This window comes from Erinaceus europaeus, chromosome 2, assembly GCF_950295315.1.
Source record: "Erinaceus europaeus chromosome 2, mEriEur2.1, whole genome shotgun sequence".
Lineage (NCBI taxonomy): Eukaryota > Metazoa > Chordata > Mammalia > Eulipotyphla > Erinaceidae > Erinaceus > Erinaceus europaeus.
Window position 1 is genome coordinate 116,683,709 of NC_080163.1, and position 144,179 is coordinate 116,827,887.

A 144,179-nucleotide genomic window follows, 5' to 3' on the forward strand; every position below is an offset into this window, starting at 1 on the left:
CCCTATAAACTGTAACAAAGCAAACATTCATTCCTTTGTTAACTTTATATCTGTGGGTTGTTTCCTAACCTGCTGAACTTATCTCATGGGTTTTTTCCTCCCTCTTACTTTTACACATACATATTTTAAGTTCTATCAACCTGCTCCTGTGATATAAAAAGGTCCTGTAGTTTGTTTTTGCAGAACCAAATCTCAGTGTGGTTTGTGGCTTGTTTGCATTCAATTCAGTTGTGAGGATCAGTTGGTACAGAGGTTCTTCCCTTCTATGCCCTGGGAAAGAATGGCATCACCCTTTGTTTCACCAGAAAAAAAGAAAAACAAGCAACTGGCAGTGCTGTATTTTTAAATAAAAAAAAAGATTTTATTTAGGAGACAAGACAGCAGCTAACAGTGTAAGTAGCTTGGCAAATGTCACTTTCACACAGGCAGATATGCACCCTGGAGAATATTTGGCTAAGTCACATTAGTGTTTTTAGTCATCTGTAAAGTGCTGAGAAGCACAGTTCCCGAGAATGCCTGCATTAGTTTCCCCCACGACCCACAGGTAAAACACTGATATATCAACACACACTGAGCACAGTGGTCACTCACACACCCCAGCATGCACAGGTCAGCTCTAGACAGCAGAGTGCAAACCTGCATGTTGAGAAGAGGGATGTCATGTCCCACTGCTGGCAAGGACATAGCCACACTGAAAGCACCATGAGTTGTTTGGAATTATACTCAGAAGGAGATATAGCTTCACATGAACAGATGCAAGAATCAGCATGAGAAAATCTCTAGTTTCTCCACAAAGCCCAAACTACAGATTCCAACGTGGACATTAGTGCCATTTATGGGATGGGAGAGGGCATTTCTGGCATGGCATCCAAGTCTAAATGTATAAGGTACCAGAGCACTTTGGTTCAAAGCAAACATTATTCATGCAATGTTACAGGCAAAGTATTGAAACATTAACTGTTAATTTTTAATAGAAAACTGTAATATAAAAATACTACTTTGTTAAAATATATAATCTAGGCATTATACCACTTTGGAGAACCCTGCTCACTTCTGAGAGCCGGCAACCCTACCTGCACAGGTGACTCTTATCTAGCTTTCTTCATGGCTACACATTCTATTCTGGGATTAAAAGGTATGGAATATAAATAAAGGTAGTGACTCTTATCAAGTAAGTGATCTTAAGAACTGTTTATCAGTCCCTCCCATGAAATATGCTGTTGTTTGCCACGTCCGCGCCACTGGGGAGGTGAGGTCTGGAGCTGGAGTTGGGGGGGGAAGGGAGATATGATAGACAGAGGAGCAGGCTGTCCAGAATTTCAAGTTGCTCAGACAGAGGCTTCAGTGGGCCTCTCAGCAAGTGCCTTGTTCAGTCAGTTGCTAGAGTCAGAGCCAGGCCAGCTGACAGGGGAGCTGCCCTTAGGGTATTGCACATTTCTTCCCAGGCTATTTGTAACTCAGCCTGAGTGTAACTGTGGCCTGGACCAGGCATACATCTGGCTAGGTGCCTGGCTGGGTCCTCATATTGGGCAGCATGGGTCTGTCAGGGTGCCCAAATTGACACACGGACAGGAGGGACCTGGCATGGACCAGACTGGGGAGCAGGTTGGGGAGCAGGTTTGGGACCCGGATGTGTCCTCACACAGGCAGCAGGGGGATCTGCCAGACCATGAGGCTGGAGGCCAGCTCCTCTGGGCGCTGTGGTCGTGTCTTCCTGCTCACCTTTCGGTGGCCCTGGCCCCCGCAGGCCACCAGCACTGAGCCAGCCCGAGCCCGCCTAGCCCTCCGGCCCCCACTAGGCATGAGGCCAGGGTGCCGCAGAAGTTCCCCTAGGACACTGTCCTCAGTCTGGTGCTCCAGGGAGCCAGAGCCCTGTGAGGGGGTCAAGGACCCTGAGGATGAGGAGACATCACTCTTATGTGTCACTGAGCCTAGTGAGTCTCCCAGCCAGATGGCTGTGTCCAAGTCACTGGGACCTGTGCAGGGACCCAGTCCTGGCCCTTCTTGGGGGCCCTCCCCCTGCTCCTCATCCTGGGGGCCTGCAGGAGGTGGGCTATCCTGAGGTTTATGGGGCTCCTTCTCCAGGGCTGCAGCCGCCACCAGGAACTTGACAGGACCATTGTGTGCGTGGTAGGAGACCATGCCTCTGCCTGGAAATACAAGACCCTGGGTCACCACAGGTCACCCTGTTCACACCTCCTGCCCCTGTGCACTAGCCCTACCTGCACAGTGACAGGCAAGAACAAAAGTCACTGCCACAGAAGGCTGGTGGAGGGTGTGGAGACTTATACACACCATGTTGTGGGTGTGGGATTAAACTCCTGATATCTTAATACTTCGTAAGACACTATTAAAGCACTAATTAAAAAAATCATAGATCAAGTGATTTTTTACAGAAGCGGTTGAGAAAATAAAATTTGGGGACTAAAGGAAGTAAGGAGTTATCTGGAGATAATGTTACTGGTTGGCATTGTCTAGTAGCTATAAATAAATTTGATTTAACTGAAGAAAAAAATCATTGCTGGTCTTCTGCGTTAGTTCCAGGAAAGCTTTCAAATGCATCAAGAACACACTGGGTTTTCATTAGCATATCCGGTTCTCATATTCACATCCTGCTTCCAAAGTAATAAGATAGAAACTTCTCTATTCTCCACAGAAATCCCTTCTCCCCTGACCTGAGGAAATACATGTATTTTTCATAAGTATTGGTTTTAAAACCTGAAGCCCTGAAAATGTATCTGTCTTAGGAACAGGAAGCCTAGCTTCCTGCCAGTTTCTATTGTAAAAGGGATAAGTATTAGAATAAATAATTCTGGGAGTCAGGCTGTAGCGCAGCGGGTTAAGCGCAGGTGGCTCCCCACCTGCAGGGGAGTTGCTTCACAGGCGGTGAAGCAGGTCTGCAGGTGTCTGTCTTACTTCCTCCTCTCTGTCTCCCCTCCTCTCTCCATTTCTCTCTGTCCTATCCAATGACGACAACAACAACAACAATAATAACTACAACAATAAGACAACAAGGGCAACAAAAGGGAATAAATAAATAAAATAAATATTTTTTTAAAAAAGAAAATGCTTTGTAAAAAAAAAAGAATAAATAATTCTTGGATCCTAATTAAATAGGCAATGTTCCAATTTAAGGATGATGTCATCTGAATAATAAAATCCTTCTGGGACCAGAAACATGGCTCAGGAGGTAGAGCACAAGCTTAGAGCACAAGGTAGAGCATAGGTAAGGCCCCAGATTTGAACCCCAGCATCATTTATGTGCAGTCAAATGCTCTACCCACGAGCTATACCCCCATCATTTATGTTAGGTCAGTGTTCTGCTTGTGCTCTCTCTCTCATAATAAATTATTTCAAGATGAAGTACTGCAGCAAACATCTTTTTGCAATTGCACATGCTTTTCTCACAGATATGGCCATTCCTCAAAACCCCTGAACTGGATCCTGAGCCTAGATTCACTGTTTTCAGGCTTCCCCAAAAGGCTATATACCCAATTAAAGCTGCCAAGATTGCAAAAGAAGGAGGAGGAGGAGGAGGAGAAGGAGGGGGAAGGGAGGGGGTGGGGGAGGAGGGGGAGGGGAAGGGGAGGGGAGGAGGGGAGGGGGAGGGGGAAGGGGAGGAGAAGAAGAACATGAGTGACCTTTTACAAATGTGGACTCCCTTCTTTGCAATGTAAAATACAGAAGTAACCACTTTCACCCAACAGAACTGTATGTCACAACAGGAACTAACAGGTGGCAATACAGGGAAAAGGAACACACAATTTTGAGGATCTTTCCTGGACAGCTAGCTTAAGAAATAAGGAGATGTAAGAGAGTAAGGAGATGGGGCCCCAGGGGTACAGCATACTTACCTGTCACTTTGGGGATCCCCTGCAGTCGGGGGACAGGCAGAGCTACCACAATACCCACGCTGGTGCCAATCATCAAAAGGCCATGGCAGACAAGCAGGGAAGTCACTGACAGGTGCTGGGGCCCTGCAAAAACAAGGGTAGTAGTGTCCCCCTCATGTCCTCTTTGCAGCTGCCAGGTGAGCAGAGGCTTCCAGACCCAGGAGCAGCATCACTGGGAGTCCCTGCAGTTCTAAACCTTGTGCACTGTATTCACTCCCACTAGGTGAAAGAAAAATTTCATGGGGATCGATGCCACAGATAGTGCCACCCAGATGCCTTCTCAGGAGCTTCCAGGCACTATCTCTGAAACCACCTCCCTCCCAGGAGAAGCAGAGAATCTCTGACTAGGCTCCATGCAGGTGCTGAAGTTCCAGGGCTTAAGACTCTCATTGTACAAAGGATAGTGAGAACCAATGATACAGGGTGGCCTCGAGGGTCACTGGACTGTCCTGGGCTCAGTGCTAGAAATGAGAGGCCAGGTGGGAAGGGATGCAAGCAGAAAGTCCTGAGTCCAGAGGAACTGGAGAGTTACTCCCTCTTCTGCCTGGTGGTCAATTGTCAGTGCACCCTAGCTGAAAGCTAGGATAGGAGGGAAGGGCGGCTCCTTTCTGGACCTCTCATGCTCCTGCTCTCCCCACACAGAGGTTTTGCACATATCCCCACTATGTCTCTGCTGGACACTACTGTCAGCCACAGCTTTCAAAATGGTGCCAGGCTTCCCTCTGCATTGTTCAGCTTAGCCCCAAATCCCAGAACCCCACTGCAGTTCACCATGAAAAATAATGTGAGCCCTTTTACACCATGTGACTGTCCTTTACTGCAGAAATAAATGCTGCTTTCAGTCTCTTGGCTTTTGACCCCCAAGTTCAACTGGGTGGTCATAGAATCACAGATGATCAGCACATCCACAGAAGGCATTTTCATAAACTCCTTAGGTAACCACAAAACAAAAGCAAAAGCAAAGCAAACAAAAACATCTACTACCCCCAAACAGGGATTTGGTCTGAGTTCTAAACACATACTTACAATATTTTTTCAAAGTTAAAAATATTTACATTTCCCAGAATTCTGCACACTTGCCTGCCTGTGTGTCTTGGGACTTGGGGAGAGGGGGGGATGTTGCATCTGAACTGTATTCACTGGTGGCCAACTCTGCCACCGGAGATTGCAGGAGGTCGGAAGGGATGGGCTCTGATTCTACCCTAAATTTGCATCATGTGGGCTTGTTTCCTCTTTCAGAAGATGGTTCCTGTGTCTCCCCACCCCCACCCCACCCCTTTTACTACACTGATGGCACCTGCTGCTCTAGAAAAAGGCTTCTTCTATATTTATGGAGGCGCCTTGCTCCAGCTCACCCCTAGGTAAAGTAAGCCACCTTCTGCAACCATTGAGTGTGACATGATATCAGTTCCTGTTGATGATTGAGGATCCCACTGAGAAATGGGTTTCAGACACATACACACACACACACACACACACACACACACACACACACCCCGCACAGAAAAGAACTCAATACTAAACTCACAGGTCATGAGGACTATTAAACACAGGGACCCACATAAATGCCAAGGGCGACTCTATACTGCTGAGGAAACCCTCTTCAGTGCATGCAGCACTGTCTCACCTGCCAGCATGTGGCTCACAGGGGTGGCGACACTGACGTCCTGCAGGTGTTTGAGGGTCTCTGTGTGGAAGAGGCGCAGTGTGGACCCAGAGGTGAAGGCAATCCAGATGCCAACTCCAGAGACAGCCATGTGCGAGACCACCATGCCCTCTTCCTGGTGGGCCTCCAGCTGGTTCTGGAAACCAAGAGAAAGTGATGCCCAGGCCATGGGGCACCTGAAGCCCACAGAGGGCCAAAAAAGGAGGCTTTCATGAACCAGTTCTCTCCCAAGTGCCAGCCTCCACCACCACTACCCTCATGCCAGACACCTTCCCCTTGGTGCTAAGTGCAGGTTGGGGTGTGTGTGAGCTGCATGGCTGGCACTGGGAGACTCGTGCAGTACTGCTCACCTCCACGGTGTGGGTGTCCACACTGATCACAAACACGTGGCCGCCCGACGCGGCCCAGAGCATGTCCTCCACCAGCAGCAGACTCCGCACAGGCAGCACACCCAGTTTGATCACTTTCTCAGGCTCAGGGTCCCAGGACCCATCTGGAAAGGAAGCATTTCCTTTACTCACATGAAGAAGTGGCAGTTATCTGTGCACAGGAATACAAAGCCTTTTGCACAACAGACAAACCAGTATCACTGGAATTCTGACACTGAAGCTCAGTTCTAGACATGCCAGGAAAGCATGGATGCTGACCTGTACATCCAATTCCCTTGGACATACCCTGTACTTCAAGTGTCCCTGAAAAATGAGTGCTCAGGGTCTTTGTTCTGAGTTGTGAGCCTGCTGGTTCTCATGAGAATTACAGTGTGTGGATGTGATTGAGCAGCTTAGCACAGCAGTTAACAGTTCAGTGACTGACATCATGTTCAGTCACACAATGTACAAAATGATTCTGTCCTTATGAAAAAGAACTGCAATGGGGTCAAGTTCACCATTACCTGCTTTATTTTAAAATGTTCTCCGAGAACTGGGGAGATTGCATAATGGTTATGCAAAAATGCTTTCATGCCTGAGGCATCAAATCTCTAGTGCCACAATATATCAGAGCTGAGAAGTGCTCTGGTAAATACACACACACACACACACACACACACACACACACACACACACACTCTGGCACACACCACATTCTAAGGGTAACAAAAAAAGGGGAGCTGGGTGGTGGCACAACTGGTTGAGCGCATATGTTACTGTGCACAAGGACCTGGGTTCAAGCCCCCAGTTCTTACCTGCAGGGGGAAAGCTTTGAGAATGATGAAGCAGGGCAGCAGGTGTCTCTCTGTCTCTCTCCCTCTCTATCTCCCTTCCTCCTCTCAATCTCTGGCTATCTCTATCCAATAAATAAATAAAGATAATAATAAAAAAAAATAGCAAAATCAAGGCAGGGTTCCCTGTCCTGCAGAACTACTCTCTCCCGAAGCAGAGGGAATAACCATGTTTTTACTTGGAAATATTTTCATGACATACTGATGAGGTCTGTTGTGCTTTATATAAAGTAGGAACTGACAGTTTGGATATCAATAGAACAATGTTTGAGGGAGTCGAGCAGCAGCACAGCAGGTTAAGCGCATGTGGTGCAAAGCGCAAGGACCAGCATAAGGATCCCAGTTTGAGCCCCCGGCTCCCCACCTGCAGGGGAGTCGCTTCACAGGCGGTGAAGCAGGTCTGCAAGTGTCTATCTTTCTCTCCCCCTCTCTGTCTTCCCCTCCTCTCTCCATTTCTCTCTGTCCTATCCAGCAACAAAGACATCAATAATAGCTACAACAATAAAAAACAAGGGCAACAAAAGGGAATAAATAAATAAATATTAAAAAAAAAGAACAATGTTTGGTGGCCAGGGAGGCAGTCTGATGGTTGACAGGACATGCATGTATAAAGTCCTGAATCTGATTCCCAATGAATCTGATACACCAGATGTACCCAAGTAACATTCTAATCCTCATGTTCAAACTCTTTCTCTCTCTAGTCAAGAAGTAAATGAGTAACTAAATGAGTGAATAAATAAATCCATAAAAAGGGAGAAAAGCTTAAAGATCACTGGTAGCAGGGCCAGAAAGTAGCACATCTGGTTAAGCGCACATAGTGCAAAGTGCAAGGACTGGCTCAAGGATCCCAGTTGGAGTCTCCGGCTCTCCAACTGCAGGGGGGTCACTTTCACATGCGGTGAAGCAGGTCTGCAGGTGCCTCTCTCCCTCTCTGTCTCCCCCCCCACCTCTTAATTTCCCTCTGTCCTATTCAACAACAACAATAACAATGGAAAAAAATGGCCACCAGGGGCAGTGAATTTGTGGTACAGGCACTGAGCCCCAGTGATAACCCTGAAGGAGAAAAAAAAAAGCTAAAATTCACTGGAAGCAAGACTTAACACATGGGATAAAGTGGTGGTGCACCTGGCTGAGTACATACATTACCATGTGCAAGGCCCAGGTTCAAGCCCCTGGCCTCCACCTGCAGGGGAGAAGCCTCACATGCAGTGAAGAAGTGCTACTTTTGTCTCTATCTCCCCATTCTCTCTCAATTTTTGTCTATTAAAAATAAATAAAATGTTTTAAAAAAGTGATTAGCCCATGACTATGAAAAATATAATTAACTCATGAATAATAAAAATGAACTTTGAAATTATCCAAACCAGCCAGGAACTAAGATGTCAAGCCTGAAAGCAAACCCAAGTAACATCTTCAACTCCTAGCGAGAAAGGCAAACATCCTGCTCAGGAAAGAGGCAGGCCCTCCTCTAAGGTCTTTGCTTTGCATTTCAAACACTGATTTTAACACAAGGCTGCTTATGGCGACTGTCCCACCTCACCCTGTTCTCCATAGCAGAACCCCCTCCAGCAGCAGGGACCCTAGAAGGGAGGGAGGGGGGTCCCACTGGTCCTCTGAGTTGGGAGCATACAGGACCCACAGCTGTGTGCCCACCAAGAAAAGTGAGTGTGACAAGCTCACCCAGCATTAATGTACTCCTGAATCTGTTCTCCTCTGTCACCAGAACCCCTGGACTTGTGTGACTTTAGAGATAGAGGAGCAGGGACTGTAGAGAATCAGGAGGGGGTTGAGGTACTGGACACTTCAGCCCCTTCCATTTTTAACTCTGTCCCAGAAAAGGACCTGTTGCCTGGAGAGGGACAAGGGGCAGCTAGGGACTTGGGGTCAGGGTGGGGTCTATGACAGCTATTGCTCTGGAATCCAGAAGATGCCAGGCCCCAGTTTTTTTGTTTGTTTGTTTGTTTTTGTTTCTCAGTTTATTAGTGATTTATTACTGGTTTATAAAATTATGAGATAACACAATTCCACACCATTCCTACCACCAAAATTTTGTGTCACCATTCCCTCCACCTGAAACTACAGCAGTTCTCCCAAGGTTACAGATATAAGTTGACTATTATATCTATAGCTATCATCTCTTGTTATATATATTTGGCAATTTTTTTCTATGGTCCTCCTCCAGGCCCCAGTTTTTGAAGCACCCCCACTCCAGCCCTGTTGTACCCCATGCTATCCCTTGGGGATGAGAAACACTGTGTCCTGGGATAGGAGACAGCACTGAAGTACTAGGACACTACCTTCTGCCCGGGTGTAAACAGCCACAGTGCCGTGGACCAGTCCAGCGTAGAGGTGCTTGGGGGAGCAGGTCAGGCACAGCACAGCAGACCTCTCAGGGGTGGAGAAGTGTTGTAAGCGCACCTTCTTGGAGCCCTGGCTGCTTTTGTACACAGAGATGCTATGGAGGAAAAATGCCCATTAGCATGCATGGAACAAAGTGGTCAGAACTGGAGTGGTCCCTGTGTCCCTCCCCTCCACACCAGGTATCTATAACATTCACAAGTCCCTTTATACCCCGTCCTGTCAGTGTCACCAGAACATAATGTGGGACTTTGCTCCACATCCCAGAACAAAAGGGAAGGGGACACAGCTGGCCATGTGGAATGGTGAGATCACTTCTATTGGCAGTTACCCTTTTCCTCAGGGCCTCCTAACTCTATGGCTGAGTCACTGACCATGTGAGGTGGCCCTTGTGACCTGCACCTGAGCAGCAGGTAGGGAACCTGTCACGGGACCATGGGGATGCTGTCACAGAGCAGACACCTTACCTTCCCTCTTCTGTCCCCAGGCAGATGGTGGGAACCTCGTAGGTGCGGGTGGCATCAGGTATGGGGACTGTGTTGGACACCCTTGGGCTGGGGAGAGGAGGGACGAAGGCCATGCAGAGCAGACGGGATTCCACGTTGAAGCACTCAATGACCTTGGGAGAGGAGCTGTGGAGCGAGACAATGGCCACCTGGCCCATCTGACTGGAACAGCTGCCGATCTAGTAAGAGGAGGGGTATGTGGGTGCCCCCTGGCACGAGGACCACTGAAGCATCAAGGAGATCCTCCTGTGGGGTCCCCCACATGGGACCCACTCTACACGTCAGTAACGGTGCAGCCCCTTTGCCTCAGTCTCCATGTGCATGATGTGTCTTTGCATGATGTTTCTTTTCTATGACAAACCAAAGGTTAAGCCTCCCTATTTGGGGGTGGGCAGGCACTCAGAGTGAGAAGATGGAGAAGGCAAGGGGGAAGGGGCAGGAAAGGTTTGCGATCAGCAAAGGGTCTGGGGAGGGTAAAAAAGTGGGTACAAGAAGACCCCCAAATAATCATTCCTGAGGAATAGTTCTGGCTACGCAAAGCAGAGCTTTGCCCTGCCCTTGAAGCATCATTCAAATACTAATGTTTGCTTGGAACAAATGAACATTAACTGCTAAATTTCAGGGTAAAACACCAGTAGTGCCTTGCAAGAAGAAAGAAAATTGTGCAAGTTAACCTCCAGAAGTGAAGGAATGTTGGAACTACATTGGCTGAGTCAGCCGTCTTCGCACTGAGTTTCAGTCAATAAACTTTCAGAGGAAGGAAGGAAGTGGTGGATCCCTGATTGCTGCACACTTTCTTTTGGGGCTGAGCTGACTCTCAGGACAAGTCCTAATACAAATGTGTGTGAAAAGGTCCAGCCTACAACTCCTAACCTATCTTCCCAAGCCCTAGAGACACACACCCTAAGGAGTAACCAAGGCTGTGACCCGCACCCCCTCTCCCCACCCCCCCATAGATTCTAGCACTGGATGGATGGGCAGCTCACCCACAGGAAGCCGTGGGCAGAGGACAGTGGGTCCAACTGGCCATCGCTGTGTGGGTGTGGCTCTGGGTTGTACACGGCACATTCAATCTGCAGTGGGACAAAAGCTCAGTTTCAGGAGACTCAGCACCACATGACAGCATCTCAGCTCGTGACAGGCTCCAGGCTCTTCGTGTCAAGGAAAGACTGAAGAACAGGTCTCAAGTCATTCTGAGGAGTCAGCTACCTCTTCTGGCATGTCGGAGCCAGCCTGGAACTGTTACCCACTTAGCAGGTAAAGGGATATGGCACAGAGGATCTGGGACCCTCAGGTTCCAGACCTCCAGTGAGAAGCAAGAATAGATGTTCTATTTAGAGAAACACCCCAGTGTAGGAACACTGTTGAGTAGATGGCACTTGGATATCAACAGGGACACCTGAAGAACTGAATGCATCACACACACACACACACCTTCAGATCCCCACCCATGAGGCACCAGCAAACTGTGGGTGGCCAGAGCTGACTCATCTGAGATACCCCATGTTTCCCTGAAGCACCCAGCAGCTGAGGGGCTACCCCCAGCCCCTGTGACACAGTCAGAATGCAGATATGGCTACCAATCCCCCTTCAGTGCTTTCTGAGGAAATGAGCCCAGAGAAGACAGGAACTGAGGGAGCAGGAACCAGAGATGGGGCCACTCTGCCCTGGCAAACAACCCTGGCTGGGAGGGATGTTCTTGGCTGAAGACAGGCCTCACCTTGAACTCCTGCTGCTTGGCCACTGTCACAGGCATATGTCCTACCAGGAGGGGGTGTCTCTCCTTCTTAATCTGGTTTCCATCATCCTCCACACAGAACCAGCCCAGGTGGTTGTCCTCCTCTGTGGGAACAGCAAAGCCAGATAAGTGGCTGCACGGGTGACAGCCAAAGCACCTGGCCCTGAACAGTGTAGCTGGGGTCAGAGGCTGGGGAATGGAACTCTTTACTTTCTGGAAACAAGGCAACCTTGGAGGCCTCAACGGTCAGGGGCAATGTGGCTTTATCTGGGATACCAGAGCCCTTCCCCCAAGGAATTCCCGAGTTCCAGGTTTCTACTTGCTGTCACTACTTTTCAAAGCAGCTGAGCTGCTGAGATTTGACAGTAGAGAGGGTTCTGATGCCAGGCATAAAGCCAGGGGATAAAAGCATGGAATGAAATCGATCCCCCCCCCCCCTATGGTGAGCTACCCTCTCAGCCTGAGCTGTGTTTCCTCTGAAGACAATTTACTTTCAGGCTCAATTCAATCTTTTGAGTGAGTGGCCCTACCTGTTTTACTGAGTCACTGTGAACCTGACTTGATAACCCCCCTAAATTATTCAGGAAAGGTGGGAGGGAGGGAGGGAGAAGCTATGACTGACCATGGCCATTCAAAGACTCCATGTGGGACAGAGCTGTCCTGCTGTGAACCACCCACAAGGGACCAAAGAGCCTGAGTCAAGGCAGCACTCAATCACCTGCTTTTCTTCTGCATTTCCAGTGAGAATTTCAGACTGCCTCCCTCTGATGGATAATGTAATGCACATGCCCCACCCCAGTGTTATCTAAGTAAATGACATATGTACCTACATAACACATTCCCGTCACTTCCTTTGGGTGAAAGAATGGTGAGTCAACGGTCAGGATTACTTCTCAGCCATGGTTCTATCCGCCTGGGTATGAATCTCACCATAACAAAAAAAATACTAGAAAGAAGGGACCACAGTTTCTGGCAGGAAGCCCCGCCTCTAGGTCCCACAGCCCAAGTATACCTAGGCCCAGCTTGGCCATCTGCAGACTGTGGATCCAGGCCTCTTTAATGGCAGGGGTGAAGGTGTTGAATACGGCAGTAAAGAAAGTCGGTCGCCCAGACCTGCCAGAGAGAAGGGGAGGATTCTTGTGATTTGGAAGGACAGGTGGTCCCATATCCTGACAGTCACTGTCCCAGCACCAGGCACAGCAGGCTTCTTCTGATGTCCCCACTCACTTGTCCTGCTTCCCTGGCAGCTGTAACTGGATTCGACAGCAGTGGGCAGCTCTGATGTCCTCCTCTTTCTTCAAAATGAGTCTCTGTAGACCTGAGGTCCAGTCATGGGCCACTGACTGATTTAAATTCTAGGAGGGAAACAGAGAAATGCATTGTGAAGTATCAGGGAGACAGGGTCCTTGCTATCTGTAGCCAGGTAGTTATATGACAAACTCAGGGAGGCTAACACTCCTATCTGACCATTTCTGAAAAAGAGAACCCTGAGGGTTTTGAAACAGCAGATGGAGTTAAAAATTCATAGAGAAATCCCGAGACATCTGGAGAGCACTGAATCTTTCACTTGGAAAAGCACATCTGGGAAGTACTTGATCTATGAGCTCACCTGGCAGCCCAGAGAGAACAACATGAGAAAGGCACCTGATCCACAATCCCAGAGAAACCTGGAAAATTGTGCATCCCAGTCCTGCAATTACTACCTTCCCAGAGGATTTAAAGAGCCATTGCAGATCAGGAGGTGGGGATGATTTGAGAGAGACCTCCACCCCCCTATATTGTCCCGTACTTTAATAAAACTTTCTCCCTTTGCACAATTAAACAGAGTCAGAGATCTTGCTTCACTTGTAACATTAGGCAAATGAACACAGAGCTCTTTTATAGTTTGGCCAAGACACCACTAAAACAGAACGAAAATTGAAACAGTTCTCCTTCCAAGACAGGAAGAAACATGCTGTCACAACATATATTCTCATTTCCTGGAGACAGAGTCACACAGAGACAAGGATTTGGGACAAGAGAATATGGAATCAATAGCAACCACTATACTTGATAGTTTCCTTTCAGGTTTCCGATCAGCTGGGAAATCTGACCAATCACATTCAGGTCATGCAACAAGTTCTGTAAGTCCTGATACAGTTGGCCTGGCCCCACGTGAACTCGATCTGTTAGAGAAGCAAACAACAAGCATAAATCAGAAGTCATCTTCACTCCAACAGTTGATGGAAGAAAACAGTCAAATTCTTTATTATTATTATTTTTATTTTATTTATTAGATAGAGAGGGAGAGAAATTGAGAGGGGGAGGGGAGATAGAATGGAAGGGAAGGAGTCAGAGATACACCCAAAGCACTGTTTCACCCAAAGCTTTCTCTCTGCTGGTGGGCAAGGGGGCTGGAACCCAGGTCCTTGAACAACATAACATGTGCGCTCAACTGACTATACCACCGCATAGTTCAAACACTCAAATTCTAGCTAATTTAAAAAAAAAAAAAAAGGACCTGAGAAGTACCGGGAATTTCCTAAAAGTAGACATTTTTATGCACTTGGTAGTTTTTCTAACTCCTTATTCTGAAATGGTTGTAGGCTCACAGAAAATATGCAAAAGTTGCGCCGAGTTCTTCCAGGTGCCCTGGACCCAGCTTTCCCCTCCCCAAAATGAAATGACACAGAACCCCACTCCATGGTCACACCAGAGAAGGTACCCATATAACATTCTTAAATAAGCTACAGGGTCACTTGGAGTCACCTTCTCCCAACAAAGATGTTTTTTTGCTCCTGGGGCCAATGCAGCCCATAGATACATAAATCTTCAACTTCTCACACCTCCATCCAAAGAAAGTCAGCCTTTCTTTCTGTCCTTGTGACCTTGAAAGTTCTGAAGTACACCAGGGAAGCATTTCATAAGACTGTCTCGCTTTGGGGTTTGACTAATATCCTGTCACTTGTTTTTCACACACTCTTGGTGTGAGTATTAGTAATGAGTAATTAGAGATAGCATTCAATATGAACCAAATATCTAATAACTAGGATCACTGAGTGTCAAAATGAGTTTCCTGCAGTCTCTGAAGTTTCCCTAAAAGACACAGATGAGAAACTAGGAGGCCATCCACAGTCAGCATCCCCCCCAAAAATGTACTTATTCCCACCAAGAGCCCTATACCCCAGAAACAAATCTCCCATCCACACAGAGGCTCTCAGATAGATGTCCTAACAGAGACACCTTAAGACTGAATGGGGATATAAGAGACTTCTCTCCAACTGAACCAAACAGAACACAGAGCAGTGAGTCTTCCTTCAAATGTTTCTTTCATGCAGCAAAGATTTTTGTCCCAGCCAAATGTATGTAAGCCACACACCAGCACATCAGAATTCTTGAGTGTGTGACTTTGCAGTCATGGCACCCCACCCTCAGGGCATCCTGAGCTGGAGGAGGGAGGCCTTTGTCACCCAGGTAACTGCATACACCAGAGTCTGCAACCCTGGTTCCCTCCTATCTCCATGGAAATTCCTTCACTGGCTGGAAAATGCAGGGTTTGCAAGCTGAATGGAACTGGTGTGGGAACAGGAAAGGCACTGTGTGAAAACAGCAGCCACTCCTCCTGGAAAACTCTCAGTGGTATTCTGGGTTCCAGAGCTGGCTCAGAGCCAGGACCCCTCATCACTAGGCAATGTGGCTGTGTTAAGCATGACCACAGGGAGGAGTGGGAAAGTGGATGGACACGTGGAGAAGGGAAAAAGTGAGAGAACACAGAGGAGAGGGAGGCACTGAAGACGGGGCTGGAGTACTGCACTCCTTAGGGGATCAGGACAGGCAAGGTGCCTGCTAATCCCTCACCTCCATTCCGTGGACTTAACAAGATTTCTCTTTATTCAGAAGCTTTCTGATATCTTAAAAATCAAGGGTCAGGGGGCCGGGTGGTGGTACACCTAATTAAACTCACACATCACTATGCCCAAGGACCCAGGTTCGAGCCCCACCTACAGGGGAGACACTTCATGAGCAGTGAGGCAGGTCTATAGGTGTCTTATCTTTCTTCAGGAGACTCCGTGCACCCCTCGCTACTGGGGCCACCACAGACTCGCTCATAACAGACCCTTCATAGACAAACAAGAAGACAGGACTGAGTCACAGACAAGTTGTGACTGGTCCCTCCATATTCCTTCCATCCCTTTGACAGATACCAAATGAGCATCTACTGCGCCTCTTACCTCACTGTCGAAGGGAGACCCTGCAAGTGGCAAGCAAATTACCTCGTTTCAGAGAAAGTCTCACATGCTTGTTAGGTAATCAGGTCTTCATTTGTAGGATGAAGACCTTGTACTCAAAGATCACACTGAAGCAGAAAACTACACTCCAGCATGAAAGGACAAACCAACGGAGACACTCAAGCACTAAGAGCACCACATCTCTAAGACACAACCCACTTTCTCTTACCATTCTCCGCTTGAAACAGATGCTCCCAGATGCCTGCTTTCACTGAAACTGCTGCTCTGACCTTTTCATAACAACATGGTCTGGTGAAATCATACCACAGCTTAAGCTCAACCAAATGGGTTTTCAAGTATTTTCCCAAATTCCCCTTCCATTAGCACATTTCAGCCAGGTTCTCCTTGAATTCAGAAAGGATGAACTTACTAAAAGGGACATGTTTTCTCTTAGACAAGTGAGAACTGCCTTTTTTGTTTTTCTTTTTTGCCACAGCAGAAGGAAAATATCTCATAACTTAGAGTTCCCAAGTACAGGACTGGGCTGGTCCCCGGTTCTTCCTCTCAGACAGCCTTAAACTTGATGACTCATCCTGCCTTAGGCTTTTAATATTGTTAACTGAACCAAATTTAATCCTACTGGCTCATTATAAGGAGTATATAAAAAGAAATAAGGAATTGCAGTGTTGCCTGTAGCACAAAATATTTCATAGTATCACACAGTGTTACATAGTACTGAGTGGAGCACATAATATGGCACTATAGTATTATAAAGCTTTTATTTGTTTATTGTTTTTTTTTTTTTTAACCAAAGCACTGTTCAGCTCTGGTAACTGATGGTGCTAGGGATTAAACCTGGAACCTCAGAGTCTCAGGCATGAAAATCTTTTGCATAGCCACTATGTTATCTCCTGACCACTACAAATTATTTACTTCATGAATTAAAGCTGTGGTTTGAACAGAATGAACTGGTTTCAACTGCAAGTACACCTACAATTGCTACCAATATAGAATGCACAAAAGTAATGTCTTCTTGCTCATAAAACCAAGACAAATACTCAGATTGCTCTGAGTAAACTATAATGAATGAATTGTGTCCATCTGAAAAGTCATCTCTTTCCCACTCTCTCCCTTCTTCACACCCCCCCCCCTTCCCATGTTTCTCTTTCTTTTCAAGAACTGCAATATTGTTGGGCATTTTAATTATTTGCTGAGACAGTATGCACATTAAACAGGAATATGAGGATAATTTAGTAGTCAGCAAACTGAGGTGCTGTAATAATATGCTCAAAGAATGTGTTTATTCAGCACGTCACCAAATTGAAGGTTGTTCACATTACAGAAATAATAGCAAGAAGACAGATCACAGACCAAATTAGACCTAATAGTCACTTAGTCATGTTCCAGTAATTCCAGATGGATGAATAAGTTCCATAAGAAGTAAAGTTTTACAAACTGCTTTTTACTGAACAGAGTCCTTAAACAAATAAAAGTGGAATTACCTTACTATCTAGCAATACCTTCTTAACATTTATCCAAAAGACACACAAACACTAGTTCAAAGGGACATATGCACCCCTATGTTCACAGTTGCATTATTCACAATAGCTAAAGAGTGGAAGCAGCCCAGATGCCCATTGACAGATGACTGGCTAAAGAACTTATGGGATATATATACTCCATGGACTATCACTGTGCAATAAAAAAAAAAAATGATATTGTGTCTTTTGGGACAAAATGGATTATGGAGATGAAAAAAGGGATGAAAGACAACTACTGAATGGTTTCACTTATATGCAAAATCTAGAGAACTCTGTAGGTTCATGATTAGTCAACAACTTGTTTGGCTTTATATGTTAACTCTCTTTTCAGCCACTAGGTTCCAGATGCTAGCATGATGCCAACCAGACTTCCCTGGACAGACAACCCCACCAATGTGTCCTGGAGCTCTGATTCCCCAGAACCCCGCCCCACTAGGGAAAGAGAGAGGCAGGCTGGGAGTATAGATCGACCTGTCAACACCCATGTTCAGCAGGGAAGCAATTACAGAAGCCAGACCTTCCAGCTTCTGCATCCCACAATGACCTTGGGTCCATATTCCCAGAGGGTTAAAGAATAGGAAAGCTATCAAGGGAGGGGATGGGATACGGAGTTCTGATGGTGGGAATTGTGTGGAGTTGTACCCCTCTTATCCTATGGTTCTGTCAGTGTTTCCTTTCTATAAATCAAAAAAAAAAAATCTAGAGAACTGATACACAAGAACTTGAAAAAAAATTGTTAACTTTGGGAGGAAGGAGGGTAGGGACTATATAGACTGTAATCTTACAATCTTATAACCCACTACTAACGACAAATACAAAATGAAAAAAAAAGCTGCCTTCTTCTGAATACATCAGAAATAGAGTAACCTAAAAGGTCATAGAACACATTCACATTTGCTATTAATATAATAGATAAAAATAAATTAGGGGATAGGATATAACTTACACAATAGAGTGCACATGTTACCATCCTTAAGGACCTGGGTTTGAGCCACATGGGCACACCATGCATAGTGGAAGTTTCAAGAGCAGTAGAACAGTGTCCATTTTCTCCCTGCATCTCTTTCCTTCTCTCTCTCTCTCTCTTTCTCTCTCTCTCTCTCTCTGATATTGAAAGGGGAAAAGTCTACTGCGAACAGTGGAGTTGGAGTTGGAGAGGCATAAAACTTTGGCAGGCAAAAAAAAGATGAAAGCTGTGTGCACTGACATTCAGCCACTCCAAAATCCAGGGGCAGAGGCCAGAGAGTGAACAGGAGTATCCAACTTTGTACAGATTCAGAGAAGAAAGTCAAAGTAGGAGGAAATAATAACTCACACTGAACTCACAATCTACAGTCTAAAGACCACCTAGCAAAAATAACTATGAATACTAAGCAGCAGCTGAGCACTTCCAGATTATTCTGACACCTCCTCTCACTGAACCTTGTGAAGTTCATGAACAGATATACTTCCCTGGGGAGTCAGGAGGAAAACTGGAAAGGGCTGCCACATGGAGAGTAGGTGGCAGAGCCCATGATGTGTCCCTGTGCGTGAATCAGAACACAAGGGAACAGGAGAGCCCGTGAAAAATAAGCAGCCAAGATCAGAGGTAAGAGACAAAACAGCTGCAATGAGCAGGGTGTCATCCTGCACCCTCAGGATGCTCAACAACGGTGGGACAAAGTCACAGACACTGACTGATGTGGCCCATCCATCCTCGCTGTGGATGCGGGCTCTAGGATCCGCTGTCCGTCAGACCACTCTAATCAAGTTGACTCTCAGTACTAGACGCTCAGGACGGAGTCTGGCTGTAGGACAAGTAGGCACATTAAGACTGCCATTTATGAATAGGTGAGATAGCACAGTGGTTCTACAAAAGACTTTCATACCTGTGACTCTGAAGTCCCTGGTAAACTCCCCCACACCATTATAAACCAAAGCTGAGCAATGTTTTGATTTTTGGGAGCTACTCTCTGCCCTGATCCAGCTTTCTAGTCCTATTCTCAACTCTGACACTATCTCCCCAAACAGTACTATTTTTAAAATTTATTTATAAAAGGGAAACACTGGACAAAACCATAGAGGGGTACAACTCCACACAATTCCCACCACCAGAACTCTGTATACCATCCCCTCTCCTGATAGCTTTCCTATTCTTTATCCCTCTGGGAGTATGGACCCAGGATCATTATGGGGTGCAGAAGGTGGAAGGTCTGGCTTGTGTAATTGCTTCCCCGATGAACATGGGCGTTAGCAAGTCTATCCATACTCCCAACCTCCCAGACAATACTTTTAACCCACCTGCATGTTAGCTGCCAGGTTCAGGCAACAATTAGTAAAGTCATGAGCCCCTTGGAATAAACCTAAAATAGACTTCTTAGCTTCCTCCAACATAAAAACCCAAAATTTCATCTGCTACTTGCTTACCTTTAGGTTCCTGATTATTAAACAGTTTGTTTTGCTTTACATCTTAATGCTTTTTCAGCCACCACGTTGCAGATGCTACCATGATGCCATCCTGACTTCCCTGAGCAGATGACCTCACCAATTTGTCCTGGAACCTCACCTCTCCAGAGCCCTATCCGACTATGGAAAGACAGAAACAGGCTGGGGGTATGAACTGACCCGTCAACACCTATGTTCAGCAGATAAGCAATTACAGAAACCAGACCTCCCATCTTCTGCACCCCATAAAGATCTTTGGTCCATACTCCCAGAGGGATAAAGAATAGGGAAGATTTCAAGACAGAGGATACTATATGGAGCTCTGGTGGTGGGAAATATATGGAGTTGTACCCCTCTTATCCCACAATTTTATCAATCATTATTAAATCACTAATAATTAAAAAAAAAGACTGTCACTTACTTGGTTTGGCATTAGCGACCACTGCCAGGCTCTCAGGGGGGTGCCCCGGAAGCCCCCGGCCACTCTCTCCTGTGCCTTCCTTGTTGCCATATTCCATCACCTCCACCTGTCCCAGCGGAACACTCCACTTCAGCAGATAGCGCTGGCTGGGTGACACTACAGAACTGTTGTCTTGTGGGGTTCTAAAACAGCAAAAGGTGTTATTACAAGATACTCCACAAATATGACTACTCGGACATTTAAGAAGCATTGTAATTGTTGAGTTCTAGTACTTCTGACTTTCACAACAAGACCCCCAGCAAGTAAGAAAAATCCTTTCCACTGTCTGGTCCAGGAAACAGGGGACGTGGAAAGTGACCCCTCTCCCAGGAAGCTGTGGGGTTCCCATGAAAGAGAAAGCGATGACCTCTGTCCAGTGGTTCTCAGCACAGAGGTCCCAGGAGCTAGAGGACAATATGGGCAGGACCCGACCCCAAGTGGACAGAGGCAGCCTATGATGGCTTCACGTGGTTCACTCTAAGTCTCTCTGCACTCCTGGTGACAGCTCAATCATCTTCACAGAATGAAATCAGACCACTATCCTCCACAGGATGACACACATGAAGCATGTGGACATTGCATGGAAACAGACCCATGAGCTGTAGAGAGAGATCCCTCTAGTATCTGAAAATATTCAGAGCAACCATGGAACATCCTGGGTAGAAGGTGGAAATTCTAACCAAGCACCCTGTGGCCAACACCCCAAATTCTCCACTTGCCCAGGAAACCTTCATCATCACCACCAGAAGCAACTATCACTCCTCCTCTTGGTGGAATTGCTGTGAAAGTACTACGACATGGGGGTGGGGAGAGCTCTGCTGATGTGGTAACTAGCTCTCTTTGTCTGTCTATCTATCTGTGTCTGTCTGTCTATCTATATGTGAATGAAAAAGCTGCTTGGAAGCAGTAAAACCATGCACGGAAGAGGCCCCAACTCTGCCAGAACAAACAAAACATTGAAATACCACATACACTAGGGAGCTCACTTGTACCCCAGCTGCCACCTGCCTTACATCAGAAAGTCTCCCTTCCCTTTCTATTCCTATCATCAGGCAGAGGCGGCTCATGAAGGTCCTCTATTCTTTCTCAAGAGCATCACATCCAATGGGACAGCAACCTCCTTGAGCTTGTCAGAGACCTTCTGCCAAGGATATTCTCCCACGACACCAGCTCCACTTGCACCAGAAAACATCTCTGACATCAAATGATCACAGTGAAAGAGCTGACAAAGTGGCTACAATTACGTGGTTCCTAATAAAGATGCGTGTAAGAAGAAAACAGTCAAAGATATATTCACAGAGAATCAGCTAAAGAGAAAACAACAATCAGAGGAGCTCCATGAACTAGGGCGGCCATCCATGGAGGACAGGGGACACAGAACTTGAGGTGGGGGGAGTGGTGTAAAACTATACCTCTATTATCTTATTACCTTGTAAATCACTATTGAAACACTTAATAAAGTTGTTTTAAGATTTACTTTTATTTTAATGAAAGAGACATACAGAGAGAAAGATACAGAAAGAGTGAGACCAGAGCATTGCTCAGCTCTGGTTTATGGTGGTGCTGTGGATTGAAGCTGGGACCTCAGAGCCTCAGAGGGAAAGTTCTCTACATAACAATTATGCTATCTCCCCAGCCCCTAAAACACTTTTTTTAAAACTAAAATAATAATAATAATAATAATAATAATAATAATGTTGACACAGCAGGCCTGTCGTCTGAGGACACAGTCCAAAGTGAAGCATGCAGAAGTGGTGCTGGTTGCATTGATTAGGTTGAGATCAGTAGATGCAGTATCAATTGGTATGGGACGAGAGAAGCCTGCTGAAAAATAAGCCACGCCATGACCTCACCAATGTACCCTGGAACCCCGTCTCTCTGGAGCCCTGCCCCACTAGGGAAAGATAGAAACAGGTTGGGAGTATGGATCAACCTGCCATGTTCATCGGAGAAGCAATTACAGAAGCCAGACTTTGCACCTTCTGCACTCCATAATGATCCTGGGTCCATGCTCCCAGAGAGATAAAGAATAGGAAATCTTGGATGTGAGGGCAATCTGGCTATGACATCAGTCACCCTATTGATCACCAGGATTGACTCAGCTGAGCTGGCTGGCTAGGCAGGTGTCTCCTTCCTCCCTCATGTGCGTCATGCGCGTCTCTCCCAAAGCTGCATGCTCGGTCAAGAGGACGGCCTTTCCCAACTAGAGACAGACTAGTCAAGGGTATACAAGTGGCTATACTTCTCTGCTAGAACCTCCAAACAAGCTCTCAAGAATAGAAAAGCTTCCGGGAGTTGGGAAGTAATGCAGCGGGTTAAGCGCAGGTGGTGCCAAGCTCAAGGACCAGCATAAGGATCCCAGTTTAAGCCCCCTGTTCCCCACCTGCAGGGGAGTCACAAGTGGTGAAGGAGGTCTGCAGGTGTCTATCTTTCTCTCCATCTCTCTGTCTTCCCCTCCTCTCTCCATTTCTCTCTGTCCTATCCAACAATAACAACAATAATAACTACAACAATAAAACAACAAGCGCAACAAAAGGGAATAAATACATATTTAAAAAAAGAATAGGAAAGCTTCCAATGAAGGGGATGGGATACAGAACTCTGGTGGTGGGAAATGTGTGGAATTTTACTACTCTTATCCTACGGTTTTGTTGACATTTTCTATTTTTTATTGTATAAATAAATTTAAAAGAAATAGGAACTCCATTAAGATTTAGGAGAGAAATAAAAGAAAATGTGTTTAGCGTCTATCTAGCACCAGCCCTAAGCTGAAATGAAAAGCACTCCCCTCTCTCTGTACCCAATATCATAGGGTAGAAACTAAGGAACCCACACAGATTCCCCCTAAAAAGTCAGTCTATTTAGTGTCTGCATCCCCTCACCACAGGGATGGATGACTATGTGTTCACATGGGTCAGTTTAATTTGAATGAGAGCATTAGTGTATCACTCTCCCATTCTGAGAGAACGTGGCAGTCCTTACCGAGTGCTCATCGTGGCACACATCAGCACGTCATTCAGCATGAAGAGGCGGCGCTCTTTGGTTTTAACAATTTCTCCTCTGTCATTGTAAACAATTTCTATCATATCATCAGACCGAACAAGGTATCGGTTTCCACTGCTGAGAAGCTGAAGAGTCAAAGCAACACTTGTCACAGTTACCACAATCAAGTTTGTCAAAAATAGGAAAAGGGTGAAGAAAAAAAACAGCGGTGCAAATCCTGTGCCTATATCACATTAAAGTTTGAAAATTTTGTTCTTTAAAGAGTAATCTGTGTACTCCCACCCTTTGGAGGCCAACAAAGAATCTGGAACACCACTTTTTAACCAGATGTTTTTACAGAAAACCCACTTTAATGGGGAACACAGTAGAACTTTCTGATTTCTATCACTAAGAATAACTGACTCAACAAAGGAGCACTTCCTGTTTTTACCTGCTATTCAATAATCAGTAATTGTTATTGCCACCAGGGTTATTGCTAAGGTTCATGCTTGAAGGACAAATTCACTGCTCCTGGTAGCCATTTTTTTCTTTTTCCTTTTTTCATTCTTTTTTTTCTTTCTGCTACAGAGAGAAACTAAAAGGAAAGAGGAAGACAGAGAGGGAGAGAAAAAGATACTGGCAGCATTGCTCTGTCTATCTTAAAGCTTCACCCCTGCAGGTGAGGACCAAGGGCTTGGACCTGAGTCCTTGCCCTTGATAATGTGTATGGTCTACCAAGGTGTGCCACCATCTGCCCCTCCCACTTTTTTTTTTAATTATTATTTTTACTTATTGGAGAGAAACAGCCAGAAATCGAGGGGGAATGGGGTTGATAGAGAGGGAAAGAGACAGAGAGACACCTGCAGCCCTGCTGTACCACTCACAAAGCTTTCCCCCGCAAGTTGGGACCAGGGGACTCACTATATCATGTGTGTGTCCCTCCCACTTGCCTTTAAACAGTTACTTAGAACAGCTGACCAGCCATTGTGCTACCTATAATATACTATCAACCAGTCAAGAGCAATTATTTTGTGACTGCACTTTTCCCAAAGTATATATCACCTTAGCTTCCTAGAGAATGGCATTTGTCATTTCACTAAGCCAAAGTCCACTGCACTCGTTAGGAAGATGTTTTGTGTTAACTAGTCAAATGACAAAAGTCAGACTTGGAATTAATTTAGTCTCACATGATGGACTAGATTTCCCTTTCCATACTACTAAGCTCACTTTGTGCTACACAGACTTTCACCATCCACTTTCACAGGGAAGTGTAGACTATATGTTATGTCACAAATAGCATTTCATGAAATTTTCTGTTTCCTAAAACACCTAGGTAAGTCACTTGGCTGATCAGAGAAACCTGATGCTTAAAATGTATTAAGAAAAAAGTTCTTACAGCTAAATCACTGGATGTCACCATCTGGTGACATCAGTCCCACTGACAAAAACACAAGGTGATTTTAGCAACAATGGATGCTGTAGGTGCTGACTGATCACAACCCTATGAATAAACGTCTTCCTGTGAGTCAGACTTTCCACAAATATAGAAAAGCCCACACAAAACCAGATTATTGATGTGGGAAAATGCTTCTATAAATGTAAAGCTGAAACACAACTTTGCAAAGCAAGGGCTTCCACACTGCATTTTGCGTGGTCTTTTCGTGACAGATATAGCTTAGTCCATTCATAGGTGAGTACAAGTAAAAATGTATATAAGTGATGCTTTAATCATGAATATCTAAAATGAAATGTCATGTTTTGAAAGTGAAGTGAAGCTAAAAGAGTTACTCTGAGATTTTTTTACTTGGGGGGGGGGGCGCATGTATCCAGTTAAGGACATAATGAATCCATGAAGCCCCTACCAGAAAAAGCACATGCACTCAAAGCTTCGCAAAACATTTCTGGTATTGGTAATACCTGAGATTAAGAACTCTGGGGTGACAGCCAAGGAAATAGCTCAACTAACAGAGTATTGGACTTGCATGCCTAAGATTGCTTGTTCTCTCTGTTTCAACTGAAATTCTGTCTCTTGTGTGTAAAAGAAAAAAAAATTTTAAATGTGTTTATTTTTAAAAAATTAATTAAAGAACTCTTAGCTTGAAGAACATTCTTCACCTAGGGGACAGGGCAGTGGTGTAACCGGTTAAGTGCACATAGTATGAAGCACAAGGACACAAGCAAGGATCCGGGTTCAAGGCCCTGCCTCCCCACCTGCAGGGGGGATGCTTCACAAGTGGTGAAACAGGTCTGCAGGTGTCTATCTTTCTCTTCCCCTTTCTATCTTCCCCACCTCTCTCAATTTCTCTCTGTCCTATCAAATAAAATGGAAAAGTGGCCTCCAGGAGCAGTGGATTTGTAGTGTAGGCAGAGCCCCAGCAACAAACCTGTAGGCAGAGGAAAAGAAAAAAAAAAAAAAGAAAACCCTTCACCTTGTTCAGGTATCTCTCATTGATGGCCTTTGCTATGTGCTTGATCTCGCATCGCTGGTCCGCGTCTCTCTTCCTCTCATTTAACTTCTCTGCTAATGTTTCCAGCTCAGTCAGTGCCATCTGCAGGGGCAGCCGGTCAGGGTGTCCTCTGCATGTGTTCTTGAGCATATCCTTTGGGGAAAACAAGGCAAAATGGGAAGAATGAAAGTGCCATTGTAGAGGTGGATAGTTACCACAGCAAACTGCCAATTTGCCATCTTCACCGCTGGCCCTGTGAGGATGACATGGGTCATTCCGGGAAGCCTGGGAAGATGTCAGGGAGGGTGATCAGTAACACTCCGGCAAACATAAAGCTGAATTCTGTTGCTGAGGGAGAAATTGTGTTTTCTTTTCTTTTTTCCTCTTTTATAATTGCCACCAGGGTCATAACTGGGGTTCAGTGCCTGCACAACAAAGCCATTCTTCCTGGTGTTTTCTCCTCCTCCTCCTCCTCCTCCTTCTCTCTTTTTTTCCTTTATTTGATAGAACATAGAGAGACTGAGAGTAAAGGGACTAGAAAGGAAGAGAGAGAGAGAAAGAAGGGGAGAAAAAGAGAGGCCTGCAGCACTGTTTTGCTGCTTGTGAAGCTTTCCCCTTGCAGGTGGGGATGAAGGGCTTGAGCCCAGATCCTTGCACACAGGTGCTCAACAAGATGCACCATCACCTGGCCCTGCATTTCCCAATAAAGGACACTGCATGTCCTCTCTTGTGAGTGATGGCCACTCTACTCAACAGAAACCAGACTCCTCACCCTGGTCTCTGAGGGATTCTATAGGCATGAGGAGGGCGGGGTCTGCATGACAATGAGGGCAAAGGACAATGCGGGGGGCCAAGGTTGGTGTCATGGTGTGAAAGCACAGAAGCATCTGAGAACCCAAACAGAAGATGTGGAAATCGCTGAACCTGGCACATTACTGGGACAGGGTATGGAATGTCCAGATCAGCTGGGATGGCTGGAATCCAGTCTGGCTTCAGCATGGGCCTGCCCTCCTACCCAGCCTGGAAGTGGTGCTTCCCCTCCCACTCCACTTGGTACCTACAGACTGGGAAGGTCATGGTCCTCTGCTCTGTGTCCAGCCTGTATCCCCCACATGAACAACAGCTCAGGGTGCTGCCTGGTTCAGTGGAAAAATCACATTTGTGCCTTGGGGGGGGGGGGGAGGAATCCCAGCACCCCTATCTTCTAAGATTGGGGGGGCACAGAGAAAAGGAGCAAGTTTGTTGCTTGTAAAGAGGCCTTCTCTACCCATGAGGGCCACAACAAGCCCCAAGATGGGAGCCAGAAGAGCCACATCTACTTAGGGGATAGGACATCCAGTGCCCCCACCTGGGTAGAGAAAGGGCTTCAGTTTAGTCACTCAGGTGAGCCACAGTCAGGGGACTTCCTCCCCATAAATCCTCCAACCAGTTGCTTCTGACATGTGCCTTTTTATAGTAAATTGGTGGCATGGTATTTCTCTTAGTTCTGTGTACCTTTCTAGCAAATTAGTGAATCTGAGAGGGGTTTTTGGAAACCTCAAGGCTCATTCAGTGGCAGGACCCCCCACAAACACACACACACACACACACACACACACACACACGCACATGCACATGAGAGAGAGTACCAGTATTGTGAGGCAGGGCCACCCTGTGTTTTCCAGGCTGTCCTGGGTGACACCAGAACTCTCCAGCTCTGACCTGCAGACCTTGCAGAGAACAGCCATCTATGAAAGCAGACAGTAAAAGGAAGGTGGGGGTGAGGGTTGACAGGGAGAGGAACCTGGCTCACCTGCAGGAGCAGGATAAACTGTGGGAAGCGCTGGATAGGCTTGGTCATCAGGCTGAAGAGCGTGGTCCGGTCTGCACTGGCCTCCTGGCTCTGCTGTGAGGACAGAGTACATGTTCACCAACCCAGAGACACAGCACCCTGCGACCTGGACAAACTCATCACCCTGGTCTTAAGCTCCATTAAGAATGTCATCAAAATGTGCATCAAAGTATCTGCTATACTTTCCAGCACCACATACACACATAATCACTGTTTAAGTCTGAGCCAGCTTAGGGTTGGTATCTGAGTTGGAAGCTTCCTTTCTTTACGGAAGCATCTGGTTGCAAGCAGTGGTTGTCCACTGATGAATTAATACCAGTCCTCAAGGATCGAGTCAGTTCCTGACACTCTAGGCCAGGGGTAGGGAAACTTTTTTTTTTCTGCTAAAGGTCATTTTAACATTTATAACATCATTCATGGACTACATAAAATTATCAACTCCCAGAGGCCCCTATCACACCTGCTCTGCCTCCCCCATAAGACTTGATTCTTCTGGGACCTGGAATGCTTCCTGTAGTCCAGAGGGGTAGCTGTTTCTGGATTCCTAGCCCAACAATGACAACAGTTGAAAAATCTATCTCTGGAATCTTTTTTTTTTTTTTTAGATTTCATTTATTTACTAATGAGAAAGATAAGAGGAGAGAGAGAAAGAACCAGATATCACTCTGGTACATGTGCTGCTGGGGATTGAACTCAGGACCTCATGCTTGAGAGTCCGATGCTTTATCCACTGCGCCACCTCTCGGACCACTATCTCTGAAATCTTATCTCAATTCCCTGTTGGCTCATCTAATCATACATTTTGTATTAGTGACTTACAAGATAATAGGGATTTAGTTCTACACCACTCCCACCACCAAAGTTCTGCACCCCCCAAACACACATACCCCAACAATAACTACCATAGGTCTCCCAAAGTCTTAGGCATGAATTGACTATATATAATTTTTCAAATTCATATATGTCAATTCTCTATATTCCACATTAGGTAGCTTTCCTTCACTTCCTTGCTTACTCTAAGTATAATCACCACCAGTTCCATCCATTTTACCCTAAAGGACACAATATAGTCTTTTGTAGTTGCTGAGTAGTATTCCATTGAGTATATGCCCCATGTCTAGTCATACTTCTTACAGGATGTGCAAACAAGATTTATTCTCAAAAGGTGATAGTTTAGAGCAGGGAAGATAGCATAACGGTTATGCAAATAAAAATGTTGATGTCTAGGGCCAGGCAGAAGGACCGGCCTAAGGATCCCGGTTTGAACCCTCAGCTCCCCACCTGCAGGAAGGTCGCTTCACAAGCGGTGAAGCAGGTCTGCGGGGGCCTGTCTTTCTCTCCCCCTCTCTGTCTTCCCCTCCTCTCTCCATTTCTCTCTGACTTATCCAACAACAATGGTATCAACAACAACAATAATAATAACCACAACAACGATAAAACAACAAGGGCAACAAAAGGAAAAAAAATGTTAATGTCTGAAAAGTTGAAAAATATTACTACAACACCAACCTGACTTCCCTGCACAGACAACCTCACCAATGTGTCCTGGAGCCCCACATCCCCAGAGCCCTCCCCCACTACAGAAAGAAACATGCTGGGGGTATAGATCACCTTATCAATGCCCATGTCCAGGAGAGAAGTAATTATAGAAGCCAGACCTCCCACCTTCTATACCCCATAAAGATCTTTGGCCCATATTCCCAGAGGGATAAAGAACAGGGAAACTTCCAATGGAGGGGATGGGATACGGCACTCTGGTGGTGGGAAATGTATGAATTGTACCCCTCTTATCCCACAATCTTGTCCACCATTATTAAATCTGATTTTTAAAAAAGTAAGTTTCTTTTAGAAACTTGGACTGAGTTTAGTGTATTGCACCAAAGTAAAAGACTCTAGGGTGGTGGGGAGGATTCAGATCCTGGAACATGATGGCACAGGAGGACCTAGTGGGGGTTGAATTATTATATGAAAAACTGAGAAATGTTACACATGTAAAAACTACTGCATTTTACTGTTGACAGTAAACCATTAATGTCCCCCCAATAAAGGGGGGGAAAGGAAGGAATAAAGAAAAAGAAAAGTTCCCTATAAAATATTGAAATAATAACAACAGTAATAAACAACAAGGGCAACAAAAGGGAAAAAATAGCCTCCAGGAGCAGTGGATTCATAGTGCAGGCACTGAGACCCAGCAATAACCCTGGAGTTAAAAAAAAAAGAAAGAGAAAGAAATAAAATCTTTAAAATAAATAGATATAGATACATAGATATCTGAAGCTTCAAAGTCCCAGTCCCAGTCCCAGGTTCAATCCTCCTGTACCACCATAAGACAGAGCTAAATAATGCTCTGTTAAGAATAAATAAGTAAAACATAAAATAAGAAATTTAAACTCATTTTTTTAATTTCTAGTAATAATCCAACCCCCAGGGCACTGATGCTACTAAAATATTTGTAAGAAATAATACCACCCCTTTAATGGCAGGGAGTGGTCAGATTTCATCATGAACCATTTTGATACACTACGTGCTCTCAGTGAAAACGTACCCTATGATCCTGCAACTCCTCTCCTGGGGGTATATCCTAAGGAACCAAACACACCCATCCAAAAAGATTTGTGTATACCCATGTTCATAGCAACACAATTTTTGGGGGGGGGGTGCTTACCTTTAAAAATTCCAGGAAAGCAGGCTTTGTGGCACAGGTTTTCTTGAGGATGGCCATGGCTGTGCTGAAATTGTTCACATACTCACTGTAGGCGTCCAGCACCATAGATTTAGAAAACTGAAACAAACACAGGGGAAGTCAGAGGTGAAAATTCTGCCTGGATTCCAAGACTTCCTATCCAAACCAAGATAGAAGGTCTGGGGTAGGCCCAACATGTTATGACCTGTTGGTCCTGTAGTCCTCTCCTTGGCAGACCTCACCATCACAAGGGGATGTCTTTGTTGTTGTTTGTTTTATCAGAGCACTGTTCAGCTCTGGCTTATGGTGGTTCCAGGTATTAAACCTGAGATCTTTGGTGCCTGAAAGTCTTTTCACATGTTCATTATGCTATCTCCCCCTAGCTCAGAATGCTTTTTATCTAAGTAGTCTTGCAAGGAAGTTTGTTTGCTTGTTCTTTTTTGTTTGTTTTCTTTCAAGTACTTCATCAATAATTTATTTCATTACTATATATATTTTTTGTCATTACTAGGGACTTTATTACTTTGAGTCACTTTTTTCAGACAGAGAAACAAAAGAAAAGAGTGAAGCTTCTTTCAGTGCAGTAGCATCTGGGCTGGAACCTGGATCATGCACATGAACAAGCAGACATACATCTTGCTGGTCTTTATCATCAATTCATAGACATATAACGCAGTACTGGAACCACCAAAGTAGCTTCACAGAGCTTCTTCTCAAATTTGGGTGAATTGGTTTTGTTGTTGTTGTTGTGTGTTGTTTTATTTTATTTATTGTCACCCGGGTTATCTCTGGGGGCTTCTGGGTGCCTGCACTGTTATGGGATTTTCAGGCAGAGAGACGGTAGACAATGAGACTTTACTGTAGGAAGCAGTGTTTATTATGCCTGCAGACCCAGCCGGACTCGTGTCCACAAGAGACTTAGCCTCAAGTACCATGACACTTGCCCTTTTATACAGTCACCAACTTTCTCATAATAACTCATAGCAACAAGTTTAACAGGTGATTTTTTTTTCTTTTGTGTATACAGAGTTTACAGTTTGTTTGGGTTATCAGCAGACACTTGGGCAGAAGTAGCAGATTCTAAGGCCATTGACCAAGGCCACTTTGATGACAGCAGTAGAAAGCCCTGTTTATATTGGGAGGAGGGGGAAGACTGCCATTAACTGCATTCTTCTTTAAGTAAGAAGTTAACCTTTGGATCCCTCCTGAACTCCTGGTGGGAATATACATTGGTCCAACTCATGTTAAGAGCAGTCTAGAGAACTCTCAGAAGGCTAGAAGTAGACCTACCCTATGACCCCACAATTCCTCTCCTGGGGATATATGCTAAGGAACCCAATACACCCATCCAAAGAGATTTGTGTATACCTATGTTTATAGCAGCACAATTTGTAATAGCCAAAACCTAGAAGCAACCCTGGTGTCCAACAACAGATGAGTGGTTGAGAAAGTTGTGGTATATATACACAATGGAATACTACTCAGCTATTAAAAATGGTGATTTCATCATTTTTAGCCCATCTTAGATGGAGCTTGAAGAAATCATGTTAAATGAGACAAATCAGAAATAGGATGAATATGGGATGATCTCACTCTCAGGCAGAAGTTGAAAAACAAGATCAGAAGGGAAAACACTAAGCAGAACTTGGACTGGAGTTGGTATACTGCACCAAAGTAAAAGACTCTGGGGTGGGTGGGGGGGGGAGAGTACAGGTCCTGGAAAAGAATGACAGAGGACCTAGTGGGGGTTATATTGTTATGTGGAAAACTGAGAAATGTTATGCACATACAAACTACTGTATTCACTGTCAAATGTAAAACATTAATCCCCCAATAAAGGAAAAATAAAATAAAATGAAATGAAAAAAAGGACTCTGGGGTGGGGGGGAGGGTTCAGGTCCTGGAATATGATGGCAGAGGAGGACCTAGTGTTGTATTGTTATGTTGTATTGGACCTAGGGTTGTATTGTTATGTGGAAATGTTATGCATGTACAAACTATTGTACTTTACTATTGACTGTAAACCATTAATCCCCCAATAAAGAAATTTTAAAAATAAAATAAAAAGAAGCTAACCTTTGCTTTTCTCTTTAAAAGTTAGCCCTTACTTGCTTCAACACAATGAATCCACCACTCCCATTGGCTGTTTTTTTTTTCTTTCTTTCTATTATTTGGACAGAGAAGAACTGAGAGGTGAGAGGGAAATAATGAGCACTGCTTCACTACTTGTGAAGCTTCCCTCACTGCAGTTAGGGTCCAGTATTCAAGCCCCTTGCACATAGTAATATGTGCATTCAACTGGATGCATCACTGCCGGGTTCCCAGTATGGAGTTTTAAAGATGCTCTACCCTGCAGTACCTTTGGGTGATCAGCAGCCATCCAGTAAAGATCATTCATCCATTGTGGAATATCCATCCCAGAATGGATAATCAGCCCTGACTCACCGAAGCTACAAAGACATCTCCAATCATCTCCACAGAGTCCCACTCAGCCACACGGCTGGCTAGTGCAATCTGGAACAGGCAGTGGCACTGCAGGACCTCCTTGACCCGGTAGAACACCACCTTCAGCTTCCGGTCACTCAGGATCCTGGGCTCCATCTCTGACAGCGGCTTCTCGTATTGCTGGCAGAGGACAAGCACAGAGCAGCATGGGTTCATGTACTACACACTTTTGTGCCAAATTGGATCACTCAGCTACGATGTCCACACATAGATAATACCAAAATTCTTTGAATAATTTTTCAAATTTGAGAATTTTATGGTATACAAATATATGTATTTGTGTGTATGTGTGTGTGTGTGTGTGTGTGTGTGCGTGTGTGTGTGCATGCACAGAAAGTTTATTGAACTACAAAGCTCTATAAAATGTATATATTTTATAACACATCTTTTACCTCCAAGATCCTCTGAAGAGCATCAACATAGTTCTTTTCGCTGTCAACAACTGAACCCAGAATGTATCTTCTTACCACCTATTAGGAATTCAAAAACATTATAGCAGGAAGTTGATTCAGGAAACACAGAGGCCAGGTCAACTTTTTCAGATAAGAGAATGACAGGCAAAAAAAAAGAGAAAGAGGGAGGGACACCATCATACCAGTTTCCCTTGGGACTCTGGTACTCCCATGTGATACCTAGATTTGAAACTGGTCCACTGGGACTCTCTGCCAGGTGAGCTCTCTCTCCCTTTTGACTGCTGCATCTTGACACTTGATGATTAATAAATTTTATAGTTCTTGTTTTCAAGACATGGGGGACAGGGATAGAATATATTGGTATATATATTCTGGTAGAATGCACATTTTACTATATAAGGATACAGGCTCAAGACCCCAGCCACCACACAAGAGAGCCTGTGTGGAAAAAGCTGCAGAAGCAGTAGAGCAGTGCTGTGGTGTTTGTTTCCTTCTATTTCTTGTGACACCCCCCGCCCCCCTCACCTCACCTCTCTCTTTCTCTATCTCATATTCTTTAGCTAAGAAAAAAAAAAGTCTGCTGGGAGTGGTAGAATCATCCAGGCAACAGAAACCCAGCAATAATCTTGGTGGGGGGAAAAAAAAGTGGATAAAGAAAACCTCCAGAGTCTTTTAGAATCTTATAAATGGCATACTAGCTAAAAAGCATTATAGACACAAAACATATTTCCCCATGACAATTACACGACTTTTAAACCTCCACAAAAAATATATAGCTAGAGCAAGACAAATAAAATTTCAGCACTATTAAAGGCAATGAACTAAATTAACTAATTGTATTTTATGTGTCCAACTGAGTTAGCATGATAGTTCATGTGTACATTAATATAAAAAACACTTTCAGTCTTGATTCAGAGAATGGTATTTGAACTTACCCCAAAGTCACTATTTTCAAATTACAGAAAGAGTCACGTGAATAGTGCACTGTTTTGCCAGGTTCAAGCCCAGCCCCCACCACACTGACAAAAGTTTTGGTGCTGTGGACCCTTTCACTCTTTTTTTTTAAAAATAGTTATTTATTTATTCCCTTTTGTTGCCCTTGTTGTTTTCTTGTTATTGATGTCGTCCCTGTTGGACAGGACAGAGAGAAATGGAGAGGGGAGGGAAAGACAGAAAGGGAAGAGAAAGATAGACACCTGCAGACCTGCTTCACTGCCTGTGAAGTGACTCCCCTGCAGGCGGGGAGCCAAGGGCTCGAACCGGATCCTTAAGCCAGTCCTTGCACTTTGCACCACCTGCGCTTAAACCGCTGTGCTACCACTTGGCTCCCGACTCTTTCACTCTTGTACTCTGTCTCGCTCTCTCTCTCGTAAAAATAATAAATAAATAAAATCATACAAAAACATAAAACTATTGGGAGAAGAGACAGAATTTATCTTACCTCTTGGAAAAATATTTCAACCAATATTCACCTACTTACTAAGATTAATAAAGGAGCAAGTCCATTACTAATGTCATTTCAAGGTCCAAAACCTTCCCTCAACCTGAGACCCATTCCCTTTAAACAATGAAATCACTAGTTTTCCATCAGTGAAATTCAAATCAGTACACATTTCAGCAAGCAGCATGCCTGTTAGAGTCTGGTGATGACAACTACCACTTTTATCACACCAAGATTTGCTGTGAACTGGGGAGACAGTGCAGTAGTAACACATAAGATTTAAAAATGAGTGGTACCAGGTTCAATCCCTGACACCAGCAGTACTCAGAGCTGAGTAATACTCTAGTCAGAATGAATAAATGATACAATATACATTTAAAAAATGAAATAGTTTGGAGAGCTGTTTTTGCCAGTAATAGAAAGCAGAGCATAGAGATACGATATGGTTGTTTCTAAACCACCAACCTCCCCCTAGTGACCATTTAAAGACCTGCACTGCCACCTCGAGGGGAAGGAAAGCATTCATTTCCTGCAAGGGTATCTGGCAACTAGAAGGGCAAACCATCATTAACCAGGAGATACGGCTTCTCTCTACAAAAAGAAAAGTTTAGTCTGCAAAATTAAGAGGGAAAAAAAAAACCCTGGAACCATATATATACTTTTTAGAAGTTCTGAGATCATTCTAATGTATTAAGCCAAAGGACCTAAAATTGGTATATGAAAATATTAGGGGCTGGGGAGGTAATGTTATAATGATTATGATAAAGATTTTCATGCTGAGGTCCCAGGTTCAATCTCTGATCAACATAAGCCAAAGCTGAACAGTGCTCTGGTAGAAAAATTATAATAATAATGATATAAATAAACCAAATTGAAAAATACAGAAATAAAACCCCAAATACCTCCCAGAAATGTGACCCCTGTGGTCAGGCTAACGCTGTAGGTAAAATCCAGCACATGGGATGACATGGTACAGTCCTTCCAAGAACCCAATTAGAGAATAATTTCACACTGAGATGTCCTCTGTGCAAAAGCCAAGGCAACAAAGCAGGAGAGAAGCCATGATAGGGAGGGGAGGGGATGAATCAGGGCTGAGAAGGAAGTGCTCCTGTCTGACAATGGTCCAGGTAGGGCTGGCAGAGCAGGCCCGCTGGCCTGGCATGGGGGTCAGTAGGGATAGCACCTCCTGGACTCCTGCACCAATGCTATTCTTCAAGAGAATGACACCTGAGACAGAAGAGGGGGCTTTCTGTGTTCCTTCCCTAGTCGGGCATGAAAAGAATATTTGATAAATGACATTTTCCAAAACAGTTATGCTACTTTATTCCAAATTTGGATGAAAAAAAATTAGAGAGCATCAATGCCCCCAGCTTAATCTTTCAAGTGAAAAACCTCCATAGAGAACAAACAGTTGCCAGTGAGGAAAAATTAATCTATGTGAATCACAAGGATATGTAAGTGAACTAATGGGAAAACATAAATAACTGCCAGGAAAGGGCAGGAAGGCCCAAGGGGACAGAGAAGGTGGATTTGAGGAAGCAAATACTCAGCTTCTATGTAGACAGCAAGGCCCAACCCATCCTACCTGCTGCTGAGACAAGCCCTCTGGCATGGGGGTGAGGACAGCTTCAGGATGCTGGCAGTCCACATCAATAAACAAACTCTGCTCTTCCTCCAGACATGACTTGGGATCTGAACACAAGTCAGAGGTACAAGTATGATCTGAGAGAACATGTTCACAACATTCCAGGATGGAAGAAGAAGCTTTTCAGCCCACCTACTTCCCCAGAGAGGCTAAAAAGGAAGCCTTAACCAACCCAAGAAAACGGTGTTACCCCACTATAGGAGAATAAGAAATTGTACTCGTGACAACAATTGTCTTGTAAATCATTATTTCCCAAATAAACATAAAATGAAAAGAATGTCACACAAAAGGAATGTAGTGTTCATCAAGTTTCACTTCCAAAGGCAGGTGTCACCCATGGGGGTCTGACAGCACTTTGTCTTGTCTTAGAGGCTAAATTTATTTTTAATGCCATATCCTGGAATGATATGTGATACCACATTGTGTGATAACACTGAGCAAGATCATAGGTCCTGGTATTTTATTTTATTTTTCTATTTAAAGAAAAGGGGGCAAGGGCCGGGAGGTAGTGTAGTGGGTTAAGCACACATGGCGCAAAGTGCAAGGACCAGTGTAATGATCCAGGTTCGAGCCCCCCGGCTCCTCACCTGCAGGGGAATCGCTTCACAGGCGGTAAAGCAAATCTGCAGGTGTCTTTCTTTCCCCCCTCTTTGTCTCCCCCTCCTCTCTCCATTCCTCTCTGTCCTATCCAGCAATGACAGCAATAACAATAATAATAACAACAGCAACTACAATAAACAACAAGGGCAACAAAAGGAAAAAAAATAGCCTCCAGGAGCAGTGGATTCATAGTGTAGGCACTGAGCCCCAGCAATAACTCTGGAGGCAAAAAAAAAGGGGGGGGGGGAGACACAAAATAGTTCACTTGTAAAGCATGTCTGCTTTGCTGTGTGTAAAATTCAGGTTCAAGCCCAGCCCCAGCACACTGAAATAAAAGAAACTTCAGTGCTATGATGTCCTTTTCTTGCTCTGCCTCTCTCCCTTTCTTGGTCTCTCTCTTTCTATCTGAAAAAAGTTAACCTGCAACAGTGAAGTCCCAGTCATGACAAGGAAGGGAGTGTTTGAGGCAAAGAGAAATGCAGGAGAGACATCACAGACCCCTTCCTGGAAGCATCCATGGAGTTCTTCAGGTGCCAACCATGGTGTTTCCAATTAGTGTCAGGACTTGAACCCAAGTCCTCAAATATAATAAGATGCATGCTTTACCCACTGAGCAGTCTTCTAAGCTTAAACTAATATTCCATAAATGCACAGAAGATGCCCTCCACCCCCACCACCGTGCCCTACAGGAACACATCCATGACAGAGGTCCAGCATCAAAAGCCCCTTCCCTGCCAGGGGGTACAGACCTTGGGAGAGGAAGGATTTGGTACGGATGAAAGATCGGCCCCGCTGGACAGCAGCTTTGGTCCTCTGCAGCCCATCCCGGGTACCCTCCTTGGCAGCCTGCACCAATTTCTGCACCTGTGAAGGAGAGGGGTGAGAGCACGCCACCAGGCACCACGTCTTCCTTGTTTTAAAAGAATACTGTCAAGTAATGCGCAAATAGTTTTGTTTTTTGATCTGGCAGTTTGTTGGTGTAGGGGACACGTGTAGTTTGAAAGCAAAGAGGAGAAACAAACTAAAAGCAGAACTTTTCCTTAGCAGTTTGAATAAGTCTCCCACTGCATTTAAAAATCCCTCTAATTGCAAACATAAAGAACCTATGGATGTCACCAGGAGCGCATAGGAACAGAAACCCATGAGATCACACAGCTTAAGAGTGCCTGGTACCTCACGGGAAAAGCAGGACAACAATCAAACTCCTCTCCCCCCACCCAGTACAGCCCCCACACTTTCAGGAGCATCCAAGTCCAAGTGGAAGAGGCAAGTGTCATAGGGACCCAGCCCACAACCCACCACCCAAGCCCATTTCAATAGCAACATCAAAGAAGTGACTGCATTTAACAGGGATGGGCTGACAGCCAGGAGGACTGGGTCAGAGACCATGGAGCAGAGCCCTGACTCACCCTACAGTGGCCTTCAGTGCAGCACCAAGCTTCCAGGAACAAGCTTGGGCATCTTATATACATTTCTTATTCCTTCAACACCAACTGTCTGATGTGGCCACTAGGTACAGGGACTCTTCTAGACAAAATGCAGTGGCACTCATGAGGCAGACAATGGCCCTCACAATGCCTCTCCCTCCTATAAAGAGTCCACCTGAGGCCTGTGCACTAAGCCCCACACCTCCAAGGGGTCTTCACCTGCCCAGGTACTCTGGAATGGGAACTCCACACTACCTCCCACCTCCCACCCATGCACATGTGTACTAAGTCCAAGGGGCACGGGGCCAAGCAGACCTTGCTCTTCATCCTAGTGGCCCACCAGTGTGAGCCCAGCTGGCTGACTGGAAAAGAAATGCCTTGCAATTGCCACTTAGCCTGGGCACATAACCATGGTCTCCGGAGGAGGCTGCCCACTGTTTGCACTCCACCACCTCCTAGTAGCTCCAACATCACGCAAGGGAAATGGCCCCTTTCTGCAAGTCCTTCCTATCCTCACACTCAGTGGGGACTTCCCAAGGATGTCACTAAGATTCCACTCACACTTGAGCCCCACCTTTATCCCTGCATGGCATCTACTCCAGTGCCCCCATTTTTGCACCCCTTCAGTCTGGAGCAATTGCAGCCTGAGTGTCCAACCCACACAGGCCCTGCCTCTGTCCTGTGCTCCTTTCCTTCCTCGGTCTCCTCATAACCCTTTCGCAGTCCCAGATCTGGACTGCTTAGTTGGCAGGGGGTCAGTCAGACCCTCTTCAGGTTCCCAAGTGGGAGAATCTGAGGACTAGGGGCAGAAGGGCCTGATAGCTCACAAGCATGAGTGGTAAAGCCACATTTCAGGAGCAGAAAAAGAGCCTAGTGTTCCAGGTGGCCCCCAAGCCTCCTGATCCCTCTGCAGTCCTCTCTCACTGGAGGAAGTGTACCGATCAGGGGTCTTCCTCTCCCTGCCACTGACTACTCCCCATTAACTGTGGTTGCTCCAAAGTCACAGTAGTTCTGGCTCCACCCAATGCCTCCCCCAAAGACAAGGCTCCAGGATCTGGACAATCCAGAGGAATGACTTCACTCCATCTGGTGCTTGCAGCTTGCCAGATGCAATGAAATGATGTGATTCCAGAGGCCTGTGCCCTCTTAGAGAAGCCTGGAGCACAACTACAACAGAAAAAAAAAAAGTACTGTTTCAGCCCAGTATCAGAAAACAACTACAATCAATCAGACATCCTCCACACATACCAACAAATCCCTGCACACCAGGATGAAGGGTGGGGGTGAAGTGAAAAGTACTTGACAGTGCCCTTTTAAAACACACCCCAAGAACCCTGGTTCAGATGAAGCAGCTCTCAAAGCGTTACTCTCAGATCCCTTTAGGCTTTTGCAAACTACCAAGAACCCCCACAGAGCTTTGCTTAACCTGGGTTTATCTATGCTAGATGTACTGCTTTGATAAAATTGCATAGTGATTAAGACTTGATATGTAAACAACACAGATAAACACTTATCTATGTTTATTGTGTGAGGAGTTAAAATAAAGATAACTTTGAATGTCAGTTTCTTAATATTCTCTTACAAAGAGTAAAAACCTCGAGTTACGGATATGCTAGATGACATATGACCTTGTTTCTACATCTTGAGGGGTCCCTCCTACTTGGGGATAAGTGACAGGGTCTCTGCACCTGTTGCTGTGACCTCTTGGAAAAGGTCTTAATATCTCAGGACCTGCAGTGGTGCCCCAGACATCTTGCTGATGACTCAAGTCTTCTGCGGACCACTGTTCCAGAACAGTAGCTGGCAGCACTGTCCCAGAACTCTTAGAATATGGTCTGTTTTAAGACAAGTGTCAGGGGGAGCGCGGCACTACCTTCCGTTCATGTTTTTGCTTTAGCTGCTGAATCTCAACCGCGCCCACTGCGCTGGCCATCAGCTCTCTCATCCTCCTCTCATAGTGCTGCTTTAAGCGGCTGAGGTCTCGGGACAGCTATAGCACAAAGAGACAATCGGGTCACAAAACGCACTTGGGGACTTCGAGACAGTCTTACATGAGAGGCTCCGCAGCGTCGGGCGATGGTGTGGCACCCCACTTTTCCCGTCACGCACCGGAGAACCCCTACCTCTAGCCCTGCCAACTCTCGAGAAATGCAGAGGTAAGTCAAACATATCATCAAAGTTCAGATGGTTTCAGGATAGCCCAACTGGACCTCCGTGCTACACAAAAGCACATCAATGTACATAAACACACATACAAAAAAAAAAAAATTCATGTAGGACCATGCATTTATATCTAGATGAAATGATGTATCTGCATAAAATACAGATAGAGCACATTCTTTCACATCAGCACCTAAGTTCAAGGTGACACTCACAATTTGGGAATGGTAGCACACATGTGCTGTGGTTTCCACCCCAAGGGAATTTTCTCTCCAGCAGATTGGGGGGGGGGGGTTTGCAGTAGAATCCTATACAGCACAGACTACACAACTTCCCAAACACAATCACAGCTCTGCTCCACAGTGAACACCACCACGTCAGGCAAGACAAAGACATATTCAACAATCTTTGACAGAGATCTAAGACTGTGAGATGACTCTTCAGCATTGTATAGGATAATTATACTAGTTTTTTCTTCTTCTTTTTTTTAATATGACTTCTTAAATAGGAAACCTGAACCCCTTGTGCATTTCCATCCTGAAGAGGCCTAACCAAAAAGACGGGTCTCTCTACTCCCCTATAATACTGTCCCAGGACATGATTTCCATACCCTGGAAATGAATGCTGTGTTCCCTTATCATTCCACCCTCCCCAGTCCATTATGCTTCCCTCTCACTTATTTCATTTCCTAGGGGTAGAAGCCCCTAGTTCTCACTTCCAGGTGGGTATCTGGGAAGAGAGTTCCACCTGAAAGAAAGGAAGGGTCTTTATCTTAGTGATGTTCATGTACATACAGGTATATGACCCAGCCCAGACGGGACCAGAATCCACCAGACCACTTTGGAGATCACTGAAGGGTATTCTCACTACTCTCCCAAGGCCCCCTGCTCACTCTTTCATCTTGGAAACCAGAGATACTGATGTCATTTCAAAACTTCAGAAGTGCTGTATCAGGAACAACTACACAACTGTTCTTACTGGTCATGTCTTGGTTGTCCCCATTCCAGTGACAGCATAAGCCAAGCTCTTGGGTAAACATGTTAATTACATTGAGCAGCCAAGCTGACCACCATGAAGTGGGAGGATCTTTTTGAATACATGAAACAAATTAAGGATGTGAGGCTCTAAGTAACTGTAGTAGGTGAAAGTAGTAGATACACAAGGTTGAAGTGTATGGGTGGGGTGGGCTTACCCTACAACCTTACCATGAGGACACCTGTCAGGGTCAAGACAGGTCCTCATCTGCAATCTCACCCAGCAAAAACATGGGACTCAGACACGACTGTACAAACCAACCCTCTGTAGTCAAGAGCCACAAACAAAGGCACAGGGCAAAGCTTATCGCCACAGAAAACTCAAGTTCATTTGCCTCATCAAAAACAATCTTCAGATCCACAACCACCTAATTCCAGAAGCTACCTTTTCACTTTCTCAATCTCTCCCTAGATCCTCACCTCAGGAGTCTTGCATGTGTACACACACACACACACACACACACACACACACACACACACACAATCACACCAAACACATAGGCTCCCATTAAGGAAGGACAGTTGTGGGGCAGCTTGGGAACTCTAGTCCCATACTATCATTTTCTAACAAATTCTGCTCTTGTATCTCTCCATTTGTATAGAAATACTGAAGTTCAACATGCTGCTTCAGGAAATGTAGAGTTGCATTTAGTTAGACACAAACCTATCAACTCAGTGTCCAAAGTTCCTGTGCACCAAAAAATGTGTACACACCACAAATAATTTAGTGAATAATTAATTACATTCTAAAAACAAGCAAGATAGCAAGCTTCTCAGGACCTCTGGGATGATTCAGCTTATAGAAATGTAATCTTTCCACCCTTTCATAATGGTACTCATTATAAGAACCAAGGGGAGGACTCTCTTTTGCCAGTATCTTCTGTTTTCCTCAAACTACATGTCAACACCATCAAAAGTAATCATTTAAATATACTGTGCCTCCACATTTTATAGACTGTCCGTGGGTTGTTATAAGAATGCCTGTCTCTCAGCCAGACTAAGCACGTACTTGCTTTTTGTGGTTGCTGCGCAAGAAGGACCTGGGGAGTCCATTCTTGCACTCGGAGTCACTCTGTTCTTCGTAGCTTTCAAACTCGCTTGAACTCCAGCCATATTCCAAAGAGCTATTTCCACCTTCGTCTCCATTCTCAACGTCATCATAAATCATTTCATCTGCATGCATAAAGGCCAGAGTGAATTAAGAACGTGGACTTTACTCACAAGGGCTCTGAGGGTACGTGCTGTTTTTCCATGTGCAGAATGCTGGAGAAAAGCATTTCAGAAATATTCAGAGGGCACCTTGTGACTTCTCAGCACAAGACAGCAGGCACAACAGCATGCAGGGTGTGACAAAGCTCTCAAACATCACAGCCCCAGATACATCTCAAGAACACTGGTCTCTAAGAATTCACCACACAACTACTCTAAATAATTTGTTGGTCTTTTCTTTCCACAAAAATGATTTTTTTTCTACAGACAAATAAATGTATGGAATATGAACAGACTGTATAGATGGACACAACAGGAGACAGATGACAAAAATATTTAAGTGTGAACATGAGTAAATCTTATTGCAAACAACTGTAAATTTTGCCTTTGTGCTGAAAATGTTCTAGTACATTCATAATCTCTACTATATTTAAATGACTTCATCCACCAGTCATTTCAGAGTCAGTGAAGAATGTACTATGTTTATGCCACTAAGTACAATGACCGAGTGTTCTTTTAAAAAATCCCAAAGGCAAGGTTCAAACACTCTATTTCATCATCTGAATACTACAAATAAGGGTTAAGCTGAGTTCATGTACACACCCAGAGGGAAAAGACCTGGTATTAATTACCAAGTAATTAATAGGTAATCCTTCATGTCTTTGAAGAACAAGTTAGTATAACTTAGCTGAAGTACAGATGGAGGAACAAACCACTGGTCTACTGGCAGGTGTACTTCTCAGAAAAAAAGGGGGACACTCCTTGTAGCACCAAGTATGGAGGGGAAGAAGTGATGGACCTACAGGGGCAGGGAGCAAACAAATGGGGTTGGTGGAAACTTATACAACGGACCATTTCACTGAAGTTAAAAATAAAGTGTGTTTGGGTTCCAGAAGGCAGTGCAGTAGCTAAAATGTTGGACGTATAAGCATGAGGTCCTAGGTTTGTTTTTTTTTATTTTTATTTTTTTATTTGTTTTTTTTTCCCTTTTGTTGCACTTGTTTTATTGTTATTGTAGTTATTATTATTGATGTCATCATTCTTGGATAGGACAGAGGAATGGAGAGAGGAGGGGAAGACAGAGACGGAGAGGAAAGATAAGACACCTGCAGACCTGCTTCATCGCCTGTGAAGCGACTTCCCTGCAGGTGGGGAGCTGGGGGCTCGAACTAGGATCCTTCAACAGGTACTTGCGCTTCGCACCATGTGCACTTAACCCGCTGTGCTACTACCAGACCCCCAAGGTCCTAGGTTTGATCCTGACATTGCATGTACCACAGTGATGTTCTGGTTTTCTCTTTATATCCTCTCTCATTAATATAAAAAATAAGTTTTTTCTTTTAAAAATTGTGCGTATGTGTGTGTGTGTAAAACTCAAAACCAATACTGAACAAAAATACAAAAGAAAAAGATACAAATGCAAAGTAGCTTCTGAAAAAAGCTACACAGAAACATAAGCCGAGAATAATTCTTGCTAACCTGGGGGTGGGTGGGGTACAAAGGTCTCAGATCCACTTCCCTGGGCAGATTACCTCACCAATGCTTCCTGGAACCTCACCTCTCCAGAGCCCTAGACCACCAGGCAAAGATAGAAACAGGCTGGGGGTATAGATCGACCTGCCAATGCCCATGTCCAGTAGAGAAGCAATTATAGATGCCAGAACTCCCACCTTCTGCACCCCAAAAAGAATTTTGGTCCATACTCCCAGAGGGGTAAAAGATAGGGGAAGATGACCAAAGAGCTCTGCACCCCATTCCAGGATCCACAGCGTTTATCACCAGGAAGCTTGTTCTTATGCCATCAATGAAAGGGGAGCAAATCTAGGAAACACCAATAGAAACCAGACAGTTTCTCTTATCTGAGAGAGAAGAAGAAGAAAAAAGAAAGACACTTGGAAGTCGCAATAGGGTGTAGGGGTGAACTAGAAAGAAAGTGAACACAGGACCATTGAAAAATGGGGGGGGATATATATCTATATACACATATAGATATATACATAAATAGATGTAGTTACCGAATCAGTCCTTATTGGTGATCTTTGGCGACTACTGCAGTTTCCCATGGAGAAGATGGGACATACAACTCTGGTGGTAAGAACTGTATAGAATTATACCTCTAGGGAGTCAGGCAGTAGTGCAGTGGGTTAAGCGCAGGTGGCGCAAAGCACAAGGCCCAGCGTAAGGATCCTGGTTCGAGCCCCTGCCTCCCCACCTCCTGCAGGAGAGTCACTTCACAGGCGGTAAAGCAAGTCTGCAGGTGTCTATCCCCTCTCTGTCTTCCCCTCCTCTCTCCATTTCTCTCTGTCCTATCCAACAACAATGACATCAATAACAACAATAATAACTACAACAAGGGCAAAAGGGAATAAATAAATATTTTAAAAGTTTTTAAATGGAATAAATATTTTTTAAAAGAATTATACCCCTATTATTTTACAATTTTGTAAGTCTCTATTAAATCACTAATGAAAATTAAAAAAAAAAAAAGTCTCAGATCCAAGAGTTATCTTATGATTCACTCTAATCTAAAAATACGCAATGGAGGGGCCAAGTGGGGGCACACGCAGTTGCACACATATATTACAATGTATAAGGACCAAGGTCCAGGTCCTGGTCCCCACCTGCAGAGGGAAGGGTCCATAAGTGGTGAAGTTGTCCTACAAGTCTCTCTCTCTAGCTCCCCCTTCCCTCTCAATGTATCTCTATATATCCAATAAATGAATATAAGGAAAAAAATCTACATGAAATCACATCCCTCTGTGGGTACTTAGGTGCATGCAGGCGACTAGACATCCTGTTCTGATGTCCATCCCACATGAAGAGTGTGTTTGGGTAGTTTATCGGTCTTGGGGAAATAATGGCGGTGACCCTGCTGGGCACAACCACATGCCTTGAACAGGTAAGTTATCACAGGGCCTGTATGAAAACTATGCTGCATGAAACTATGCTGTTTATCATTTAAGAACGAGGTATTGTTCTGTGAACCCCACTAACACATATGAAGCTAGTTGGGGTTTCAAAGTGTCCTGCTAATTTAAGTGTTCATGGCTAATTTACTGATGCCTCTTTAATTCCTGCTTCACACTGACGCTGGGCTCCATCAGTCCCAGCCTGAGTTCAGAACAAGTATTTGCCTGTCCTTGACCACACCTGCCCCCAAGTAGACAGGGCTCAGAGATAGTGGGAGGAGCTGCCCTAGGCTGTGTCTATTCACTGCTGGTGTCTGCACTCCTAACATGGAGGATAGGGTGAATTTCATATCACCACAGTAAATTGCCATCACCACAATAAACCACTAGAAGGCAACCCTTCTTGTTTGTCCAATGAAAATTCAAAGTCTATCACCTCAAGTTGCAAGAGAACTGACCCCTAAAAGGTTGTATTTCTCATACAGCAGCAGGGCCTTACCCTCACCAACACTTACATTTGGACATGAAATTAGTCTAATTAGACATTAGACATTTATAGGCCCAGAAGGCTTCAATTCTAAGACTATAACAATTTATACGGAAAGTCAGTAGCAGCCACTTCATCCAAACATACTTTATCACTAAAATATTTAGAAACACAAAGGAGTGGCAAGTTTGTACACTTCAACTAAACTGAACATTTTTTTCCTATTTGTCCCAATGTCCTCCCATGTTAAGGCAGAAATAAAATATTACTCACAACTAAAGTCTTACCCTGCCCTGCCCTGTTCCCCTTAGGTCCCCAGGTTAGCAAGAATCATTCCTGGTTTGTGTTTTTATTAGCTCTATGTGAGCATTTCTCAGATTTTATGGGTCTTACCTGTGCTTCACATTATCTTCCCATTATCTTGAGCTTTTTCTGCTTCGTTAGGGGTAATTAAGATAGCTTCCTTACTTCAAGTGTTATAACACAACATAACATTTCAGAACGTAAGGCTGATAGGTGCACAAACCAACGTTCTACTACATGCTACTGCCAAGATGTCATTAAACATACAAGCCATTAATAAAAGACTATATGGATCATTCACATATATTTGACATTCTTGGGGAAAGAACCCTGAACAATATCCAGAAAGACAAATTCAACAACACCAAACCTGGTTCAGAGTCTGAGTTCTCTCTTGGAACATCATCATAAATGGCTTCTTCTGGATCTAGAATAAGAGGGGGGGAGGAAACTTTAAATACTGCCCAAGGCCAAGCAAGTGCAAATTAATTGTTCTAGGGTCAAAGTCTTCTCTGATGTCAAAATTATTCAAAAACCTTCCTCAAAAGAGTCATCAAAGGAGTTGGGTGGTAGCATAGCATAGCGGGTTAAGCGCAGGTGGCACAAAGTGCAAGGATGGACCTAAGGATCCCAGTTCGAGCCCCCAACTCCCCACCTGCAGGGGAGTCACTCCACAGGCGGTGAGGCAGGTCTGCAGGTGTCTATCTTTCTCTCCCCCTCTCTGTCTTCCCCTCCTCTCTCCATTTCTCTCTGTCCTATCCAACAATAACGACATCAATGACAATAATAACAAGGGCAACAAAAGGGAATAAATAAATATAAAATTTTTTTTAAAAAAAAAAAGAGTAATCAATACCTTCCAGGTACAAATATTGTTTAGGGAAGAATACTTTTTTGGAATGCAGTAGGGTATTAATCCAAATGGGCCAGAAGTGAAAATATCACTAGTGAGGTTTTAAACTTTCTGGGTCAATTTACCCCCTTATTTTGAGTTTGACAAAACATCTAGATGCATCTTTTCTTTTTTTTAAGTTCGAAGCTTATAAAACTAATGTGTTTTGATATATAAAAAACACAGAAGTAGGGAGTCAGGCGGTAGTGCAGCGGGTTAAAGCGCAGGTGTCTACCCATCTCTCCCCCTCTGTCTTCTCGTCCTCTCTCCATTTCTCTCTGTCCTATCCAACAATAATAATAACTACAACAATGAAAAACAACAAGGGCAACAAAAAGGAAAATAAATAAATTTTTTTAAAAAGAATGTCTTAAAAAAAACACAAAAGAAGTATACAGAGCTTCAGGAAATGGGACAGCTTGGTTAGTGCTATGGTAGTGAGATTATTTAAATTAGGCAATACCACTATTGTTTCCTATTTCTAGAGATAAATGCATATATTAAGTTGCAGAACTTTTAGAACAAAGCCTCTTGAACTACATTATGTGGACACTAGAGTTCTATGAAATTATAACTAATTTATTTATTTATTAAAAGCAAGGAGGTCACACAAACAGTGATTGCAGCAGCTAGAGGATTGGACTTTATAAGATAAGGATGAGGTTGACTATTAGCATCTCATGTACCAGAGTGATGCTATTTTTCTCTCTTTCACAAATAAGCAACTTGGGTATATACGTATTAAAAATAAATTTTTAAGTGGGGGGGGGTGGGTAGGTGGTAGCACATTTGGTTAAACACACACATTACTAATATTAGCATAAGAACCTGGGTTTAAGCCTCCAGTCCCCACTTCCAGGCAGGGAAACTTCACAAGTGATAAAGCAGTGCTGCAGGTATCTAGATAGTTTTTCTCTTCCTCTCTGTCTCCACCTCCTCTATTTTTTTTTTTTTTTAAACCAGGGCACTGCTTAGCTCTGGCTTATGGTGGTATGGGGGATTAAACCTGGGACTTCGGAGCCTCGGGCAGGAAAGTCTCTTTCCATAACCATTATGCTATCTACCCCCACCCCCTCTCCTCTCTTGATTTCTCTTTGTCCTATCAAATAAAAAGAAAGGGAAGAAATAAGGAAAATATGATCATCATGGTAAACCTGGTAAAAATTTAAAATCTTTTAAAAGTAAAATCAGGGGGGAGTCAGGCAGTAGCGCATCAGTTAAGCTAATGTGGAGCCAAGCGCAAGGACCTGCTGAAGAGTCCCTGGCTCCCCACCTGCAGGGGGGGGGTCCCTTCACAGGCGGTGAAGCAGGTATGCAGGTGTCTGTCTTTCTCTCCCCCTTTCCATCTTCCCCTCTCCCTTCCTTCTCTCCATTTCTCTCTGTCCTATCCAACAATGATGACAACAACAATAATAACTATAATAAAAAGATAAATAAAAAGACAATAAGAGCAATAAAAGGGAAAACAAATAAAAATATAAATTTAAAAAAAAGAAAAGAAAAAGATAAAAAAAAAAAAGAGTAAAAGCAGGGGATCCTCTTCCTTCCTCTTCCTCCAATATAACATGTTCAGTGGTCACTGTGAGAGCTGAATGGTCAGGAAAGTGTAGTAAAACTGAAAATAAATGAAAAACTTTCATATTCTATATGGAAATAGATCAAACTGTCATGTATTATCACTGTGAAAACGACATAGTTGACAGATTACTGAGTAATGGGAGGAAGAAAATGAACTAAAACTTGCCTCTGATGGGAGTTTTGGCCTCCACCCCATACTTCCAGTTAAGGTAAATCCAGGACAGTTCTATTATTCTCCAGCAGCCATCAAAACCCCTCCCTGATATGTGATTTCTTGAAACATTCTACATTCTCCACTCTAACATGACTCATCTCTGGTCAGTGCTGAGGACTGTCATTCCAGTTAACTGTCCTAAGAACAGTTATGACTCATGACTGAGATTTAAACCAGTTTCTACTTTGGAAATAAAGTTCCTATAGGACACTCCTTCAATCTGATGATGATCCTGATTTAATCCCTCCCCGCCCCCCCAACTCCCAGCAGAACTATCAAACTACATTAAGTTCTTGCTTTGGCAATGTCATAATTAAAAGCAGGATGAAACATTCCAGGAAATTATTGAATAATTAGGAGGGAGCTAACATTGTACATCTAGCTCAAAATTGTTCTGTATTTTAAACCACAGGTACAATAGAATCTGCATGTCACTTGGTCAGGTGAGTAAAGCCTGGGATTCAAGTTCTAGCACCAGATAGGTGCTAGAACAAGGAATAGGTTCTAGCACAGGAATAGGTCCATAGGTGGTAGAGCAGTGTTATGGGCTAGCTCCCTTTTTGTCTCTCCCTCTCCTTCTGCCCTCCCTCCCCCCTTATCTGAACTTTAAAAAAAAAAATTAAAAAGAGGGAGTTGGGCAGTAGCACAGCGGGTTAAGCGCATGTGGTGCAAAGCGCAAGGACCAGTGTAAGGATCCCGGTTCGAGCCCCCGGCTCCCCACCTGCAGGGGAGTCGTTTCACAGGCGGTGAAGCAGGTCTGCAGGTGTCTGTCCTTCTCTCCCCCTCTCTGTCTTCTTCTCCTCTCTCCATTTCTCTCTGTCCTATCCAACAACGACAACATTAATAATAACTACAACAATAAAACAAGGGCAACAAAAGGGAATAAATAAATAAATGTTTTTTAAAAATTAAAAAGAATGCAAAGTACTGGCATAAAATCAGTGGGATGAAGCATGTGCAAAGTCCTGAGTTCAGTAAAAGATAGTTTTCCTTTTTCCTTTAAAAATTCAAAAGTCCCCCCCCCCCCCGCAGGGGAGTTGCTTCACAGGCGGTGAAGCAGGTCTGCAGGTGTTTCTCTGTCTCTCTTCCTCTCTATCTCCCCCTTCTCTCTCAATTTCTGTCTCTATCCAATAACAAATAAAATAAAATAAAAAGTAGAGTGCCAGGGAGTGGCACACCTGGTAGAGTGCACACATTACCATGCACAAGGACCTGGATTTAGATCCTTGGTCACTGCCTGCAGGGGGGGAAACTTCACAAGCAACGAAACAGTTCTACAAATGTCTCTTTCTCTCATCCTCTTGATGTCCCTTTCCCTCTCAATTTCCGTCTCTATCCCAAAATAAAACAAAATTAAAAAATAAGATAAAATGTTGTACAGGCACAGAGTCCCAGCAATAACTATGGTGGCAATTAAAAAAAAATTTTAAAGTTAAGTCAGAAAGACAGCTCACCTAGACAGTGCACCTACCTTGCCATACATGCCACCCTGGTTCAAATCCAGCCCTCACTGTACTAGAGGAAGTTTGTGGGCTATCATGTTTCCCTTTGTCTCTCTGTTTCTTTCTTTCTTCCTTCCTTCCTTCCTTCCTTCCTTCCTTCCTTTCTTTCTTTCTCTTTTTCCTATTGATATATGCTTGCCCTGCTGATTTTCTTTTTTTTTTAACATTTTTCCCTTTATTGGGGGATGAATGTTCTATAGTCACCAGTAAATACAATAGTTTGTACATGCATAACATTTCTCAAACATGTCTTTTTCTAGCTGAAGAAGTCATCCTGGAATAGTGAAACCTCAAAGACAACAATAATAACAAAAAGGACTATAAGATAGGACGGGAGCTGTATATCAAACATGCATGCTTGAGGTCCAGGGATCCCAGGTTCCACTAAAAAGCCAGAGCTTAGCAATGTTCTGAATTCTCTCTCTCCCTTGAAATAAAAGTTATGAAGTGAATATACCTAGCTCAAAGTGGCTTTATATTTTAAACCGCAAGTGGAATAGAATCTGCATGCAGCCTGGCCAGGTGACCTGTCCCCTTTACCACCACCATCACCACCACCTCAGGATACTGCATACATGTCCCCCAAGGACCTACAGAAGGTGGGCTAGAGGTCAAAGTCTAGGCTCTTCAGATCAGTCACTTGTCACAAAAAAATTCAAACCTGTTCTGGAATGAATGGCAAACTGGGGATGGGGGATGGGTGGAGAGCAGAGGGGATCTGGCTAAAGTGCAGTGGTGACTCCAAGAGCCTGGGCAGCAGACACATATCAGCTCTAGCTGCCCTCTATGAGAAAAAAATGAGTTTAATGCTCCCTGGGGAGAGGAGACAGAGCACTATAGGGATGCAGCAAGGTGGCCTTGGCAATTGGTATACTTACTTTCCATCCAAGCAGTATTGGCCGGATCAGCCACCCACCGAGCAAGGGCACTGTCCTCCTTGGGAATCCGATCTTCACTGAAAGAAAATCAACCAAGCGTCAGAACTGAGGATCCTTCAGGTCAACAGGTGCTGAATGCTTCTGAAGTGTGTGTGCACGTGACTATGCATGCAAATTCAGTGCCATGGCACATCCCAAACGCAGTCTATCAACCATTCTTTATAAATCAGAATTTTTTTTTTTTTGCCAGAGCATTGCTCAGCTCTGGTTTATTATGTATGTGTGTGTGTTGGGTGGGGGTGGGGGTGGGAATCCTGAACCTTGGACTTTAGAACCTCAGACATGAGAGACTCTTTGCATAACCATTATAGTAGCTGCCTTGGATCTAAATAAGCATTTTGAATGTGCACTGCATGCACAGTAGGACCAGGAAAAATGCAATCTTGGCTGTAAAGTCTGAAGCCCCTTCTCTCCTTCATCAGACTTTCCAGGGCCCAGCACACACCACACTAGATACAGGTGCCCTGGAAGACTTCCCATAGAAGAGGAAATCGTTAATGTGGGGACAGAGAGCAGCACCATCACACCACCAAGAGGAGTAGCAGAGGTGGTCACATCTGTGTGCACAGCCTCTATACTCATCGATTTTGTTTATTTGTTTGTTTCTAGCTAAAAAAAAAAAAAAAAAAAAAAAAACCTAAGGAATAATAAAAGAGCTAAAAGATTTTACTGATGAAGGTAAAGAGAACAAGCCTTGAAGATGTCCCACTAAGATAACGGGTTGTTGGAAAAGTCATGATGCATTTTTGCATAGAAAAAATACATCATGACTTTTCCAACAATCAAATAGTTTGTCTCTTGGAGGATGTGGTCACAGTGTGTTGTACGTGATGGTAGTGCAGCTGGGCATTAAGCCAGCGCCCCCTGCCCTATCCTGCATTGCTGATACTATGGCCTATTTACATAATCATTGTTTTGCCTGAAAGATCCCCACCCATCCCATTGATCTATCCTCTTTCTACCTCCAGACCTGCCCTGCCTGCAGGGTAACACCAATCCCACCCCTTAAACCCCCCCAACAGTTACTAAGGAAGCTTCTATCTTCCCAGCGCGCTTTTGCCTTTCTCCACCCCCTTTCCTAGCCATTTCCGTTTCCGACTTGTCACTTCCAGTTTTATCTTATAAAAGCATTGGCTCTCTGATCAATAGATCCTTTTGCATTACCATGCTGCAACGAGTTCCAGAGTCTCTCTCCCACATCGCTGAGTGAGTAGCAGCCCAGGTCAAGGTCTCCCAACCCAGAGAGCACGGGCTCGTGGAAGAAGCACCCCCACGCTAGCCCGACACACAGCGGGTTAAGTGCATGTGGCGCAAAATACAAGGACCGGCATAAGGATCCTGGTTCGAGCCCCCAGCTCCCCACCTGTAGGGGAGTTGCTCCACAGGCGGTGAAGCAGGTCTGCAGGTGTCTATCTTTCTGTCCTCCTCTCTGTCTTCCCCTCCTCTCTCCATTTCTCTCTGTCCTATCCAACAACAATGACATCAACAACAATAATAATAACTACACCAACAATAAAAAAAAGACAACAAGGACAACAAAAGGGAAAAATAAATAAATAATTTTTTTAAAAAAAATATTTCTCACAGTGAAAAAGAGGGTGTAGGTGGGGTAGAAGGCATAATTGTTATGCAAAGAGACTCTCCTGCCTGAGGTTCCAAAGTGTTCCAACTTCAATCCCTCTCACCACCATAAACCAGAGCTGAGTAGTGCTGGTTAAAAAAAAAAAAAGTGGGTGAGGACAGAGATGGTTAACTTAACAGAGTGCATGCTTTTGCATGTATGAAGACCCAGGTTCAAGTTCCCCACTATCACATGGGAGCACTATGCAGGGGGAAGCTTCATGAGAGGTAGAGCAGTGCTGTGGTGTACTTCCTCTTCTCTCTCTCTCTCCCTCTCTCCCTCTCCCCCCCTCTCTCTCCATCCCTCCCTCCCTCCCTCCCTCCTTCCCTCTCTGCCTCACACCCTCTACTTAAAAAAAAAAGAAGAGTCAGCTAGGATCAGTAGGACCATGCAGATGCAAAATCCAAGCCCCTCCCCCCCCAAAAAAAAAGATCACTGACAGAAAGAAAAGGAAAAGAGGGCTATTTCGCACTTTTAAACTCTGTAGTTATAATAAAATTTTAGTGACCCAAAAGAGAAATTTTGAAACAAATGTAAACATCATTTCAAACCATTCACAAATATTTTCATATTTTCAAGTTTATAGTTTCAAAGATAAACTGATGAGTGACTAAGCAAATTGCCATATATATAAGTTACTCAGCTGTTAAAAAAATGATGAGGTCATCTTTGTTGCCTCATCTTGGATGGATCTTGAAGGAATCACATTACATGAGATAAATCAAAAATAGACACACAAATATCAGATGACCTTACAGGGGGAACTTAAAAAACAAGGAAAGAAAGGGAAAACACAAAGTGAAACTTGGACTGGAGGTGATATATTGCACCAAAGCAAAGGACAATGGGGGAGGAAGGGAGGAGGGGAAACAGAGTGGGTACTGGGATCACAATGCACAATGGACAGTCTCACCCTCCAATTTGGGTCCATTTCTACCACTGTGTACCAAGATCCCAAAACTGGAAGGTGAGACTGTTTTGCACCTAGCACAGAGTGGTCAGAAACTGTACCCAAGCATCAACACTGCTTGTAAACCATTTACTGCTGTAAACCATTATCTCCCCCACCAGCCCCCCCCCCATTCCCCATAAAATGATTTGGAAAAAAAAAGATCATCGGAGGTCATCCGCCCATTTCACTTCATACTCTTCCTTCTAAACACATCACTCCTTCCATAGATGAGTTTTCCATACTAACATTTAGATTACAATCTAGCATGCTTCCTTTCAACTCTGAGCAGACATATAGCTGTCTCCAGGGTCCTGTGAAAGCAGATGTACTTTGTGTGAACTCTGTAGTAAACTTGGTGGTAGAGCTTGTCCCAAGGACCATGTCCACAGAGATCCTCTCCCCTTCAGAGGTGCCACCTTTGGAGACTTCAAGTTGTGCCAGGCCAGTATGTGCAAGGCAAGGACCAGCATGACTGTGCAAACATGCAAGGACTCTGACCACACAGATGCATGAGACAGGAATAGGTATGCTTTTGCTGACAGTTGTTATAAAGGACCCCAGTTTCTGGCCTCTGAGCCCAACCCTGCACCTTGTGCTGGGCACAAGCCCTAGGAACCTTATCTCCTGGCTGGGCTCCTCAGTTCTTTCCTACATGGAATAGCGGTAACAGTTTGCAGAAGCTCTTGCAAGGTTTTTCTGAGTTCAGCAGAACTGCCTGGAGAGTCCCAGGTGGAAGGACAGAGCAAGGCCAAGAGGGCACCTCTCACATATCAGGAAAAGCGTCAAAGATCAATAAGCATACCTATTTGTCGGATCCTCAGAACTTGAATTCAACTGGTTGTCTTCTGTTATTTCCTGTGCTTCTGCATGGAAAGAAGAGGGTTATCTTAACATAAAGAAAATCCTATCAAACTAGGATGACAGGAAAGAGTGCTACCCAAGGTCTTGTGAAATAGCCAGAAGTAGAAAGCTATCCCGCTGTTCATAAGGAAACATCACACTCTCTCCCTTGTTTCCATGGGAATTTACACCAGTGATAATTTCAAAGTGTATCTACAAGGCCTCCTCAAAAAACTGTAAGGAAAAGTAGTTGAGTTGGTGATATTTGCTCACCAAACTTTTCCTCTCGCACACACGCATACTCACTCTTACACACATACTCACACATTCATACTCTCACACGTCAACACACACACACATATATATACTCAACAGTCACACATTTGTTGCACACTCAGACACACATTCCAATGTGACAGATGTGTCTCCTCAACCCAAACAACAAAACGGTTGTCTTCAGGTCACTGAGACAAGGTCACTGAGCACAGGACAAAGGGCCATTAGGTTCTCCCCAAGACTACAAACAGGCCAGAGAGGCATGCAGATCAGATCCTGCCCCCAAATGGCTGTCCAGCTGCCACCTCAGAGTGCTGCCCACTCCCAGGCAGACAAGAATTTTCCACCAAGCACAGTTCAGGACAAGGCTTCTCTCCCCTGCAATGTGTGAGAGGCACAGTCTTCTCCATTGCTCCCTACACCCCTCTGGGGCTTGGTTCTCGCCTAAGGCCAGGTGCTCCCACACTCAGAATCCTCCACACAGCTGGCACGGACAAGGGTCTGGAGGTGAGCATACTCATCACACACTACTTGTGTCTGTGTTGGAAGGATCAAGGGGTTCATTTGAGCCGCACAGCACCTCCAAAATTTCAAGGACACCCAGGCACAGAAGCAGGCCTCAGAAGTGGCTTTCAGAATTGGGTAGGGGCATCAAGGAAGAAAGCAAGTTCTGCTGTCCTTGCAGCCAAGATCATGTCCCCAGAATCATGGGGCTGGGAGAAGAGAGCCTGTGTAGTGGACAGCCCCACACTGAGCACCAGGTGGCCCATCCCTGGGAGCCCAAAGCACAAGGGACCAAGGGCCCACACCCAGCCCTATGTCCCCAGCAGGGGAGGACAGTGAGCCTACCTTCCTCATCCCCAGACCTGGTGCGGATAAGCACAGGGCTGCAATAGGCAGGCAGCAGTGCAGGCAGGCTACAGGGTGCTGCATAGCCATAGGGCACAGGCACTGAGTACCCACTGGGCACATGAGGGGTGCCAGCCTCCTCCTCCTCCTCCTCCTCGACTGTGGGATCCGTCAGTGACTCTTCTTGGAAGGGTGTGATGTCGATGACAGAGTATGGGTTCACTTTCGTGGGGACAGTACTCTTGGCGGGTTCCATGGGTATCATGGTGTCTGTGTCTGCCCCAGGCTCACAACCTGCGGGGTGAGGAGACCAAAGCCCTTGACAGCATGGGTTTAAAAAGCCGTAGCACAAGTTCCTAGGGACCCCACTCAGGGACTCAGAGGCAGTGTGCTGGGCACCCAACTCTGGAGAAGGCTGAGTAGTAATTGAGAGGTTTGTTCTGGAAACACCAGTCATCTGCTTGGTGAACAAAAAGCACCAACTTTTCCTCCTAAGTGTAAAACAGAAAAAGGCAGTCTGGGGGAGATAGCATAATGCTTATGCAAAAAGACTTTCATGCCTGAGGCTTCAGAAGTTCCAGGTTCAATCTCCAGCACCACTGCAAGCCAGAGCTGAGAGGTGCTCTGGTTTAAGGTCAAATAAACTGGAAAAGACGTGTGCATGTCATCTCTCTCTCTCTCAAATAGCATGAATCCTAAATACGTTACGTAATGTAGCAAAAATACCAATGAGTCCATTTTTATTGGAACACTGCAGCATCTGTTCCCTCTAAAATCCAGATAGAAAGGCAGACTGAAGGAAAGTGGAACTCAGGAAAATAGGGGGAAGAAACTCAGCCAGTGTCAAACAAGTCCTTTCCACTCCCATCCATCTTGGAAACCTCCCCCAGTTCTCCTTCTGGATGCCCTCCTCACCCAAGACATAGAAAAGGATCATTAGGAGCATGAACCAAGGACCACCGAAGCCCAACAGGTAAAGAAGATCAACCCTGGCAAGTGAGATTCATGGGCTCTAGCAAGCAAGAGGACGATGTACCTGAGGCAGCTGTGGTATCCGAGCCAGCTGCAGTAGCCCCTCCTGGGTCACTGCCCCCAGGGGCAGCGGGAGTCTGTCTATCAGCCTCTGGGATTTCATCTCCACTGTCGAAATCAAACAGCTCTCCCTCCTCCTCTTCATTGTTGTTGGTGTCAATTGTTACCTCCTTTTCTAAAGTTTAAGAGGACATGAGTTTCCTGTGAACATCTGTTACTATAGAGACCTATAGAATGGTTTGAAAATAAAAGACAGGAAGGAAAAGTAAAGAAAGGAGAGAGGGAGGAAGATAGGGCATTCTCCAGGTGACAAGTACTTCCGCCCTGGAATAAGTGAACCTGGAGAAAGGTCAAAAGGCCGTGACCTCCATGCCTTGTAGCCATACTCTATCAGTGTGGGAACTAAGAACAGTGCAACCACTTTGGAGGGCAGTGGATGTTTTCTTACAAAACTAAGCATATTTTCACCATATACTCTGAGAGACCCACAGACTACCCCAGCCCTTCTGTGTCCTTCTTATGGGCCCTCCTATCCACACATCTCAGTCCTCCTGTCCTCTCCCCCCACAGGCTGCCCCTCCCCTATGTCCTTCCTCACAGATGCACCTGCCACCAAGCACACACTTCCCTCTGTCCCCTCTGAGGTAGGACTGCAATGAACCTCCCATACAGAGGGTGGAACCCTTTGGCAGCTATTTCCAACCCCTGGTCACCACACTCTCAGACACACACACAGCCCCTGTCCATGGTGAGATGCTCCCTGGGTGGCCAGTGGACTGACTCCCGAACGAAGTCAATGGCAGTGGATTACCCCTGCACTATTGCTCCAATCCCCAGGGGCTGAATGGTAACTCTGAGTCCAATATTGAGCTATCCAGAACTTCCAGGGGAAGAGGGCCTGGAGACAGGCCTCTAAGTGGTGACACAGTTGAAAGGAGTTGGTTGGAAGGACATGGTCCAAGGAGACAAGTGTTCCTGTGAGGAGTAGTCCCCATCCCTGGGAATCACCCCGAAGTCACACCTGATCCCAACAGCAGTGTTTCCAACTGTACCAAGTCCTGGGTCTGAACCAACCACTGTATCTGACCCACCAGGAAGGGTCCAGAAGAAAAGGCTCACCTGCAGGCATGGTGGGAGGCTCAAAAGGGTCCATGGTGTCCGGGAAGCCTATCCTGGGCTCCAAGCTGGAACTGGCACCCCTGCAGGAGGAAAGACAGAGCCATCACCTTCCTAGCGCTGCAGCCATTATAGAGTTCCAGCCACAAAGCAGAAACTTTGTGAGGAACACGGCCAGATGAGCTCAGTCTCAGCCTCACCACGACTGCAACTGGATTCACAGCCACACCCTTCAGCCCACACCCTCGACAATTCCTTGCTTAATTTCTTCAGTGATTCTAAGGGGAGAATGAATTTGAGTCAAAAAAAACTTTTTGCTTCCTTTTGCTTTTCGTTCAAATGAAAAGTTAGCCCCGTCCCCGGGGCCAATCTCAGATGACTGCCTGAAGTTCTCTGTCTTTTGCACCTCATTTCCTTGCACTTTTACAAGAACCATGTCAGAATGTGACACCATAGCCGTGTTAGGATATGACACTGCTTAGTCCCTGACTTTTATGTGGGTGGAGGAGACACCCCATTAACCCAGTCCTGCTGATCGGCTCAGGCAATCACACTCCTCTGCTTTCTACCTGGACCACAGAGAGACATCAGGGCTCTACTCCATCTTAAGTCGTGCCAGGGATCGAATCTAGGATCTGTCACACATCCCAGCCTTGCACTCTGCTACTAAGCCACCTCTGGAGCGAGGGAAACCAACAGGGCTGGGGACAAGTCCCTGTAGTTCTCACTCAGTCCTACCAGGAGCACCAGGACCCTGCAGAACCGTGGGGGACAGGAAGAACAAAAATGTGCACACAGGAAATGAAGCCCGGCCAGTCCTTCCGTCTGCAGAGGAAGCAGGGAGGAGGAAGCCGGTCTAAGCATGTCTGTGGCAGCACCACAGATTTTTGCTACAGTGGACACCCTCATGTGCTGAGCTACTAAGGAACCTGTCTCGGGGAGATTCCTCTGGCACAGCCCAGAAGAGCCAGCCTCCCACAGCTCACGTGCTACATAGCCTCAGCACATGTCTGCATGTGGGGCTGTGCCAACAGCAGACTGCCAAAAGCCTCCTTCCTATGGGAAACAGAATGAGCCTATCTACCTAGAGTCAGTTCTGAACACATTTATCTTGATAAAGGAGAGCAAAGCCGGAGTTTTAAGGCTCAGAGGTCCCAGGTTCAACCTGTAGCACAACTATAAACCAGAGTTGAGTAGAATTCTAGTAAGCACATGTACACACATGTACACACACACACACACACACATACACATTCACACGACATCAGATCCTGACCATGATTTTTGGGATGTGACACCAAAAGCAAAAATAAACATGGGAGACTATATCAACTAAACTATAAACTTTCTGCACAACAAAGGAAACCATCAACAAAATTAAAACATAACCCACCAAGTGGAAAAAAAGTCTTTCAAATTCATTTATCTGGTAAGAGACTAATATCCAAAATATATCAAGAACTTGGGGGCCAGGTGGTGGTGCACCTGATTGAGCACATGTATTGCAAATGCGCAAGGATGGGGGTTTGAGCCCCCAGGCCCCACCTGCAGAGGGAAAACTTTATGAGTGGTGAAGCAGTGCTGCAAGTGTCTCTCTGTCTCTCTCCCTCACCATCTCCTCCTTCCTCTCAATTTCTGGCCATCTCTCTCCAATAAATAAATAAAGATAATTTAAGAGAATCGTGGTAGCACAGCGGGTTAAGTGCAAGTGGCACAAAGCGCAAGGACCGGTGGAAGGATCCCGGTTCAAGCCCCTGGCTCCTCACCTGCAGGTGGGGTCGCTTCACAATCAGAGAAGCAGGTCTGCAAGTGTCTATCTTTCTCTCCCCCCTCTGTCTTCCCCTCCTCTTTCTATTTCTCTCTGTCCTATCCAACAACAATGACATCAATAACAACACAATAATAACTACAACAATAAAACAAGGGCAACAAAAGGGAATAAATAAATAAATATTAAAATATATATAATTTTAAAAATTAAAAGGAACTTATACAAGTTAACAGCAAAAACACAATCTAGGTTTTATTTTTTTTTTTAATATTTTATTTATTTATTGGATAAAAACAGAGAGATATTGAGAAGGAAAGGGAGATAGCGAAGGGGAGTGACAAATACCCACAGCACTATTGTTTCACCACTATTGAAGCTTTCCCCCCGCAACTGGGGGCCAGGGGCTTTTGAACCTGAGTCTTTGTGCACTGTAATGTGTCCTCTCTACCAGATATGCCACTGAAGGCCAACAATTTGTTTTTTAAAAGGGCAAAGACATACAGATGGTCAACAGGTACATGAAAACATGCTCAACACCACTAGTCATCAAGGAAAAATACAAATCAAAACCACTTTTTAGGAAGATTACTATCAAACAGATAAGAAAATTGGCAGGAATGTAGATTGGTGCAATCTACACACACACACACACACACACACACACACACACACACACACACACGATGCGAAGAGGTTCCTCAAAAAAAAAAAAGGGAGTGAGGCGGTAGCGCAACAGGTTAAACGCAGGTGGCGCAAAGTGCAAGGACCGGTGGGAGGATCCCGGTTTGAGCCCCCGGCTCCCCACCTGCAGGGGAGTCGCTTCACAAGCAGTGAAGCACGTCTGCAGGTGTCTATCTTCCTCTCCTCCTCTCCATTTCTCTCTGTCCTATCTAACAACGACAACATTAACAACAATAATAAAACAAGGGCAACAAAAGGGAATAAGTAAATAAATATTTTTTAAAAATTAAATTACTAAGTGCTCAGCAACCCCAGTTCTGAGACTTTATCTGAAGGACATGTAAACACCCACTAGAAAAGACATCTGCATCCTGTGTTCACTCTACCACTGTTTACGAAAACTGAGATGTGCAACAACCTGAGTGACCATCCATAGATGAGAAATAAAGAAGGTGTGTTGTATGCACAACAGAATATTACTCAGCCATGAAATAAATAAATAAATAAATAAATAAATAAATAAAGATGGATTTAGGGGACTGGGTGGTGGTGCACCTGATTAAGTGCACGTTACCATGTGCAAACACCCATGTTTGAGCCCCCACGCCCCACCTACCGGGGAGATACTTCACAAGTGGTGAAGCAGGTTTGCAGGTATCTTTCTCTTTCTCTCTCTTCCCCTTCCCTCTCAAGTTCTCTCTGTCCTATTAAATAAAATAGAAAAGAAAAAAGAAAAATGGCTGATGAGAGCAACAGATACATAGTGCCAGCACCAAGCCCCAGCTAAGCCTGGTGTCAGTAAAAATAAATAAGATCTACCTTGAAGGCATAGTGTTTCGTGAGATGAGTCAGAGAAAGACAGACACACTATAAGTCACTTAGGTGTGGGATCTGGAAAAATGGCAACCTCATGGACAAAAGAGAAAGCTGGGTGTTCACCAGAGGTAGGGCTCAAAGTGGAGGAGGAACAAAAAGGTACCCACTGCCAGTGACAGTATATAAATTCTTGGAGTGTACCGCACACAGGGTGATCCCAGCGTATCACACAAGTGAAGCTTGTTGAGAGCACATCTTTAATATGCTCACAGACAAAGCCTACCACCAGTGACATCATGTCAGCAGGACCAGACACTTCACATTTAGGCATGCTGCAAACCAAAGCCTCCTATTCCACATCGAATCAAGACTACAATGGGAGTCATCCTCAGTCCCTCTCTTTCTCTCAGTGAGAATCGCCAACCCTCAGCAAATCTCCACCTTTAAAACACACATAGCACAGCCTGGGAGGTGACAAGCACAGTGGCTAAAGATCTGGATTTTTTTAAGAACATTTTTACTTTTATTTATTTTATTTATTTAGGGTAGAGACAGAGAGAAATTGAGAAGGCGGGGGAGATAAAAAGGGGGGAAAAAAAAACAAGAGAAACACCTGCAGCATAGCTTCACCATTGTAAAACCTCCTCCCTTACAGGTAAGAACTAAGGGCTTGAACCTGGGTCCCTGTAAAGCTCTGGGGTTCTAAGTACACAGTCCCGAGTCTGATCTCCAGCATCACCTGTGCCAGAGTGATGCTCTGATTCTCTTTCTCTCCCCTCTCATTAATAAACAAATGTTAAAAAAAAAATACATATGTACACAGATTATGAATCACTTCTCACTGGTTCCACAGCCACTTGCCTGCACTAGGCCACCTCTATGGCCCACCTGGTCACTTTAAAGTCATGGCTGACCCCTTTCTTCCCCAACCCCTAAACTCCCATTGCTGCCCCTCTGTAACCTGCTTTTAGCACTGTGGCCAGAGTAAAAAGTGATGACCTCAGAAGAATCCCATCAGTTCAAGCCTAGGGGGGTGAGGGGGTTACACAGCAGGCTCATAAGTGAAAGCTGTTAACACTAGTGCCAACAGCAGAGATAATTCCCTGGGATCACACCTTGTAGGACAAGCCCCCTACCTGGCTCTGCTTACCTGTTTTAAAATGCTACCAACATCCTTCCCTTCTCCTACCAAACCAGCGCTTTGGAGTCTGCACACACAAGGATGTGAATCCACCTCACACCACCACCTCTGATGAGTTTCCCAGTCCCATCATCTGGCAGAACAGGTCACTTTTCATTCTTTCCTATTAAATCATCAAGAAAAACACATGTCTGGACACCTTCTGGCCTACATGCTCAACTCACACCCTGCATTAGGACCCTGTGCTTGGGACAGAAAGGATAGCCATGCCCTCTATAGCCAGGGAACCTCATAGTCTGATTTTATCATCCACTTCACAGAAGCCCACCAAAATGGGTTTGTATAGGTGGAACCAAGCAACACAGGCCATGGTCCAGACCCTCCAAGGGACCTAGTCAGGTTTCCCACGGACCAACTTTCACCCCTGGTCAGGACTGGGGACCAGACAAAGTCATTTTCGAGGGAACTTCAGGAGTCTGTATGTAGCACCAGGAGTCTGGCCTCCACCCCAATCCTCCATCCTGACGTCCAAGGGCTGAGACCTGTACACAAGCAAACCCAGCTCCTTCCATCAGTACTCAATATGGCACACAGCAGCAGCCTCCAGTTTCTGTAAGCCTTGTGAACTTAGGGTGCTGGGGCAATGTCTTCACTGCTGTACAGCTGTCCTGTCCAGCAGTCACTCAGCAGTGCTGTCACGGCTCCTGCCAGGAGAAAGAGGCAGGCCTGAACGGGTAACTTCAGTCTCAGCAGCCCTTCACTTCAACCTAAAGCTGAACCCACTGAATAATAACAGCAATGGCAACAATAACAACAAGGGCAACAGAATTGGGAAAATGGCCTCAAGGAGCAGTGGAATTTGTAGAGCAGGCACTAAGCACCAGCAATAACTCTGGCGGCAAAGAAAGAAAGAAAGAAAGAAAGCATTCTTTCCTCTTCTTCTTCTTCTTCTTCTTCTCTCTCTCTCTCTCTCTCTCTCCCTCTCTCTCTGTCTCTCCACCAGAGTTATCACTGAAGCTTGGTGCCCACACAGCTCCACTATTCCTGGTAGTCATTTTGTTTTTTAATAGAGGATGAGAGATAGAGAGGTGGAGAGGACAGACACCTGCAGCCCTGCTCCAACACTCATAAAACTCCCCCACCCCCCATAAGGAGCTTAAATCCGGGTCCTCGAATATGGTAATGTGTGCACTCCACCAAGCTGTGCCACACCCAGTCCCACGAAAGCTTCTTTAAACCGAAGGCTCTGGTGTGAGGTGCAGTCTTCACAGCAGACAATACCTCTGATTTTAGACGGGATCAAGGCAGAGCCTGCCCTCTGCCCTGTGTGTTAAGTCCTCTGCCATCTGCAGTATGCAGTCATTCTAATGCCTTCCTCCACATCTTCTTAAGACCTGCAGTTGAAGTCCCAAACAACTGAAGCAGGACCTGGAGCCAGGAACAGTCACTGGGTAACTCACTCCGTTAAGGAAAGAAACTCCTGTCCTGCTGGCTTCTGTAGGTGCAATGCACCCTTGCCCTCTGGCTTCTCTGCACGTGATGTACCCTGCACTGCGGGTTCCTGAACAACTGAAAGCAGAGTCACTCGCATTCACAGTGCAGCCCCTCTCATTTAACGTTGTGGACAGATTCTTGGGAACTGTGACTCTAAGCAAAATAACCTATAGTAAAAGGTCCTCAAGTAAATCATTTCTTTTCATGTGGGCTGGGAAGTCTTTTGTCTCATCTGATTTCCAAGAAATGATGCTGAGAGGAAACTATTTGAAGACCTTTTGCTTTCCCACTTCTCCCTTTACAAGGACTAATAATAGTTTCTGACACTTCATTTTACTTTAAACATGATTTCTGACATCAGAAAGTGACTCCAGGTAAAAGAAAAGCTTTAAGCCTGAAATTAAAAAATATGTATTTTAAATGTCATTTAAGTTACAATATGACACATCAACAATCCACAGACAGCACTTTCTACTGGCAAGCATGCAATATTCTGGTGATGTAAAGAAGAGTAAAAGGGGGCCAAAAGGGGGCCAGGCAGTGGTTCACTCTGCTAAGCACACATAGTACAAAGCACAAGGATCTGCTCAAGGATCCAAGTTCAAGCCCCCATCTTCCCACCTGCAGGGGGGGAAATGCTTCATGAGCAGTAAAACAGGTCTGCAAGTATCTGTCTTTCTCTCTCCCTGTTTATCTCCCTTTCCTCTCACAATTTCTCTCTGTCCTATCAAATAATAATAACAATAATAATAATAATAGCCACCAAGACCAGTGGATTAGTAGTACCAGTACCAAGCCCCAGATATAACCCTGGAGGGAAAAAAAAAAAAAAAAAAGCAGTAAATGGTTATGGTGGAAGGAGGAGATAACTTTTCCTGGCATCATGGTCCTTTTATAAGCAAAGGTTATAATAGGTCCTTCTGTAATCGCACACAAAAAGAGAATCCACAGCAAACTCCAAAGCCTGCCCACTTTGAAAAGCCTGCTTTGGATTGGGAAGGACAGTGGGTGGGGGGTTGTGGGACTCATTCACCAGCTCTCTACCTGGGCCTCATCCATTCCTGAGCAGGGTACTTTTCAAGGCCATCAGATGTGACATGGGTCACAGACCACCTGTTTTCTCAAGAGCCCCTCTTGCTAGCACTGCCTTCCCTCCACACTTCTAAAGAAATCAGTCCTGGCCTCATCTCCCCATCCTGGTGAAGTTTTCCCAAACCTAGAACACTCCTCCACTGCAGAAGTGCCTACAATCTGCCCTCTTTTGAAAAGACTTGGTAAATGGAGAGCTGTAATCTTACCTCATCACTGTTTGACACCCATGGTCTCCTCTGTCTGCTGTCTCCCCACCTACCTGTCTACCTGCAACAGAACTTCTGAATTAAACATGCATTTGCTCTCAGTGACTCCAGATCTGAGCTATTCAGAGCAGGCTTTTTCTCAAGCCTTGTGCAAAGGAGCAATGCATCACACAATGGGGGCTCTCAGTTATGACAGCAGGTTTTAAAACATCATTTATAAAATAACAGGGCCAAAATTAATGCATTTTTGTTGCCCTTGTTTATCGTTGTTGTTATTTCTGTCACTGTTGTTGGATAGAACACAGAGAAATGGAGAAAGGAGGGGAAGACAGAGAGGGGGAGAGAAAGACAGACATTTGCAGACCTGTTTCACCGCTTGTGAAGCAACCCCTTTGCAAGTGGGGAGCCGGGGGCTGGAACTGGGATCCTTACGCTGGACCTTGCGCTTTGTGCCATGTGCGCTTAACCTGCTGCGCTACTGCCCAGCCCCCCAAAATTAATGCGTTTTTATCTTACTCTGATTTAGAACTCTTATTAGTTTATTAATAAGCAATATAAGAGAGAGGGGAGAGAGCAAACCAGAGCATCATGCTGAAACAGGCAATGCTAGGGATCAAACTTAAGGCCTCATGCTTACCATTCCAACACTGTAGCCACCTTCCAGGTTGTAGAACTTTATAAAAAGCATATTCATGCATACTACCTTCAGCAGTTTCCTACCCACTGAAGCAAATTTCTGTGGATGAACTGCACCAACTCCTCTCCACCCTACCTTAGAATCAGAAAGCAGTTAGTCCAAGGCACAGGCATGAAACAAACTGAAGCATCTAGAATTTCCAGAGTTTTCTTCTAGATGTGTGTGTGTGTGTGCGCACACACACACACACACACACACACACACCACAAAAAAATATAAAGAAAATGTGGCCCCTCAAAATATGAACATGACAAAGCTGGTAAAACTAGAAAGACAAGCACAACTTTTAAAAGAGGAAAAGTGATTTTGCATAACTTTGAACTTGAACTCATGCCTCAGTATGGAAGGCTCCTGACTATAATTGGGCTGTATGGAACTTAGCAATTACAAAAATCACCTCTGGATAATTGCTATCTGACTGATAGGAAATCATTAAAGTCATTAAGTTCTGACCACAAATCACTTATGTACCCACTGGCCACTGAATCAGACCCTACTAAGATTAAATAAATCCTGTTAGAACAAAAGGGATCAATTACATTTTTAAAAACACAGGAGGAGTATGTATTTTCCTTCTTGTCTAGTTGAGCAGGTGTTCGAAAGTATCTTAAGCAATAAATGAACAGTGAAAGTGTTCCCTTTTGCAATGCTCCACCTACAAGGAAATAAGTAACTCTCAGATAAATCCAGAATACAGACAGCTACTAAACTGTTACTTTGTGGTTCAACTAAAGAAAAGATGCAGTCCACTGCATTTTTAGTTGAGAATCTTTACCTGCTACAATAAGTAGTGACTGAAATGGATATTTCATTCCCTCAAATAATCTGTTGCTTTCTCAGAGCACCAGCATCCCATGCAAAGCCTAGTCATTTCCTCAGTTCGACTTCCACTTCTGAAGTCTCAAAGGCAAGAGGAAAAAAAAAAAATACTGCAGCGTGTAAGGAAAGGAAGACTCCGGTGAGACAGACTGATGGGCATTTTTTTTTAGGGTGTGCTCATCCTAAAGTTGGCCAAGTGCTTCTGCCTTTAGAAAATACCAACTGGTGCTCCCCAAAGAACTCCTCCAACTCAGCATTCCTCATGCAACTTGGACCTCACTCAGCCTCCAGGACTATACCTAAGGTCCCTTCTTTCATGGATCTGAACCCCATTCTGGTCATCAGGGCAAGGGGACACCCCGCTTAATGTGTGTGTGTGGGGGGGGGGGTGTAGCACCTGACAGTCACTGCAGCCTGAGTCCCTTACTTGCACTGCCCGCGTCAGGAGACACCTTGGCAGTGAGTCCTGCAACCACCCCTGCAGAAGACCCCCCCACACACACACACACACACACACACACCGCCCAATTGAGGGGGAGCTCAAGGCTCGCTACCTGCACTGCCTGGGCCAGGGGTCAGGGCACACTCAAAGGTGTCCTTGGAACACCAGGCAAAACCGCAAAGTGAGTGGGCAACCAACTGCTGGGATCTGTCTGGTGTGGGGGTTTGGCCAAATGTAAGTTTCAAAGAAAAATAGTCAATCTCAAGTCTCTGTTAGAGCCTCCTCGACAGACACTTCTCGCTAGACCCCCCCCCAACCCTCGGGGGCCTGATCCCTCCAACCCAGGACCCCGGGGCCCTGTGGATGCCCCGTTCCCCTTATCCCAGCTGCAGCCGAGGCCTCGCCGCCCCCGCAACAATCACATCCTGGCCCCGCACTCACCTCTGGAGACGGTCTCTCCAGAGCCCAGATCTCTCCCGGCTGGGGTACGACTCCGCCCCGGGATGCGGCAGGCCCCGCCCACAGGGAGACAGGCTCCGCCCCCACTCCGCGATTGGTCGGCCTCTCCAAGACGGCTGTCCATTGGCCTCTGCACCTGCCCGTTCCCCGGTGACGCCCCGCCCCCGCGCCCGCGCATTCCTGCGGGGCCACGTGGCTGCCCGCACCCCTCCTGGGCCCAACGCCCCGCTTGACTGCGCACGCGTGGGCTGGGGGCTCCCGGCAAAGCCCCCAGAGTGTGCACCTTTCCTGAGGAGCCCCGGGTTGTGTTCTCAATGCGATGGGGCGGAGGAATGACCCCCTCAGAGATCCCGCCTTCCCAGAGGAATCTTGGGGTGCTGGGTGCTTCTCACAAGAGGAGGAGCTGCCGCTGTCCCGCCCCCTCCGCCCTGGCTTCTGAGCATCCTTCCAGACCCTTGCCCTGGCCAGCAGATCCCGGGTGTTCTTGCTTGTGACCCCGCCACGTCCTGAAAATGCAGTGACCTCACTTTTCCAGGCTCTTGGGCCGTGCGCTTCTGCTCGAGGGCTCACTTCCCCACACCCCCTTCTATAGCCCCCAGCTTGCAGCCCTGCTGAGAGGGTCGCGCTTGCTTCTGCTTCCACCCTCCTTGTGCAAGGTGCTTGCTCCCCAGACTCCAGAGCAGAGCTGGTTGAGCAGTGAGCCCAGCTGTGGGCAAATGTATACATTTGCTCACTTCTGCTTAGAAATGTCCTAGAGCAAAAATAATAAGCACTTTGTCAAATGGCTGCTTGTCTACCGGGTGTTGGACAAAGCTGTTAACAAAGCAAGAGCTCCTGTCTCTTCCTGCAGTCTCTGAATCTGGGAAGTAATTAAAAGTTGAAGCTCTGGTACTAGGCTATCCTCCAGAGTTCTAGGGCCCATCTTTCAGTTTTATCAATAAAACAAAGTTGCTAATATCACGAAACAATTTGGATATCAAGGTATAAAAACCTGATTGCTCTGTGAAATGTTATTCCCTGCACATTTTGACTAATGCAACCCGTAGTTACCATATATAAGCTGTGGTTAAGAAATATAAAATATTTGGAGTAGGGCACCAAAGTAAAAACCCTGGGTTGAGGGTGAGGGTGGATGTTTGGCTTCACTGTGGTGGGGCAGGAGGGGGCGGGGGAATGGGACAAGTCTTTCGGTGGTGGGAATGGTGTTTATGTACACTCCTATTAATCTGTAGTCATATAAATCACTATTTAATATGAGAGGGGAAAATTGATTGAATATCTCAAACATTTTAATGCATACACCATGGGCTGAGTCTTCGATATGTTGACTCTCGTAAAAGCTTAGACCAGGGAGAACAGAAGCAACCGGTGGCACAGCTATATACAAATAATGTCAAAGGACATAAATTATGGTGATGCTGTGTATGATGGGTCAGAGAAGATGGGTTCATTGTTCTTAATAGCTGCATAGTATTCCATTGTGTATATATACCACAGCTTTCTCAGCCACTCATCTGTTGTTGGACACCTGGGTTGCTTCCAGGTTTTAGCTATTACGAATTGTGCTGCTATGAACATAGGCGTACACATATCTTTTTGGTTGGGTATTATGGAGTCCTTGGAGTATATCCCTAGGAGAGGCATTACTGAGTCATATGGAAGGTCCATATCTAGCCTTGTGAGAGTTCTCCAGACTGCTCTCCACGGAGGTTGGACCAATTTACATTCCCACCAGCAGTGCAGATGGGTTTCTTTCTCCCCACAGCCTCTCCAGCATTTGTTGCTGCTGTCCTTTTTGAGGTATGCCATTCTCACAGGGGTGAAGTGGTATCTCAATATTGTCTTTATTTGCATTTCTCTGACAATCAGTGACCTGGAGCAATTTTTCATGTGTTTGTTAGCCTTTTAGATCTCTTCTTTAGTGAATGTTTTGTTCATATCCCCTGCCCATTTTTGGATGGGGTCATTTGCTTTTTAGTACTGATCAGGAAGTGAAAGGCCAAAAGAATGAGCCTTAGTTTGCCACACAACAAGAAACTCTTGATAATTGTTATGTTTTCTAATCAAACAAACCAAAGATAAGAGGAAATAGTGTTTGAAAGAATAGACAAGGATGAAGTTCTTTGGAGATTCTGTTTTGGTTTCTGACACATAAAGTCCTGTATAACTTGTACGTCTTGAAACATCTAGAAAATGTGACCAATAATATGAACTTTACAGATAAGAAGGTTGAGAAGAGAACCATACAAAGAACCCAGTGTGATGTCTGCAAGGGTATGTGCCCACTAAGCCTCAATTACTCAGCTCCAGCCTATCTTTTACAGAGGCAAGGGAACATACTGAAGCAACATTTCTAAGAGGTGGCTCACTCAGTTGTGTGTGTGTGTGTGTGTGTGTGTGTTTTCTTTTTTTTAATTACTTATTTTCCCTTTTGTTGCCCTTGGTGTTTTATTGTTGTTGTAGTTATTATTGTTATTGTTGTTGATGTTGTCATTGTTGGGTAGGACAGAGAGAAATCGAAAGAGAAGGGGAAGACAGAGATGGGGAGAGAAAGATAGGCACCTGCAGACCTACTTCACTGCTTATGAAGCAACTCCCCTGAAGGTGAGGAGCCAGGGTTCGAACAGGTATCCTTACCTTGGCCCTTACATTTCAAGCCACATGCACTTAACCTGCTGTGCTACCACCCAAACCCCATGTTTTGTTTTTTTTCTAATATATTTTATTTATTTTATTTTATTTTAGTGAGAAAGAGATACACAGAGAGAGGCCAGAGGCTTGCTCAGCTCTAGCTTATGGTGGGAATTGAACCAGGGACATTAGAGCCTCAGGTCTGAGTCTTTTTACATAACCATATGGTATCTCCTCTGCCCCTTCTCCTATTTTTATTAGTGATTTAGCAGAATTTAACAAAACTATAAGATATCAGGAATATAATTTTACAACCACACATGGTCAGTGTGAGTCACCACACCCTTCAACAAAGTCTTGTGTCCCAGCCCCCATAACCACCATAGTTTTCCCTAAGTCCAAGAGATTGTTTGGTTATTTTTTGTTGTTGTTTTTCTTGCTATTGTTTTGTTTTAATCATCTATTTTCCACATGAGTGAAACTACCTAGAAGTTGTCCTTTTCCTCTCTACTTATCTCACTTAGCATAACCACCATCAGTTCCATCTATTATAGTGCAAATGTTACAAGCTCATCTATTTTGATTGCAGAGTAGTGTTCCATTGAAAAAAAAAAAATATATATATATATATATATATATAAATATATATATCTTGGGAGTCTAGCAGTAGTGCAGAGGGTTAAGTGCATGTGGTGCAAAGTGCAAGGACTGGCATAAGGATCCCGGTTTGAGCCAGGGAGTCACTTCACAAGCAGTATAGCAGGTCTGCAGGTGTTTTTCTCTCCCCCTCTCTGTCTCCCCCTCCTCTCTCCATTTCTCTCTGTCCTATCCAACAATGACGACAACAACAATAAAACAAGGGCAATAAAAGGGAGTAAATAAAATATTAAAAATTAATATATATCATAACTCTTATTTATTTTCTTTTTTAATATTTATTTATTATTAGATAGAGACAGAGAGTAACTGAGAGGGAAGAGGGAGATAGAGAAGGAGAGACAAGAGAGATACCTGCCTCACCACTCATGAAGCTTTCCCCCTGCATGTGGGGACCAGGGACTTGAACCTGGGTCCTTACGCACTGTGGGGCTTGAACCTGGGTCCTTATGCACTGTAATGTGAGCGCTTAACCAGGTGAGCCACTGCCTGGCCCCTGTCCTATAACTTCTTTGTCCAGTTGAAATAAAAATGTTGACTGTCATTGGACATTTAAGTGGCTTCCATATTCTGACTATTGTAAATAGTGCAACTATGAACTTTGGGGTGCAGATAGATACTCTTTTAAATCAATGCTTCCATGTCATTTGGATATATGCCTAGGAATGGTATTGCTGGGTTCTAAGGTATTTCCATTACTATTTATTTAAGAACTTTCCACACTGTTTTCCATAGGAACTGCACCAGTTTGCCTTTTCACCAACAATGTAACAGTTCCTTCTTCCACATCCTCACCAACACCTGTCATCTCGTTTTTTGTGAGGTGGTATCCACATTTTTTTTTAAATTACAAAGTCACTGTTGTGTCTTGATTTTTTTTCACAAGAACCAGTGTTCATTTGGACCTGTGGGGACACTAAAGTGGCACTGCGATAACTGAAAGGACATGGTGGAGTGTTCATATGCCCTTAGAGGCTGTACTGACCCCTGAACCCAGGGTCACTAGGCAGAACCAGGGATGATGGCCCCCGGTGGGGGGCCAGACAGAGTTGAGCTGGGCTGGAATCCTGTCTGATTATGCTGGCATCCATAGTAATGGCTCCCATTTCTGTGAGCTTTGATATAGAAAAACCCAGGAATCCTCTTTAACCCATGAGAGATTTAGAAGAGCTAGTTATAATTTTCAAACATTAAGAGGCACTTTCTGGATTTCCTAAACTGTAAAGAATCTAAGGCTTAATTCTAACTAAGGCAAAAATCTGAAACTTAAGTTCCTGTGGGGTAAGTAAAACAATCCATAATCTATATTATTTCAAGCTTTTATGTTTAAAATCTTGTTTCCTGAGCCAAGAGATATTCTGCATTTAGTCAAACATCTTGGTAAATGTCCTCTGAGTACTTGTAAAGAGAGTGAAATGTTCCTTATCTGTTGGTTATGTCCCATTTGTCACCTCTACTTTGTCTTCTGAGTTTTGTCAGACTGAGAAAGGGACCTGGAGGCATGGGGACAGTGGGGAGGACAGGGTGATATGGGGCTGATGGAGGAGGACTCAGTAGGTGGATTGAGCTTGGCTACTGCTGCCAGGACAGTCACAGACACATGAGGCCCCCACTCAGTGAAGCACTTAGTTCCTTTTGTGGTGCAAGTGTAGGTCCACCCAACTGATCATTTTGTGTCTTTATATAGTTCTAAAATGAAACAAAAACAAACAAGTATCTTAGCATAAACACCACTGGAGGCTTACTCAGGACTGACATCTGAAGGGGCAGGTGCAGAGGCGGGGGTGCTGTGGCTGAGTGGATGATAGGTAGACTCAGAGGTCTGCAGCAGCAGGGAAACTGAGCACAGCTGGGCATCTCCTAGGTAACCAGCTGAGAAAAGATCTCACTGGACCCTGGCACATAGGCCTTTCTCACATACCTGGGATATTTCTGCCCTCCCATAACCCCCTCTCCCACTGAGACAGGAAGGGGAGGAGAACAAGATAAGAATGGAAGAGGGAGACTGGGAGATAAAGCAGGACTTGCTGGGCTCACAGATCCAGGCAGAAGGAGGCATTGTTCCCAGACACAGCCCTGTTGTTTCAAGGCTCTCCCCACCCCCACTCAGCTGCTTTCCAGCCCCACTCCATCTCCATCTCAGGGTGGCCCTGGGGAGGGAACGGAGGGCACAGGCCACAGAGGGGCCAAGTGATCTCATTCATTTCCCACAGGGAAGATCTGGGGTTAGACCTTCCCTGGAGGTCTCCTCCCTTCTCTGCCCCAGGCCCTCCTTGTCCCCATCTCCCTTTCTTCCCTCCCTCTATCTCTCTACCCTTTGTCCTCCATCCTCCTCCATGCCTTCTCTCCTGCCACCTCTCCCCTGTGCCTTCTGGTCCTGCTTCTACCCTGCCCTCCCTCTATCCTTCTGCCCCCCTCTTTCCCTTACCCCAAGTCCCTGGGGAACAGTTCAGACTGGGGACCAGAGCCTGGCAGTTGTAAAGGGAGGGCTGGGTGAGGGAGAGGGCTGCTCAGTCCTGCTCGGCTCTGCCCAGATGGAGCTTGGGCCCCAGAGCTGGCAGCAGAAGGATTTAAAGAACATCATTTATCCAGGTTATATGTTAAAGACCCCTTGTTGATCACATTCAACTTTTAGGAGCCACCTATGAAGCCTACCTAGCCTGGTCAACATCACTCCTAGAAGTGCCTCTATTAGACATTAGAGGGGATTTTTTTTGTCCTTGTTTTTATTATTATTGTTATTGATTCATCATTGTTGGATAGGACAGAGAGAAATGGAGAGAGGAGGGGAAGACAGAGAGGAGGAGAGACAGACACCTGCAGAACTGCTTCACTGCTTGTGAAGTGACTCCCCTGCAGATAGGGAGCTAGGGTCTGAACCGTGATCCTTATGCTGGTCCTTGTGCTTTGTGCCACATGCGCTTAACCTGCTGCGCTACCACCTGACTCCCCCCCCCCCCCTTTTTTATCAGCTCTGGCTTATTACGGTTCAGGGGACTGAACCTGGGACTTTAGAACCTCAGGCATGAGAGTCTCTTTGCATTACCATTATGCTATTTACCCCACCTACTTTCACACTTTCTATGTGCTTCTCTTCATTCTGTTTGTGATCCTTCCAAAATACTGTGCTCTGAATATATTGAGTGAGGTGCCTATGTTGGAATTGCTAAGTTAAAAAGTTGAACAACACCAAGTGTTGTCAAAACCATGAAGCAAAGGTAGATTCCATGAACTTGTTAATAGGGGCATAAAATATTTTATTTGGAAAATGACTGTAGTCATATAAATTAAGCATGCATTTATCACAAGAAAGAGCAATTCCACTCTAGGAAGTTACTGCCAACTCATCAGAAATATTTGTGCATAAAGAGACATGCAAGAATGTTTTTGGCAACTTTATTTAAAATAATCCCCACCTGCAGGGCCTGGCAATAGTTCACCTTTACTATGTGCGAGGACCTGGTTTTGAGCCCCTGACTACCACATGAGTGCCTGCACAGAGGAAGCTTCACAAGTCATGAAGCAGCGTTGTGGTCAGTCTCTCTCGCCCTTTATCAAATAAAAAGACGGAAGTCAGAAAGAGAGAAAGGGAGAAAAAAAGAAAGGAAGAAAGGGAAGAAAGAGAGAGAGGAAAGAAAGAAGACTACCTGGAGTGACAGTATTGTGAATGCACAAAGCCCAGCAATAATTTGGTGGCAAAAAAATGAATAGATACATAAATTTTTAAAAAATTCCCCACCTGGTGACAAGCCATCAGTAGGTGAAGAGAAAAATCTTGCTCTGTGCATACACTGAATGCTATTCAGCATTTAGAAGGAGCAACGCTGGTAAACCTCAGTGTGTGTTAAGTAAAAGAAGCAAACTGGGCTGTAAATTCCACTTACAGGAAGCTCTAGAACCTATTGTTGACTTTAAAAATAATCAAAGGGGAGTCGGGCAGTAGCGCAGTGGGTTAAGGACAGGTGGCACAAAGCGCAAGGACTGGAGTAAGGATCCTGGTTCGAGTCCCCGGCTCCCCACCTTCAGGGGGGTCGCTTCACAGGTGGTGAAGCAGGTCTGCATTTGTCTACCTTTCTCTCTTCCTCTCTGTCTTCTCCTCCTCTCTCCATTTCTCTCTGTCCTATCTAACAATGACAACATCAGTAACAACAACAATAATAACTACAACAATAAAACAACAAGGGCAACAAAAGGGAGTAAATAAATATTTTAAAAATAATAAAAAAATTAAAATAATCAAAGAACTCTACTTTGTAGGATGAAGGCACAACAAACAGAGAGAGTTCTGGTTAATTTCTCCCCTCATTCCCCCCCACCCTGCTTCCAGCTTCTATGCGTGGACATAGCATGTGCTGCATATATGCTGACACACAGTTGCATACATAGTATACACACATGCAGCAGGTGGGTTATTCTATCTTTTTTAAAAAAGATTTATTTATTAATATGAAAGAGAGGGAAAGAGAGCCAGAACATTACTGTGCTATAACCTTGGTAACAATACTAAAAATTAATTAATTTAATTAAAATAAAAATAGAGCCTCTGTATGTTGTGGTCCGGTAGGTGGCGCAGTGGCTAAGGCACTAGACTGTCAAGCATGAGGTTCTGAGTTTGAGCCCCAGCAGCACATATACCAGATTGATGTCTAGTTCTTTCTCTCTCTCCTCCCATCTTTCTAATAAATAAATAAATAATCTTTTAAAAAAAAGCCTCTGTGTGTTAATGTTTCTTCCCCAACTTTACCAGTTCCTTTCAGCCACTCAAGCCATTCTCTTTCATTCCTCTTGAGCAAAATGTACATCTCCTGTGCATTGACCATGAATGTAGAGTCTAGATAACTCTACACTCATCTATAATCTCTCCTTCTTGGCTGACTTATATGAGTAGGCATGCTTACTCTGTTACTGGTCATTCCATACCTGTGGAGTGAATTTCATCAGCCTTCATGTGCTTTCCTGGGCCCACAGAACAGTGGGAGCTGTGCCACCATGGAAAATGGACTGCACATGACAACCTGAGCTTGGGGCTCTAAGTTACATGCCTGGAAGTCAGGTGCCTTTGTCAGAGACTCCCCTTAGCAGGAGCTGCTGGAGGGCACACTTGGAGTAGCAGTGTGCTCCATTTCCTGATCATGTCCCAAAGCAAACAATCCTACTCACTTTGATCATTTTCCATGTTTTCCCATTGCCATTGGCCCCAAACCTAGTCCTGTCTGAATTACAGTATTTAACAAGAATGCCAGGAAGCGATCCTCAGACTAGACAGGTCTGCTCACTCTTGTTTGGACACGCCAGCCACTACTGAGGCCTCCAGCATTAGTACAGAGGTTGCAGCCATGTCCAGTCACAATGTTGTCTGAGTTTCCTATTTCCTGTTCCCATTTCCTTCCCAAGAAAAACTCGGACAAAACTGCCATATGACAAGAGGTGAATAACATTCAACTGCTCTGAGGAAAAGGCTTCATTTCCTAAGCTTATCCTCATCTGAAATCAAGCCTGGGCATCTTCCTTGAAATAATAAACCAATTAAAGAGTATGCCAAAAAACAAACCACATATCTGGAGGCAGTGGCAATGGGAGCAGCACTTGGCTAAAAGCTGATGAGCCTGTCTCCTTTTGCCATGGTTGGGCTGGGCGGAGGACTGCTGGATGAAGCAGGCAGCCCCTCAGATTGCTTTGGCTCATCAAGGTCTTTTGTAGTTCTGTAGAACTTCTAGTGTTGTTTATTCTATTTCTGTGAAAAAATGGCCATGGCATTTGGATAGGGATTATATTATGAGACTTCCTCTGTGGGCCCTTCTACAAAACTGTGGGGCACTGGAGGAGAGGGCCTTGTGCAAAACGAAGAGATGGAGGGTTCAAGTCCCCAGACACCACATGGGAGCACCACACTAAGAGGAAGCTTCAAGAACAGTGGGAGCAGTGCTGTGGTATCTTTCCTCTTTCTCCCTTTCTGTCTCTCATCTTCTATCTGAAAGAAAAAAAAAAAAGTCCCCTGGCAGTGGTGGTAGAATCAAGTAGGTCTGGATTGAGAGAGAGAGAGGCAGAGAAAGATCTGATACTGAAATTGTCTTTAAGACCTGAAGTCAATTTTGATTTCTATAATCCTTTTTTCCCCACTAGGGTTATCACTGTGGCCTGGTGCTTGTGATAACTTCACTGCTCTCAGTGGTCATTTTTTCCTTTCCTTTCTTTTCCTTCCCATTTTTCTCCTCCTCCTCTTATCCTTCTTCTCTTATCCTCCTTCTCTCTCTCTCTCATTCCTCCTTTCTTTTTTTATAGAAAGTGAAAAAGAGATAGAGGGGGAGAAGAGAAACATGGGGGCCAAGCGGTGATGCACCTGGTTAAGTATACACAGTATAGTGCACAATGACCTAGGTTCAAGCCCCTGGTCACCACCTGAAATGGGAAAGGCTGCAGGTGTCTGTCTCTTTCCCTGTCTCCCCCTCCTCTCTCAATTTCTGTCTCTATCTAATTCTTCTTCTAGTGTTTGCCCTTCTTCCGTAGCCAGTCAACAGCATCAGGTTGAGCCTGATGTAAAGTTTCGAGACCTCCTTTGAATCTGGAGAGGTGGCAGTCGTTGACTATGTGGGTCATAGTCTGTCTGTAGCCACAGGGGCAGTTCGGGTAATCTCTGGCTCCCCAGCGATGGAACATAGCGGCGCACCGGCCATGGCCTGTTCGATAGCGATTGAGGAGGGCCCAATCATAACGTGCTAGGTCAAAGCTGGGTTGACACTTACAGGGGTCTGTGATGAGGCGTTTGTTCTTTACCTCAGCTGACTGCCAACTCTGTTTCCAAGAGTCTGGAACAGAGAAGTTCAGTGTAGGCATAGGGGACCAGATTGGGTGACGAGACGTCAAGCGTTGGACAGGGTAGGCGAAGATATCCGCGTATATTGGCGGATCCGGTTGAGCGTAGACGTGGGAAATGAACTTAGATGATGCCGCATCCCGACAAATATCTGGTGGGGTGATGTTGCTAAGTTGCTAAGAACTGGCAGCCATGGAACCGGGGTGGAACGGATGGTTCCAGAAATTATCCTCATGGAGGAATATAATTTGGAATCGACCAAGTGGACATGGGGGCTACGGAACCATACTGGGGCACAGTATTCTGCAGTGGAATAGCATAATGCCAGAGATGATGATCGTAGTGTGGAAGCGCTCGCGCCCCATGAGGAGCTGGCCAGTCTTGCAATGATGTTATTCCTCGCGCCCACCTTTGCTGCAGTTTTTATGAGATGTTTGTGAAATGACAGGGTGCGATCGAGAGTAACGCCAAGATAGACTGGCTGGGCTTCATGCCGGATTCTCATATCGCCAAGCTGCACATTAAGCTCACGCGAGGCCGAGGCATGGTGTAGATGGAAAACAGATACCGTTTTTGCAGTGCTAGGGATTAGTCGCCATTTTTTACAGTAATCAGATATCAGAGACATGTCTTTCGTGAGTGTTTCCTCGAGGATGTCGAACTTGGATGCCTGAGTTGCACAGCAGATGTCATCGGCGTAGATGAACTTCCTTGAAGAAGTTTCTGGGAGGTCATTGATATAAATATTAAATAGCGGAGGAGCCAGAACAGAGCCCTGGGGGAGGCCACTTGAGACAAGTCTCCATCTACTAGACTTGTCACCCAGATGCACCCGGAATCTCTATCTAATAATAAATAGAGAAAGAGAAGGAGATGTGGGGAAAGGGCCTGGGAAATCCAAACCATTATTTCCATGAGAGTCTGAGCGGGTTGACCCTGAGTTCTCTCCTTCCTAAGGGGAAGAGATGGTAGGATGGCCCCTCCTGACCTCGTGAACTTATGATGGATGGTCTTTTCCAGACTGGGAACTTTCCTCTAAGTGCTTCCCCATCCCTTTTGAACAAGGCCATAAATTACTGTGTATGGCCAACCTGTAACCCACCGCAAATATCCTGGCTTTGCTCAAACTGCCCCCTTCCCAGAGGTGTGTTTAACTGCCCCCTTTCCCCCTCTGCCTGGAGGTGCTTGTAATCTACCCTTAGAGAAAAAGGCTTACCTATGCATTGTAAGCTTATGGCCGAATCCTATATAGTAACTTCTCAGCTAAGATCAAACATCTGACAGGTCAAGATTTAACTCTGCATTGTGTGTATGGCTTAATGACCTACCTTCTCTCTGAACTTTGGGTATATCTGCCCACTTGTAGCCCACCCCCCTCAATAAATGAGTTGTCTTAAGAGGCTTCTCCTGGAGCTGATTGGTCATGTGTTTCCTTCCTTTCTCTCCGCACACATCACCCTCGTCACCAACCCTCCCCTAGGACTCCCCAGGGGCTGCCCTGGTCTCCACTGCCAGTGGAGGCGGAGAGCCCCAAGACGACCCGCAAGGAGAGACACTTTCTAAACTACCACACAGCTTTATAAAGCTTCCTCCCTGCAGGTGGAGACCAAAGATTTGAACTCGGGTTCTCATGCATGGTAATGCGTGTTCTAGAGGGTGAACCACCACCCAGAGCCAATTTCTGGAGTTTTTTTTTTTATATATATATTTATTTATTCTCTTTTGTTGCCCTTGTTGTTTTATTGTTGTAGTTATTGATTTCATCCTTGTTGGATAAGACAGAGAGAAATGGAGAGAGGAGGGGAAGATAGAGAGGGGGAGAGAAAGATAGACACCTGCAGACATGCTTCATCACCTGTGAAGCTACTCCCCTGCAGGTGGGGAGCCGGGGGCTTGAACCAGGATACCTGCGCCGGTCCTTGTGCTTTGCGCCACCTGCACTTAACCCTCTGTGCTACCACCTGGCTTCCTCAATTTCTGGAGTTTTAAACTCACTTATCTTAGACAATGTGAAGGTCACATGAGTTGATAATACACTGGGAATGCCAAGTGACTTCATAGGGAAACATGCCTTTTCATGGCTAAATGCATGGCATCCAGACCCAAAGTATTTTTTAGTAAAAGTGATTCAACACATGTACTCCTCTGATACTCAGAAACAGTCATAAGATTTTTCTACTGGTCTACAAAAAGAATTAAAAAAAAAAACATTCCAAGGAAACTACATTGTGTTGTTTTTACCCTTGCTTAGTTTGTTTTTTTTTAACCAACATTTTATTGTGAAAAATATGTAGAGAGTCACAAATTCCAAGTTCGGTACCAATGTAACCAGGACATACACAGAAGGCCCATGGCCCCACTGCTAATCCCAGCCCTTTCCCCTACTGAAAAATTAATTTTGTTTTACTTGCAAGCTAACCCACAACCTTACCTCATATTCTAAGAAAATCCTAGTACAAGATGACACCAATCTGTTCGACTGTTTTTCTAGGAAATTATTTACAATCCAAATCCAAAATGTTTTCTGTTTCTGGGATGCCTGCAACTTTTCAAGCTCTTGTCTTGATTGCATATAAATAGATATTCCCTCTTGAGCCCCAAAACCTACTTCCTAAGAAATTCAATTTTATTTGAAATCTGAGTTGTAAACACAGCACAGCTCAGAACAGCTAGGTGATCTGTGAGTGAACCATCAGTTACCTGCAAAGAGAACAGTAAATACAGGAGTTGAGACATTAGTTTTACCAACAAAAGAAAACATGGTAGAGGCATCAGCAGAAGATTCAAGGTGGTCTGGTTAAGTATGGCAGACTTGCACCAGCTCCCTTGCACTGCTTCCTGGCCTTTGGCAATAAAGGTTGAAGTGTTGTGAGCAAAAAGATAAACTTTCCAGAACAGACAGTGTAAGAAGGGCAGCAAAGGGTACCAAGAGTACCCTTTGCTGAATGGGGTAGGTGGGGAGATGGATGGATGGATGTGTGTGTGTGTGTGTGTGTGTGTGTGTGTGTGTGTGTGTGTGTGTGTGTGTGTCACAGATGCCAAACACCCCACAAGTTGCAGAACCAGAGGTCCAGGCATCTGATAGGCCCCACGACTAAGACAATTCTGGCTCGAGGTCCAATCCAGTCCTAAGATCCTGGAGGGGTTCAACAAAAGCCATGAGGGTAAAAATCACACAAGTTCATGCTCCCGTATGAAATTAGGGGCATGTGGGGGTAGCCACACAAAGAATTCACCTATGCTAGAAGGCAGGGGGCATGCAACAAGCGACAGGACCACAGGAAGAGTATAAGCTTTGGTCGCATGATCACTACATGGGGGACACCTTCCCGTGTAACTGAAATTGATGCATAGCTCTTTAGGGAGTATGAACCACAGAGGATGAAAAACCATCTCCTTGTCTCCAACAGAAGGATGGACAAAGGGGTCAGCTCTGGAGAACACAGAGGAAGGAGTCAGCAGGTAGATTCAGGAAAGCAGGGCCCCTTTTTTGCTGAGTGTACAGAACGACTTGATTCAAGCCTCACTCCTATAGGACTTTCTAAAGGAATTTACAACTAGGCAACAGAAAACAATAGATGTTAATATGCTCAAAAAAAAAAACTATTGTTTAATCACAGTAAAAGGATAACTCAAGGCATTTCAAGATAATTCTCCTATAAATTCAGAATGCCCTTGCCAATTCCAAACTGACAGGCACATGTACCATACATATCACCTGATTTATATACATACATGTTAAAATATAAATAATAACAAGTTGCCTCTTTCACCGTACAGATTTCCATGAGGAACAACAGTCAGAAGATACAGTTCCTCAATATACATATTATGGAATGGGGGAGACAGCATAATGGTTATGCAAATAGACTCTCATACCTGAGGCTCCATAGTGCCAGATTCAATCCCCATACTCCCATAAGCCATTGCTGAGCAGTGCTCTGGTGACAGAGACAGACAGACAGACATATACTACGAGTGAGCCAGGCAGTGGCACATCCAGTTAGTGTACATATCACCAATATCAACAAACAAGGACCCGGGTTCAAGTCCCCAATCTCCACCTGAAAGGAGGTCCACTTGTGAAGCAGGTCTGCACATGTCTATCTTTCTCTTCCTTTCTTATCTTCCCATCCTCTCAATTTCTCTCTGTCCTATCTAATAAAAATATTAGAAAAAGAAAAAATGGCCACTGGGAGAAGTGGAAGTGCCAGAACCAAGTCCCAGCAACTGGAGGCAGAGAGAGAAAGAGAGATAAAGGTACTGTGTTAGTTTGGAATAGTAAACAACAGCAGAGATGTCAAACCATCCACTGGAGTAAGAGCAATATAACTTTAAATCCACTCACAGGGCTGGCTACAATGATTTTCTCCTAAATCTTGAATCTGGCTCATCGCATTTCTTCCTCTCAATGCTCTGAAAATACATCTTTAAATCCAGTTATCTGAACTACCAGATAGTTTCACTCGTGTGGAATCTAGAGAAGTGAATCACATGAACTTGAAGGGATTAAAAAAAAAAAAACCAACCTCGAAGCAAACTGTTTCTAAGACTTGTGAGAACTATGGTGGTTATCTTTGGGAGATGGGAGGACGGAGATACAGAACTTTGGTGGTGAATGTGGTGTGGAACTATGCACTGTATGTAATCTTACAATCTTGTAACCTACTATTAATCACAAATAAAAATGAAAAAAAAATCCAGTTGTCTGATTGTAAGGCCACCTGTGTTCCAGAGATTGATTTTCCAAGGCTGTCAATTTAGAGCATCAGATTGAGGAGAAATGTGTGTGTTAGTTCTCTCTACCAGTCACTGTTCCTGAGGGCCTGTGCCAAGTTGGTCTGAAAAGACACTTCAGTTCCATCTCCTCCCAAGGCTAATCTTGGAGTAGAAACAGGCCCTCCTACCCACTCCCAGTGCTCCATCCAGAAAAAGCCGCTGACAGAACCTTGCTTTGCTGGTCCCATCCTTCTTGTGACCCAGGGGCTTCCCTAACATCCTGAAATCAGATACAGGAATTCACCACCAAAAATAGTTCATGCTCTTCAATTGTTTGGGTTTCAAACTTAGAGGTGGTTCCTCCTCCCTTATGTCTGCAGGACTTCCTCAGCAGTGAGGCCTGGGCACCTATAGAGAATCCAGTCACTGCAGGTCCCTGATGGCAACTGTCCCACAGTACAGAATGGGGACATGCAGGTCTCCAGGAGACACAGGGGCTGCGTGCTTGTGGCTGTGCCTATACGGCCACCATGGCTGGGGGTGGGGAATCACTACACTGGCCCAGGTCTCCTTCTCCTAGGGAGAAAAAAAACCTGAAAGAGGAGGTGTTGATATACAAGTGAGAGAGCTAGCTTGTGGTTAGAATCAGACCAGTCTGTGCTAACCATGGCCCACAGCAGAAGGGTGGAGACATTCTGAGGAAAGGTGAGAGCCTGAGGTTGAATTTCATTGTCAGTGACATGTTTTCCTCCAGAGACCACTGTTCTTCTTCACATAGGGACCTCCCAGTGTGCAGCAGGGAGGTGATGTGATTCATTAGGATGATTTCCCCACCCCCAGCCTCCAACAAATGGTGGAATCAGAATCCAGAGTGGGTCAAGAAATGGCCCAGGCCCTATACCAGGCAGGGTAGGGGAGGGAGAGACCCCCCCTATGTGCTAGGTCAATTAGATACACCTTTTTTGTTCTTGATGTGTTATTACTATTATTATTTTTAGTGACTGAATAATGATAGGTAAGAGGGATCCAATTCCAAACAATTCCCACCACCAGAGTTCCATATCCCGTCCCCTCCATTGGAAGCTTCCCTACCTGTTCTTAGACTATTCAGTGGGGTTCCCCTTAGCTTCTGCCTGGAGCAGATCAAGCCCACAGACTTACAGATCACTACCATCTGACTCAAGAACTTTTCTGCACTTGTCATCGATACGTATATTCATGTATATTCACACAAACACAAAACCATGGGTGATATTTATTTATTTATTTTTAATTGCTTCAAGGGTTATTGCTGGGGCTTGGTGCCTGCACTACAAATCCACTGCCCCTGTGGCCATTTTTTTATTTTATATTTTTTTGGACAGGACAGAGAGAAACTGAGAGGGGAGGGGGAAGATAGAGAGGGGGAACAATAGACACCTGAAGGCTTGTGAAACGACCTCTCTGCATGTGGGAAGCTGGGGGCTCGAACCAGGACCCTTGCACTTCATACTATGCACATTTAGCCCAGTGCACCACCTTGATTTTTTTTTTTATTAAGACAAGCCCCTTGCTTTTTTAAAAAATATTATTATTAAGACAAGACAGAGATAACTGAGAGAGGGCAGGGAGATAGAGGGAGAGAAAGATAGAAGTGGATCCCCTGCAGTTGGGGAGTGGGGGCTCAAAGCCAGTTTTCTTGTGCTTGGTAGTATGTGCTGGGGGGTATTTAAATAGAAACCTAAGCAATAGCACATCAAGTACAGCAAATAATTAATTGGCTAGATATGAAAACACAAACTTGATTTTTTAAACATATGTATGGCAGATGTGAATTATTATTATTATTATTATTATTATTATTTAGCTGGAAAAAGCACAGTGGTTATGTGGTCCTGTGAAGAATTTCTTGCTATCTCTAGTCAACTAGGAATATCAAAGGAAATCACCAGGGACTGCAACAAAATAGGATTACAACTACTTTGAGAACCCACCAAATCACCAGTGAGTGCAAACACATGTGGCTCGTGGACAGAGAGGAGCCTAAGGAGAGATTCCTGGGGCTAAAGCCCATATCTACTCCCAAGTGGATTGTAACAGTCCAGAAAAGGTTGAGGAGCCACCTCCAGTCTTACCAACAAAAAGACTGCTGAGGGGAGGAGAGGACTCCCCTAAGGCTCACCAAATGCAACTGTGAGTCTCCAATGCTACTGCCCCTCAAAGGCTGGAGCAGTAGCCAGGAGACCCTGTACTGACATTGGGGGGCAGAGAACTGGCCAGGAAACTCAGGAGATCTACACCCTGGTGGACTAGAGGAGGGGCTATGTAGTGGGAGCCTTTCCACATTGTTCTCATGATGAACTGGGAGACAAAGTGAATAACTGCCACAGAACCCACAGGGTATAAACAGGATTTGTTTGGAAACTCACAGGGCCAAGTAGTGCTGCCCATATTGGTTCTGGCCTCTGGCAGAGCAGCTGAATTGAGCCTAGGTCTTTGGATCCTTGGAACATGGGAGTTTCTCTGCATAACCACTGGGATATCTCTCCCCCACCCTGGTTTATCTCTTGGTCAGGAGTGAGTGATTAAGCTAAAAAGCCTGCTCATAGTTAAAAAGCCCTCAGGCTCCCATAGCCTACAGGGAAGAAAAAGAACAAAAGAGGCTTTAACAGCCACTGTGCTTCAGCTCAGGGATTGAGATAACATTGAAACATCTGTTAATTTCCACAACTGTGATCTCTTTAAATACCTTACTTAGACACAAATCAGTCCAGGCAAGAGTGATCAGTGGATTGACAAGTACAGAGAGAGGGACCTATACACTATATACAATAGTTAAGCCAAGAAGAAACATTGGAGAAATGGACCAAAACCAGGACAAAAATGCAGCTAAAAGCCCCTCAAAGATAGAAGCACAGAAGAGTAAGGTCAACATTGAAATGCTAGTTGAGGAATTAGTGATAGGAGTGAGGAAAGAGTTTCAAAGTAAAGTCATCAGAAATAGGGAAACATGATTCCTCTCCTGGGGATATATCCTAATGAACCAAACACACCCATCCAAAAAGGTCTGTCTATACCTATGTTTTTGGCAGCACATTTTGTAATAGCCAAAACCTGGAAGCAACCCAGGTGTCCAACAACAGATGAGTGGCTGAGCAAGTTGTGGTATATATACACAATGGAATACTACTCAGCTATTAAAAATGGCGATGTCACCATTTTCAGCCCATCATGGATGGAGCTTGAAGAAATCATGTTAAGTGAAATAAATCAGAAATAGAAGGATGAATATGGGATGATCTCCCTCACAGACAGAAGTTGAAAAACAAGAACAGAAAACACTAAGCAGAACTGGACTGGGTTTGGTGTATTGCACCAAAGTAAAAGACTCTGGAGTGAGTGGAAGGGAGGGTTCAGGTCCTGGAACATAATGGCAGAGGACCTAATGGGGGTTGTATTATTATGTAGAAAACTGGGAAACGTTATGCATGTACAAGTTATTGTTTTTATTACTGACTGTAAATCATTCATCTCCTAATAAAAAGATCATTAAAAAAAAAAAAAAAGGAAAAAAGAATTTCTTGCCTAGATTCTGAGCTCTCAGGTTCAATCCCTGGAACTGCCATAAGTCAGAACTGAGCAGTGCTCTGGTAAAAGAAAAAGCAAACAGACAAACAGACAAGCAAGTGAAAGAAAGAAAATCAGTCTTAGCCCAGGAGGTAATGCAGTGGCTACAGTGCTGGTCTCTCAAGCATAAGGTCCCAAGTTCAATGCCTGGCATCACACTTGACCAGAGTAATGTTCTGGTTCTTAACCCCCTCTTTGATGTGGATTTAAAAAATAAGGAGAAAAAAATTTTTTCTGCTAGTTCCATTTTCAAAAATGCTGCTAATCTCATATGGAAGTACACATACTCATGGTTTCTAGTTGAGGATGAGTGGCCCTGCTTTTAGGACTTATTTGAGTAATTGGTGATGACTGGCGGGCTTGGTAAGGCCTTAGTGATGTGAACAGTGGAGAAGGTCCCCACAGGCTGGGTGGTGGTGCACCTGGTAAAGTGCACATATTATCAAGAACAAAGACACAGGTTTGAGCTCCCCACTCCCCACCTGCATGGGGTCTGTTTCATGAGCAGTAAAGGAGATCTTCAGGTGTCTTGCTCTTCCTCTTTATCTCCCCCTCCCTTCTCAATTCCCTTATCTAAAAAAAAAAAAAAAAAAGGAAACAATGGCTCTCAGAAGTCATAGATTCATAATGCCAGCATCAAGCCCCAGCAATAACCCAGGTGGCAAAAAAAAAAAAAAAAGTCCCCATAGATATGGACACAGTCCCACACTTAGAGTTCATGGTGATATACCTGAAATCTGCACCTGTCTCACTTCCTGGCTGGTCATGGGTTCAGGTACCCTGACTAGGAGTCAGTGGGAAATTGGTCTCACACCTTGGCCAGCCCACCTCAGCGGAAACTGCACATCTTTAAAGGAAAAGAGAAAAACAGATGTATCCTGTTGGCACAAACGCCCAGCATACTAGCTCTCTGGGATTTCCTGGTGAAGCTTGAGGAAGCATACCCCCCCAAACCCCTTTGCCCCATGTCTCTGGGAGTCAGTCAGAGAGCAGGGCTGATTCCATTTTGACCCCCAGTCTAGTACCCTAACAACTGCTTTCCTGATCCCTCTGAGGGGATGGATGATTCCTTGGATGAAAAAAGCACAGAAAAGGTCAAAGAGCTGAGCAAATGCAAATGGCAGTGAGACTCACAGGATGCAAATATGAGAACAAATGACAACCAGACACCAGAATGACCAGGATGAGGTCCAAACTCTCACCCTCAAAGGGCTCTCTTTGAGGTCTGATTGTTATAGTCTGCTCGCTGAACCTCACATGGAAGATCCAAGGTCAGTGTTTGTGATTTGAGTTTCTTTACTCTATACAGAATCGATGACCCAACAACAAGGAAGCAGGTGACCTGTAGGCCTGGCAACTGCATTTTAGATAAATAGGAGGCAGGAAAGGGGCCCAGAGCTCCAGTTTGCCAGGCTGGTCTTCATCTGCAAGGAAGTCAGGCCCTCCTACTGCACGGGGAGATCAAGCGTGGGCTGACAAAGGAGAAGCTGATTATGGTTCACCAGACATGTCAGCCCTTACCAGCCTCCAAATTAAAGTGCAGAACATAATTTCTGATGAATGAGGTATTTTGTTTTAAGTGACGCCAAGCTTTCTATCTAATATCCACTTACAGTCCTGGGAGTCACAGGGAGGCCCTCTACCTTCCCAGAGCAGCTATCATAGTCTCTCCATCCTAACCTTCTGAACTCAAGCTTTGTGTGGAAACCAGATCTCTGGGGTGGATAAACATGCTTGGGAAAGAAGTGAGGGTTATCACAACATAAACACAAGAAACAGCGACTGAAATATGCTACCTTCCCACAGTGGCTCTGTATTTCATATACCATTTTTGAAATCCCACAAAGTCAATATTGTGAAAATCATAGAAACTGTAAAGGTCTCCTGACTCAGCAGGGATCTTTCAGATGTAAAAATAAGGTTTTCAATATCTTTCTCTAGGAACCAAAAATTCTAACTTTGAATTTAAAGTTTGGAATTGGGGGTCAGGCGGTAGTGCAGTGGGTTAAACGCACATGGCGCAAAGCACAAGGACCGATCTAAGGATCCTGGTTCGAGCCCCCAGCTCCCCACCTGCAGGGGAGTAGCTTTATGGGAGGTGAAATAGGTCTGCAGGTGTCTATCTTTCTCTCCCCCTCACTGTCTTCCCCTCCTCTCTCCATTTCTCTCTGTCCTATCCAACAATGACAACATCAATAACAATAATAAAAAACAACAAGGGCAACAAAAGGGAGAACATATATATATATATATATATATATATATATATATATATATATTAAGAAAAAACTTTTAAAAAAAAGTTTGGAATCATTACCATGCACAAGGTCCTAGGTTCAAGCCCATGGTCCCCACCTGTGGGGTGAAGCTTTATAAGCAGTGAAGTAGTGCTGCAGATGTCTCTCTTTCTCCCTATTTCTCCCCCTCTCTCTGACCTATCAAATAAAATAGCAATAATAATTTTAAAAGTTTAGGATTGAGGGGCTGGATGGTGGCACAACTGGTAAAGTGCACAAGTTACTGTGCATGAGGACCGAGGTTTGAGCCCCCACTGGCAGAGGGAATGTTTCATAAGTGGTGGAGGCTGCAAGTGTCTCTTTCTCTCTCCCTCTCTCACCCTACTTCTGTGTCTATCATTAAAAAAGAAAAAAAAAATAGGTAAAAATGGCCACCAGGAGAGATGGATTCGTTGTGTAGGCACTGAGCCCCAGCAATAGCCCTGGTGACAGAAAAAATAAATAAATAAAAAGTTTGGACTAATTCAGAGCTGTAGACATGAAGTGGCAGGCAACTCAGGAATGAAGTCAATTCTGGTTACTTCCACAAGTTCCCAAAGACCAGGAGGCTGGGAGCCCAAAGACTCTGTAAGGTTGGCTCCTCTTCCTGGAGGCTTAACTTGAGGAGGAGAGAGGGAGAGAAGATGTCTTACCTCTCTTATATGGCCACTGACCCCATGCGGTGGTCCTCCTAACACAGTCTTTTTAGAGGTGAGAATGGACATTTGCATTCAGGGTGAATGTACAATCCAGAACACCAAGGCTTTCTCCAGACTGGGGAATATGACTGTCATTGCCAAATATAAAACAATATAATGATAAAAGGGAAACAGAGCTGTGAGAAAAGCAGAGAATTCCTCCTAGAGGGCTCCCAGTGCAGAAAGCTACAAAAATGCTGTTCTCCCACATGGGACTCCTTCACTGGGGTCTGGATGTGCTTCCCCCCTCTGCATGGTTGGCACATAAGCAAAGCATTTATCCTTCCTTTAATTAGTTTTAATTCTGAACATGTGAATATTTACTGAAACATCGTATATCTCCAACATATGAAACATTCATAGGGATAGGTATGGTCCTGAGACAAGAAACATCCTTTAGGGTTCTGTAAACATCAGTCTCTTTATTACACATATGCCCAGCTAGAAAACACCAGTTCTCTCTGCTTCTGGAAGAAAGGATACAGTGAGGCCACCAAAGTGCCACAGGGTCTCAGACACAGGCTGAGCAGAGACACCACCTACTGGATATTTTTAAGATTTAATTTGCTTCTTCTTAAAATGACATAAATAGGTACAACATAATCAACAAAGTGCACCAATAATCAAAATCTTAGTTTTACAGAAGCTCGAAGGACACATGATTTTCATGACCAATAAATATGTGCTCTGCATAAACACTTTAGAGGTGCTTTCAACAAAAATAAAATTTATTTCTTTTCTTTTTTTTACCAGAGCCCTGCGGAGCTCTGGTTTATGATGGTGTGGGGGATTGAACCTGGAACTTTAGAGTCTCAAATATGAGAGTCTCTTTGTATAACCATTATGCTATCTACCCCCGCCCACAGCAAAAATAAACTTTACTTGAAACTGCACACTCCTTGTGAAGGTAAGTGTGCCACCTGCAAATAAGCCCATCAGCACAACAGTAATATGACACACTTTGGGCCACACTAGATAGTGAGGAACGAAGAGTTTGATGGAAGCCAGACTGCTGCTGAAGGTTGCAAGAGCTTCCTGGGGCTTTGCTCCATAGCTACTGAGGAAAGTGATCACTACCTACTCTTGAATTCAAGAGAGAAACATCAGTCAAGGTAGGTTATGGTTTAATTAGGTACTTTGTAACTCTAAACCTTCTGACAGATACGATAAGCAAACATCTACATTACTTTGTCAAGTGGGATATATAAGATGAGTCTGAAATTTGTGTCTCACGTACCATTTCTTGATGACATGTCTCCCCAGACTGACTATGGAGGAGCTAGAAGCGACACTGGTCCTAGAAACTTGTCATAGCACAGGGAGGCCACTAGATGGCAAGCACTGTCACCTGCTGTACACCTAGCCTCTTAGAATTTACACCTGGGACATTTGAACAGTGGACAACAGATCATATTATTTTCTAACTTAGGGCACTTCATACATATACATCTCTCTGAAAAAGGCACATTAGATTCTTCTGAGTGTGACTAGAAAGGATAGATGGAGAAGGCCTTGGCCCCACAGCACATGGCCTTTGTAACAGGCAGTAGCCTCCCCCAACCCGTCCTAACACTCAGCACCTCTAATGGGGCTCCTGCAGGAAGACGAACTCAGCCTGGCATGGGAACACATTCAGAATGAGCCCTAACTTAGGGCCATGAAACGAGGACAGCAGACATCTGCTCTAAAAGTAAATCCGGTTAGAAGTACTTAGCATTTCCCCCTGCGTGGCTGGAGCACAGGCAATGATGCTTACTTGGAAAGGAAAGTAGGAGATGGTCAGTCTCACTTAGATGGGCACCAGGTGAAGGCTCTTCACCTCACTGGCTGGAAGGTTGACATGCAGCAATCCCCACAGGACTGTGGAATCACCGCTACGGAGTGGCTGGTCCAATAGCTACTGCTCCTTTCTCTGTACCACCTGGCCGTTGGTCCTGTGGGGCCGGCTGCTTTTAGGTTCTGGTTGTGAAAAGTTCCAGTCTACAGGATTGAGAAGCTGCTGGGTCTTCTTGTGGGTCCAGTAGGGGTTAAGCACGAGTGTGAGGAGGGCCAATCCCAGGAGGAAAAGTGCAAAATGTGGCAGGTAGAGGCTGCTGAGCAGGGCATCCCAGTGCCAGAAGCACACCCACCACATGTGGTAGGTGAGCATCATACGGCAGTGGAACATGTGGATCATCAGCCACTGGTTCAGCTTCCAGAATAGAGAGTCTGACCAGCCGGCCTGCGGGGTGAGACAGAGAAGTCAGTGCACAGCCGCCTCACATTTGTCCAAACTTCATGGAACACACAAGTCACTGAAAAGCACCACCATGCTCCACCGGGGGGCCTGTGTGGTGCTGAGAGTGAACCCAGGGCCTTGTAAGTGCACAATACTGATGAGCTGCCTCCTGGCCCGACTTTTGTTCTATATATTATTTATTTATTTATTTTTAGATACAAAGAGGTAGACAGAGGGAGAGAGCTCTAGAGAGAGATTGACTGACTACAGCCCCAGAGCCTCCTTCAATGTAGTGGGGGCAGGGTTCAAACTTGGGTCATGCACATGGCAAAGCAGCACACTATCCAAATGAGTTGTGGTTTTTTTTGTAGTTATTATTGTTGTTGCATAGGACAGAGAGAAATGGACAGAGGAGGGGAAGACAGAGAGGGGGAGAGAAAGACATACACACCTGCAGACCCAAACCGGGATCCTTACGCCAGTCCTTTTGTTTTGCGCCATGTGTGCTTAACCCACAGCGCTACCATGCGACCCCCCCAATGAGCTTTTTTAAAAAAATACATTTATTACCTTTTAAAAATATATATATCTTTTTTTTTTTAATGAATGGCATACTGAGAAAAAGAGAGACCAGAATATTGCTCAGCTCTGGCTTATGGTGATGCTGAGGATTGAACCTGGGATCTTGGAGTCCCAGGCATGAAAGTCTTTTGCATAACCATTATGCTATCTATGCCAATCCCAGCTTTTTTTTTTGGACACAGAGAAACTGTGAGGAGAGATAGGGAGAGAGGGTGGGAAAGAGAGAAAGAAAGCGAGAGAGAGAATTGCGCCTTGTTTCACCACTTAAGAAGCTTTTCCCCATGCAGGTGGGGACCAGGGGATTGAACTCAGTTCCTGGTACATGGCAATGTGTGTGCTCAAGCAACTGTGCCACCGCCTGGCCCCTCAAGTGAGCTATTTCACAAGTTCTATTCCATTGTTTAATAGAGAGACAGGAAAAAATAGACAGAATAGTGAGAGACACCACAGTACTCCTCCAATATTCACTGAGCTCTTCTTGGTGTTATTTACGGTACTTCCAAATGGTGCTGGGGCTGAAACCCAACACATATACTCTACCCTCTCAGGCCCTTCCCAGACACAGAGCTTCGTTTTGTTGTTTGCATGTAAGGTTTTATTAGTGATTTAATAGAGATTTACAAGACGGTAAGATTAATTAAGGCATAGTTTCACACCATACCCAGCCTGGTGCTTCTTTTTGAAAGCAGCCTTTGTTGAGAGAGAGACCCTGCTAACAGGCCACGATCCTGGCTCCTGTGCACCAGCTGGTCTCATCTCTAAGGGGGAAATAAATAAACAAACAAACAAACCAAGCTTGCTTCAACTCTTTTCACTGTGAATGTGAATACTGAGCAAATAAATAAGCAATGTGTTCTCAGTACTGAAAGTCCTGCCATCATGCTGTAAAAAAAAAAAAAAAAATGTGAGTAAGAAGTCTAGGACAAGGAATATTTCCTGCCTTGGTTTTTGTCCTTTTATCCCAGGAGACAAAGGTACCAGACAACATGGAACCACCTTATGATGACTTATATTCAAACCAATGTCCAACAACAGTATGGATGCTGTAGTTAAAAGCGGACAAGGAACTTGATGATGGGTCACTTCCATGTGTGAAAAAGAAGGTGGGGGTTCATAGCAGGGACCTGTCCAAATCTAGGCAGGTGTTAGAAGGACATAGGACAGTCATAAACAGGATAGCGGGAGCAGCACAGTCGTACAGGTCAGTTGTACAAGACAGCAGGAACAGAGCAGTTGTGGCAGGGAGGCATAATAGGACGGCCAGACAGGACAGTAGGCATGGCACAACCACACAGGGCAGTGATACAGGACATGGGGGGCACATGCAGAAAACCACACCTCTCCTGGTGCCATCCACTCTCACTGTCTCCAAGGTCAGCACTGTGCTGACTTTGATAGAGCAGAACTCAGCCCGTTTGTGGACCTTTGAGGAAGTGAGCCCAATAGCGTGCAGTCTTCGTGCTGCTCACTTCACAAGTGTCTGAGGGACTGTCCACCTGGCTGCCTGACCTTCCGCTAGGGCACCGACCAAAGCCCCTGTCATGCACTGTAACAGGCCCTGGGCAACACAGAGTACATCAGAGGTGGTATTGTGCTCATGAACATACAGGCACATTCCAGCTGGCACACACTTGCCAGTGGGGTCTTGATACAGGAACCCTCATACACCACTACCCTGACCAGATGAAAGGAGTAAACCACTGATTAAATCAAGCAGTTGAGAAAATCCGCTAGCAAGTAGGAGCTACCTCTTCCTGCTGTGTGCTAGAAGAACCCCACAGGCATGGCCCCCGTCCCCTACCAGATACTGGCATCCAGAGGTTGGTCCATGCTCTTCATGAGTCCCAGCCTGGAGAGGAGCAAAGGTTTCTGACACTACATGTAGGCTGAAGTACTCAGTGTTCAGTTTCTTGAGTGGAAAGGACTTGCCCTTCACCCTAGTCTGAAGACTATGGCAGTGTACCAGCACAGAACATGCATGCAGGGAGTTGGGCTGTAGCGCAGCGGGTTAAGCGCAGGTGGCGCAAAGCACAAGGACCGGCACAAGGACCGGCATAAGGATCCCGGTTCAAACCAAGGCTCCCCACCTGCAGGGGAGTGGCTTCACAGGCGGTGAAGCAGGTCTGCAGGTGTCTGTCTTTCTCTCCTCCTCTCTGTCTTCCCCTCCTCTCTCCATTTCTCTCTGTCCTATCCAACAACGACAACAACAATAATAACTACAACAATAAAACAACAAGGGCAACAAAAGGGAATAAATAAATAAAATAAATATTTAAAAAAAAAAAAAGAACATGCATGCAGACCAGGTATGCCCCAAGGGCCCTGCACCCAATACCTTTCCACTACCAGCTCACAGGTGTTCCATGTGACTCTGCCCAGCGCCTTTCCACCTATTACAATTACAAGTGTCCCCCTGGGGACTCGCACCTAGTACCTCTCCTCCATCAGTTTACAGGCACCGACTAACTAGAAGGTCTTCACTGCCCTCCCCGTCGGAATTCTCAAAGTGAAGCGCTCTCCCTTCACTGTCCTTAGTACGTGTGTGGTCTTCATAAATCACTATGTTCACACTCACCAGGATCTTGTATTTGCTCAGGAAAAGTTTGAGAACTGGTCTTACTCAGGCACTAAAACTTCTGTGGTTGAGGTTACCAAGTGCTTTGAGAAAAGCAGAAGATTCCCAAAAAAATCTGCACAGAAATCATTCTGCATGACTGGGCCCATTAGTGTGAACTGTGTGCTATGCACAGACACACACACACACACACAAACTGCCTTTAGGTCACCTCCTTCACATCATGGTCTGGGAATTTGATAAATAATTACACCTAGGTGTCTGAATCCTGGAATTAATTGGTCATGAATTCTAAACAACATTTCAGAACTGAAATTCAAGGCAGGTAAGCTGTGGCCCAGGAGGTGGCTCAGTGGATAAAGCGATGAACTCCCAAGCATGGGGTCCTGAGTGTGACCCCCCAGAATCACATCTGCTAGAGTGATTGATGCTCTGGTGTTCTCCCTCTCTCTCTCTCTAATTAAAAGAAGGCACTGTTTTTGAGGTAGAAGCCTATATTAGTCTTAAGGTTTTATCTTGATTTATATTATATTTATTTTCATTTTATATATTTATACTATAATTATAAATCAGACCTCAATGGAGGGAGCATTTCTGGATCCCTGTCTAGAATTTGGGCAGCCCAGTTGGAAGCTTAGAACATTTCAACGTTTCAGACAGTAATTCCTTGCAACAGTGAGTTGTATTTCAACTAGAACAAGAATATAAACTATCTAGACACACTAGTCCTGAGCTACAGAAATCCAGAGTAGGATTTCCTGCTGGTATGTGCAGCTTTGTGTAGCAAATAGAGAATACTCAAGTAATCCTTTTCTATCCTGCACAAACAATATCCTAACAAACTTCGGAGAAAGTAGAAAACAAACCACAGCTTGAGGTCATTCATAGCTGGAGTGCTTTCTTTCTGAGGGATGCTGAGGATCCAAAGAGGCTGGGCTTCCCCCCAGGAACTAAGAAAGGAGAATGACCACACCAGTGCACCCAAGGGAGAAGGAGAGGTCTCACCAGGTCACTTAAGAAAGGAGGGGTGACCTCCTACCCTATGGTTTTGTTAATTAATCCTTTCTTTAATAAAAAATAAAAATAAGTAAATAAATAAAAAGAAAGGAGGGGTGAGACAGGTCTTGCTCTCCTCCACTACTAAGGCAGAGACTCCAGCAGGAGATATCATCTAAAAAAGAAACACAAAGTCTAAAAAATACACACAGGAAGTGATTCAGCCCCGGATTACCTGAGGCCTAGAAAGTGAGACAGAGATATTTATTTATTTTTTTCCTCCCAAAGAGCCTTCTACCAACAAACACAAAAAAATGCAAGATAGCTAATGCCCCATCTTCCCCTAAGACATGAGACAAACAAGCACAGCTGTCTTGGGGTTTTGGTGTGGCTTGTTTAGCACATGATTGTGAGCTGTCTGCTCTCCTGCCCCTTCTCTCTCTCCCTTGTTGTTGCTGGGGTTTCACTGCTATAAGGTTTGTCAGATAGAAAGAGACAGAGATAGAGGGAGAATATGAAAGCTTCCCTCAGTGGAGTAGGGGTTGGGCTTGAACCAGGTTTGTGTGCGTGGCAGCCTCTTCTGTCTTTTCAAGAAGATGCTGCCTTGCACACAGCCAGGCTCTGATTTAAGCCTCAAGTCACTGCGGCATGGTATACAGATGGATCACAGCATCCCTGCCACTCTGTCCTCTACAGGGAATGCTGAAAAGTGCATAAGGGCAGCGATGAGAAGTGGGCAGGACTCTGAGGGGCATCCAGCACAGCAGCATATCTGAGAGGTACCACTCCCCCACCAACCCCATCAGCAGGCTCCAACACCACTCTTTTTTTTCATGTTGGTGGGGTCAGCTGACTCTGTCTCTGGGAATGGTTCCCGCCTTGCCTCCCACAGGGACCTCACTCCACCCAAAGCCCACATTCCTCTCTTACAGGCATGTAACTGTCCAGGGCTGGTCCACAGCCACTCTGTGATACTCCATGCCACCTCACACTGGCTCTTCTGCCAAGACTCCTGTGAGTTCCACCTGCTCTTCACAGACCACCTGGCCCTTGCTGCTCTCCACACACATCAGTCATGATACTACTCATCACTCACTATTCTGGGGGACAGAAATGCTGTTCTTGGAATCACAGGTCCTAGCACAGAACTTGTCCCACAGACAGTGTTCAGGCAAAGACTGCTATATCTGAACAGTCTGCACTCCTCATATTGGTGGTGTCACTGCCACTCATGCAGCCCTGGTGGCAAAAAGGGCAGTTAAACTTTTCTGTCTCCTCTCAGGATCACCATAGACTTCTGTACAACAGAAGAGCTCATTGGTTGGGGGTTGCATTAAACATTCGCAGGAACAAAGAGCAGGACTTAAAAGTTTCATACAAAATGTGTTATGAACAATCTGTCATAAAACATGACAGGAAGGGAGTCGGGTGGTAGTGCAGTGGGTTAAGTGCAGGTGGCACAAAGTACAGGGACCAGCGTAAGGATCCCTGTTCGAGCCCCTGGCTCCCCAGTGGTGAAGCAGTGTTGCAGGTATCTCTCTGTCTCTCTCCCTCTCTATCACCCTTTTGATTTCTGGCTGTTTCTATCCAATAAATAAAATAAAGATAATTTTTAAAAAGTTTAATATAAAAAGTATTTGGACATCGCAATAAGAATTGGGATTGTATAGAAGACATACTCCAAAATATACACTTTCAAAAGAAAGAAAAGCTAGGTAAATAATAATTTTTGGTCATAATCATGAGTATTACCATCTTACTAAATACAGAAACACATAGTGACAAATGTCAGCAAATGAGAATAAGAAGCCCAACTTCCCTCCCCCACAGAGACTCTTGAGTCAGCAACAATGCACATACATTCCATCTCTGAAATGAAAGAGGCTTCTGAATACCACCAGAATGTGGACCCACTCATCAAAGCTGGTAAGATTTACAATACCCTATTGTTGAATCCATAACCCGGATATAATACCAACTACCAGGAAGAGATCCCCTAGCTCCCAGTTTCACCTAAAAGAGGCAGGAGTTGGTTCATACATGCATCCAGCACCCCAACTTTTCTGAAGGGCTCCCCAAAGGTCTGGCTTCTGTCTTACAAGTCCTAAAGCTCTGATGAGTAATAAATAGTGAAATAACACTAACAATAGAAATGCTTAAAAAGTCACAAACATGTGGAAATTAAACAACAGACTCTTCAGAAAACATTGATCAATGAAGGAATAATAAAAAAATAAATAAAATAAAAAGACTTTAGATAATACTCCTGAGCTGGGGAGACAGCATAATGATTATGCAAAAGATTTTCATATCTGAGACTGTGAGATCACAGGTTCAATCCCCAGCACCACCATAGGCCAGAACTGAGTAGTGTTCTGATGTTTCTTTCCACCTCTCCTTCATAAAAAATAAATTAATTAAAGCTAAAGGGACATTTGAAATCTTTTTTAAAAAATATTTTATTTATTTTTGCTCGAGACAGAGAGAATTTGAGAGGGAATGGGGTAGAGCACTATCTCACCCTTTGAAAAGCTTTCCCCCTGCAGGTGGAGAATGGAAGCTTCAACTTCAGTCCTTGGGCACTCTACCTGGTGTACTATGGTCCAGCCCCATATATGTAAATTAATTTTAAAAAAAAGAAGAAAATACCTCCAGGCAAATGAAAATAAAACACAACAAACTAAAAGCTATGTGAATCAGTAGATACATCTCAAACAACCTGGCTGCAACAGGCGCTCTAAGAGGGAAGCTTATAACGATAAGTGCACATTAAAAAAGACAGTGACCGCAAATGAAAACTGACATTACACCTCATGGAACTAAACAATGACGAGCAAGCGAGTGGGCCATCACAAAAGTCATGATGTATTTTTTTCTTTCTTTTTTAACTATCTATTTATTTATTCCCTTTTGTTGCCCTTGTTGTTTTACTGTTGTAGTTATTATTGTTGTTGTTATTGATGTCATTGTTGGAGAGGGAGAGAAAGATAGACACCTGCAGACCTGCTTCATCACCTGTGAAGCAACCCCCCTGTAGGTGCAGTGCTGGGGGCTCAGACCAGGATCCTTAACGCCAGTCCCTGCGCTTTGCGCCATGTGCACTTAAACCGCTGCACTACTGCCCGATTCCCATGACATATTTTTCCTATGGTTTCTATGCAAACATGCCTCATGACTTTTCCAGAGATCCAGTAAGTCCAAAATTGGCAAGAGGAAAATAAATAATAAACGTGGTCCGGGAGGTGGCACAGTGGTAATACTTTGGACTCTCAAGCAGGAGATCCTGAGTTCGATCCCCAGCAGCATATGTGCTAGAGTGATGTCTGGTTCTTTCTCTCTCCTCCTATCTTTCTCATTAATAAATAAATAAAATCTTTTTTAAAAAAGAAATAATAAACATTAGAGTAGATAAATAGAGAAAGAATAGAAAAATTAATGAGACTAAGAGTCAATTTTATGAAAAGATAAAAACAAAATTGACAAACCCTTAACTAAACTAGCAAAGGAAAAAAGAGTCAACCTTATAAATAGAACAAAACACATGATCACCTATGCCACGGAAATAAAAAGGACAGTAGACTATTATGGATATGAATATAACTGAATACATGAATATGAAGATTGATACCAAGAATATATGAATAATAGACTAAATGTTCACAAACTGGATAATAAAAAGTGGGTACATTCCTAGAAATGTAATGAAGAAATAGAGAGTTTGAACAAATTTTTAACTAATGTAGAAACTGAATGAATAATCAAAAACTCTCTCAGCAAAGAAAAGACAAGGACCAAATGCTTTCACTGATGAGTTCTAGAAAATATATAAAAGGGAGTCGGGCAGTAGTGCAGCAGGTTAAGTGCACATGGTGCAAAGTGCAAGAACCAGCATAAGGATCCCGGTTTGAGCCCCCAGCCCCCCACCTGCAGAAGGGTCACTTCACAAGTGGTGAAGCAGGTCTGCAGGTGTCTCTCTTTCTCTTCCCCTCTCTGTCTCACCCTCCTCTCTTCATTTCTCTCTGTCCTATCCAACAATGATGACATCAATAACAATAATGACTACAACAATAAAACAAGGGCAACAAGAGGGAATAAATATTTTTATATTTATTTTTTTAAATATTTATTTATTTTGTGAGATCTGGCTGGGCTAGTGGCTCTTTCTGTGGACTAGGACACAGACAGACAGAGTTTTCAGGTTCAAAACCTGTACTTCCCAGAAGATGGTCATTCGCTACGGTTAAAAAAAAAAAAAAAATTTATTTATTTTCTCTTTTGTTGCCCTTGGTTTTTTTATTGTTGTTGTAGATTTTATTGATGTTGTCGTTGTTAGATAGGACAGAGAGAAATGGAGAGAGGAGGGAAGACAAAGGGGGAGAGAAAGACACCTGCAGACTTGCTTGTGACTCCCCTGCAGGTGGGGAGCCGGGGGCTCCAACTGGGATCCTTACACCAGTTCTTGTGCTTTGCGCCACATGCGCTTAACCCACTGCACTACCGCCTGACTCCCATGGAATAAATAAATATTAAAAAAAAAGAAAACATAAAATATATGTTTTTAATTAATTGGATAGAGACAGCCAAAAACTGAGAGGGAAAGGAGTAATAGAGAAGGAGAGAGATAGAGAGATACCTGCAGCCCTATTTCACCACTCACAAAGTCTTTCCCAGGTAAAAGATGATTAATATTGATGTCAAACCTTTTCAAACTCTTACAAAAAAAAAAAACCTGAAGAACCCCAAATTGAATTCATGAGACTACCATCACCCTGATTTCAAAGGCAGATACCCCAAGAATATCCAATATCCTTGATGAATTTAGATGCACAAATCCTCAACAAAAACACTACTAGCAAACCAAATCCAGTAACACATGAACAGGATCATGTACTAGAACCAAGAAGGGATGACCCCTTGTGGTGTAAGTTTGGTTGCTGTTTTCTTTTTTTTTAAATGATTTTATTAGAAAAAGTAATGATTTATAAGACTGCTGTTGTCGGGCTGGAGAGAAAGCAGAATAGTTAGGCAAAAAGTCCTAGGTTCAATGTCTAGCACCACCATAAGCCATAGATTAGCAGTATTCTTGTAAAAATAAAACAAAGACAGTTGTTGTCACATAAGTATAATTTTTTTATCTCCCTATGATAGATATTTGTACACTATTGCCACCAACTTAGGTCCTCTTTTATCATTATGCATGGGGTCCCCAACACCTACTTTATCTCTTTCTGCTTATCCCTCCCCTAGAGTCCTTGGCTTTCCTGCAAAAGACCACACCTAATCCAACTTCCACCCTTTCTTTTTCAAGATCTTGGGATCTGTGTCCCAAGATCAGTAAGTGAAATCACTCTCAATCACGTTAACAGAACGAATGGCTAAAGCTCACATAGTCCTCTCTATAAGTGCCAAAAAAAAAAGTATTTGACAAAGCTCAATACCTTTTCCTACGAAAACATCTTCACAAAGTAGAAATAGTAGGAAATCACTTCCACATCACACAAGGCGCATATGACAAGTCCTTGGTTAAGTCAGTAGGAGACTCTGCAAAGACAATGCATGCTTCACAAGGTCACTCACCTTTAGGAGCATCCAGGAAATGCAGGTGAAGGGGGTACTCATCTCCAGGAGCAGCGTGGTCATGGCTAAATAGTGGCCCGCTTGAAGGTTGATCACAGAGCCAAGAAACCCAAGGAAGGCAAAGAGATGATGGACAACTAAAAACAGATCAAATGTCTGAAAGAACACACTGGACACGTGGACAGCAACGTTTTCAAAGAAGAAGAATCCTGTGGCTGTTGTAACGTGAAACCAGCACCAGTTCTGCTGGCCAAGTGCCTTATCAGCCTGCAGCACAGGGTCCACCAGCATAGCCCACAAACCTGCAGTGGTGCTCTGGACACCAAAGACAGCACGGGTAGCTGCCAGGTTCCAGAAGACCTTTTCTTTGGCCACCAAAGAGCGGTAAGTGGCATTCAGGGAGGATGATAGCTGGTGGCAGACCACGAAGACACCCAAGTAGAAGACAAAGCCAGCAACCACCAGTGTTGAGCGAATCTTCCAAGAAGCATAGTCCAGGTCAAAAATGCTCTCTGGTGTCCCTCCATCACTGGGAAGACTCATCGTCCTAAATTTTAAACCCAAGTAGTTACAGAGCCAACACAGGAGTTTGGTGCCCTACACTGTATCTTGCCTGAGAAAACTCAGTCAGTGCAAGTACCTGTAGGATCTTCATGTGTTCTATTCGTCTTGAACCTGAAGAAAGAAAGACAACTAACTCACTTCATGTTGACAAAACAGAAACTAGAGCATAACACTACTTCTGTGTCCTAAAAACATAACGAAAAACAGTTTGGAAAATTATATTAATATTTGAAGATCCAGTGGTCCGGAAGGTGGTGCAGTGGCTAAAGCACTAGACTCTTAAGCATCAAGTTCTGAGTTCAATCCCTGGCAGCACATGTTCCAGAGTGATGTCTGGTTCTTTCTTGCTCTCCTATCTTTCTTATTAATAAATAATATCTTTAATATATATATATATGTATGTATATATTTGAAGATCCACAAATGTATCAAGATGACACCCACTGGTAGGTTAGGAGAAATAAAACTGCAGATGGGATTGGACAGGTGGGAACAGGAAGGAGGGTAACTGTTCCATTCTTCCCACGGACAGATCACAAAACTCCAGCTCTCTCAGCAGCCTGTGAGCCAGTTACATAAGCCACAGGTTTCAGAAGACAAAATGTGTTTACATAATCATACTGAAACTGGCTTTGGTAAAAGTGTTTCACTTCTCCATAGTCATGGGCTCAAGGAACGTAACAACAACACCAAGGTTTCAACCAATCCATAGAACACTGGCTTTGGGCAGTCCATGCTAGGTTCAAACCCCTTTTATACTTTCACACTGACTTCCAACTTCCCTCTTGCTGTTTCTTCATCTAAAGAACACTGTGAGAAACAGAAGTGATATATGAGGGGGGTCGGGAGGTAGCGCAGTGGGTTAAGCGCACATGACGCAAAACGCAAGGACCTGCTGAAGGATTCCGGTTCGAGGCCCTGGATCCCCACCTATAAGGGGTCACTTCACAGGGGGTGAAGCAGGTCTGCAGATGGCTATCCTTCTCTCCTCCTCTGTCTTCCTCTCCTCTCTTGATTTCTCTCTGTCCTATCCAACAATGACAGCAATGAAAGTAATAATAACAACAATGATAAACAAGGGCAACAAAAGGGGGGAAACGGCCTGCAGGAGCAGTGGGTTTGTAGTGCAGGCACTGAGCCCCAGCAATAACCCTGGAGGCAAAAAAAAGAAAAAAAAGTGAAACAATGCTGCTCTCTTCTTATCTCCCCTTCCCTCTAGATTTACATCTCTAATAATAATTTTTTTTTTAAAAAGTGATATATGGAAAAGGACTGAAACAATGACATATTAGGATACATGTTTTAGAATTCTGATTATTGTCACTAACTGCCAGTCACATGTCCTTAACAACAGGAAGAAATAAATCTTGAATGTTATTTTATCCACTTGTAAAAAGGGTGAGCTCTCTTTTCGTGGGACCCTACTGAATCAGAGCCCTGGATTACCCTGAACAGGGTGAGACCTTACATACACAAAGTGATGCCCACCCTCAAAGGATGAGAACAGACAGTGAACCAATGTTGGGTGCTGTCTGTCAGATTCACGCAGCTCTAGACACCTTGCACCACCAGTCTATGCTAAATTTTTGCCCTGGACTAGATAATTTTCATGGCTTCCTTAGTTCTCAGAGTTATAGTGGTATTCCTCTAATCCTAACCATGAAAAGACACCCCCACCCCGCCAAATTGGGTAAAGAAATGAAAGCTTCACTTAAAGTCATGGGTAGTACCCTGCTTCAAAAAAATCTATCCCCTACCCCCGAACACACAATAATCATAGCTGCGTGTAGGTAAGCAGGGCAATATTGTGAACCACCTTTCCTTCTTTCTTCCTTCCTTTCTTTTTTTGTGGAGCTGGGGCCTTGTACATACATGATTTCACTGCTCGGGGTTGACTTTTTTTTATACAGAGAGACATCACAGCACCAGTTTCCACCAGTGCCACCGGGGCATTCTCAGATTGGACCAAGAATTGGTCCAATCTAGAATTGACAAACCTTGAACGCATGAAATGGGTTTTAAGTTTTATTGTCAAGATATTTAAGCACTCTTCTGTCACGTGACAAAAGATGGCATCCTGTTTCAATCTAGTTAGCACTAGAGAATGTAATGCTGGGAAGTGCCCTCCTTTCCCACCTCCCCCAAAAATGTGTCTGCTTCCTGTTTTCCTGTTGACTTTTGATCTCCCGGCATGTACTGCAAATACTAAGTGGAAGACAGTAAAAGTACTATTCAGTCAAAATGGTCACTATGACCAGACTGAGGATGTCAAAGTATAAGCTCATTTAATGTGAACTACAAAGGGACCATTTCTCTAACTCCTGAATGTTTACGTTTGATATTAGCATACACCCTTGTAAGAGTGTTGTTTTCAGAACAACAAGAAAACAGACGGTCTCTAAGGCTGTGAGAAGAATAGTGGTTCTCATTGGAAGGGTAGGGACACAGAACTTCAGTGTTGAGTGGATCTGTACCTGTAATCATATAATCTTGTAAGCCACTATTCATTTTTTCCTGTTTATTTTCCTGTTTCTCAACTCTAGTTCCTTATTTACTTACTTCTGGATAAAGACAGAGAGAAATTGAGAGGAAAGGGGAAAATTGAGAGGGAGGGAGAAAGAGAGACACCTACTGGTATTCCTCCCTTGCAACAGAGTTGGGGTGGGGGTGGGGGGTTGAACCCAGGACCTTGCACATGGTCATGTGTGCAATACCACCTGGGCCCATAAGACTCTAGTTCTACAACAGGCTATGTGAGTATGAGTCTGACTTGGGAGAAAAGAAATCCACACTTGATGTACACTTCTGACCTGCAATTTCTGTGCTGTTTCTCCTATGGCACATTTCTACACCTGGGAGTCACCATCAGAGGAGAACTACTGCCTGTGAGGAGGCTGCACGTCCATGTTCACAAACTAGGTCTGTAACACCCAACTCCAGTTTACTCATGCATTTTAGAAGAAGTGTTCTGAAAAGCTAATCAGTGCACAGATCAGACTCAGCATTAAGAAGCCAGCAGTGCACCTGACTGTATGTGTGTCTGAAAAAAGAAAAAAAAAAATATATATATATAATTTGTAAATTAAGATGCTTTGACACATTGGGGTCAGATGGTAGCACAGCTGGTTAAGCGCACATGACGCAAAGCACAAGGACCAGTCAGCGTTAAGATGCTTTGACACTTAAAACCCTGAGTGGTGGCACACCCTGTTGAGTGCACATGATCAAGGACCAGTGTTAATCATGAGCCATGAAGCCATGCTGCAGGTGTCTCTTTCTCCCCCCCATCCTTTTCCCCCCCCTCCATTTCTCTCTATCCTATCCAAATACAAAAATAAAAATTAAAAATTAAAGGGAAAAAAAACAAACCCTTTCTGGTAAAAAGACAGCCATCCCAGTCCACAATTCAGAGAGAACAAAGTAGCAAGTCTTGATCTATAGCCACTCCACGCAGAGCAGGCTTCCCCTGATCCTGCCCCCTCAGGAGACATATTCCTCAGTTTGGAGCCAACCCTTTGAGGCCCAAATCAGTCCTAAACAGTCCCTCTGCCCAATCCTCCTTCCTGGAGTAAATCCTGTAAGGGGTTGGGGCCTCCTACTCACCCCCCACTTCTATCTGTCTCTGGGCCTCACCAGGACCCTTTGTGGCTACAGCAATTCTGGTTTCTTGAACATGGAAGCATGACCAAGTGTCACTGCTGCATTCTTCCTGTGCTCCCTCAGCCCCACCTTTGTGCCTTCATCTTTACCACCCTATAAAAGAAAACAGAACCGGGAGTCGGGCGGTAGCAAAGTGGGTTAAGTGCAGGTGGTGCAAAGTACAAGGACCTGGCATAAGGATCCTGGTTTGAGCCTATGGCTCCCCACCTGCAGGAGAGTCACAACTGGTGAAGCAGGTCTGCAGGTGTCTATCTTTCTCCCCCTCTCTGTCTTCCCCTCCTCTCCCCATTTCTCTCTGTCCTATCCAACAACAACATCAATAACAACAACAATAATAACTACAACAATAAAACAAGGGCAACAAAGGGGGAAAATAAATATTTTTAAAAAAGAAGAAAGAAAACAGAACCATCTGGCTCTGCAGCAAGTTACCTGCTACCCTATCACCCGGGGGTGGGACGCTCTGAGGTTTACAGGTTAAAAAAAAAACCTCAGGAGTTTAATTGGGGGATGGAGAGGGAGAGAGATTCTTAGCAGTAGAAAGGAATCCTTACTACTGAATGGTAACCCCTTAAAAGGGTTCCCCTTTTAAGAATCTACAAAACTGTAGATTCTGCTAAAATACATACTCCTCTTAAAATGTCTTCTCAGGCCTTCTGACAAGTCCATCACAAGATCTCAGTTATAGTTCCCATTTTACCACAATTGCATCATGCTGCTGTGGAACCTTTACCTTCAACTAGGTTCTCTGCCTCTGAAATCTGGAACTAGGACATGACTGTCGACCCATGAGTGGGTGTGTAGTTGTCTTTTCATGGGAGGGGTGGGCAAGTCCAGTATACTGGGACCAAAGGATCAAGAAGAACCTGACTCAGTGGGGGTCTGATTTTAGTTAAGGAGGAGGCAAGAAGACAAGCTTCCTAACCATACTACTCTCAGCAACTAACTATGAAGCTAAGACTACACAGAAATACAGAACAACAGGACACTGGCTCCCCCCATACAAAGTACTTCCTCCAGGCCAGGCCTGTTAAACTCACTCCCTTTCCTCTTTTAAAATACAAATGGTGGGGCTGGGTGGTGGTGCACCTGGTTGAACGCACGTATTACAATACACAAGGACCCGGGTTTGAGTCCCCGGTCCCCACCTGCAGGGGGAAAGCTTTGCAAGTGGTCAAGCAGTGCTGCAGGTGTCTCTCTGTCTCTCTCCCTCTCTATCACTCCCTTCCCTCTTGATTTCTGGCTGTCTCTATCCAATAAATAAAGATTAAAAAATACAAATGGTAACAGCTACGTTTCCAGTTGACATGAGAACTCAGGCTTCGTTATCTGCCTTAAAATGTACTCTGGTCCTTGCAACATCCAATTACCTGTCAAGGTCTCACAGAGCATTGCCCTCTAAAATATACACCTGAGACTGCTTCCAGATCTTCAAGTTTCTAGGCCATCCTTTGAAGACAGCAGCATCTCTGAGAAAGGACTGTGGACAGGTAGGCCAGTGACATAGTTGGTGAGCAAGGGGCAAGACAGGGTGAACCTGCTCAGCCAGCAGTGTGGGCACCAATTAGAGAGGCAAGAGGAAATGATTCATGACAACCCCAGTCTTCGATGTATCTTGTAACCACCCCCACTTATTCCCTGTTCAAAACTTAGTCATTCCTATTTCTACATAGCCACATAGCCATGTTTCTGGCATGGTGCTGGCTTGGTCTTATCTGTTACTGTGGGCCCCTCAGGGTCTGGTTGGTACTAATCAGCACACCCAGCCCCCAGTGAAGATAAAGGCCTCAAATAGCTGTTTGAACCATGGGGTACAAGACCATGCCACAGGAAAGCCAGTCAGACTCCTACAGGATGCCCAATGCAGTCAAGGTGACTCAGCTCTCCAAGACCCACCACCTCTAAGGTGAGGTCAAGGTCTTGCTGGGAAGGTAGCACCAATTCTCCTTTGCCTAGCATTGGCAGGCTCACTCTGACCTTAGTTCTCCCCTACTTCAAATGCAGAAGCACTCTGGGGTCACTACAGCCTCACACAGAGACCTAGACACAGGACTTCCTCATGCCACTCACTGTATTCACAACTGTAAATGGAGCAACAGGATCATCCTGCTCCACTCTCTGAAATATTCCAAAGCCCATATCCAGCATCCAGAGCACCTCAGAGGTCCAAAGCAAGTGTAGTCATGAATTCACCACCTATTCTGCAGGCTTCCCTTTTACCCCTCACACTCTTTCTTGTACAAGACTTGCTGGTTTAGGCTATTCTGCCACAGGCCATACATTTCAGAAGAGCCAGGAAGCATGAGTTCCAGTGCCCAGGCTGACCAAAAGGGTCTGTTCTCTAGGTACAGCCTGTCTAGTCTCGTAGGGGCATGGTTGCACCCGCACTGTTCTCACAGGTCAAACCACATGGTCACCAGCATGTTTGTGTTTGCTTATCTTAACTGATCCAAAACTTACAGATGAAGTCAGGGGAAAAGGTTGCTTACCTTTTTCACATGCTGATATGTCACTGCAGAACAGTCCCTGCCCCAGGATCACTGATCAAATAAGTGACAGTATGTCCTACCTACTACCTAGATGTGAAGCAGCTCTGCTTCTCAGACCCAGGGCTGTGGTTTGGTGGCATGATGGGGTACATGTTCACATCACAGTGACCAAGTAAAAGCCATCTCAGCTTCCCAACTGCTTACTCCCTACAGACACCTAAGCTTCTGTGTTCTCTCTAACAGGGGCTCTGCCACCGCTGGATCATCCAGTAACAGGAAAACGAAATCACAAGTCCTCAATGTTTGCATGAGAATCAGTCACTTTGAAAATTACACTTTGACAATTCATAAAATAATCCTCTCCAAAGAAGAAGAAGAAGAAGAAGGAGAAGGAGAAGGAGAAGGAAAGGAAGAAAAGCACACTCACTGAACAAACTTCAGTAAGCAAAGAACATAAAGATACAGAGAGAAAGCCTGTGGCCCACCTGTCTAGCTCTAAGCACCACTACAATTTCAGGAGCCTAACTTGTTTGACAAAAAGTCTGATTTTTAAAAATTACTTAAAAAGGGATCTAAAGCCCTCTGCTGACCTGACCTACTATTCTGGTTGGGCCTCATGGTTAGGGGTCAGGGGAATGGTGGTGAAGGGAGAATCCAATGTCCCTCAGGGGGACTGGTAGGATTCAAACACCTTGTCACTGTCACAACATCTGTGGGCCATCAGGAGAAACAGAGATTTTGCTCTTTCTAGAGACCTCAGATTGTCAGCCAGACACACACACCCACAACAGTGGTTTCACAGGGCGGGGGGAAGGGGTGAGGGGGGACTCCTTTTTCAATGGCCCTAACTAGGGACCTCTGGGTGGGCAGGGCTGGCGATCAGCTCCTCCCGCCCCATCATGCCGCACCCAAAGGCAATAAGAAGGGTGCAGCCTCCAAAGTTCCCATTCCCCACGACCTTCCCCACTGTCCCCGTGACCTCCGACCCCAGGCCCTGCACACAGTCCACTCCGCCCCTCCCCTCGGTCCATCGCTCTGTCTCCCTGCTCCCAGCAGCTCCAGGTTCTGCCAGAGCTGCGCAGAGCAGGCAGCGGGGCGAGGCCTTGTGACCCCACTCGCCCCCCTGTCCCTAGGGACACCGGGGCCAGGATCACGACTCCCAACCCTTTCCCTTGCTAGGTCCCGAGCGCCCTGTCACTCACCCTCATCCCCACACCTGCGTCCCCGCCGCCTGATATCTGGAACATACGACAGCAGTCAAGCAAAAGTAGAGCCCTAGCCCCGCCCCTCGACCCTTTTACCACGCCCCCTGTCCTCTGGTCCCGCCCCGCCCCCCCGCCCCGCCCTCCTGACCTTAGGAACCTAGTCTCCACCCGGCGGCAAATTGCCCCTGCGCAAGTACACTTCTGATGGCGCGCAGACAGCGTCTACGTTACTGCGCAGGCGCGGACCGAACCAAGTGCACCAGTGCGGGGGAGGCGCAAATGGAGTGCGGGTTGGACCAAGTGTGCTGGTGCAGGAGTCACCTCCAGATCTCTCTGAGCTGCGCCAGCGGTGGACGCGCCCCTAGCGCCTAGTGATAGCGGAGGACACGTTACGACAAAAAAGATCCCAGGTCCATGGTGCGAGGCAGTGTGCTCCCACAGATCCACCGGGTTTGGAGCGGACCAGAGGCACTTTGCCCAGCAGGATCAGACCCGCCTCACCTATAAAACCCGGAACCTAGAACCTCCTCTCCCCACATCTCACTGCCGCGCGCGCGCTGAGCCCTGTGGATCCTGGAGGTTCCATTCTGCAGCCAAGCCCTCGGTGCGCTGCTCCGGAACGCAGATCTCAGCGGCCACCCTCCTATCCCCTGTGGCCCTCCCGCCTCTCCGCCCCCTTTTGCCACCACTCCCTTGGATGCCCCGATGCTCCCCATTCCCTAAGGTCGATTTTCCCGGCTCACTTTGTTGGAGGGCAGCTCAGGGAAAGCAGCACCCTCCCCCTGCACCCTGCAGGCAGCCAGGAGAAGGGGCCGGAAGCGCCAGTGTGTTGCATATCCTGCCTCCGTGCTCCCTCCCTATCTGACTACAAAGGCCATAAAATGCAGATGGAAGCAGATGTGAGCACCCAAAGGACTAAGGCTAAATGCGGCACATCCCCCGAGGGCCCCGCCTTTCCTCGGAAGGGCCTAGAAAGCTTAGAACACCAGGAATCACTCTCTGTTCTATATCTCTACATGACTTGTACTTTCTCCTCCTTTTCTGTCTTTACTTTCTCCTAATAAATGTTCTCCCCCAAACATGACTAGTTCTCTTTGTGATTCTTCCATGTAGAAGTCAGTCTAGAATCCCACGGGAGGGAACCGGGCAAAAAGGTCCCAGTTAGCTGCTCCCAGCTCTTAACAACTTCCAGTCCTTCTGATGTAGATAATAGATGCATATTCCATATAACCTGCATTCATATTTCCCTCCTGTCTGATAGAGGCAGCTGCTGCTGCCCCCAACCCCACTTCCTGAGCAGAAAAGAAAGAAAAAGTAATGTTCAAAATTGAAGCCATTCATTAACGATGACTCTTTAGTCACTATCAGGCCACCCCAGCAGCTGGGGCCCTAGTCAGGGAGTCCTGAGATTCCCTAACAGACATGGTGGGCCTAGACCTCGAATAAATCCCTCTCTCCAGTCATCTCTATCAGGAACAACACAATAGACCCCTTTGTGAGCCCCCATAGGACCTTGCCCTCAACTTGGATCAACAATGGTACAGAATGTTCATTCGGAGGATGGACAATATACTTTATGCTACACGTGAGGAAGTTGGGTCCTTATATTGAGGCAGCTTGGAAAGTTCCTACTCATGACCACAGAATGTGAACTCGCATCTACAGGGCTCTGAACCATCTAGGTCTGGTCTCTGAACTATGCTAACAATTTCTTGATTATACCTGTACCCATTTTCCCTTGATTATACCTGTATCCATTTTCACCTTGATTTTATCTGTATCCATTTTTCCCTTTGTTGTAAATGATGTCTAATTAAAATTACTTGTCAAGGCAAAAAATAAGGAGTTGGAGCAAGGCATTTATTCTTTTTTTTTTTTTTTTTTTTTGCTTCCAGGGTTATAGCTGGGGCTCAGTGCCTGCACTACGAATCCACTGCTCCTGGAGGCTATTTTTTCCCCTTTGTTGCTATTGTTGTTTGTCATTGCTGTTGTTGTATTATTATTGTTGTTATTGCTGTCATTGTTGATGGATACGACAGAGAGAAATGGAAAGAAGAGGGGAAGACAGAGAGGGGGAGTAAAAGACAGACACCTGCAGACCTGCTTCACCGCCTGTGAAGCGACTACCCTGCAGGTGAGGAGCCGGAGGCTCAAACCGGGAACCTTCTGCTGGTCCTTGCGCTTGGCGCCAAGGGCGCTTAATTCGCTGAGCTACCCCCGGGCCCCCAAGGCATTTATTCTTTTGCAAAAGTGCGTGCCACCAACAGTGGCAGTCAGGCAGCAACGCCTCCCACCCCATCTTTTATGCCTGCTGCAGAACTGTCTCCTCTACCCCTGTGCTGGGCTCAGAGCTCACAATCTACCAGTTGTTTAAATAAGGAAAGGAAGAAGAGAGTCTGAGGGTTTCTGCCTGAGGATTAGCAAGCACTGCAAGAACTATGATCTGATCTAAAGAACACAAAACTACTGGCCACAAGTGGTCATAGATAACAATTTATAAAAAGAATTTGTGTACTAAATAGTTGTTCTATTCATGTTCCTTTGAAGAAAAGACCTTGGTTATACCTGTATCCATTTTTAACCCTCACAATTTTATCATGTTAAACTGGAATAATTTACAAAAAAAAAAAAGCGACTGTTCCATTTTATCTCTTAACAAAGGATTATAATATTGGCCTGTCTCTAAATAGAGTCACAACTCATAATGATTCCCAACAACAACAAAAGCAGCAACAACAACAAGGGCAATGGAAGAGAGGTGGCTGCCAGGAGCAGTGGATTCTTAGTGCAGGCACTGAACCCCTTTGATAAACTTGGAGGTAAAAAAAAAAAAATCAAATGATTTTCATGCCTTGTATACTAAGTGTCACTTCTTTTATCTCATAGCAAATGTGTTATTTCCTATTAAATATGCATATATCATATAGTAAATTATTCCAGTTTAACATCATAAAATTGTGAGGGTTAAAAATGGATACAGGTATATGAATAGAACAACTTCTTCTTCTAGCGTTTGCCCTTCTTCCACAGCCAGTCAACAGCATCAAGTTGAACCTAATGTAAAGTTTTGAGACCTCCTTTGAATCTGGAGAGGTGGCAGTCCTTGACTATGTGGGTCATAGTCTGTCTGTAGCCGCAGGGGCAATTTGGGTCGTCTCTGGCTCCCCAGCGATGGAACATAGCGGCGCACCGGCCATGGCCTGTTCGATAGCGATTGAGGAGGGCACAATCATAACGTGCTAGGTCAAAGCCGGGTTGACACTTGCAGGGGTCTGTGATGAGGTGTTTGTTCTTGACCTCAGCTGACTGCCAACTCTGTTTCCAAGAGACTGGAACAGAGAAGTTCAGTGTAGGCGTAGGGGACCAGATTGGGTGACAAGACGTCAAGCGTTGAACAGGGTGGGCGAAGATATCCGTGTATATTGGCAGGTCTGGTCGAGCGTAGATGTGGGAAATGAACTTAGATGCTGCCGCATCCCGACGAATATCTGGTGGGGCGATGTTGCTAAGAACTGGCAGCCATGGAACCGGGGTGGAACGGATGGTTCCAGAATTTATCCTCATGGAGGAATATAATTTGGAATCGACCAACTGGAGATGGGGCTACGGAACCATACTGGGGGACAGTATTCTGCAGTGGAATAGCATAATGCCAGAGAGGATGATCGTTGTGTGGAAGCACTCGCGCCCCATGAGGAGTTGGCCAGTCTTGCAATGATGTTATTCCTCGCGCCCACCTTTGCTGCAGTTTTTATGAGATGTTTGTGAAATGACAGAGTGCGATCGAGAGTACGCCAAGATAGACTGGCTGGGCTTCATGCCAGATTCTCGTATCGCCAAGCTGCACATTAAGCTCACGCGAGGCCGAGGCATGGTGTAGATGGAATAGAACAACTATAATACGTTTACAGGAATATAATTCCACACCATACCCACTACCAAATTTCTGTACAAACCCTCTTCCTTGCCCCATCCTCCACCCAACAATAACCACCTTAGTTCTCACAAAGTCTTTGAGAAAGTTTGATCATTCTTGTGTGTCCTGTCCTAGTTCATGAGTTTCGGTTCTCTATATTTCACATATGAGCAAAACCATTCAGTAGTTTAGTTGTCTTTCACTTCCTTACCATTTCATTAAGCATAACCACCATACGCTTTATCAAGAAGAACACAAAATAGTATATATATATATATATATATATATATATATATATATATATATATATATCCCATAGCTTTACCGAATCATCTGTCAATGGACATTTACGTATGTTGCTTTCTCTACTTGACAATCAGGAATAATGCAGCTTTGAACACTGAGGATGCATCTGTCCCTGTGAATTAGTGTCTTCTGTCCTTGGATATATGTCGAGCAGTGGCATTTTGGGACTATTAGGTATTTCCATATTCATGTTTAAGGGCTCTCTATAGCGTTTTCCATAGAGGCTGCACCAATTTGCATTCCCACCAACAATGTAGCAAGATGGATATCTTTGATCCCTCCAAATGGAGTAAGTCACTGATTTTATTTACCCTGTTATAAAATTAATTCTTAATTATGTGGTTCATAAGCAAATATATAGAACAAATCTAAAAGTGTTGAAGGAATAATATTGTTGGAAAGCACACTTGGAAGAGATAAAATTATTCAGGATAAGTAGATTCAGAAGGCTGGGATGGAGCTGGAGAAACAGTGTGCAAACTAACCTGAGAAATTACAGTGCTTACTGGAGGTATAAACAAATGTGAGATCAGGTACGGGTCACTATGTTTTGGAATAAGAAATTTCTGAATGTCATGTATTAATTAGCATACAAATGGTTTCACTCTTGTTCTATTGGGCATTTTTTAAATATTTATTTATTTATTCCCTTTTGTTGCCCTTGCTGTTTTATTGTTGTAGTTATTATTGTTGTTGTTATTGATGTCATCGTTGTCAGATAGGACAGAGAGAAGGGAAAGACAGAGAAGGGGAGAGAAAGACGCCTGCAGACCTGCTTCACCACCTGTGAAGCGACTCTCCACCTACGGATCCTTATGCCGGTCCTTGCACTTTGCGCCACCTGAGCTTAACCCACTGTGCTACTGCCCCACACCCTTATTGGGCGTTTTTATCCTCCTCCTCCTCCTCCTCCTTCTCCTCCTCCTCCTCCTCCTCCTCCCCTTCCCCTTCTCCTTCTCCTCCTCCTCCTCCTTCTCCTTCTCTTTCTCCTTCTCCTTCTTTTTTCTTTTTCTTTTTTTCGTTAGTAACAATAGTCAAATCCTTTTTTTGATTAGGTGAGGGACTACTTACAGGAGAAGAATTAATGTTTTACTACAGTCAGACTAAAATTGTGGTCAAAAGTGGCACTTCATGGCTTTTATAAAAAAAAATAAATAATCCTTCCATAGCCTTGCTTCCTATTGCTTGGACTATGTGTGAATGAAAACCCAGAAGACATCTGGCAGCTGATCAAGTGACAATGGAATCACAGGTGAGTCAAGCATTACACTTTCTGCTAAAATTACGTCTCTGTGAACACAATTCTTTAAAGCAAGCAACTTTTTTTAAAGAGGGATATTTTTATGTATTTAGGAAATTTCAACATTTTACCATAGGTGATAATTTCTTTAAAAAAAAAATTTATTTATAAAATGGAACTATTCACAAGACCATAGGATAAGAGGGGCACAGCTCCACACAATTCCCACCATCAGAACTCCATATCCCATCCTCTCCCCTGATAGCTTTCATATTCTTTATCCCTCTGGGAGTATGAACCCAGGATCATTCTGGGGTGCAGAAGGTGGAAGGTCTGGCTTCTGTAATTGTTTTCCTTCTGAATATGGGAGTTGACAGGTCAGTCCATACTCCCAGCCTGTCTCTCTCTTTCCCTACTAGGGTAGGGATCAGGGGAGTTGGGGCTCCAGGACACATTGGTGGGGTCATCTGCCCAGGAAAGTCCAGTTGGCATCATAGTAGCATCTGGAACCTGGTGGCTGAAAAAGAGTTAAGATATAAAGCAGAGCAAATTGTTGACTAATCATGATCCTAAAGGCTGGAATATTTCAGATGAAGATTTGGGGTCTCCATTTTGGAAAAATCTAGTAGGCCTATTTTAGGTGTATTCCAAGGGGGCCATGACCCTACTAGTTATTGCCTGAGCCAGACATCCAATATACAGGTGACCTAAGTTATTGTCTGGGGGATGGTGTCATATTTGGAAAAAGGACCAGAAAGCTGGATTGAGGAAGAGAGTAGCTCCCAAATGTGGGAAAAGTATTTAAATATTGAGGAAATCTTTTTAAAGTAATATAATCAGAAATGGGGTAACAACAAATGAGATTCTGAATTAAAACACTAGAAAGCTGAAATGACTAAGCTAAGAACACAACTAGCCGAACAAGCTAAAACATTATCAGAACAGTGTAACAAAATAGATGTACTACAAAAAACAGTAGAAGAGAGAGAGAATAAAATAAATGAGGCCAAAAACAGAATTAGCAAGATTGAGGATGAAGGAGAGAAAACTAAGAAAGAAGTAGAAGTAAAAGATCTCAAAAAGAGATTAAGAGATAATGAAAGCAACACCAGAGGCATATGGGATGACTTCAAAAGAAATAATATATGCATTATTGGCTTACCAGAGGAAGAAAGAGAGGGAGGAGAAGAAAGCATTCTATAGGGCATAAAAGATGAGAACTTCCCTAGTCTAGACAACATAGAAGACATAAAGGTTCAAGAAGCCCAGAGGGTTCCAAACAGAATTAACCCAGACTTAAAGACCCCAAGACTCATCCTATTTAGAATGGAAAGGAATAAGGATAAAGAAAGGATCCTGAAGGCTGCAAGAGAAAAACAAAGAGTCACCTACAGAATAAAACCCATAACATTAGCAGCAGACTTCTCCACACAGACACTACAGGCCAGAAGAGAATAGCAATATGTCTATTGGGTGCTCAATGAGAAAGGCTTTCAACTGAGACTACTGTATCCTGCTAGACTGTCATTCAGACTAGATGGAGGTATAAAAACCTTCTCAGACATGGGGCTGGGTGGTGGCACACCTGTTTGAGTGCACATATTACAATGTGCAAGGACCGAGGTTCGAGTCCCTGGTCCCCACCTGCAGGGAGAAAGCTTCACGAGTGGTGAAGCAGTGCTACAGGTGTCTCTCTGTCTCTCTTCCTCTCTATCCCCCCCTTCCCTCTTGATTTCTGACTATCTTTATCCAATAAATAAGTGAAGATAATTAAAAAATTTCAAAAAAGAATTAAAAAAAAAGTTTCTCAGATAAGCAACAGTTGAAGGAATAAGCTATCACCAAGACTGCCCTGAAAGAAGTTCTGAAATGTCTCCTATTCTTCTTCTTCTAGCGTTTGCCCTTCTTCTGTAGCCAGTCAACAGCGTCAGGTTGAGCCTGATGTCTGCTTGTTGCTGGCTTTGAAAGTGACTGGGATCCATGTGGATTCAGTCGGCTAGGAAGGATCGTCAGTTTCCCCAATAAATGGGTACTCATGGGATGCACCACGAGAAGGTCAATCCAATGCACCCCAATGTCTCCTATAAACAGTCAGATCACCATAAACATGCCATATATCAGAACACTCTGAAAATCTACAATAATGGCATTAAAATATCTTTAATCTATAATATCAATAAATATCAATGGCCTGAATTTACCTATTAAAAGGCACAGAGTAGGAAGATGGATCAGAAAACACAACCATATGTTGTCTGCAGAAATCCCACCTAACTCAACCTGACAAACACAGACTCAAAGTGAAAGGGTAGAAAACTATCATACAAGCCAGTGAACCACAAAAAAAGGGCAGGAACACCTATTCTCAAATCTGACACTATAGACCTCAAAATAAATAAAATTTTAAAAAGATAGAGATGGACATTACTGCTGGGAGCCAAGGCCTTAGCTAAGACTCTCATATAGCTGGTGAGAGGACATTCCAATCATCGGAACTGAGATTACCATCTAGCTGTTTGGAAAGTCGCTCACCCACCTCCCTCCCCCACTACCTTAGCAGAACTTCCTCCTTGTTTATGCATAAATTGTGGCTGTAAAATAAAATTTTCAGAGCTTGATCAGATCTCATGACTTGCTCTTGTTCTTTTTGTCTCTTGTCCCTTCCATTCTCTTGCCCCCTACCCGAGGTTTCCGTTGATAACCCCGCAGGCCGGGGCACATTACTTAATGCTTAGAGGATCAATCAAGAGGACTCAACAATTATTAGCCTCCATTCACCCAATGAGAGGTATTCTAAATACATCAAACATCTACTGAAAGAGCTACAGCAATATATTAACAGCAACACAGTAATAGTAGGGGATTTCAACACCCCTTGGATGTTAGACCAGAAACTATCAAATACTTAGAGGAAAATATTAGCAGAACTCTTTTCCATATAAATTTTAAAGGCATCTTCAATGAAATGAATCCAGTTACAAAGAAGACTAAAAAATAAACCAGAAAAGCTTCTGCACAGTGAAAGAAACCACCTCCCAAACGAAGAGCCCTCCTACAGATTGGGAGATCTTTACACACTGTATATCACACAAGAGGCCAATAACCAAAATATATTAAGAGTTCGCCAAACTCAGCAACAAAAAAACTAATGACCCCATTCAAAAATGGAGAGAGGATATGAACAGAACATTCACCGAAAGGCCGATAAACATGTAAACAATGCTCCAAGGCGTTGATTTTCAGAGAAATGTAAATAAAGACAACAATGAGATACCATTTCACTCCTGTGAGAATGTCATACATCAGAAAAGGTAACAGCAACAAATACTGGAGAGGTTGTGGGACAAAAGAACACTCCTGCACTGCTGGTGGGAATGTAAATTAGTCCAACCCCTGTGGAGAGCAGTCTCCTCTTTTGAGCAGAACCCTCAAAAGACTAGAAGTGGACCTACCCTATGACCCTGCAATTCCTCTCTTGGGGTTATATTCTAAGGGACCAAACACACCCATCCAAGAAGATTTGTGTATACCTATGTTCATAGCATCAAAATTTGTAATAGCCAAAACCTGGAAGCAACCCAGGTGTCCAACAACAGATGAGTGGCTGAGCAAGTTGTAGTATATATACACAATGAAATACTACTCAGCAATAAAAAATGGTGATTTCACCATTTTCAGCTCATCTTGGATGGAGCTTGAAGAAACTGTGTTAAGTGAGATAAGTAAGAAACAGAAGGATGAATACAGGATGATCTCACTCATAGGCAGAAGTTGAAAAACAAGATCAAAAGGGAAAACACTAATCAGAACATGGACCGAATTTTGTGTATTGCACCAAAAAAAAAAAAACAAAAAAACTCTGGGGTGAGGAGAGTTCATGGTGCTGGAACATGATGGCAGAGGAGGACCTAGTGGGGGTGTGGAAAACTGGGGGATGTTATGCATGTACAAGCTATTGTACTTACTGTTGACTGTAAACCATTACTCCCCCAATGAAGAAATAAAAATAAAGAAAGAAGGAAGAAAAGGTAGGACCATAGAATAAATAGGAAAAATATATACATACAGTTATAGAAATAATAATTAACCCATATTGTGACCTTAGGAAAACCACTGCAATTTCCAATAGAGAGAATGGGGGAAACACAGAACTCTAGTCATGGGAATGGTATGGAATTATCTGTTATCTTATAATTTTTTAATCAATATTTAATCACTAAAAAGGATTTTTGATAAGAAAAAAAAAGACTGAAGTCCGCAAGGAAAATAAAGACAAAAATGCACTAATGTGACAAATCAATCTGAAAAACTTCTACACAGCAAAAGGGACCAAAAACAGAAAGCCATCCTACTGACTGGGAAAAGGATTTTTATAAACCATGTATTAGTCAAAGGTTAATAACTAAAACACATTAAAACTCCCAAAACACAGCAACAAAAATTAAATTTCATTTATAGGTAGAACATAAGAAACAAGAAAATAAAAAAGACGTTGTGAAACTTGAACATTCATCGATTATTTGGGTCATTTCCAAATGTTGCTCTTACAAATAGCACTGCCATGAACATAGATGTGCATAGATCTTTTCAGGTGGGTGTTTTTTGGCTAGATGCCTAGGAGAGAGATTGCTGGGTCATTGGTAGGTTTTGTTTGTTTTTTTTTAAAGACACAGGCAGAGAGAGAGATAGTCAAAGAGTATGTAGCACCAAAGCTTCCTTCATTGTGCTTGTAGCCAGCCAGGCATTAACCTGGCCCACACACATGGCACAGCAGTGCTCTGTCCAAGTAAACTATTTTGATGGCCTGGTAAGTTGAATTTTTTCTTTCTTTCTTTCTTTCTTTCTTTCTTTCTTTCTTTCTTTCTTTCTTTTTTCTTCTTTTTTTTTCTTTTTTTTTTACCAGAACACTCCTCAGCTCTGGTTTATGGTGGTACAAGGGACTGAAACTGGTACTTCAGAGCCTCAGGCATGAAAGTCTCTTTGCATAAACATTATGCTATCTACTCCTTCCCATAAATTGAATTTTTAATGCTTCCAGAAATCTCTAAATTGTTTTCTACAGGGGCTTTAATAATTTGCATTTCTTCCAACAGTGTAAAGGGTTCTTTCCCCCCCACATCCCTGTCAGCATTTATTTCTGTCCATTTAAAAATTTTTAAAATTATTTTTATTTATTGGATAGAGACAGCCAAAAATTCAGAGGATAGGAAGAGATGGGGAGAGACAGAGAGATACCTGTAGCACTGCTTCGCCACTCAAAAAACTTTTCCCCTGCAGGTGGGGACACAGTTTTTGGTTCATTATAATGTGTACTCTATCAGGTATACCACCACCTGGCCCCTGCTGTTCTTTTCTTCTTTCTTTCTTTCTTTCTTTCTTTCTTTCTTTCTTTCTTTCTTTCTTCCTTTTAATTAATTTTTTTATTTAAGAAAGGATACATTAACAAGACCATAGGATAGGAGGGGTACAACTCCACACAATTCCCACCACCCAATCTCCATAACCCACCCCCTCCCTCGATAGCTTTCCCATTCTCTATCCCTCTGGGAGCATGGACCCAGGGTCATTGTGGGTTGCAGAAGGTAGAAGGTCTGGCTTCTGTAATTGCTTCCCCGCTGAACATGGGCGTTGACTGGTCGGTCCATACTCCCAGTCTGTCTCTCTCTTTCCCTAGTAGGGTGGGTCTCTGGGGAAGTGGAGCTCCAGGACACATTGGTGGGGTCTTCAGTCCAGGGAAGCCTGGCTGGCATCCTGATGGCATCTGGAACCTGGTGGCTGAAAAGAGAGTTAACATACAAAGCCAAACAAATTGTTGAGCAATCATGGACCCAAAGCTTGGAATAGTGGAGAGGAAGTGTCGGGGGGTTACTCACTGCAAACTCGTGTACTTCTGCTTTCAGGTTCTTTCTTTCTTTCTCTCTTTCTTTCTCTCTCTCTTTCTCTCTCTCTCTCTTTCTTTTCTTCTTCCTTTCTTCCTTCCTTCCTTTCTTTCTTTCTTTCTTCCTTTCTTCTTTCTTTCATCAACAGAGTTATTGCTAGAGCTTGATATCTGCATGATGATTCTCTGCTCCTGGCAACCATTTTTTTCCTTTTATTTGATATAACAGAGACAAATTGAGAGAGGAGGCAGAAGTAGAGAGGGAGAGGGAGAGATATCTACACCACTACTTCACCATTTGTGAAGCTTTCCCCCATGTAGGTGGGAAGTGGGGGGCTTGAACTTGGGTCCTTGAACAAGATAATGTGTGCACACAACTGACTGGACCCACCCCCCAGCCACCAACTTCTATTTTCTTTTATTTTCTCTCTTTCTTTCTTTCTTTCTTTCTTTCTTTCTTTCTTTCTTTCTTTCTTTCTCTTTTTCTCTCCAGGGTTAACGCTGGAGCTCACTGCCAGCACTACGAATCCACTGCTCCTTGTTACCATTTTTTTCTTTCATTTTATTGGATAGGATAAAGAGAGATTGAGAGAGAATGGGAAGATAGAGAGGGAGAGAGAAATATAGACACCTGCAGACCTGATTCACGGCTTGTGAAGTGTCCTCCCTGCAGGTGGGGAGTCATGATCTTGAACTGGGATCCTTCTGTAGGTCCTTGAGCTTCATACTATATGTGCTTAACACCATGCGTCACCACCCAACCCCCTTTTCTTTCCTTTTAAATATATTTTTATTTATTAATGAGAGGGGAGAGAAAACCAGAATATCACTCTGACAGTGATGGCTCAAACATGAGGGTTCAAACTCAACACCTCATGCTTGAAAGTGGACACTTTGTCCACTGTACCACCTCCCACAGCACTGACATAGATCATTCCACAGCACTGACATAGATCATTCTCACGGTGTCTGTATGATAACTCCACCACTTTTTTTTTTTTTTTTTTTTTTTGCCACCAGGTTATCTCTGGAGGTTGGTGCTGGCACTACAATCCATCACTCACATAGGCCATTTTCTTTCTTTTTTTCCTCTTCTTCTATCTTATTGGGTAAGATAGAGAGAAGTTGATAGAGGCGAGGAGTAGGTGGGGAGATAAAAATATAAGACACCTGGGAGTTGGGCAGGTTAAGCACACATGGCCCGAAGCCCAAGGACCAACGTAAGGATCCCAATTCAAGCCCCTGGATCCCCACTTGTTGAGGGGTTGCTTCACAGGTGGCGAAGCAGGTCTGCAGGTGTCTATCTTTCTCTCCCCCTTTCTGTCTTCCCCTCCTCTCTCCATTTCTCTCTGTCCTATCCAACAATGATGACATTAGTAACAACAATAATACCTACAACAATAAAACAAGGGCAACAAAAAGGGAATAAATAAATTTAAAAAAGAAATATAAGACACCTATAGATCTGCTTCACTTCTCATGAAGCATCTCTCCTGCAATCAGGGAAAGGGGCTCAAACCTGGGTCCTTGCACATGATAATATGTGTGCTTAACCAGGTATACCACTGCCCCCACTTGGCCATTTTCTTTTCCTTTTTTTTATATTTATTTTATTTATTTATTCCCTTTGTTGCCCTTTTTTTATTGTTGTAGTTATTATTGTTGTTGTCATTGTTGGATAGGACAGAGAGAAATGGAGAGAGGAGGGGAAGACAGAGAGGAGGAGAGAAAGATAGACACCTGCAGACCTGCTTCACCGCCTGTGAAGCGACTCCCCTGCAGGTGGGGAGCTGGGGCTCGAACCGGGATCCTTATGCCGGCCCTTGTGCTTTGCACCACCTGCGCTTAACCCACTGTGCTACAGCCCGACTCCCCCATTTTCTTTTCCTTTCTCTTTTACTGAGACAGAAAGGAGATAGGAAGAGAAAGTGAGAGAAGACGAGAGAAAGAAAGGCACCTGTAACACTTCTCCACTGCTTGTGAAACCTATTATTTTCTCTAGAGATATTGGGAAATGGTTTCCTTGAATAGTAGGTCTGAAGCTGATGGATGGTGAAGAAAACAAGTATGACTCCTACAGACTTCATATTTGCACCCGTCCCATAAGTCAGATAATGAAACCAAGCTTTGGATGTGATGAACTGAAAGGCAAGTGTTGGGGAGGTCATGAGGTAAATTGCAAAACCTTCTTTGGGAGAAGAGACACATAAGAAGTGATCTTTCTCTCCACAAGGACACTGCAGGAAACTGAGCAGGAATAAACTTTACCAACACTGGCTCTGAGGAGCATCTTGACCTTGGGCCCACCACCTCCATAACTATAAGATGTCAACATTTTTAACCCTCGCACCCCCCCACACACCATCTCTTTTTGAGATCTCTTACTTCTTTTTTAGTTGTCTCTAATTCATCCTCGAGCTTACTAATTCTGTCTTCAGCCTCATTGATTCTATTCTCTCTCCCCTCTGCTGTTTTCTGGAGTTCATCTATTTTGTTACCCTGTTCTGATACTGTTTTAGCTTGTTCAGCTAGTTGTGTTCTTAGCTCAGCTATTTCAGCTTTCAGCTCTCTAATAACCTTGGAATAATTAGTGTTTTCTTCCAGGGTCTCATTTGTTTTTCCTGCATTTCTGATGACAATTCTTTCAAACTCTTTACTCACTCCTGTGATTATTTCCTTAACTAGTGTTGGATGTTAACCTCATTATTTTGTGGTTCAACCTTTGGGGGGGGGTTTAGCTGGACTCTGGTCCTGGTTCATTTCTCTAATATTTCTTCTTGTTGGTTTAACCATTTTATATAGTATGTTAAGAGGTCCCTCTCTCAGTACTTTTCAAATTACTGACCACTCTTGCCTGGATTGACTTGTGTCTAAGTAAGGTAATTAAAGGGTTCACAGTTGTGGAAATTGACAGTTGTTTCAATATTATTTTAATCCCTGAGTTGAAGCACAGTGGTTTAAAAGCCTCTTTTGTTCTTTTTCTTCCCTGTAGGCTATGGGAGCCTGAGGGCTTTTAAACTATAAGTAAGCTTCTTAGCTTAATTTCTCACGTCTGACCAAGAGATAAAGCAGGGTGGGGCAGAGATAATCCAGTGGTTATGCAAAGAGACTCTCACAGCTCCACTGCTAGGCCACTGAGGTATAGATCCTCTCCTGAGTTTCCTGGTTAATTCTCTATTCCCTGGTGTCAGCACACCGCCTCCCCACTGCTGCTGCAGCTTCTGAGGGCAGTAGCAAAGGAGATTCACAGTTGCATTTGGTGAGTCTTAGGGGAGTCCTCTCCTCCCTTCAGCCATCTTTTTGTTTGTGAAACAGACTGGAGGCAGTGTCTCAAATGGCAAACTGCAGGACTGTTACCAGGGACTTAACCTCTCCCTAGGCTCCTCTCTGTCCATGAGCCACAGGTATTTGCACTCACCGGTGATTTCATAGATTCTTGAAATTGTTCTAGTCCTGTTCAAATTGTCTAGTCCTTTGGTATTCCTCATTGACCTGGGAGAGGAGAGAAACACCAGTGGCGAAGTTTATAAATCATCAAATTATGTAAAAAATGTAGATTGAATAGATGCATTTGATTTTAGAGAAGTAAATACAAGTATTTTAGTGGCCTGAGGTCCTTCATGTGTGTGCTGTCATTAATATAGGTCTTTCTGTGTTTTAGAACCTTTGCATGCAACACTGATTAATCTCAGGTCTATGCACTACGTACTTCTCATATTCATAGCCTTCAAAATCAAGAGACCTGGGAGTCAGGTGGTAGTGCAGCAGGTTAAGCGCAGGTGGCGCAAAGTGCAAGGACTGGCGTAAGGATCCCGGTTCGAGCCCACCTGCAGGTGAGTCACTTCACAGGTGGTGAAGCAGGTCTGCAGGTGTTTCTCTTTCTCTCCCCTTCTCCCTGTCTTCCTTTCCTCTCTCCATTTCTCTCAACAATGACGACAACAACAATAATAAGTACAACAATAAAACAACAAGGGCAACAAAAAAAGGGGATAAACAAATAAATAAATAATTTTAAAAAATCAAGAGACCAGACACAAAACTTGACAAGGGGAAATTTGCAAGCCTGCTTCATCATGAACATCATTGTGAAGAGATCATTACACATTCTGGATCCCAGGACACACCACAAGCATAGGTTTTCTGGTCAGAAGACAAGAGTAAGTTTTTTTCTTTTTCTTTTTTGCCTCCAGGGTTATGGCTAAGGCGGTACCTGCACTAGGAATTCAGTGCTACTGGCAGCCATCTTTCTTTCCACTGATATTGTTGCTGTTATTATTATTGTTGTTGCTGCTGTTGTATAGGACAGAGAGAAATCAAGAGAGGATCAGAAGACAGAGGGGAAGAGAGAGATAGACACCTTAAGACCTGCTTCACTGCTCATGAAGTGACTCCCTGCAGGTGGGGAGCCAGGGGCTCAAACAGTGATTTTTGTGCCAGTCCTTATGCCTGTCCTTGCTCTTCGCATTATGTGTGCTTAACCCTGTGTGCTACTGCCTGGCCCCAAGGAGTAAGGTTTTTAACAAGTACTCATGCTGATCTTTTTTTTTTTTTCTTCATGCTGATTATTTTATCAGGCAAGTATAGGGACAAAACCTAAGCAAAAAAGAGGTTAAAAAAGGAGAGAAATTCTTTGGGTGAGGGTAGATAGCACAATGTTTATGCAGACTCTCATGCCTGAGACTCCAAAGCCCCAGGTTCAATACCCCACACCACCATAAGCCAGAGATGAGCATTTTCAGAAAAGAAAATGTAAACAGGTTCAGAGGGCAGGACCCAGGTCACTTTACAAAACTTACTAAAAAATAAAGACCATGCCTTATAGGGCCTGGCAGTTTGTGGAGGAGATGAAGCAATGTTGAAGGAGTGTGATTTTAAAGCTTCCAAGAGAAGAGCAAATGTTCTGTAGGAGGAGATGGTAGCACCAGGACGGGGTGAAGTAAAGGGTTAGACTTCAAAAGGCAAACCTGTCAGGAGCTGTGGTCACAAAAGGCATGTAGAGTGCTTTCAGAGAGCTTGTTCTCTGTAGCAGGGAGAAGTCGGTATACTTGCTGGAGAATATGATTTAGGACAACTCTCTTTTAACTAGGGCAGAAATTGTTTTTTAAATTTTGTTTTACTACGTAAATAATGATTTAAGAGACAGTTGTCACATGGACACAATTTCTCATCCTTCCATGATAGGTTTCTGCACACCACTCCCACCACCAACTACACAACAGGATATTACTCGGTTAAAAATGATGAATCTGGGAGTCGGGCTGTAGCGCAGCGGGTTAAGTGCAGGTGGCGCAAAGCACAAGGACCGGCATAAGGATCCCAGTTCGAACCCCGGCTCCCCACCTGCAGGGGAGTCGCTTCACAGGCAGTGAAGCAGGTCTGCAGGTGTCTATCTTTCTCTCCTCCTCTCTGTCTTCCGCTCCTCTCTCCATTTCTCTCTGTCCTATCCAACAATGACAACAACAATAATAACTACAACAATAAGACAACAAGGGCAACAAAAGGGAATAAATAAATAAAATAAATATTTTTTAAAAAAATGATGCATCATCTCCTTTGCCTTACCTTAGATGGAACTTGAAGGGATCTGTTATGTGAGATCATCCTGAAAGGCAGAAATTCTTAGTGCTCTTTCCCTTAGATTATCTTCCTCCTATTCACTGACAAGTAGAGACCAAGTTCAGGTAAGAGTTCTGGGCAAGGGGGATAGGGAGATAGTTCAGCAGTAAGGTGCAGCACTTGCGGGTCTGAGGTCCCAGTTTTGATTGCCCACACCATATACATCAGAACTGAGTCTGGTGTACATATACATCAGAACTGTGGTCTGGTCTGTCTGACTATCATAAAATAGTTAAAAAATATCTTTTTTTTTTAAAAGGGGGGAGTTGCTAAGTGACAGTCTGATTTTCCTTTTCACCAAGTGTGAGGCCTGATATGGTCCTTCAGAGTACATGGGAGGACACAGTGCCTGTGTCCACACTGCAGAGCCTGTCTCCATTCTTCAAGTGTAGAGGGTTCCATGTGGGCCCAGTGTTAAGATTAAAGAGAAAAGTTTTCTATCCTGCAAATAAAATGACAAAGTAATCACAAATATCCTCCAAAAGACACACATGTGAAGGTCAAAACATCTGACTCAAAAAGTAAGCACTGGAATTGGAGACATTTCATAATCATGGACAACTTGGAAAATCTGACGAAAACTGTAGAATTTGTATAGAATTGTATGTGCTCACAAAACTGTAAAATTTCATAGTTGTCTTGAATTCCCTCACAAGTACTGTGTGTGTGTGTGTGTGTGTGTGTGTGTGTGTGTGTGTGTGTGTGTATGTATGTGTGTTGTGCTGCTGCCTTGTATGCATGATTCAGGCTGACTTTTTTTTTATTATTATTATTTCCAATAGAGACAGTGAGGAGGAACTATTTCATTGTCTGTAGAGCTTCCACTGGTGTTGTCTATAGTGTTCACACAAGATTCTAGGCCTCAAAACCAGGTCCTTGCACATTCCAAGATGCGCATTTTAATAAGTGAGCTACCTTCAGTCACCTCCCCTCCCTGCTCCCCATACACAAACACACACACAACTGCTTTGGGAGTCAGGAGTTCCTGTGTCTTAGCAACCTTGGATAGAGGAAGTACTGACTTCCTTCTACTGAAGGTCACAGGATTCTGACTGTGTCAGGCATAGAACTTAGCCCAGAGGTCCAGAGGAATTGGCTATAGAACCAAAACAATGCTAAGTATACCAGAGAGTGAGGTCTTTAAATTTTTGTTATTGAAGACTCCTGCTTAGTGTCTGTAGTTGAATTAATACATGCTCAGCACTGAAATTGGATTGTCTGGGACTTTTTGTTGTGTCACACTGATTTTTCTCTTTCTCTTAAAATAAAACACTGTTTTTTTAAATTGGTGATTTAACATTGGTTTACAAAACTATAAGTTTCACACCTATAACCATGTGTGTAATTCACTGCACCCACCACCAAGTTCTTTAGACCTCTCGCCATTCCCTCTGATAACCACCATAGTTTTCAGTCTGAGAAGCAGCTTGGTTACCTTTTTCTTTTCTTTCTTTTTTGCAAGTTAGTTTGCTTTCATTATCTATATTCTACATATAACTTAAACTACCCGGCAGTTCCCTTTCACTGTTTACTTGCCTCACTTAGCATAATCACTTCCAGTTCCATCCATTTTGTCCCAAACGATATAACACCTATTTAATTGCATAGTGTTATCCCATAACTTTTTATCCAGCCATCTGTCTGAGGATATTTAGATTTCTTCTGTATTTTGGCTATTGTGAATACTACACCTATGAACATATAATATTTAAAAAATTATTGTTATGGCTCTTAAATATATTCCTGATAGTGGTATTGCTGAATCATAAGATATTTCCATTTTTATTTGCTTAGGAACTGCATACTGTTTTCCACAGGGACTGAACCACTTTGAATTCCCACCAACTGTGTAATAGAGTTCCTTTTTCTCCACATCCTCACCAACGCTTGCCATCCTCACAAGTGTGAGGATGTGGTTTCAGTTTGTATTTCTCTAATGATGGAGCACATTTTCATGTCTGTGTATCATTTGTATATCTTTGGAGAAATGTCTATTCAGATCTTTTGCCCACATTTTTTGTTGGATTGCTTAGGTTTTTTGTTTATTTGTTTGGGTTACATGGTTTACATGTTTTTTTAAAAAATATATTTATTTATTTATTTATTTTCAGCTTTGTTGCCCTTTTTTTCTTTTATTGCTGTTGTGGTTATTATTGTTGTTATTGTTGTTGTCGTTGTTAGATAGGACAGAGAGAAATGGAAAGAGGAAAGGAAGACAGAGAGGGGGAGAGAAAGATAGACATCTGCAGGTCTTCACCACCTGTGAAGCGACTCCTTGAAGTGTTTAACCTATTTTTCCTTCTCTGTTTTATATAGCTTTGGTTGAATATCCAAGTTTCTAATCCACTTTGGGTTATTTTGGAGTATGGGCTCAGTGCTGGTCTACTTTCATTTTCCTACGTGTGGCTGTATAGCTTTTCCAACTAATCATTTGCTGAAGAGATTTCATTACTCCCATCATATGGTTTTGACTCCTTTATCATATAATAGGTGACCACATTATATGAACTTATTTCTGGGCTCTCTAATCTATTCCATTGGCCCTAGTGCCCATTTTTCTTACAATACTACATTTCAGTTACTACTGCTTTATAGTACAGCTTCAAATCAGGAATATGATATTTACATATTTTTCATTTCTCTCATAATTACCTTGGTTTTTTTGGTCTTTTGTGGTTCCACACCTGTCTAAGGCTTGTTCAAATTTTTTTTTGCTTAGATTAAATGAATATATACTCAGACTGAAATCTAGGCATTAACTAGAGATATTCAATCTATTCCACCCCCGACACATTGAATAGTGACTTACAAGATTGTAAGTTAATAGGAGTATAGTTCAACACTGTTCCCATCACCAAAGATGCTTGTCCCTACTCCCACTCCTCTATAGTGAACCTGAAAGTTCACCATCTCCCTAGTCTTTTACTTTGGTGCAAAATACTTCAAACCCAGTTCTGCTTTGTGTTTCCCTTTCCTTTTTTTTTATTTTTATTTAAAATTTTTTTTTAATTTATTTTTAAAAAATATTTATTTATTATTATTTATTCCCTTTTGTTGCCCTTGTTGTTTTGTTGTTGTAGTTATGATTGATGTCATTGTTGTTGGATAGGACAGAGAGAAATGGACAGAGGAGGGGAAGACAGAGAGGGGGAGAGAAAGATAGACACCTGCAGACCTCTTCACTGCTTGTGAAGCAACTCCCCTGCAGGTGGGGAGCCGGGGGCTTGAAATGGGATCCTTAGGCCGGTTCTTGTGCTTTGCACCACATGTGCTTAACTCACTGTGCTACCGTCCGACTCCCTATTTTTTTTTATTTAAGAAAGGATTAATTAACAAAACCATAGGGTAGGAGGGGTACAACTCCACACAATTCCCACCACCCAATCTCCATATCCCACCCCCTCCCCCAATAGCTTTCCCATTCTCTATCCCTCTGGGAGCATGGACCCAGGGTCATTGTGGGTTGCAGAAGGTGGAAGGTCTGGCTTCTGTAATTGCTTCCCCGCTGAACATGGGCGTTGACTGGTCGGTCCATACTCCCAGTCTGCCTCTCTCTTTCCCTAGTAAGGTGTGTCTCTGGGGAAGCTGAGCTCCAGGACACATTGGTGGGGTCTTCAATCCAGGGAAGCCTGGCCAGCATCCTGATGACATCTGGAACCTGGTGACTGAAAAGAGAGTTAACATATGAAGCCAAACAAATTGTTGAGCAATCATGGACCCAAAGCTTGGAATAGTGGAGAGGAAGTGTTAAGGAGGTACTCACTGCAAACTTTAGTGTACTTTTGCTTTCAGGTATATATTTTGCAGTAGTTTATAGATACGTGTGAAGATATGCTCTCTCTCACAGAAACTGGTGTATATCTAGGTTTTGGGACTTTGTTAGAAAGTGAATCACCTGAGATGAAATTAGAGTGTACTATAAAAGGAAAGATCTCACCCGAGTAATGAAGCTGAAGGGTTGTCATTCCACATGTGAAGTCTCTGGACACAGTCTGAAGTGAAGCATGTTGAGGTGGCAATCATTGTGTTGGTTAGGTTGTGATCGGCAGATGCAATATTATTTGATATGGATTGGGAGAGGCATACGGGAAAGTGGGCCCTATCCAAGGGTTCCAGGACTGGGAGAAATATAGGCTCTGTAGTGGAGATGTGAGGTTCCTGCTGTCTTAGCGTTCAAAAAGACAATCGATAATTAATGTTATCATCACATTATTGGGTTAACTTTGAAAAGTCCTTTTGTTAGGGTTTGCTTTACAGTACCCAGTATCTTGTATATAGCTGTGCTATTGGATGCTTCTGCTCTACTTGGTCTAGGCTTTTGAAAGAGTCTGCATATCAAATACACAGCCTATATATTAAAAAGATTTAGTTTGTGTTTTGAAAAACTTTGAGACATACAATTGATTTTCCCCCTCTCAAATTAATTAACTAGTGATTTATATGTCTACATTTTGCTAGGAGTGTAGATAAACACCATTCCTACCACCAAAAGATTGTGACCCATCCCTCCCACCCACTCCCACCCCCCACTGGCCCAGGAAGCTGCATGTCTACCCCTCACTACAGGGTTTTTACTTTGGTGTCCTACTTACAATTTGGTCAGGTCCTGCTTTTAGTTTCCCTTTCAGGTCTTCTTAGTTAACTTCTGTTGATGAGTGGGATCATCCCATGCTCATCTTTATCTTTCTGACTTAGTTCACTTAACATAATTCCTTCTAACTCTGTCCAAGATGGTTCAGAGAAGGTGGGTTCATTGTTCTTGATAGCTGCATTTCCCTTTCCATCCTTATTCTTCAACTTCTGTTTATGAGTGGGATCATCCTATATTCTTTTAGGCTTATCTTATATAACATGATTCCTTCAAGCTTCATCCAAGATGGAGTGAAGAAGGTAAAATCATGGAGGCCAGGTGGTGGCGCACCAGGTTGAACATACTTGTCATAATGCGCAAGGACCATCTTCCTCAGGTGTAGCATAGAGTATGTTGTCCAGCCTCCTTTTGGAGGATAGAACATTCTCTACTGTTGTTGATCCAAGTTGAAGGCAAGGTCCTATGGGGGCCCACAAGGTCCTATGGGGGTCTATTTTGCTGTTCCTGATAGAAATGACCAGTAACAACAGAGAGAGGGATTTATTCCAGGTCTAGGCCTATCATGTCTGTTTGGGAATCTCAGGACTCCCGAATTAGGGCCCCAGCTGAAGGGGTGGCCTGATAGTGACTAAAGAGTCATCATTAAAGTATGCATTGGGGTGCATTGGATCGACCTTCCCGTGGTGCATCCTGTGAGTACCCATTCATTGGGGAAACTGACGATCCTTCCTAGCCGACTGAATCCACATGGATCCTAGTCACTTTAAAAGCCAGCAACAAGCTCCTGACAGCTTTCAAGCTGTTGGTCCTGCTCTTCGAGTCCACCCTGTCCAACGTTTGACGTCTCGTCACCCAATCTGGTCCCCTATGCCTACACTGAACTTCTCTGTTCCAGACTCTTGGAAACAGAGTTGGCAGTCAGCTGAGGTAAAGAACAAACACCTAATCACAGACCCCTGCAAGCGTCAACCCAGCTTTGACCTAGCACGTTATGATTGGGCCCTCCTCAATCGCTATCGAACAGGCCATGGCCGGTGCGCCGCTGCTATGTTCCATTGCTGGGGAGCCAGAGACGACCCGAACTGCCCCTGCGGCTACAGACAGACTATGACCCACATAGTCAACGACTGCCACCTCTCCAGATTCAAAGGAGGTCTCGAAACTTTACGTCAGGCTCAACCTGACGCTGTTGACTGGCTACGGAAGAAGGGCAAACGCTAGAAGAAGAAATTAAAGTATGCCAGTCACTTGCCCTTTATAGTCAACAATATTTTACAGTCAACAATATTTATACACCTTTCCCATATTAGGGAGCTACTCTCTTCCCTGATCCAGCTTTGGTTCTATTTTAGCCATGACATCATCTCCCCAGACAATAACTTGGATCCACCTGCATGTCAGATTTCAGGTTCAGGGGAAAAAAGAAAAAGAAAGAAAAAACTAGCATAGCCACAGGCCCTTTGGAATATAACTAAAATATTCCTACTAGCTATCTGCAAAATGGAGGACCCCCCCCCCAACTCTTCATCTGCACTATTCCAGCCTTTAGGTCCATATTTGTTCAACAATTTGTTTGGCTTTGTATGTTAACTCTCTTTTCAGCCACCAGGGTCCATGGTGCCGACCAGACTTCCCTGGATAGACGACTCCACCAATGTGTCCTGGAGTTCCACTTCCCCAGAGCCTTACCCCACTAGGAAAAGAGAGATGCAGGCTGGGAATATGGATCAACCAGTCAACACCCATGTTCAACGGGGAAGCAATTACAGAAGCCAGACCTTTCACCTTCTACATCCCACAATGACCTTGGGTCCATACTCCCAGAGGGATAAAGAATAGGAAAGCTATCAGGGGAGGGGATGGGATACAGAGATCTGGTGGTGGGAATTGTGTGAAGTTGTGCCCCTCTTATCCTATGGTTTTGTCAATGTTTTCTTTTTGTAAATAAAAAAATAAAGAAGGTAAATTCATTATTCTTAATAGCTGAGTAGTATTCCATTCTGTATATATACCATTTTCCCAGCCACTCACATGTTGTTGGACACCTAGGTTGCCTCCAGGTTTTGGCTATTACAAATTGTGCTGCTATAGGTATATACATATCTTTTTGGATGGGTGTGTTTGACTCCTTAGGATATATCCCCAGGAGGGGAATAAGGTAAGTTCATTTCTAGCCTTGTGAGGGTTCTCCAGACTACTCTCCACAGGGATTGAGTCAATTTACATTCCCACCAGCAGTGCAGGAGGGTTCCTTTGTCCCCACAACCTCTCTAGCATTTTGTTGTTGCTGATGTATGACATTCTCGCAGGGGTAAAGTGATCTCTCATTGCTGTCTTTATTTGCATTTATCTGATAATCAATTATTTGGAGCATTTCTTCATATGTCCCTTGGCTTTTTTGGATCTTTGCTTTAGCGAATATTCTGTTCATATCCTCTCCTTATTTCTGGTTTGGGTCATTTTTCATTTTTTGTTGCTGGATTAGGTGAGCTCTTTATATATTTTGGTTATTAGCCTTTTGTATGGTGGATGGAATGTAAAGATCTCCCATTCTGCTTATTTATTTGGGTGGTAGTTTCTTATGCTTTGCAGAAGCTTTTCAATTTGCTGTAGTCCCATTGGTTTATTTTTGTTTTTGTCTTCCTTGCAATTGGATTTGTATCACTGAAGATGCCTATAAAATTTAGGTGAGAAACAGTGTTGCCAATATTCTCCTCTAAGTACATGATAGTTTCCGGTCTGACATCCCAATTCTTAATCCATTTGGAGTTTACTTTTGTGTGTGGTGAAATGTAGTGGTTCAGTTTCATTCTTCTGCACATTTCAACCCAATTTTCCTGAAGAGACTCTCCTTCTTCTATTTAGTAGTTTGGGCCTCCTAGTAAAAAAAAAAAAAAAATTAGATGTCCATAGACGTGGGAGCTTATTCTAGGCTCTCAATTCTCAATTCTGTTTTACTGGTCAGTGTTTTTTCTTTCTTTTTTTTTTTTTTTGTCCCAGTACCAGGCATTTTTTATTACAATGACCTTATAATATAGTTTGAGATCTGGGAGTGTGATGCCTCCAGTTTTGTTTTGTTTTTTCTTTAAGATTGTTTTGGGTGATCCTATGTGTTTTCTGATTCCAGATAAACTCTTGTAGCTTTTGTTTTATTCTCTTAAAGAAAATTTGGTTGTAAGGGAGTCAGCGGTAGCATAGCGGGTTAAGCACATGTGGCGTGAAGCACAAAGACCAGTGTAAGAATCCTGGTTTGAGCCCCAGGCTCCCCACCTGCAGAGGAGTCTCTTCACAGGTGGTGAAGCAGGGTCTGCAGGTGTCTATCTTTCTCTCCCCCTCTCTGTCTTCCTCTCCTCTCTCCATTTCTCTCTGTCCTATCTAACAATGACGGCATCAATAGCAACAACAATAATAACTATAACAACAATAAAAAACAAGGGCAACAAAAGGGAAAATAAATAAATTTTTTTTAAAAAGCTGGTGGGACCTTGATGGGGATTACAATAAGTTTGCATATGACTCTGGGTAGAATATTCATTTTGATGATGTTAATTATTTTTTAAAATTGTATTAAATTTATTTATTATTGTATGGAGATAGAAAGAAATTGAGAGAAGAGGGAGAGGTAGAGAGGGAGAGAGACAGAGAGACACCTGCAGCTCTACTTTACCACTTGTGAAGCTTTCTCCCTGCAAGTGGGGACCAGGGGCTTGAGCCTGGGTCCTTGTGCACTGTAATGTGAGCGCTTGACTAGGTGCATCACAGCCTGACCTCCCCCCCCCATGATGTTAATTCCTCCAATCCATGAACATGGTATATCTTTCCACTTCTTTTTTATATATACAATTATTTCATTTATTTTGTTAGGTTTATCCCTAGAAATTTTATTGATTTTTGTTGCTATAGTGAATGAGCTTGATTTCTGGATTTCTTTTTCTGGTATAGTGTTTGCATAAAGGAATGCCACCAACTTTTATATGTTAATTTTGTAGCCTATATTGCCTCATAATTTCCCAGAGCTTTCTACTGGATTCTTTAGGCTTTTCTATATATACTATGATATCATCTGTAAATAGTGATCATTTGACTTCTTTTCATCCAATCTGTATCCCTTTGATTCCTTGCTTTTACCTGATTGCTATGGCAAGAACTTCCAATACTATGTTGAATAGTAATGGAGATAGTAGGCAGCCCTCTCTCAGCCTTATTTGAGGGGGAATGCTTCCAGTTTCTCACCATTGAGTATGATGTTGGATATAGGTTTACTTTAAATGAACTCCACAATCTTAGGGAATTTCCCATTTTTTGTAGAGTTTTGATCATGAAGGGATGTTGGATTTTGTCAAAGGCTTTCTCTGCATATATTTATATAATTGTGCAGTTTTTGATTATTCTTTTATTGATGTGGTGGATTACACTGATTGATTTATGTATATTGAACTAGCCTTGCATCTCTGGGATAAATTCCACTAGATCGTGATATACAATCCTTTTAGTATATTGCAGTATCCACTTGGGTAGGATTTTATTTGGTAGTTTAGCATCTGTTTTCATCAAAGATATTGGTCTGTAGTTTTCTTTTTGTTGTGTCCCTTTCTGCTTTTGGTATCAGAGTGATGCTGGCTTCATAGAAGATGGAAGGGAGATTCTTGTGTCTTTAATTTTGGAAGAGCTTAAAAAGTATAGGCACTAACTCTTCCTTGAAGGTTTTGTAGAATTCATTTGTAAAACCACCTGGTTTCAGACTTTTATTGTTTGGAAGGTTCTTGATAGCTGTTTCCATTTATTTGGCTATGATTGGCATGTTTGTCCTGATTCTTCTTGGTTCAGTTTTAGATTATATGTTTCTAGGAACCCTTCCATTTCTTCCAGGTTCTCTAGCTTGGTGGCCGTCAGAGTTATTGCTGGAATTCAGTGCCAGTACTAAAAGTCTATTGCTTTTGGTGGCCATTCTTTCCTTTTTAAAATTTCTATTGTATTTGATAGAACAGAGAAATTGAAAAGGAAAGGGAAAGATAGACACCTGCAGATTTGCTTCACCAGTTGTGAAGTGTCCCTCAGAAAGGGAGTGGGGGGAGAGAGGAGGAGGCTCAAATCTAGGTTCTTGCACATGGTAATAAAGTGTGTGCTCAAGCAGATACACCACTGCTTGGCCCCTAGGAAACGCTATTATTTTAAGAATGTGTCCATTTCCTTTAGGTTGTCTGCTTTGTTTTCACAGAGATGCTCATTCTTTCATGATTATTTGTATTTTTGAATTATCAATTATAGTTTTGCCATTGCCATTTCTAATTCCTTTTACTCTAACTTTGTCTGCTTTTCTAAGTGAGTTTAGTAAGGGGTTTATTCTTTTACTTTATTATTTATTTAAATTAAATTTATTTTTTATATTTATTTACTTTCCCTTTTGTTGCCCTTGTTGTTTTTCATTGTTGTTGTAGTTATTGTTGTTGTTATTGATGACATTGATGTAAGATAGGATGGAGAGAAATGTGGTTTTTAATGTGGTTCCAGGGAATAAACCTAGGGCCTCATATATGTGTGATGCTATTGAGCAATCCCTCCAGTCCAGTAGTTTCTTCTTTTTATTTTTCTTTTGAAAATTATCTTTATTTATTGGCTAGAGACAGTCTGAAATCGAGGAGGAAGAGACAGAGGGAGAGAGACAGAGAGACACCTGCAGCGCTGCTTTACTACTGGCAAAGCTTCCCTCTTGCAAATGAGGGCTAGGGGGCTTAAACCCAGGTCCTTGTGCTTTGTAACATGTACACTCACCCAGGTGCGCCACCACCCAGCCCCCTAGTCCAGTGGTTTTCATTATGCTTTCGAGGGAGACAGATGAGGGAGAAACAGACATGAAAAGGAGAAACACCACAGCAATATTTCACTATCTGTGAAGCTTCCTTAGTGTTATCCACAGTGCTCCCATGTGGTACTGGATCTCAAAACCACAGATGAGTACTGTGGCCCATATCAGGGAGTACGATAGGAATGATGAGTAGACATCTGAGCAGTCCGTTTTCTTTATAGGAGGACAGATGATATAGGTGCTAACCACTTGAGAAAATCAGGGACGATCACAGGTGGTTAGTTGTCAGAGACTCAGAGATGGTTTTGCAATAGGACTTGAGTCACAGACAGAGCTAGATCAGAGCTCAAGACGGGAATGAAAGTGAGTGGGATGTGCCCAGCCTGAAAGAAGTAATGATGGATTACTCCACCTTAGAGCATGGCCCAAATGCAGGGTCAAACACTACATTCTATTTATTTTTTATTTTTAAATTATCTTTATTTATTGGATAGAGACAGCCAGAAATCAAGAGGGGAGGGAGAGATAGAGAGACAGAGAGACACTTACAGCACTGCTTCACCACTTGTAAAGCTTTCCCTCTGCAGGTGGGGACTGGGGACCCAAACCTGGGCCCTTGTGCATTGTAACCACGTGGCTCCCACAAACACTAAATTCTAGAGATAAGATTGTAGATACTACAGCATGAGTTTAAACACTAATAATACTAATGACAGCACAAATTATCAAAAAGCTCTCTACATAGAGTGGTAAAACAAGCTAAGACAATCACCATAGCACATTGTCACAATGTGACAGCGGGAGATTCCTACAGGGAACTGAGCTTTTTGTATAAACTGTTAAGAAATAGCAATTAATTTCTTTTGTGGGTGGAGAGTAGTAATGATACTACAGGAGAGAAAGGATATTCCAATTGACTTCAGGAGGCTGAGTGAGATTTGGTGCTTGTGGACTGATGAAGTTCTGGTCCCCTTGCTAGTATTTGTGGCCACCCAGCATGGAAGGGAAGATAGCATGGGAGCATGGGAGAGGCACCCCTCTCCTTCCACCAGCTAGCACCCCCACAGGATATGCTGGTTCCAGAAGCCTCCTCTCCAGGTTCTGGGTTCATCATACCTCCACTCCATAAATGTTTCCTGTCTTCATACCCAATCCTGTGCCTTCTTCCACCACTTCTATAAGCTTACTAATGATCAATGATCTTTCACTAGGGAAGTAATGATTTATGTTTTGTCTTTTCCAAAGATATCTGTAATTCCAAAGGAGGCTATAACTTTTCTAGGAAATAACTGGGCTTTGACCCTAAGAAAATAACTATAATTTCACATAACTAGAAGAGATGCAATGAAATGCTATTTAAAAAATTTTAATTTAATTTATTTATAAAATAAAATATAGAAAATATCTACAAGAGATAAATTGACATCTAATACTGAAATTCTTTATTGAAAATTCCTTTTCAGGGGTTGGAAGATAGATCACCGGGTAGAGCACACTTACTTACTAGGTCCTTACTATGCATAGGGACCTAGGTTCAAGCCCCCAAGCATCACTTGGGAGCACCACATAAAGGGAAATTTTCAAGAGCTCTGGAGCAATGCAGTGGTGTCTCTCCCTCACTCTCTGTCTCTTAACAAAATTGAACAAAGAGGACTCAGGGCAGTGGAATTATATAAGAGCAAACCCTGTGGCAAGATAAATAAATTAAATAAAACAAAAAAATCCCTTTCATGTTATTTGTAGTGTAATAAGCTTAATATCAATAGCTAAGCACTGTAAGACAACTGGATAAGAAAAAAGATGGGGGAGTCGGGTGGTAGTGCAGCAGGTTAAGCACACGTGGTGCAAAGCACAAGGACCAGCATAAGGATCCTGGTCAGGGTTTGGCATCTACAGGGGGGTCACTTCACGGGCAGTGAAGCAGGTCTGCAGGTGTCTATCTTTCTCTCCCCCTCTCTGTCTTCCTCTCCTCTCTCCATTTCTCTCTGTCCTAACAACGATGGCATCAACAACAAGAACAACAATAACTACAACAACAATAAAAAACAACAAGGGCAACAAAAGGAAAAATAAATATATATATATATAAATTAAAAAGATGGAAATGTGTCTGTTATCTTGCAATTCCAGAGTAACTACCATTTATCTCCAGTGGACAGCTTTCTTATTTTTATGTTATATTTTTCACCTAAAATAGGATTGTGTCCTATGATGTTGTAACATGTTTTCCTTATCAAAACATGTGTGTAAAATATCTTCATATAATATTCTTGTTAAGTGTAATGTCTTCATAAGCTATATTTAAGTGTGTAAATTGACTTCCATTTTTACTGATAAAAATAGCATTTCCTAGCTATGACCACAGAATTTGAGCTAAGATCTACAGGGATGCAGAGTTTACACAGACTCTTGCACTAAGCCCCAGGACAAATAGATGGGGTTTACAGTTAATGATATTTATATGCTTTTCCCATATTTGGGAGCTAGTCTCTTCCCTGATCCAGCTTTCTAGTCTTATTTCCAACCCTGACACCATCTCCCCAGATAATACTTTTGACCCACCTGCATGTTAGCTGTCAGGCTCAGGCAAAAATTAATAGTGTCATGGGCCTTAGAATATACCTAAAATAGACCTACTAACTTTTTCCAAAATGGAGAGCCCAAATCTCATCTGCTATATTCTTGCCTTTAGGTTCTAGATTATTAAACAATTTTTTCTTCTTTATATCTTAATATTTTTTTAGACATCAAGTTGCAGATGCTACCATGACAACACCCTGATTCCCCAGGGCACGTAACTTCATCAATGTACCCCAGAGCCCTGTCCCACTAAGGAAAGATAGAAGCAGGCTGGGAGTATGGATTGACCTGCCAACACCCATGTTCAGTAGAGAAGCAATTACAGAAGTCAGACCTTCCACCTTCTGCACTCCATAATGATCCTGGTTCCATGCTCCCAGAAGGATAAAGAATAGGAAAGCTTTCAATGGAGGGGATGTGATAATGGAACTCTGGTGATGGGAAATGTGTGGGATTTTACCCCTCTTATCCTATGGTTTTGTAGATATTTTCTTTTTTTTTATTTTATAAATAAATTAAATTAAAAAATTTAAAATAGCATTTCATTGCATCTCTTCTACTTATATGAAATTATAGTTATTTTCTAAGGGTAAAAGCTCAATTATCACCTAGAAAAGTTATAGCCTCCTTAGGATATGAGCTGGCTATTTATTTCTCCAGCTCTTTGAGGTATGATCCCTTACTTGAATCTTTTTGACTTGAAAGATAATAAATCTCATTCTTTTAACTTTGAGAGGTTGAAATACTTCATTGTTCTTTTGAACTTCATATTTCACATACAATTGTCCATTTCTTTCCTATTTCTCCATTCAGTTGTATATTTCTCTTATAGGGAGGGATAATGGTTTACATTACCATTGTTGACACAAGGGGAAAATTTGTCATCTCCCCATGATAGGTATATGCAAAACACTTTCATCCCAAACTTAAGTGCTTTTACACCTTCATGCACCAGGACCCCAACACCTCTCTGCTTCTTCCTTCTCCCACCCACCCCCCCACACACTTGTCCAGCATCCTTTGCTTTGGTGTTATCAGTTGGGTATTTCTCACAGAAAGAATTTCTAGCATGTTAATATTACTACCCATTTCCACCATGGATATTGACTGAAAGTCTCTCTCTCTCTCTCTTTTGTCTTCTAGCTTTCTTAATGGTATTTGAGATCCATTTTAAACATGTTTATCATCGTTATTATTAATAAATTATATATATTTATTATTGGACAGAGACAGAGAGAAATTGAGAAGGGAAACAGTAGGTAGAGAGGGAGAGACACAGAGAGACACCTGCAGCTCTACTTCCCCAGCTGTGAAGCTTTCCCCCTGCAGGTGGGGACCAGGGGCTTGAACCTGGGTCCTTGTGCACTGTAATGTGTGTGCTTAACCAGGCGTGCCACCCCCTGGCCCACGTTTTTGTTTTATGTGGTCAAATCTTTACATGTAGTCAAACATAAAATAGAGAATTTGGCTACTAATATATTTTAAATCAGTATAACCAAAGCCAGTTTTGATTATTTTAACAATGAAACAGTCATAGATGCCTACTCAGACTGTGGTTTCAGAGCAGTTGACACAGGAATGAGAGTGATTTACATCCTTTCTCTCTTTCTTTTTCTTTCTTTCTTTCTTTCTTTCTTTCTTTCTTTCTTTCTTTCTTTCTTTCTTTCTTTCTTTCTTTCTTTTTTTACCAGAGCACTGCTTCTGGCTTCTAATGGTACTAGGGATAGAACTTGGAACCTTTGGTGCCTCAGGCATGAAAGTCTTTTTGCATAACCATTATGCTGTCTCTTCAGCCTCATGTTTTATTTTCTTTGTAAAATGTTAACTCAGTTTTACTGTCTGATTAACCTCACAGCATGACATAAATTGGAAAATACGCCGTCTTTGTCATATATTTTGAAACAATTCAGATTAATTGGAAATTGTCAAGATTTTGAAGTTTTAAGATGTCTCAGCCCAGAAAATGTGGGACGTGGTCAGCTATCTACAGGTGTGGGTATAGTGGTAATTTTCAAACATTTCTTTTAGAATTTTACATAGTCGATGGTCTTCTGTGTGCTTTGTACCTTTTCTTGAGCTAGGCAGATAATGTATATGTTTCTATAACATTGATCTTTCAAAAGTTTTTTTAATACTTATTTATTCATTTTCCCTTTTTGTTGCCCTTGTTGTTTTTTTGTTGTAGTTATTATTGTTGTTATTGATGTCTTTGTTGTTGGATAGGACAGAGAGAAATGGAGAGAGGAGGGGAAGACAGAGGGGGAGAGAAAGATAGACACCCGCAGACCTGCTTCACTGCCTGTGAAGCGACGCCCCTGCAGGTGGGGAGCCAGAGGCTTGAACCAGGATCTTTCCGCCGGAACTTGCACTTTGCGCCACCTGCGCTTAACCGCTGCACTACCGTCGGACTCCCCAAAAAGTTTTTTTAACATTAAGTGCAACTTGGACTGGAGTTGTTGTATTAAACCAAAGTAAAAGACTCTGGGGTTGGGAGAGGGTTCAGGTCTTGGACCTAGTGGGGGTTGAATTCTCATGTAGAGAACTGGGAAATGTTATGCATGTACATACTATTGTATTTTACTGTCAACTGTAAACCATTAATCCCCCAGTAAGGAAATTTAAAAAGAAACAGGGCAACTGATAGTGTTCTCTTATAAATGATTAGTCTTCTCCTGTTTCTTGGTTGTTTAGGTTTTCTTCCTTTCTTTTCATATTTTACTACTATGTGCGCTTAGTTAGTCCTGTGTGCTACTGCCCAGCCCCCTGTTTTCCTATTATATATATGTGTGTGTGTGTGTGTGTATAGATATATATGTATGTATACATACATTATAATTTATATACTCAATTTTATTTTTTAGATAATTTATACAATATTCTCCTATTTTTTAAATTCTTTTTTTATTTAAATATTTATTTATTTATTTTGTTGCCCTTGTTGTTTTGTTGTTGTAGTTATTATTGATGTCATTGTTGTTGGATAGGACAGAGAGAAATGGAGAGAGGAGGGGAAGACAGAGAGGGGGAGAGAAAGACAGACACCTGCAGACCTGCTTCACCGCCTGTGAAGTGACTCCCCTGTAGGTGGGGAGCCGGGGCTCGAACTGGGATCCTTCCACTGGTCCTTGTGCTTAGCGCCACCTGCGCGCTGCGCTACCGCCCGACTCCCAATATTCTCCTATTTTTATATAATTCTTTTACATTTTTATTTATTTATTTATTTTTTCTTTTTTATTTAAGAAAGGATTAATTAACAAAACCATAGGGTAGGAGGGGTACAATTCCACACAATTCCCACCACCCAATCTCCATATCCCACCCCCTCCCCTGATAGCTTTCCCATTCTCTATCCCTCTGGGAGCATGGACCCAGGGCCATTGTGGGTTGCAGAAGGTAGAAGGTCTGGCTTCTGTAATTGCTTCCCCGCTGAACATGGGCGTTGACTGGTCGGTCCATACTCCCAGTCTGCCTCTCTCTTTCCCTAGTAGGATGGGTCTCTGGGGAAGCGGAGCTCCAGGATACACTGGTGGGTTGTCTGTCCAGAGAAGTTTGATTGCATTCTGCTAGCATCTGGAAGCTGGTGGCTGAAAAGAGAGTTAGCATACAAAGACAAACAAATTGTTGAACATATATAATTCTTGATTCTATGGCTCTGAGCAGCTGGGACACCTCTTTTTAATTTTATTTTTTATTTTTATATTACAGAATTACATGTTAACAGGGGTTTGAATCCACACCATTCCAGCCACCAGAGTTCTGAATCTTCACTCTCCCCACTGCAATCCACCACAGTTCCCCTAAAGTTTTAGACATGGGCCAACCATCTTCTCTACAACTGTCTGTCCACATTTATACATAGTTACCCCTTCTTTTTCTGATTCAATCCTCTCTTTCCCTCTGAGCCACTCATGACATCATAACTACCTCCATATGTCCTTCTCCTTTTCCTTCTCTCTCTCTGGGTACTGATGGAGCTGGAGTGCAGAGTCCTCTTGTCTTCATCCTATCACTTCTCCCCCACTGGGAGTATAGATCAAGGTTGTTTATGGGGAGCAGAAGGTAGGAGTTCTGGCTTCTGTAGCTGCTTCTCCACTGAGCATGGGCGTTGACATGTCGATCTATACCCACTGGAACACCCCTTTAGCTTATGAATTTTGGAGATACAGAAAAAAAATCACTAAAATTCTATCTTAGGAAAATCTTTAGGTCAGGTGATACACAATGCCCATTTTGTGTTGTGAACAGATAACATCTAATAAATTTAGAGCTTAGCTGATGTTCTTCACTTTTCAGTAAAGGGGGTCTGCAGTGTTGTGTAGACCTGTGCTATCTAAGTTGACAAAGACCGCTAGAGCTGGAAGTGCAGTCCTTTTGAACCAAGAGGCACTGTCACTGTAACTTAGAGCTGAATTCCAAAGACTTAGTTAAAAAATGCAAAATACCTCACTAATGCTGAAAGAATGTTTTGGATCTGTTAGGTTAAGAAATATATCTGCTAGCACTGCTTTACTACTCATGACACTTCCCTCTATCCCCTCCTGCAGGTGGGAGCCAGGGGCTTGATCCTGTGTTCTTGTGCATGGGTACGTGTGCTCTCAACCAGGTGCACCACCGCCTGACACCCTCACCTATTTCTTCTGTAGCATACAGGAAATTCTAAATTTCAAATGTTGTGAATTTTATGTTTCTGGACCGTGCTGATCTAGAACAGAATGCCTTCGGCTCCAAATTTTGTACTTCTGAGGCAGATACCTTCTGTGGGTTTGTCCTGGGCATCAGAACTGAACAGCATCTCTCTCTATGAACACTAGATGGCAGTAGCACTCTCTCCATTATGACAAACCGGCTATCGTCAAAATCCTCAGGGTACCATCATCTTCTTAGAACCAGGTGCTTGATCTGTGGGTAAGACTGCAGCTGGCTCTTCCAGCTCTGAAAGTTAAGAGAACCCACCAGGATGGTGAAGAGATGTAATCATGAGACTAGCAATGAGCATCCCTGCCAGGGTCCTGTTTGAAAGGCAGGTATGAGGGGCAGGCCTGGGAAGAAAAGGGGAGGCTGGTAAGGGCCCTTCCCTCTTAATGTGTGTTCACCATCTCTGAAGCTTGGGAGCCCAGGGCTTTTATGTAACAAGTGGTGTTGATCAAAGGAAATGCTGTATACTGAGATGTTAGAGACCTATCTCAGTGCAGCAGTTCATAGAGCTTACAGCCCAACCTTTCCCAAGGGCAAACAGTGTCCATATGTTCTATGCAGAACAGCAAGTCCTTTCCTTCACAGCCAAGGTTAAGTGTTGTTGTGGTGGTCTGGTGTCGGGCTGCACCACGGAGAAGAGAGCGGACGTCCAGAGCAAAGGGGTACACAAATCTTTATTATAGGATGGGGGGGGTTTGGTTCAGACCACATGGAGCCAGCCGGCAATGGCCGTCCCCACTACCTGACCACGGGGGGAGAGCAGGGAG

The 144,179-nt window shown here is 44.0% G+C and overlaps 2 protein-coding genes across 10 annotated transcripts; both read right to left on the bottom strand.

Annotated features, from left to right (window-relative positions):
• Positions 1-335: 335 nt before the first annotated feature.
• ARHGEF10 (Rho guanine nucleotide exchange factor 10) lies at positions 336-67,562 on the bottom strand. Of its 8 annotated transcripts, none has more exons than XM_060184952.1 (29): positions 67,500-67,562; positions 57,903-57,982; positions 56,788-56,958; positions 55,752-56,045; positions 54,589-54,649; positions 51,154-51,230; positions 46,460-46,516; positions 42,191-42,354; positions 39,861-39,977; positions 37,310-37,424; positions 35,901-36,007; positions 32,854-32,931; positions 32,402-32,581; positions 29,939-30,055; positions 27,235-27,324; positions 25,425-25,595; positions 22,996-23,141; positions 19,975-20,156; positions 13,430-13,545; positions 12,608-12,735; positions 12,393-12,493; positions 11,363-11,484; positions 10,629-10,715; positions 9,604-9,821; positions 9,076-9,233; positions 5,910-6,052; positions 5,521-5,695; positions 3,855-3,977; positions 336-2,150 (listed from the first exon to the last, which is right to left on the bottom strand). In XM_060184952.1, exons 2-29 carry the CDS (start codon positions 57,934-57,936, stop codon positions 1,639-1,641), a joined length of 4,044 nt encoding a protein of 1,347 aa, XP_060040935.1. In that variant the 5' UTR covers positions 57,937-57,982; positions 67,500-67,562; the 3' UTR covers positions 336-1,638. The 8 variants fall into 8 exon arrangements, with proteins under 8 accessions (XP_060040935.1, XP_016047276.1, XP_060040934.1 ...); XM_016191790.2 differs by having other exon boundaries at positions 27,235-27,327; XM_060184951.1 differs by lacking the exon at positions 67,500-67,562 and adding an exon at positions 63,590-63,731 and having other exon boundaries at positions 27,235-27,327.
• A 21,758-nt stretch (positions 67,563-89,320) lies between these two features.
• On the bottom strand, positions 89,321-108,866 carry CLN8 (CLN8 transmembrane ER and ERGIC protein). 2 transcript variants are annotated; one of them, XM_007531694.3, is made up of 3 exons: positions 108,782-108,866; positions 100,867-101,541; positions 89,321-91,139 (listed from the first exon to the last, which is right to left on the bottom strand). In XM_007531694.3, exons 2-3 carry the CDS (start codon positions 101,407-101,409, stop codon positions 90,816-90,818), a joined length of 867 nt encoding a protein of 288 aa, XP_007531756.1. In that variant the 5' UTR covers positions 101,410-101,541; positions 108,782-108,866; the 3' UTR covers positions 89,321-90,815. The 2 variants fall into 2 exon arrangements, with proteins under 2 accessions (XP_007531756.1, XP_016047138.1); XM_016191652.2 differs by lacking the exon at positions 108,782-108,866 and adding an exon at positions 107,580-108,765.
• Between the last annotated feature and the right edge of the window lie 35,313 nt (positions 108,867-144,179).

What these genes read in the sequence shown, in the direction of transcription:
- CLN8 (XM_007531694.3), bottom strand. Translation starts at nt 101,409, where the DNA reads ATGAGTCTTCCCAGTGATGGAGGGACACCAGAGAGCATTTTTGACCTG. An exon ending in TTTCCTGGATGCTCCTAAAG is followed by an intron (nt 91,140 to 100,866) that starts GTGAGTGACCTT and finishes CTCACCCCGCAG; the next exon opens with GCCGGCTGGTCAGACTCTCT.
- ARHGEF10 (XM_016191790.2), bottom strand. Translation starts at nt 57,936, where the DNA reads ATGGACCCTTTTGAGCCTCCCACCATGCCTGCAG. An exon ending in AGCAAAAACATGAACGGAAG is followed by an intron (nt 37,425 to 39,860) that starts GTAGTGCCGCGC and finishes TCTCCTTCACAG; the next exon opens with GTGCAGAAATTGGTGCAGGC. An exon ending in GGTCGCTAATGCCAAACCAA is followed by an intron (nt 13,546 to 19,974) that starts GTAAGTGACAGT and finishes CTTCTCTAACAG; the next exon opens with ATCGAGTTCACGTGGGGCCA.